General features: G+C 45.3%; 3 protein-coding genes and 7 non-coding genes across 11 annotated transcripts in view; 5 read left to right on the forward strand and 5 right to left on the reverse strand.

The window, feature by feature from the left end:
- The window catches only part of Sptssa (serine palmitoyltransferase small subunit A), an 11,158-nt gene extending 3,582 nt beyond the window's left edge, over positions 1–7,576 (reverse strand). The window contains exon 1 of the mRNA XM_028869701.2: positions 7,382–7,576. Coding sequence (XP_028725534.1) covers positions 7,382–7,493 — 112 coding nt within the window. The 5' untranslated portion in view covers positions 7,494–7,576. The remainder of the gene's footprint in view (positions 1–7,381) is intronic.
- A 19,309-nt stretch (positions 7,577–26,885) lies between these two features.
- LOC114693366 (E2F associated phosphoprotein) lies at positions 26,886–49,191 on the reverse strand. Of its 2 annotated transcripts, XM_037210546.1 has the most exons (7): positions 49,014–49,191; positions 43,839–44,020; positions 42,081–42,176; positions 35,772–35,889; positions 32,858–32,880; positions 30,860–30,973; positions 27,333–27,425 (listed from the first exon to the last, which is right to left on the reverse strand). In XM_037210546.1, the coding sequence occupies exons 1-6, from the start codon at positions 49,085–49,087 to the stop codon at positions 30,903–30,905; spliced, it is 564 nt and encodes a 187-aa protein (XP_037066441.1). In that variant the 5' UTR covers positions 49,088–49,191; the 3' UTR covers positions 27,333–27,425; positions 30,860–30,902. The 2 variants fall into 2 exon arrangements, with proteins under 2 accessions (XP_028725535.1, XP_037066441.1); XM_028869702.2 differs by lacking the exon at positions 32,858–32,880 and having other exon boundaries at positions 26,886–27,425; positions 49,014–49,189.
- Positions 30,376–30,486, forward strand: LOC114693425. Its single transcript, XR_003734547.1, has one exon. It is a non-coding gene; the product is annotated as a U6 spliceosomal RNA (small nuclear RNA).
- Positions 42,183–43,345, reverse strand: LOC114693367 (60S ribosomal protein L34-like). Its single transcript, XM_037210547.1, has one exon. The coding sequence runs from the start codon at positions 42,853–42,855 to the stop codon at positions 42,505–42,507; it is 351 nt and encodes a 116-aa protein (XP_037066442.1). The 5' UTR covers positions 42,856–43,345; the 3' UTR covers positions 42,183–42,504.
- A 1,073-nt stretch (positions 49,192–50,264) lies between the features above and the next one.
- Positions 50,265–50,428, forward strand: LOC114693424. Its single transcript, XR_003734546.1, has one exon. It is a non-coding gene; the product is annotated as a U1 spliceosomal RNA (small nuclear RNA).
- An 11,213-nt stretch (positions 50,429–61,641) lies between these two features.
- On the forward strand, positions 61,642–61,805 carry LOC114693430. The gene has a single exon (XR_003734551.1). It is a non-coding gene; the product is annotated as a U1 spliceosomal RNA (small nuclear RNA).
- A 7,685-nt stretch (positions 61,806–69,490) lies between these two features.
- On the forward strand, positions 69,491–69,654 carry LOC114693431. The gene has a single exon (XR_003734552.1). It is a non-coding gene; the product is annotated as a U1 spliceosomal RNA (small nuclear RNA).
- A 3,739-nt stretch (positions 69,655–73,393) lies between these two features.
- Positions 73,394–73,557, reverse strand: LOC114693432. The gene has a single exon (XR_003734553.1). It is a non-coding gene; the product is annotated as a U1 spliceosomal RNA (small nuclear RNA).
- A 19,258-nt stretch (positions 73,558–92,815) lies between these two features.
- On the forward strand, positions 92,816–92,979 carry LOC114693414. The gene has a single exon (XR_003734538.1). It is a non-coding gene; the product is annotated as a U1 spliceosomal RNA (small nuclear RNA).
- Positions 92,980–96,711: 3,732 nt separating this feature from the next.
- On the reverse strand, positions 96,712–96,875 carry LOC114693415. The gene has a single exon (XR_003734539.1). It is a non-coding gene; the product is annotated as a U1 spliceosomal RNA (small nuclear RNA).
- Positions 96,876–102,599: the final 5,724 nt, after the last annotated feature.

Consider the following 102,599-nt stretch of genomic DNA (forward strand, 5'->3'; position numbering starts at 1 on the left):
AGAGCTGCCCTATAAATCACTCCGGTACCAACAGCCATGGGCCGGGATGCAGGAAGGCCCTGCAGACAAAGGTTTGCACAAGGGCTGAATGAAAAACAGGTTATTTATAGCCAAGATGTAACGTAAACACTTTATTATGTTCATAAATCAAATGGAACCAGGCATGGTGGTTAAACACCTTTAACCTCAGCACCCAGGAGGCGGCAGCAGGTGGATCTCTAGTCCCAGGACACCCAATGACGTACAGTAAGACTCTATCTCAAAACAAAACAAACAGCAACAAAAATCAAATGGATGTAAAACTATGTATTTGTAGGTAGCTTGCTGTCTCTTTAAGAGAGATTAGCCAACTAATCACGAGCTGAGAAATTTTCAGCTAAAGAATAAAAAAATAAATAAACAGGCTAAGCCAGCATTTATTCCAGCAACTTAAAAAAAAAAAAAAAAAAAAAAAGTACTGTAACAAAGGCAGGAAATGATTTAAAGACCAGCACCATTCATCAGAACCAAGACCAGCAACTAACACGGCCTACCCCAAACAATAACACTGCCACCCCTGCCATTCACAAGACTTGGAAAACTGGAAAGCAGTTTCTCTCTAGGAAAGTCAGGAAGTCAGGATCTCTATTGGGCCCCCACCCCCACCCCCCAGTCTGCTTTACTACCGTACAGAATACTCAGTACTTTAAATCTGATCACACTGCTCACATCAGAAAGCTTCTAAAGCAAGCTTGTCTTTTTTTTTTTTTTTTTTTTTTTTTTTTGAGAGACGAGACAGGGTCTCTCTGTAGCCATGGCTGTCTGGAACTCGCTATGTAGACCTGGCCTAGAACTCACAGAAATCCTCCAGCCTCTGCCTCCCAAATGCTGGGCTCAAAAGCAAGAGACACTGTCCCCAGCACGATCTAATCTTACATTGGTCAAAGTCCTTTGTAAAAACCAATTATAAAATGATATTTACCTCTTAAAAGTAGCCAAAAATTTTATACACACAACTTCTTTTAGAGAGCCATCTGGGGAGTGGGGGAGAACAACATTTGATTGTTATCGGAGAATATTTAGTGAAAAGCAAAGCCCTACACAAAAGAAGGTGCCAGAGCCTGGCAGTGGTGGTGGCCCACGCCTATAATCCCAGCACTTGGGGGGGGCAGAGGCAGGTGGATCTCTGTGAGTTCCAGGCCAGCCTGGTCAGCAAAGCAAGTTCCAGGACAGCTGAAACTGTTACATCCTGCCTTGAAAAACAAAAAAAAACAAAAAAACAAAAAAACAAAAAAAAAAAGGAAGAAAGCAGCTGTCAGCTACAAACTTGAGCTCCAAACAAGAAAGCTTTACTTTTCCTCATGACCTGAAATAACTAGAGATCTTCCCCAGCAGAAATGTTAAGAATGTTGATTTTTCTCCAATGTATCCACTGGGACTTGATACTTTTCTGGCTGCCTAATATGACAGCAAATGTAAGGGACTGATACTGTTACAGCCCTGTGTCGGCTCCCTGACCAGCCCTTCTCGGATCACAGGAAATCCCAAAGCAGCAGATGTTCCCGAGCTGAAGTAAAACCCATCCCCGGGACTGTTAACAGTGTGCCGATAGCAAGAAAGAATTGTTTCCACTAACCAGAACTTTACAAGGAGCTCTTTCCAACTAAGAGAACAAAACAAAACAACCAACCAACGCCGCTGGTTGAGAGTGCTTGCTGCTAAGTACTCAGTGGGTAAAGGAGCCCTGAATTGGATCCCTGAAACCCACATGGTAAAAGGAGAGCCCACTCCCTCTAGTGGCCCTCTGCACATGCACTAGTTAACACACACACACACACACACACACACACACACACACACACACACACAGTTTTAAGAAAAATCATGCTGCTGAACACTGGCCATGCCCTGAAAAAAATCCTCAGCCTGAACTAAATTCCTGGAAATCAATTGTAGCTCCGATTCCAAACACCAGTTTACAACAGATGTGTATTTTCATAAATGAGTCTATTGCCTTCACAAAGACCCAGTACTGGGGGAGGGCTGTGGGGTGTGTGTGTGTGTGTGTGTGTGTGTGTGTGTGTATGAATTTCCCAGGGTTCTGCTTCAGTCCGTATTTGTTGCAGAATATTATTTTAAGGTGTGTTACTTTTGCTTATGTTGCATTTGTTTAACTCTGTGAAGCTGTGTTACTGTGCCTGTGTAAAACACCTGATGGTCTAATAAAGAACTGGCCAATAGCGAGGCAGGAGAAAGGATAGGTGGGGCTGGCAGGCAGAGAGAACATATAGAAGGAGAAATTTGGGAGGTGGAAAAAAGGGTGAAGAATCCAGAGGAGGAGGAGGAAATCAGGGGCCAGCTACCCAGCCACCCAGCTATACAGCAAGCCATGGAGTAAGATTTACAGAAGCAAGAGAACAGGAAAAGCCCAGAGGCAAAAGACAGACGGGATAATTTAAGTTAAGGAAACCTGGCAAGAAACTACGCCAAGCTAAGGAAGGCCGAGTGTTTATAACTAAGAATAAGTCTCCATGTGTGATTATTTGGGAGCTGGGTGGAGGGTCCCCCAAAACAGCAAAAACAAACAACACATATTTCTAGAGTACCAGTTAGCTCCCATGCGACCGGTTCTGTATCATTCACATGGGGCCTTTCTTTCCTTCTTTCTTTCTTCCTCTTTTTTTGGGGGGAAGCAGTTCAGACCCCCTGGAACTGGAGTTACAGATAGGCATGAGCCACCATGTGGGTGCTCAAGACTGAACCTTTGTCCTTGGGAGAGCACTGACTGCTGAGCCATCCCTCCAGCCCCTCGTATGGGATTTCTCATGTCAGGGAAGCCAGAGTAGAGGGCAGCGGCCGACAACCTTCAGCAGGAAGCATCTCTCAGCTCAGCTGCTGCGCAGCACAAGCCCTTTGAATTCTATTTTAAGAAAATTAGAAATTAGCATCTGCAGCAGCGCGGCCTCCAGAGACACATCTCTAGACTGGCCCAGCTCTCAGCTGATGCTGGCGGCACTGTGTCCCATAGAGCACCTATGGTGGCCTTAGATCCCTGACAACCAGTATTTCCACTCAACACTGCGCATGCATTTCTAATGAAGCCTGGGGCAGCTTCCAGCCACGATGGGTTCCACAGCCTACCTGGGCTAATCAAGTTGTCCCCCGAGATGGCAATGATTGTTTCTGTTAGGGCTTGCTTGGTAAGTTGCACATGTCCCAATGGCCTGCCGAAATACTGTCTTCCAAGAAACCCTACTATGTGGGCATTGGCCAGAACATATATAATGCATGCTGGCCAAAATTTATGAGTGAAACTTCTACTTATAACTACTTAGCATAAATATTCTTTCAAACACTCTATAACTATTTTAAGCATTCCAATATATACTCTGTCTGGTAGCTCTGAAACCTAGCTTTTAATTATTAAATATGAACACCTCGAGTTTATTGGTTTTTCAAGACAGACTTCTCTATGTAGCCTTGACTGTCCTTGAACTCACTCTGTAGACCAGGCTAGCCTCACTCATAGAAATCCACCTGCCTCTGCTTCCCCCTTTAATGCTGGGATTAAAGGCATTCGACACCATTGCCCAGCCTCCAATTTACTATTTTTGTTTGTTTGTTTGTTTTTATTTTTGTTTTTTTGTTTGTTTGTTTGTTTTTCAAGACAGAGTTTCTCTGTGTATCCCTGGCTGTCCTGGAACTCCCTCTGTAAGCCAGGCTGGCCTCAAATTCAAAAATGCTCAAGTGCTATGATTAAAGGGGTATGCTACCAAGAGGGGGTGGCGCAGGGTGGTACATGCCTTTAAACCTAGCACTCAGGAGGCAGAGGCAGGCAGATCTTTTGAGTTCAAAACCCGTCTGATCCAGGACAGCCAGGACTCCACAGAGAAACACTGTCTCAAAAAAAACCAAACCAAACCAACAAACAAAAACCAAAACAAAACAAATTGCCCCAGACATGGTAACACATGCCTTTAACTCCAGCACTCAGGAAGCAGAGGCAGCTAGATCTCTGATTTTGAGGCTATTATAGTGAGTCCCAGGCCAGCCAAGGCTATATGGTGAAACCCTGTCTCTAAAATATAAGAGAGAGAGAGAGAGAGAGAGAGAGAGAGAGAGAGAGAGAGAGAGAGAGAGAGAGAATGAGAATGAATCTGTCTTAGTTTATCTCAGAAAAGCCATAAACGTCACAACACTCTCGGCTTCAGGAGGTCTTCAGTCACTGCTCCTAACACATTGTAACAAATCGCTAATTTCACAAGCTGAAGCAGCGTGGAACAAAGACCATGGGGCAGTCCCTCCTAGGCTTTCCAGCCCTTAAAGTAGTCTTCATTATCTCACACCTTCCCTAAAAGCTACTAAAGAAAACATCATTTCAAAGCCCGAGTACATTTCAAAGCTAGTAGATATTCTAACACCCTCCATACAAACACAGTGTGAAAACAAACCAAAGCTTAGAAACTGGCAGTGAGGAAGCAATCTCCCAGGAAGTGAGGGCAGTTTACGACAAGCCAGTTAGAGACCTACTTCCCGTCTTCTAACAGGCATCTGAGAACTGCCCCTAGGCTACCAAATCTTCCCATCCCCTCCTCATACTCTCCTTCTTCCTCCATCTCATGACCCGGGGAACACAAAGAACCTCTAACACAGCCCAGAAAGGGATAATAACTAACTAGGGTTTTACTTTCATTCAGATAACAGACATCTGGCACAGGACCCAAGCCCGTCTATTTACTCATCCAAAGGAAAACAGGAGAGTTTGTTTTAACACAATTTTTTTGTTTGGCTTGGTTTTGTGGTTTTTGGGGGGACAGGCTTTCATGAAGCCAAGGCTGGCCTCAAACTCACCAGGTAGCTGAAGCTAGCCCTGAACATCTGTTCTGATGTTCCTGCAGTCACCTCTCCAAGGACTAGGATTACAGGCATGCACCACCACACCTAGCCATACACACAATTATTTGAACAGGGGGAAAAAATGGCAGCCTTTTTCTGATAGAAATTAAAGCTGATTTTTTTCCTCTTGGCTTCACAGTGCAGATTGGTTTTACCAGTTACGCAATGAACATTTTCTATGAATTGTATAAGAAAATCACCAGGAGGTGGCAGCGCCCGCCTTTAATCTCATCACTCTGAAGGCAGAGGCAGGTGAATCTTTGTGAGTATGAGGCCAGCCTGGTCTACAAAGTGAGTTCCAGGACAGCCAGGGCGACACAGAGAAACCTTGTCTCAAAAAAACAAAAAAATAAAAAAATAAAAGAAAGAAAATCATTGTGACAAAAGTATACAGTTACAAAAGTAACAAAAAATAGTTTTGTTAAAATTATTTTAACAAAAGTATTAAAAATATATGTACAAATAAATTCTTTCTAGCTGTCTACATTTACTATAAAAGACTCCTATGTCAACATAAATGAGCAAGGGACTACATCATCCACCTTTTTTTCCCCTTTGGAGGGTGATGGACATCAAATGTCCGAAGACCACTGTACTACATGGTTTCCAAAAATGCTGCTGCTGCTGCTGCTGTTTTCCAAGACAGGGTTCACTAAGCTTCCACTTCATCCACTTAGTCCTCCCTGGTACCAGGAAGCTGCATCCCTTCCTACAGAAGGAAAGTCCTAAGGTAACAGCAGAAAATCCACAACAGCAGAAATGGTGGCCAACACCTACCAGCACTCGAGAGGCTAAGACAGGAGGATTACTTTGAGTTTCAGGCAAGTTTGGACAACATAGACAAGCTTGGCTGCATAGCCACAGCCAATTACTCAAAAACATCACAACCAAAATCTACTGCCGCACTGGGTTTCCCTTCGTAATTTCTCTCTCCATCTTCAAAACAGGACACTATTTCTAAGACAATTAGCACAGAAAACTGTTAACACTGTTGCCACTGTAGCTTTTAACCATAAGCCAACCAATGTTTCCAAGTGTCCAGCGTCTACACTAAGCTCTACCATCACCCTGACTTAAAGAGTTTCAAACTTTATCCCGACACTGTTTCTTTTCTTCTTCCTTCTTTCTTCTCTTCCTTCAAGTTTTGCCACGTAACCCTGGCTTGCCTGGCACGTGGCTGTGTATTACTCAGCCCATGCTGCCTTGAACTCCCAGCAGCCCTCTTGAATCAGCCTCCTGAGCGGTGTCATCAGTCATGAAGCACCACGTCTGGCTTTCATTAGTGTGAGGCTTTGCCAACATTGTTTGAGTGTAGTAAGACAATCTTCAGTCAAGATTACCTGCTACTATCGAGGAGTTTCAATTAAGCATGCATTTAAATGTACATTTTACCTGACCTACAAAATCCAAAGACCAAACTGAAGCTACCAAACAAACGATGCAGACTCTATATTCCAAAGTCCCAAATCTGCATTCTGGTTATTAAACTCTAGGTTAGGAAAGAAATACCAGTGGTAAGAAAATGTCTTGCAAGCAGCTAAAATTTTTCAAGAGACAGCTCCAAACAACCTCATGCTACTTCAACACCAGCATTCTTGATAAAGCTTGGAGTGAGTGCTAGCTACCTCGGTCATCAGAATGCAACAATGCATGTGTGAAGTTGTTCCTAAGCAAGCTAACCACAACAGAAAGCTGAGCCTGGATAAAATAAACATGTAACGTGAAATAATTCAGTCTAAACTAAAGAGAGGGCGTGGAAGAGGAGAAAGAACCCATTTTTAGTATTCAGTCCACCAAATAATACCAGAGGGTATCAGCGTAGACATTAGGAGACAACAAACATTACAGATTTCACAACCTTGAGCTATTCATTGGGGCTGTCACAATTAGGTGAAGTAAGGTATTCAGAAAGTGCTCAGCCAAGTCATCACTCAGTAGTTCTTAACTATTTATAAATTACACAACAAAGCACAGCTTGAAACCCCATCTACAACTAACCACAAATCTGTCCCGGACACAGCTCATACTTACGGTGCAAAGAAGTCATAAGCAAAACACACTTCTTAAACTGCCATCTTGAAGACACAAAGGTCTGCCAGTAACTTACAAACTGCTTTCCAAAACTGTATGGGAGTGTCACGACCACGTACTCGCAACCTGGTGAACTGGTTAGAGTTCTGTCGCTCCAAAGCCAATCATATCAGGACTAGCTAAAGGGTCAAAGACGCCCAAGCCGGGAGCGATTTGCTCCACCAGCATCACCCCTGCCTCCTACCAGGGGACTGAAGCAAAAGCAGGCGCGGCCGAAGCAGGGCAAGGAAGCCCCAGGGGAGACGTCGCCCTCCGGACTGCCTACAGAAATCAGGACGCCTCCACCTTGGGCAGAGGAACTGCGCCCTACACCCCGATCTCTGCGGTTCCACCTCCCTTGGCCCCAAGACACCCCCACCCCAACCCGGCGCGGGCGCCCCTCCAAGCCCAGGCCAGGCCAGGCAACAGAGGATACTGAACACGGTCCGCTCCCAGGGCTCCAGCATGTAGAGTGCCGTGACCAGCAGGTATTGGTAGTAGAACCAGGACATCTGCTTCCAGGCCCGCGCCAGCGCCATGCCCGCCATGCGCCTCCCGCGATGCAGCAGCGTCAGGCCGGCCCGGGGCCCGCTCACCTCCTAAAGCCCCAGGCCTCGGGCCCGCCCGCCACCACCCTGCGCCCATTGGCCCTGCCGGCTCCGCGCGTCACCGTGTACGCCCAGCCCCGCGCGCACCCGAGCGGCCACCGCCGGCCCCGCCTGACCGGCGCTTATTGGCCAGGAGGCCACCTCGGATGCTCGCGCTCCGCCCCGCGCCTCGCCCCGGGTGCCTCCCCAGCCCCGGGAAACGGTCTGGATCTGAGCGCTCGTTCTGCTTTCCCACGCGCCCACAAGGCGGTTGCGAGATCGGCTTCAGGGCCCACTGGTGTTCAGTCGAGGGCATGTCCTTGGAGGCAGGTTCCTTCAGACGAGCCCAAAAGGGTTCTTTCTAGGAACAAGTGTATGGAATATCTCTCTCCTGCCTCTGGGCCAGGGGATTTTAGGGCTGGGTGTGAATGCAACCAAAGAGATAGGCGTGCAAATAAACAGTATCCTGTGCCATAGAAAATGATCAAAGAACGCGGATGCCAAATGTCACCCAGCCAAGGAGGTGTTGAAAACTGTAAAAGTGACGTATACTTCAGTTCTTTTCTTCGCCCAGGCACATGCATGAAAACACACATATCTAGGCCACATTACCCCGCCTCCGCCACCACCACCCAGTACTCCCTAACCTAAAGACAAGAGAACTGACCATAAACAGCTGCCCATCTTTCCGTGGCTGCATTTAGGAAACAGCCGCGTAGATCAGGATCAAGAGACTTCCACTTGATCTAGTGGGTTCTACAAACAACTTGAGGTCAGTGTGGGAGCTGTCTCCTAGAGACGCACTCCTAAGATTTTTCTATCTGCAATGGAACAGCTGTATTTCAGTCTTAAATCTCGGTCCATAAACTGCGTGTAAGATGATATAATTAAATGATCCGCAATTTACCTGTTTAAAAGTTTTGAGCCTACTGCTTTAAGCTTTAAAACTTTCAAGACTGGCATCTATTAACTTAGAAATATCAAGAGTTCCTTATGAGCAAAGACCTTACAAACAGTAATAGAGTTAAATCTTCTTTCATGAAGTACCTATCTACTAGAGAAGGCAGGCAGGTAGACTACAGTAAAGTGTGCTGTGATAAAGGGTATCTGTGTTCTGTGTATTAGATTGGAAGAGTAAAGGTTTCTGGGAAACAGTACTTGAGCTAACTGCTGAAGGAGGAGTACTAACAGAAACATGGGTGAGAGATGTTCCAAACTCAGAAGAATAACACCCCCACATCAAAGTCTGGCATTTGGTTCCAGGACTAAAGATCTGCACTGGCTGGTTTTGTGTGTCAACTTGACACAAGTTAAGAGTCATCAGAAAGGAAGGAGCCTCCGTTGAGGAAATGCCTCCATGAGATCCAGCTGCACTTCTCATTAGTGATCAGTGCGGGAGGGCCCAGCCCATGGTGGGTGGTGTCATCCCTGGGCTGGTGGTCCTGAGTGCTCTAAAAAGGTGGGCTGAGTGCTATAAATAGGAAGCAAGCCAGTAAGCAGCTCCCCTCCATGGTCTCTGCAACAGCTCCCACCTCCAGGATCCTGCCCTATTCAAGTTCCTGTCCTGACTTCCTTCAGTGGTGAACAGTGATGTGGAAGTGTAGGCCGAATTAAACCCTTTCCTCCTCTCCAGTCTGCTTTCTGGTCACGGTGTTTTGTTACAGCAATAGAAACCCTAAGACAGGACCCCACTAGTCCAGTGATGAAGCCAAAGCTATTACTCATTCTCAGACCTTTTGTTAGTTTTTTGTTTTTGTTTTTGGAGACTGTGTTTTAGTTTGTTTTTCTGCTGCTATGGTAAAAACTATGACAAAATAAAATAAAAAAATAAAACCTTGGGTAGAATTCATGTCATCTTATAGGTTATAGTACATCCCTGAGGGAAGCCACGGCAGGAACTCAAGGCAGGAGACGGGAGCAGAAACCACAGAGGAATGCTGCTTACTGTTAGACCTCAAAGTTTAGGGTCTCGAGTGGGCACCCCAAGAACCCAGACTCCAGTTCAGTTGGTGCAACAGCAAGAGGTGTTTATTGATGCGGCTGTACAGTCGGGCAAACTCAGCTCCAGAGAGCAAGAGTCGCACTGCCCCACAGTCACATGGGTACTTTTAAAGGAAAAACCCACAGAAGCCATAAGATTACAGTTCCCATACAATTTCGTTTCACAAGATCATGGTCTGATCACAGAGTGGGTACAGTCACGTCCGCATGTACAGTCTTCCTGAAACCTCAAGGGGGGTATCAGGGCGGGAGTGGAGTTTACACAAAGGTCACAGTGGTCCTTCCTAGAACACTTACAACTATCCCAGTCACAGTAGAGCGCATCTCTTAACAGAATCTCTTTACATTGTTACATTGTGGCAGGGGTGGTTGAATAATGACTGAGTCAGGTTGCCCTTGGAACTAGTTTTCTTTTTAGTTCCTTATTCTCCTGGGGCTTGGGGGGGGGGGTGTAAGCCTGAAGGGTTAGGGTCTTTCACTTACTAGCATGCTGTCCCTGGCTTGGCTCAGCTTGCTTCCTTAAACAGCCCAGACCCACTTGCCTAGGAATGGCACTGCCCATAGTAGGCTGGGGCCAACCACATATCAGTCCCCCACTGGCACACCCACAGACCAATCTGATGTTACAGTTCATCAGCTGAGGTCCTCTCTTCCCAGCTGACCCTAGTTTTTAATGGAGATGATAATAAAAACTAACCAGTACACAGGGTCTCACTACGAAGCCCGAGCTGGCCTTCAACTCACAGGAATTCACCTGTCTCAGACTCCTGAGTGCTGGGATTCCAGGCACACGCATTGCCACACCTAGCCTGGACTCATCTTTCAGGTACCTGATGGTAAGAAGTAAGCTCAGAAATCAAACTGGATCTGAGCTGAGAGTTTCTTCCCTGCTGGCTAGCTTTCATTGTGCCAAAAGGTCTAAGCTGCTCAGGGAGAAAATCCGTCAGTTGTCCCACCCAGTCGTCAACCCTGCGAACTACAATACCAACCTGCCAGGCAAGACACGCCCACTGGGGCAGTAGTGCAAGACTATTATGGGGGTGATCAGCTACCTCCTCGCAGGGTTTTAGGGCTGCTCCACGAGAGAGAACTCTGGTACTGTAAATCTGGTCAAAAGCCCATGGCCGGGGAGGTCATAGGCACAAGGAGGGAACCTGCTACTGTTGTTTGCTAAACAGGCTTCCGGTTAACCGGGCTTTAAATGACTGCATTCATCCCCAGCCTTGGTCAAAGGAGCTTTGGTTTGCAAAGACTCAGAACAGGTCAAAATGCAGAGAATAAGGGACTGTTGGGTTCTCGACCCTGAGCAACACATCTGTATCACCCTCTCCAAGGGGTTGCAGAAGAGGAGGAAGAAATAACGTAAGGGCCAGAGGATAAGAAGGGCTGGTGTGAAACACTGATTTCTGGACATGCTTGGAGGCCAGCTAATTCAAGCCGCCACAGTGGGTAGCGCCTAGTGAGAGAAAGTAAGTCATCCGGGGCATGTCTTGGAGGAGGTACCCTGGCACCTTCCTGTCCCTCACTGCTTCCCGTCCTCCCTCAGGCAAACAGCTTGCCACATTTACAGAGCCACAGCACCAAGGCCAATCAACCACCAACTGAAAACTCCCAAACTGTGACCCAAGTAAACCTTTCCTGCTTTCACGTCGACTGTCTCAGGTGTTTCATCAACAGAATCAGAAAACGAACACAATCAATCTGCACTGTAGATCTTTACGGTTTGGGATAGTAAAGAGTGCTGTCAACCTTCTGAGAGTTACGGGTAGGAAGTAGAGGGGAGCTGTCTGTTCTCGGCAGGCACAGCCTAAACCTGCTGTGCCTTAGTCCTCACACCTCATCTTCCTTCTCCGTCCTCTAGCCCAGGCCTTCCCCTCTGGTGCCGCAATGAATCTTCTAAGTCACCCCACAACTTACATTGCCTCCTCCACAGGATAAGCACACTGACTCTGATCCCCCCCCCCCCGTTCCTGGGATTATCACTACGGTCTGTAGTGTGAACCTTTTTCCCTCTCCTGTATTTACATAAAAACAAACAACAACTGGAAAAACCATGCTCTCTTTGTGAAGTGCCCACGTCTCCCTAGTCCTGTTCTTTTTGGATTCCAGTTCATCTAGCAAGGATCAACCCCATTGTCAAAGGACACAGACCCCAGAAAAGCCCTCCCCCGGAGCTCCTGATGCCTGACACTGTCTACCAAGACGTGCCATTAAATGGGTTCCTGGAGGACAAGCTGTGGGCTAGTCCATTTATGCCTCTGGCAGCGCCTGAGACAAAGCAGATTCTTGTACTGCTTTGCACACCTTGCACACCTCAGTAGGTAAAGGTGCCTGTTACCACGCCCGATTATCCCATGCATTTGACCCCAGAGACCCACATGCTGGAAGGAGAGAATTGACTCCTGAAAGTTATCCTCTGTGCTCACACACAAACACACATAAATGTAACTTGGGGACAGCTCAGAGGGAGGGAGTCCTTCCAAGCTCTGTGGTAACTGAAGAAGGAAGCGGATCAGGGAAGGCTTCGGGCAACACGAACAGAGGTGAAGGGTGAGCGGGTGTGGGTCCTTCCAGTTAGTTATTCGATGAGCATGAAAGAAACCCCCGTGATCCATCTGGCTGCAAGAACATGGGACAAATGTAGGGAGAGTGGGAAGGAAGTCTGTCAAGTTCAAAACATGGAAGGGCTAGCTGATAAGGAAGTTTTATGAGAGCTAAATGAGACAGGAGACAGAAAGGCCCATTAGGAAGTCATTTAAATCACACAGTGAAGGAATGGCTATTCTAACTGTGTAGCAGTTCATTCATGGTCTCCTTAGTCAGCGGTTCTGTTTATGTTCTCTATGTAGATAAAGCCAAAGCTGAAAATTTGGGAGCCACATGAGGAACCAGAAACATTAAAATCATTGCATGGGTAAGAGTGAACCTAACATTGTGGTTCACACCTTGAATCCCAGGCAGAGGCAGGTGGCTCTCTGTGAGTTCAGTGCCAGCCAGGGCTCAATAGTGAGTTCAGTGCCAGCCAGGGCTCAATAGTGAGTTCAGTGCCAGCCAGGGCTCAATAGTGAGTTCAGTGCCAGACAGGGCTAAATAGTGAGGCATTGTCTCAAGCTCCCAACTCCCCAAAATAATAATATCACTAGAATAAGATAAGAATGTTATAAAAAAAAATTACAATTGAAAGAAAAAATCGAGATGTGATATCTTATACTTGCAATCCCAGCACTTGGGAGACTCGAGCAGGAGGAGAACCAAGAGTTCAAGACCAGCCTGGGCAACATTATGAGTTCGAGGCCAGTCAGGATACAGACTGAGTCCTTGTCTTGAGAATAAAGAAGGAGAAAAAGAAAGGGAGAAGAAGAGAAGGAAAAAGGAACGAGTTTCCAGTAATGAATAAACAAGATCGCCCAAACAAAACTAATCTAAGTATACTAGAACATAAAATAAATAATGAGGCACTGGTCAGTATCTTATCCTAGGTGGGATAAACAGACTGTTGTGAGAGAGAGCCTCACACAGCCTAGGTGGCCTAGAATTCAACCGAGGGGGACTTGAACTCCCAATCCCCTGCCTCTACTCCCCAGTGCTGGGACTACAGGCATGCACCACCTCACCTGGAAATAGATTTTTTTTTAAACTATATTTTTGTTCCTTTTGTGCTTTGGTGTGTGTGTGTATGTGTGATATGTGATATGTGGTGTGTATGTGTGCATGCATGCATGCGTGCGTGCATGTGTGTGTGTGTGTACGAGAGAGAGAGAGAGAGAGAGAGAGAGAGACAGAGACAGAGACAGAGACAGAGACAGAGACAGAGATGGAGACAGAGACAGTGACGGAGAGAGACAGAGAGAGCCCAGGCTTTATGGGGGCCCACAGAGGCTCCCTAGTAAGGCCTTACTCAAGGTCAGAAAGTCTGAGCTTGCTTTGCCCAGCTGGGCTGCATAATGGAATGATTTGGCCAAGGGCGTGGTTACCAGGTGTTTTGAAGGGTCTAAACTTGGTGGTACTTTATATCTTGACCTTGGAAGAGGGAGGTCTTTTGCCCATCCCTTGATGATGGATAAAAGGCCCATTATGAACAAAGTCAGGGCGACTGGGTATTGACCCGGGGCCCTCCCGAAGCGATCCTGTGTCTCTGTCTTTCTCTCCATCTACGTCTATATTTCTATCTAACATTTCCTCATTCCTCACTCCTCCCCCCAAGAACCCTTTGACAGGTCAGAGTCCAGCTCCGACCTGTCTGGCCTTGAACTCTGTTCTTCTGTTTGACCTCCTGATCACTGGTATTATGGACTTGTAACACCACATCCCTTTGATTTTGATTTTCTATTTTCTTCCTCTTCATTTTGTTTTCTTTTTTTGGGGGGGGTGGGGGGACTCACTATGTAGTGTAGGTTGGCTTAGAGCTGTCAATTCTCCTGCCTTAGCCTACAGAGCAGTGATTCTCAGCCTGTGGATCTCGACCCCTGTGACAGTTAAACAACCTTTTCACAGTGGTTGCCTAAGACCATTGAAAACCACAGATATTTACATTACGATTCATAATAATAGCAAAATTACAGTTATGATGTAGCAACACCATAATTTTGTGGGTGGGGTCACCACAGCATGAGGAGCTGTATTAAAGGGTCGAGTCATTGGGAAGACTGAGAACCACTGCTCTAGAGTATTTAGAATACTGGCCTATATTTCCATGTTCCCCCAACCTTGAGCTTTTCTTAAGGAAACCTGAGAGCAGGAGGATAAAAATCAGAAGGCTCTACTTCAAACAAACAGATCTAAGAAGGAACAGAACCTAATGGAAAAGGAGTTCTAGAATAAAACATTTCTACAACTGAAAATCCAAAGTGAACAGGGCACCTGAGGGGCCCATTCCATGGGTTTCAAAACAACTGAGGAGCAGGAGAAATCACTCAGTGTTAATCCTTCTGCACCACAAGGACCTGGACCTGAGTTTGGATCCATGTAACAATCCAGGTGTTGCTTAAACGCCTGTTACCCCAGCCTCAAGAAGGGAAGAAACAGGAAGACAGCCAGGGGGCTGGCTGATCAGCCACCTGCCCAAGAAAATACAAGCCCCGGATGTAAGGAGAGACTCTGCCTCGAAAGGGGAAAACATGGGTGATGAAAGAGGACATTCTACTCCCTGCTGCCTCTGCACCCTCACACTCACACAGACAAATAAAAGGTTTATTTTAACATTCCCTATCCCCCAAAATTAAATACACATCACTGTAAATTTTCAGAGCAACACCAGGCATAATGGTATATGCCTTTAATCCTAGCACTTGGGAGGCAGCCTGGTCTACAAAGCTAGTTCCAAGACAGTCAGGGCAACACAGAGAAACCCAGTCTCAAAAAAAAACTACAAAATAATAATAATAATAATAATAATAATAATAGTAGTAGTAGTAGTAGTAGAACAAGGAGAATAAACAAGTGGTCCTGTCTTAGGTGAGTGGTTTCCAAATGCATTCACAAGGTCTAGGATTTGACAGTTTCTTTGGGGAGGTATGTTAGTTTCTTTTATTGTCTATTCTTTTCTTCTATGATAAAATACTTGATAAATGCAACGTAAGGGGATAAGTGCTTATTTTCAGCTTTCAGTGTGAGCAGTCACTGCAAGGAAGGCTTGTAGTGGGAACATTACACCCATAGTCAGGAAGGAGAGAGAGAAAAATGTTGGTGTTCGGCAAACTCTTCTCTCTCTGGTCTGGAATGCCAGCCATGGGAGATCGCAAACTAAATTCAAAGTGTGTCTTCCTTCCTCGGTTAAACCTTTCTAGAAATCCTTTCTTTTTAAGCACACAGTATCCCCAGGCCGTCTCCCACCCAAGTGCTAACCAGGCCTGATCTTGCTTAGCTTCCTAGAAGAGATGAGATCAGGTGCGTTCAGGGTGGTATGGCCATAGACTAGAAACACTTTCATAGGTATACCCAGAGATGTGTTTCCATGGTGATTCTAAATCCATTCATGTTTGCAGTAAAGGTTAACTGTCACAGCTCTACCCTTGTCAACTGGGCACATCACTTTTTTTAATTGTACTTCATTTGGTTTAGGGAGATGGTTCATGGGAAAGGGTGCTTGCTGTGAACGCACAGGATCTGCTTTCAAAACCCCACCAACCACATTTATTTACTTACAGATTTATTTCATGAGCATTTATCTACACGTATGTATGTGCACCACATACATGCCTGCTACCCTGCAGAGTTCGGAAGAGGTCACTAGAGCCCCTTGAATTGGGGTAAAAGATGGTTATTGTATCAGTCAGGGTTCTCTGGAGAAACAGATAGAACTGATAGAATATATACATTCTATATATGTGTATGGGATTTTTTAGCATGGCTTACAGGTAAAGATTATGGTCTGGCTGTTCCAATAATAGCTGTCTCCTGATGGAAAATCCAAGAACCCAGTGGTTGTTCAGTTCTCAGGCTGGATGTCTCAGCTGGTCTTCCATATATGCAGGAATCCTGAAGAAGTAGACTCTACTACCAGTGAAGGAATGGTCTTGCCAATGAGAGTGAGGGCAAGCAGACAAAGAGAAAAAGCTTCTTTCTTCCATGTCCTATATACATCTTGCCACCAGAAGGTGTGGCCCAGATTTAAGGTGGATCTTCCCACCTCAGAAGATCCAGATTTAGGGTAGGTCTTCCCACTTCAAATAATTCAGTCAAGAGAAAGTATACCCAACTGCTTGGGTTTTAGTTAATTCTAGTGTAGTCAAGTTGACAATCAAGAATAGCCATCACAATTATGAGCCACCATATTGGGTGCCAGGAACTGAACCCAGGTCCTCTGCAAGAGCAACAGGTACTCAACCAGAGCCATCTCTTCACCCTCCCCCTCCCTAAACCAGATTAAAACAAAACAAAGACTATACATACATGCCTGTAACCCCAGCATTGGAGGGTGGAGACAGGTGAATCCCAAGAGCTTACTGGCTGACCAGCCTAGCTCAAACTGTCCGTTTCCAGTCCAGTAAAAGACCATGTCTTTTAAATAAGATAGATTAGTGGCTCATTTAATCCCAGCAGAAACAAATGGGTTTCTGTGAGTTCAGGTCAGCCTGGTCTACACAGTGTAAACTAAAACTCCTGAAAAGAAACTATGTTTGCAGAAACTGAGTGATTCAATTTTCAGTACTGTGGAGAGACTGAGAGGTCGCAGATCCAGAGGGTAATTACCTCACTCGGGGCTAGTTCTAGCCCTTTGGAGCAGCCACAACTAACATCTTGTGACTAATGGGAACCTTTTGTTATCTATTAACTTAGCAGACCAATACCAATCCAAAAGCCTATAGATACTGTAAGCAAGTGTTAGAACAGCTCTGGCAGCTGGAGCCACAATGGGACAGCTCAGCTCTGGAGGGAAAGGTGTCCTGACTGTTCGGGAGTCAGGCAATACCTGGTGTGGTGGGGGATGGTCTCCCCGCAGGATATAGCAATCCTGCTCCTCTCCTGGAGAGCCGCTACAGCTGATTTGCTCAGCTCCTACTTAAGGGAGCTTCCTAGCAGAGCTCTGCTTCTTCAGCCCAAGACGGTGCTTCTTTTGTTTCACTAAAGGGGAAACGCCTACAGAAATGTAGCAATCTCCTCGGCTCCTGCAGAAAGTTGTTACTTTTTCTGCTCCGCCTTTGCTAGGTTCCCTAAGGGATGTCTCAGCAAGGTTCTGTTCAGCTTCGCCTTGCTTAGGCCCTCTAAGGGAACGTCTCTGCAAGGTTTTTTCTGCTCAGTCCCCTAAGGGAGTCTTGGCAAGGTTCTTCTCGGAGCTGGCAAATGAAGATCTTCACACCCAAGACTCTTTTGACAAGAAAGAGATGTATTTGGGAAGGAGGAGTCCAGGAGAGTGGCTGCCTCTACCAGGGTGGGAAAGAACAGCCAACAACTGAACAGGCAGAGGGGCTTATATAGGGCTTCTGAGGGGTGGAGTTTCTCCAGGGAGATTTTCTGTTCAGGGATTGGTTAGTTTCACTGGTCAGGGGCAGAGATGGCCCTAATTTCAGAGCCTGTTTCTTCCACTGGCCTTTCTTAGCTTTTCGGCTCTAACTCTAAGGCCAGGGCGTATTTCTTTCACCGCCTCTGACTCCAGGGACAAAGTGTGTTTCTTTGGCACTGGTTTCAGAGTCGGGGCATGTTTCTTTGGTTCTGGGTTCAGGGATAAAGTGTTTCTTTCACTGGCTCAGGTCCCAGATCTAGGCTGTGTTGCTTTCACTGGTCCTGGGCTCCAGGGTCAGGGTGGGTTTCTTTGGCTGGCCCCTTTTTCCTACAGACACCATCTTGGGCCTAGAGAAAAGCTTCCCCCATCTCCTGCATGACCCACCAATGTATTTGAATCTTGCCTTGATTTGTGACTTTCTTTGTTTTGTAAAGCTATAAAAACTTCTTGAAACCTCTTCCATTGGATGCATGGAATTTGGGGTAACCCAACTCTGTGTTCCTGGGCCATGGTCACTCAAAATGGCTATGGAATAAACTACCTCTTGTTCCTTTAAGATGAGGGCTGTGGTTTTGTATTGAAACTAGTGAATTACAGGCCAGCTAAAGCTACATATGAGACCCTGCCTCAAATAAAATAAAATAAAAATAAGCAATAAAGGGAGACTCCTATCCTCCTCTTCCATCCTCCATGTGTATGCACACAAATAAATGCCACACGCATGTGCATTTATCCCCACACACACTCACACACATCACATATAAATAAACAAACTTTTAAAGATGAATTGCACCATCTTCAAGTTTTCAGGACACAGGCAGAACTGCAGCTGGTTTCTTCTCAAGAGTGTAATTCACACTGCCCCTAACACAGTCCCTGATATCGTGTACTTGCTCCTCCTGAACTCATGAGCTGGGCCTCCACTGTTCTATTTCTCTTAGCATTCTGGTTTTCTTTTCTTTTTCTTTTCTTTTTTTTTTTTTGGGGGGGGGTTTCAAGGCATTTCTTTCTGTCTGTCCTAGGACTCGCTCTGTAGACCAGGCTGGCCTCTAACTCAGAGATCCACCTCCCTCTGCCTCCCAAGTGCTGGGATTAAAGGTGTGCGCCACCACCACCCAGCTCATCTGGTTTTCTAAACTCCCACCAGAATGGCCCTGTTAAGCTCTGCTTACAGTATTCTAGGGCTTCTCTAGCCTGCAGCTTCCAATTCTCCCCCATTTCTCCTGCAAACTAGTTCTAAAGGCCTAAGAAGCACATAAGTTTATCACAGAAAAGTCCCAGTCCCCAATTTTCTGTATTAGTTATTTTTCTCGTTGTAACGAAGTATCTGATAAAAACCAATTTAAGGAAGGAAGGGTTTGGCTCAGAGTCTGAGGACACAGTCCATCAGGAGAGGGGAGGGATGGTGGTGGATGTGGAAGATGGCTGCCATGCTGTATCTGCAAACAGAGAGAGGTAAGTGTGGGTGCTTAATTTGTTGTCTTTTTATTCACCCCCAAACCCCAGCCTACAGGATGGTGCTCCATTCAGGCTAGGTCCTCCCTCCTCATTTTTATCATCCTGGAAGCATGCTCACAGACACACACAGGTGCCTAACCATAAGTTTTCTCCGGTCCTCAGAATCTCTCCAATCCACGTCCCACAGCCACTTGGTCCCAAATAAACACACACAGGCTTACATTATTTTTAAACTTACCAATACCTCTACATCTTGTTTCTCCTGGCAGCGTCTAGCAGCGTCTGCCTTGCCTCTCCTTTCTCTTCCTGTCTCTGTTTGGATTTTCCATCTGCCTCTAAGCTGCCTTGCCATAGGCCAAACGGCTTTTATTTACCAACCAATCAGAGCAACACATATTCACAGCTCACAGAAAGACATCCACAGCACAGGTGTTTCCATGAGGACTCTAAATTCAGCCATGTTGACAATGAAAAGCAACTATTGCAGCAGCTGACCCCAAAGAAACAGTAATAAAGAAGCGGCAAGTAAGTCATGGAAGGAAATGCTTACCGACAGGACACCATGATCACAAAGGTAGTTTTCCCAAGACAAGTCTCATCTGTTCCATTAAATCGTGCTGAGTGCACTCTACCAACTCAGCTACATCCCAGCTGTCCCCTCACCAATTCAAAATTTCTTAATGAAGGCCTAGGGAGATGGCTTGGCGGGTAAGAGCACTTCCTGTTCTTCCAAAGGACCAGAGTTTGGTTTCCAGCACCTACATGGGGAATTGCTTGTAACTCCAGCTCTAAGGGATCCAGAGCCTTCTTCTAGACTCCTAAGGTACCTGCACTCACCTGACATCACACACACACACACACACACACACACACACACACACACACACACACACAATCTTGCTTATGTGTATGGGTGTTTTGCCTACATGTAAGTAATGGGGACTATTGGAGTCCAGCCCCTCAAGAGCCCTCTCCCAGGGTCTGTGGAAGAATCTACATCCAGCTGATAATCTAATCTTTGATGATATTAAATGAATCTACATGCACAAACTCTTTGCTGCTCTCACTTAGCTCCTTTCTTGCCTGATTCCCTCTACATCTTTCTGCTGTTCCCTCTAAAACTACCTTACTTCCTTGTAAGACAAATTGCTAAATGGTCTTATTAATAAAAAACCCGGAGCCAGATATTGGGGTGAAAACTGAGAGATCAGAGGAATAGGGCAAGCCACAGCCAATCTCACCAACGTTCAGCCTCCAAAGCGAGCTACTTCCTGTATATCCATGCCTATATGCCTTTCTGTCCCTGCCCTCTTACTTCCTCTCTCCGCCCAGCTACATCACTTCCTCTTTCCACCCAGCTCTATCACTTCCTGACTATCTGTACAGACCTCTATGGTTAACGAGTGCTGGTAATTAAAGGCCACCATGCCTGGCTGTTCCCAGTGTGGCCTTGAACTCACAGAGATCCGGATGGATCCCTGCCTCCTGAATGCTAAGGTTAAAGGCGTGTGCTACCACTGCCTCCTGTGTTTAATGTAGTGGCTGGCTTTTTCCTCTGATCCTCAGATAAGCTTTATTGTGGTGCAAATAAAATATCACAATTCCTTTATTTAATTCTGCCCCATCTTGGTCTTTCTCATCTCATTCTTACCCACCTAGTTCTTCCCTCTTCCTCATTTTCCATCTCGTCCTTCTAGTTTTCTCCTCTAGTCCTTCAATCTAGTTCTCCTCTAATCCAGTTCTCTTCCTATCTAGTTCTTCCCCATCTCAGTTCGTTCCTCTCCAGTTCTTACCCATCTACTTCCTCCTTTCTCTTTTTTTCTCTCTGTCCTTGCTCTGAAAATAAAATTGCCTTTTATCCCTTTGGCCCTTATCTCTCCAAGCCGTTTTCTGGCAAGACGGGGGAAGTGTACTCAGTCTCTAGGCAACTCCCATCACAGCTAAATGCACCTGGTAATTGTTGGAAGGAGATCTAAAACTAGAGATAAGATTTGGAAAAGGAGAAAGTTAAGCTTAATTAGCACATCCACCAGGCCTTCTCAGATAGTCTGGATGCTTAAGTCTGTTCTTACAGAATCTGTGAGGTATCTTGGATGAGATACTTTCGTCTTTCCATCTGGGAATGGCCCTGGCCACATGCTGCTAATGACGATAATTACAGAAAGGCCTGAAATTAGGGATCCTGGCTGCATTACTGCTCAGAAGGTTATCTAAATATTCCATTACTGCTCAGAAGGTTATCTAAATATTCCATTAGTAGAGGGGAAATTGTGGCCAATGAATGATGGAAAAGCTACAATAGCACACGAGAAATTCATAGCAGGAAACGGCTAATAATCAAAAGCCAATATCACCAAGACTCCTTGAGCATCGGCTTGACCTCTGGAAGAGTTCTTAACTCCTCCAAGTCTAGCTTTGTCATATCAGCTGAATTCCTACTTCATATATTTTTGCAGCCTGCAGCACGTAAGTATGTGTACCACATTCATGCCTGGTGTCTGTAAAGATCAGAGCTGGAGTTACAGATAGTTGTGGTATAGCCCCAAAAGTAAATCCTAAAGAGAAGTGCAGAGTGGGGAGCTGGAAAGACAGCTAAGCAGTTCAGAGCTTGTCCTGCTTTTCCAGAGGACCAGAGTCCTCACAACATCCTGTAACTCGAGCTCCAGGGCCATTTAATGCCTTTGGCCTCCTCAAGCACCTGCACAAACATGCACACATCCACACACAGGTACATACACACGATTACAAATAATAAAATTAGTCTGGTCGTGGTGGTGCCTCCAACACTCTGGAGGCAATGGCAGATAAATCTCTGTGAGTTCAAGGCCAGCCTGGACTATGGAGCAAGTTCCAGGACACCCAGGGCTATAAGGAGAGACCCTGTCTGAAAAACGAACAAATGAACAACAAAAAGATTCTGAATGAGCCAGCTTCCTAGACCTCAAGCATCCCAAATGGACCTATTAGACTGGTGCAACTCTTCTTCCCCTTGAGATAGTTCTGTGCCCTGGATGACAAACCTCTGTAAGTGTTCAAGGGTCTCCACTCCCACACCCTACTGTGGCTTCTCAGCTTCCACTGCCACTCTCAAGACCTATGACACAGCAAGCCCTCAGCTCTGCATCTCCAACACCATCCCTAACTCACCTACCTCAGACATTTGGTTCCCTACAGAGACTCTCATAGGCAGTATGTCTCTGAAACTCCTCCACTATAAAATGATTATAAAACTGTACATGAGGTCTGTTCAGACCGCTTACATATTAGGCTAAACTAAACCCCATCAGGGGCTATTTCTGACCACTGAACTTAAGTCATCTTTAAATGATCACACTACCTGGATTTCAGGCGAACCTTCAGTATAGCACAAGTTGAAGATTCCTCTCATGGTGACTAAATGCTAGCATATCACAGTCCTGTGGTGGGGGTAACTTACTCCTTTGGATAAGGTTTGCACGTGCCTTTCCATCTTTCCATTCACATAGGTTGGAAGGTTAGTGATGTGACACACCAGTCCCAGGTCTGTCCCAGGGTTGCCTGATAGATGGTGTTCGAATTTCTGTAATACCTTCCCACCGAGTCATGGCTGGACTCTGTGGCCTACAGTCCCAGAGGCTGGGAGAGGAGGAGAGCATGGCATCAGCATCTGCTTGGCATTTGCAGCATAATGTAAATGGCACCACAGGGCAAGACAGCAACTGCCATGATGGAAAAGGTTTCCCTTCCTCTTCTGAGAAAACCACGGATGCCATCAAGGGGGTAGGGGAGAATCATCTAATCCCAACTACCTCCCAAAGGCCCATGGGTGCCATCACGGGGGGGGGGGAGAATCATCTAATCCCAACTACCTCCCAAAGGCCCATGGGTGCCATCACGGGGGGGGGGGGGTATCATCTAATCCCAACTACCTCCCAAAGGCCCATGGGTGCCATCATGGGGGGTGGGGGAGAATCATCTAATCCCAACTACCTCCCAAAGGCCCATGGGTGCCATCATGGGGGGTGGGGGAGAATCATCTAATCCCAACTACCTCCCAAAGGCCCATGGATGTCATCATGGGGGGTATCATCTAATCCTAACTACCTCCCAAAGGCCCATGGATGCCATCATGGGGGGGTTGGGGGGAATCATCTAATCCTAACTACCTCCCAAAGGCCCATGGATGTCATCACGGGGGTATCATCTAATCCTAACTACCTCCCAAAGGCCCATGGGTGCCATCATGGGGGGTATCATCTAATCCCAACTACCTCTCAAAGGCCCATCTCCAAAAGCCATCACCCTATGACTTTAGGGATTAAATTCCCAACATATTAACTCTGAGAAACACCCAAACCAGCATTGCAGCTGAGTGCAGAGGTCCAAATTTTCCAGTACACAGGGGAGTGGACAGGGTAGGGGCAAGCCTTGATTCCAGCTAAAAGTAAAACTGTAAGCTTAAGGGTATTTAAACATGTATGTATGTATGATTATTTGTTTGCTAGTTTGTTTGTTTGAGATAGGATTTCTCTATACAGCCCTGGCTGACCTGGAACCTGCTATGTAGACCAGACTAGTCTTGAACTCATGGAGATCTGCCTGTCTCTGCCTCTTGAGTGCTATGATTAAAGGAATGCAACGTCCATGCCCAGCTAATGCTTACTTTTTAATTGACACAGTTAACTGTATATATTTGTGAGGTAACCTCTTCGATTTTACATATAGGAAGTGAGTTCCCTCAGGCCTGTGGCTAGGTTATAGCTCTGTGGTAAAGTACTTCCTGGCATGCATAAGACTCTGGGTAAAATCCCTAGTACAGGAAAAATCAAAACAAACAAGAAAAACTTCCCATGTCTGCATGACTGCTAAGAAACCACAGCAAACCAGTGAGTCAGTGACAACCAAATATCAAAACTGCAAAGAAGTCACTCAAAAATTATTGACCAAAAAAAGCATTCAGATTGGGATGTGGTAGAGGTCCCTGCTTCCTCACCGTGTTCAGCTTCCCTCATTACAGCATCTTTACCTGCTCCTTCTGCTCCAGATCCCTGGTGAGGATCAAAAGCCCAGGGCAATGACCGCTCCTAGAGTGCTTGGAGTTCAGATTAGGAACTAAGAAAGCAAACAAACCACAGCCAACATCTATCTGCTATACAGATAGAAGTGTGTGTGTGTGTGTGTGTGTGTGTGTGTGTGTGTGTGTGTGTGTGTGCCTTTGAAACATAATAAGACACTTAACAAGTGACATTTAATAGTTTGTGCATTTCTACATCTGGGGCAGGTGGCCTCCGGGAGCTGAGAGCATCTCCTGGCTAATCAATGAGTAAAAACAAAGTGTCACCTTTACTCCTCCTGGCTGACAACCAGCAGAGGGGAAAGGCACTTCAGTCCTGTGGCTGTAAGGATGCACACACACTCTGCCAATGGCCTGAGACGCTGGAACGGACACTTGCCTGGCCACGTCTCCAAGAGAGAACACTACCTAACCAGGTTCCTTATCGCCTTTGTGAGCTCGTGTTGAATGCACTGTTTAACTGTGGCCAGGCTCCTGACACAAAAAAAAAATTACGACAACGAACGTTATTCTATACGCCCGAGGTCAGGTTACACAGCAAGAGGGGCAGGACGCACCCGTCTAAGGAAAGCCAGTGTATTGTAAACAGGATAAAAGGCATTGGGGAGCCCCACTTACCACAGGCTAGTGTGTCCCCAGGTCATCAGAGAGCTGGATGACCTACCAGCAGCCCTGAGTGAGGGAAAGAAAATTCCTGATTAACCCCCTTACCTGTGCACAGGGCTAGGGCAAAGGTCTTGCTTTTTATTTTTCTAAACGATCCCCATGGTCCTCTGGCATTCAGAGGGACCACACCGCAGCTTCTAGGAGGAGCCCTCTCCTGACTAGAGATGGTCTTTGGTGTCTCCTGGAGCAGGCAGCTGTCTATATGGCGTTCTTGGAAAGAGTGCAAGTCTAAGGAAAGGAGGCTTGACTTGGGAGTGAATGAGGAATGTCAATCAGGGTGCTTAAGAGTCATGCCTTGGGCCTGGGGAGTATGGCTTCATGGTAGAGTACCAGCACGCACAAGGCCCTGAGTCTGATCCCTAGTACTGGGGGGTGGAGGGTGGGAGGGGAGGCACTATCAATTCATTCATTACAAATCCTTACTGTTAGTGATTGTATCTTAATAAAGAAGGAAACAGGCAAAAAAAAAAAAAGAGGGGCAGGACACAATAAGCCAAACTGAGGAAGGAACAATTAGTTGCAGTGGAATCTGTTTAAAATATTTTATGCTCCATTTAAAATGGAGATAGAATTTCATAATTGCTTACTACAGCTAGCACAGTGGAGACCCTGGCAGCAAAAGTAGCTACCACAGTTAATCTTCCATTCTATTGGGCATGATAAATTTAATTCAGTAATTATATACATCTCGATTGGCTTTGAAAATTATAAATTTATAAACTCAAGTTCCAGTTGCTTTTGGGATACTATCCTACAAGGACTCCAACGTACAGTACGGCTCGTTAAGGAAGGGAAAGGCTCAGTTGCCTTTAGCCTACTGGCTATAGGTAAGATAGGACCTCTGTTGGTCTTTTCTGTGTTGAACACAGATTGCAAGCCCAGTGCCACTTTGAGATCTTTGGCAGCAGTTAACTCTGCAGCTCACACATGATTGAGCCAGTATGATAATGAGTATTCAGAGACGGGTAATACCTGGGGGGCACTCACCAACCTAAGACAGAGCACCTGTGTGGCCTGGGCAGGTGTCTCCATGACGGATAAGGTGACCTGCTGACGTCCCATGCAACCCAAGTCAGAAGCTCATTTTTTAATAAAAGGGGGACCTGCAGGGCCCTAGTCCCCATTTTGGGTAACTGTTGCCTTGCTTGCTGACCTTGACCTTGATATCCTCCCTATGTTAATTCCCTGCCAAGTTCCACCCTCCTGAATGCTTAAGGTAAGTTCCTTGTCTGTGTATCCTGAATAATGAGCATTAACAGCTTAGATGCAAGACTGGAAAACATCAGTATCGAACTTCTGCCCTCTGGGGCTCTCCCATTGTGCTGTAAGCCTGCATTTAAGACCTCCTACCCCTTCAAGAAATGACATTCGGCATTTAAAAAAAAAATGGAGGAAGAGCAGACATCTATAATCGAGGCAACAGGAAGGTAGGAGCAGGAGCTCAGGATCATCCTCAGCTACATGATGAGTTTAAGGGCAGCCTGGGCTACATGATGCCCTGTGAAGGTCAAGAGAGTTGAGGCAAAAGAAGGCCATAAGTAATCCTTCAAAGGATTATGGGCAGCTGCTTAACATTAAGAGAAAAATATGTATAGTGATGAAATATGAGAAGGCTATGCTGAGAAACACTGTCATCTCAGATACAATCACCTACAGGTCAGTTATAGCAATCATCCTGATAAAAGAACAGAAAGATATTCAAAGCTATGCATGGAAATCAGAGGGGAACACTGTAGCACACCTGTATCCAGCCCAAATAGCCTCAGGAAATACCTGATATCTCAAGTCTTTTCTAAGTGAAAGGACAGGAACAATGGTTGTTAATAGTACTTTATTCAGTATTGTTTTTAGTAAGCATACAAAACATTTTCACATGCACACCACTCAACTTGTGTGACTTGCTGCCCCATTTCTGTCTGCTACCCCACCAACTTGTCAACACTCCCCCACTTTTCAGGTCCTCTGTGCACTGTGTATCCACCCACCTGTGCATGTGTGTGCCCGCCTGTGCACGTATGTTTAGGTCAGTCACAGGAAAACTTGAAAGTTATTCTGTCCTTCCACTGAGGGTCCCAGGGACTGAACAATCCCAGGTTGTGGGGCTTGCATGCCAAGTGCAGAGCCATCTTGTCAACCCCTAAAACTCATCTCTTTATAAAGCACCCAACCTCTAGTACTTTGTTATAGCAATAGAAAATGGACCAAACACTAAGAAACAAATACTCCAAAACCATTTAATTCTAGGAAGCTAATTTAATAAATAAGGAACCCCAAAGTCTTCAAAGATGCACCAAAAATAAAATGAATAATCAGTCCCATCATTATTCATGGGAAAATTAAAAAGAAAAAAGGGAGAAGAAACAGAGGTTGATAGCCATTCTTTTCACAGAGGTAAATACTGTTTTAATGACTCAATGTCACTGAAAGTTTAGACTAGGAAAGAGGAAAATAGGAGTCCACATTTGCTTTATACAGTGCTGGGAAGTCAATTACCTGTCACACTGTTCAAGAGTGGCTTGCTAAAACGTTGAAGAAATGAAAGACTTCATCTTTGTCATAGACGGCCACTTCAGTGGAACACTCTGTGCACATGACAGGGTGATAGATCTCCTCCACGTCTGTCTCCACGGGACCTTCAGGGTTAGACCTCATCTTCTTAGCACCCCGCTTTTTCTTCCTGTTTTCTGGATTCTTGTATCTTAGAACCTCCTCTCTGTTGACAGAACAATTCATCACAAACATTGCTCTGTACTGAGTCTTGTAGGATTCATGTCTAGAAGGAGAACGAAAAGGAGAGTTTGGATTTAATAGTAGTCATTTTAGATCACATTTGAGAACACCTACATCAACAGCCACCAAAATAAAGATGGGGATTAAATTTGAGAGTCAGCCAGGCACTGGTGGCACACGCCTTTAATCCCAGCACTCGGGAGGCAGAGGCAGGCAGATCTCTGTGAGTTCGAGGCCAGCCTGGTCTATAGAGTGAGATCCAGAACAGGCACCAAAACTACACAGAGAAACCCTGTCTCAAAAAAACAACAACAAAAAAAAACTTTGAGTCATTTATTTACTTATTTCTTTGAGACACACCTACAAAAGCTAACCTAGAACTCACAATCCTCCTGTCTCAACCTTTCAAGTAATGAGAATGCAGGCATGCACCGTCATTCCATGGAGAAATATATTTCTTAAATGGAATGTAAGGTTGGGCACAGTGGCACACACCTTAGATTCCAGCACTCTAAGAAGGCAGAGACAGAGGGGTCTCTGTGAGTTCATGGCCAGCCTGATATACATAGTTCTAGGACAACCAGGGCTACATAGAAACTCTGCCTCAAAAATAAATAGAAGATAGATAGATAGACAGATAGATGATTGATAGATAGATAGATAGATAGATAGATAAACAGATAAATAAATAAATGAAAACATATTGCTGGGCTGGGAATATAGTTCAATGGTAAAGCATGCCCAAAGTCTTGAGGTTTGATCTCTAGCACTGAAAAAATTAATCTTTTTAGAGAGGTTCTCACTATGTATCCCTGACTGGCCTGGAACTCCATATGTAAACCAAGCTGGTCTCATACTCACAGAGATTTGCCTGCTTCTGCCTCCTGATTACCAGGCTCAAAGGCATGTGCCACCATGCCTGGCACCAGCCCTGAAGCTTTTAAAATTTGTTTTCTCCTTTTGAGACAGGTTCTCACTATGTTTCCCTGGCTGGCCTGGAACTCTCAGAGGCCCACCTGAAAGAGACCACTGTACTCACAGACCCCAGATTAGGCATAAACCACACAGAAACACCTGTTTTCACAGAGAGATCCTTTATTAAGTGGGGAAGAAAAGTTAAAGTGGCTGCTTTCTGACTCAGGCAGCAAATGAGCGTGCAGGTGTAATGTTTAAGAGGAGGAAAAGGGAGGTCTGTGCTAGAATGGGCTAGGATACAGTGGTATATCTTGACTGGGCGTGTTAATTAGGTGAACCAAAGGAAGCTTTTGATTGCTGGACTTCAATACTTTGATAGCTGGTCCTTGGTGGTCAGTCTCAGGAGGAGGAAGTGGCCAAATAAGGGGACAGCCCTTAGGGGCTAGCTTTAGGGACGTCACCTAAACAGTAACGGTTTCTAGATAGGCAGAGGAAGCGGAGAAGGGCAAGGCCTGCCAGAGCCACATGCTCCAGCAGACTAGTGGCTGACACTTCAACAAAAGTCAGAAACACCTAATGTTCTGTCTAGAATTATTTGAGGTTTGTATTGTTTTGTTTAAAAAAAAAAAAAAGAAAAGAGCTGGGCGGTGGTGGCGCACGCCTTTAATCCCAGCACTCGGGAGGCAGAGCCAGGCGGATCTCTGTGAGTTCGAGGCCAGCCTGGGCTACCAAGTGAGTCCCAGGAAAGGCGCAAAGCTACACAGAGAAACCCTGTCTCAAAAAACCAAAAAAAAAAAAAAAAGTTTAGGCCCCAGAGAAGCTAGGCAACAAGGAGGACCCTAAGAGGGACACATGGATTACCCTGGGAAGGGGAAATAGATGAGATTTCCTGGGTAAACTGGGGGAAGGGGGGGTATGGAGGGGTGGGAACATAAGGGATCAGGATGGCCGAGTTGGGGGAGGGACAGAGAGGGAGAGCAATGAAAGAGATATCTTGATAGAGGGACATTATAGGGTTAGGCAGAAACCTGGTACCAGGGAAACTCCCAGGAATCCACAAGGATGACCCCAGCTAAGACTCCTAGCAACAGTGGAGAGGGTGCCTGAACTGATCTTTTCCTGTAATCAAATGGTGACTACCCTAATTGTCATTATAGACCTTTCATTCAGTAACTGATGGGAGCAGATGCAGAGAACCAGTCAAGCACCGGGCTGAGCTCCAGGAGCCCAGTTGAAGAGTAGGAGGAGGGAATATATTAGTCTTTAATCTCAGCACTCGGGAGGCAGAGGCAGGCAGATCTCGGAGTTCAAGGCCAGCCTGGGCTACAAAGCAAGTTCCAGGACAGCCAGGGATATACAACAGAGAGAAACCCTGTCTCAAAAAAAATAAATAAATAAATAAAAATAAAAAGATTTATTGTATTTTTATATGTACAACTGTTTTGCCTGTATGTATGTACACCACATGCATGCCTGATGCTTGCAGAGGTTAGAAGAAGGTGCTGGATACTGAGCTGCCCTCTGGGTGCTCAGAACCAAACCTGAGTTCTTACAGATGTGTTTATTTATCGTGTATTCAGTGTTCTGCCAGCATGTATGCCTGCAGGCCAGAAGAGGGCACCAGATCTCATTACAGATGGGTGTGGGCCACCATGTTTGCTGGGAACTGAACTCAGGGCCTCTGCAGCCAGTGCTCTGGACCGCTGAGCCATCTCTCTCCAGCCCATTCTTGTTTCTGAGGCAGGTCCTCACTTTGTAGCTGAGAGCAGTCTTAAACCTATAGCAATCATCCTGTTTGAACCTGCAAGTACTGGGATTATAGACCAGAAGAGGTTTGAATTACTATTAGTGAATAATTGCACTAATAATAGTTTTTTTTTTTTTTTTTTTTTTTGGCTTTTCAAGACAGGGTTTCTTTGTATATCCCTGGCTGTCCTGGAACTCACTCTGTAGACCAGGCTGGCCTCAAACTCACAGAGATCCACCTGCCTCCGCCTCCCAAATGCTGGTATTAAAGATGTGCCTCTCCTCACCCGGCAATAACTATTAATAACTGTTATTTTTAAAAACTGTCCCTTGTGCTCGATTCAATTCAACAGCACATATATTAAAACTGAAACAATACAAAGAAAATTAGCATGCCCCTGTGCAAGGATGACATTAAATTTTTTTTTCTGAGACAGAGTTTCTCTGTGTAGCTCTGTAGCCCAGGCTGGCCTTGAACTCACAGAGCTCCTCCTGCCTCTGCCTCCCAAGTGCTGGGATCAAGGGGTGCACCAACCCTGCCTTGCTCTCGCTCCTGTGTTTTAAGCATCACACTACCAGAGAGATGAACTTTTAGCAAACCCACTCTGTTCTTCAGATTCCTGTAACTGTATCCTATGTTATAGTCACTACTTTTCTACATTTTGGTCAAATAAATGTTTACATAAACAGCAACAACAAAGTCTACTTCTGACTTAAGCAAAGGCCCACCAAACTGTTTTGGTTCCGGGAAAGGCTTGTTGGAGGGTGGGGGTTCGCTCATTTGGGGGCATGTGGTATGTTCACCTCTGTCCTTACCTCTGGCAATCCAGGCACAGTGTGGTCATGCAGGCAGGACAGTTCAAAACGGCATCACTGTTTGGAACCGGCTGCTGTTTCTGATGTGGTCTCCGCAATCCAAAGGCATGATAACTAAAACAGAAAAGTTCATTTGAGAAGGAAAAATACATTAACCAACCAAATCCTGGTTTCTAATAGCACTGTCCAGAAAACAGAATCAGTACTCAGAGAAATGACTAGTTACTTTATTATTATTTATTATTATTGTTTATATTTTTTATCTGTTTTTCTCAGAGAAATGACTAGTTACTTTATTATTATTATTATTATTATTATTATTGTTTATATTTTTGATCTGTTTTTCTTTATGGATATGCATGCCTGATGCCCTGGGAGGTCAGAAGAAGGTGTGATATCTCCAGGAACTGAGAGTCACCATGTGGGCGCTAGAAACCAAACTCAGTGCTCTTAACCGATGAGCCGTCTCTCCAGCACCAGAAATGGGTAATTCTAGGGATCTGGTTTACAAGATCTATCTAAAACACCTTGGAGAGGCAGAAAGTTTAAAAAAAAAAAAAAGTGCTCAAAAATAAACAAAAAAAAAAATGAAATCAAATCAAATTTCAAGGTGACAGAGCCTAACTCCTTAGGTCTGGACTGCACACAGTAATTTTCTTTCAAAGTAGACAGTGTGGTGGGATGTGGTAGTCCATGCCTGAAATCCCAGCACCAGAGACAGAACCAGGGGGATCCAGAGTTCAAAGTCAGTATGAGCTAAAATGAGATGTGTCTCATAAAACCAAACCTGACAACAAACCAAAATCCATAATATCAGTGTGATTGTGAGGAAATCTCAGGTGAATTCTAACAGGAAACTAACTCTTTCTCACACCTGGCCATGATTCAAAATACTTAAGAGACCAAAAACAAGGAAAATCTAAGAAACTATTTTTACGTTTGTAGTCACAAACTTAAGCCAGGCGCTAGTGGCCTTTCACTCCAGCACTCAGGAGGCAGAGGCAGGCAGATCTCTGAGTTCAAGGCCAGCCTGGGCTACAGAGTGAGTTCCAGGACAACCAGAGCTGTTACACAGAGAAACCCTGTCCCCTGTCCCCTGAAAAAACTTAAGTCGGCCAGGCAAGGTGTCCCACCCCTGTGTTCCTAGCAGTACAGAACAACAGCAGGAGATGACTAGTTCAGCCTGGACTATATACACCGTGAGCTCCAGAGCAGCCTGGGGGAGGGGCACGGCACAGCTGGGGAGACGCTTGGTAAAGCACCTGCTGTGCAAAGTTTAAGGCCTGAGCTAAGAGCCCAAACCCACAGAAAGAGCAGGCACACAGGCACGGGCCACTGGAGCTCAGCCGAGCAGAGCTCTGGGTTCAGTAGAGACTGTTATAAAAACTGAAGACAGAGGAGCTGGTAAGATGGCTTGCCAGGTAAAGGCGCTTGCCACTAACATGACAACCGGAGTTCACCCTGGAGAACTACATGATGGAAACAGAACTGACTCCCAGAAGCTGTCCTCTAACCTCCACAAGGATGCCTTGCCATGCATGCACGTAGCAATACTAAATCTTAAATAAATAAATGTAAAGTAAAATAAATTTGGAAAGCTAACGCAGGAAGAACAAAAGCTCCCAATGCCAGCCTGAGCTACACAGTAAATCCCAGGCCAAACCATGCTTCCTCGGAGATCCTGACCCCAAAACAAAATAAAGGAAGTTTCAGGAAGTAAACAGCAGGGGGCGCTGGAGGAAGCAGCACAGGCATAAATCCGAGCGAGGAAAAGGACAGGAAAAGAACTGGAGCTAAGGGTGTGTACAGAGATCCCACAGCAACATCAACCCTCCGGACCTGGAAAACAGACAGCCATCCCCATCTGGACTGAAGCACAACCTCCTAGGCACCGAGGGTAGCTCAGCAGCGTAGTGCCTGCCTAGCATGTACAACAGCGTAAACTCAATCTCCAGCACCACACACACAAGCACACAACAAGTTCATACACAGAATCACCATGAGATCCTCCAAGGCTCCTCCTGTAACCAAAAACACAGAAGTAGGGACTCAAACAAACATCTGTACACTCAGGCCCTCTGAATGGGTGAGACAGTCGATTGGCTTGATCTGTTTGGGAGGCGTCTAGGCAGTAGTACCAGGTCCTGGGCTCATTGCATGAGATAGCTGTTTGAAACCTGGGACTTATGCAGGGACGCTTGGCTCAATCTGGGAGGAGGGAACTGGACCTGCCTGGACTGAGTCTATCAGGTCAATCCCAGTCCTCGGGGGAGACCTTGATCTGGAGGAGGTGGGAATGGGGGGTGTGCTGGGGGGAAGGGGAGGAGGGCAGGAAGGGAGAGAACAAGGGAATCTGTGGCTGTTATGTAGAACTGAATAGTATTGTAAAATAAAAAAAAAATAAAGTTAACTTCTGAACAAAAAAAAAAACATCTGTACACTATGGTGGTATTTTATTTGTACTGAAATGTGATTTTAATTGTATGTTAATAAATAAAGTTGCCCGGAGGTCAGAGCTATTAGCAAGCCATAGGAAAGCAGAGCAGTGGTGGCGTACGCTTATAATCCCAGCACTTGGTAGGCAGAGCTAGTTAAGTCTCTGTGTGTTCAGGAATACAGCCAGCATTGGAGACACACGCCTTTAAGACCTGGAGGGCAGTGATGAAGCAGTCACGTGTTTGGGTTTACAACCAATGAGAAGGCAGAACAGAAAGACTATATAAAGACAAACACACAGGAAGTAGGTCTCTTTCGGAGAGGTCTTGTGGCTTAAGAGGCTAGCTGCAGCAGGTGGTAAGGCTCTTAGCTCTGATCTCTTGGCTTTCTTCTTTGCATTGGTTCTGTGTTTCTTATTTAATAAGACGGTTGGTTACATCTACAGTATACCAGTGTTGCCAACACTACTCATGACAGTCAAAAGGTACTTAGAACACAAACATCCTTTGGTGGGCATCTGGATAAAAAAGTCAAGGTATACACATGCAATGGCACTGCTCAGAGTACTGGGCTACAGTGCAGACGAGCCTGGACAGCACTGTGCTCTTGGGCCTGCAAACTGATGCAAACTTTTAATCTCAGAACCCGGGACTAAAAAACAAAATAACAAAAAACATTTGGGAGGCAGAGGTAGACGGATCTCTGAGTATTCAAGGCCAGCCTGGGCTACATAGTGAGTTCCAAGACATCAAAAAATAAAATTAACAGCAATTTAGATGCTAAAACTCTGCTCTCAAAATAATTTAAAATTATAAAATAAGCCTGGTGGTACATACTCATAATCCTGGCATTTGGGAGGCCAGGAGTAGCCCTGGGACTTCAAGGCCAGTCTGGGACAGACCCTATCTCCATAAACAAAAAAACTTAAAAAAAAAAAAGTTTTAACACGTCTATTAGGGAAAAGTTAGCGTTATCATTGGGCCTGCTAGCACAGGCCCATAACCCCTGCTTCTGATAGAGCTCAGGCAGGAAGACTGCAAGCTCCAGGCCCACGGCCTACAGAGTGACGGGAGCTGGGGAGTTTCTCTCCAGATCCCGCCACCAAGTCCCGCCAGTCCCAGAGCCCACTTATAAAATAAACACGCAGACTCTTACATTATTTAAACTGCTTGACCATTAGCTCAGGCCTGTCATTGTCTAGCTCTTACTTAACCCATTACTCTTATATTTAACCCCTTTCTATTAATCTTTACTTTGCCACGTGGCTCATGGCTTACCGGTAGTTTACATCTTCCTTGTCCTGGTGGCGGCTCCAGCAGTGACTCCTGCCTTCCTGTTTCCTCTTTTCTCCTCTCTGTTAGTCCCGCCTATACTTCCTGCCTGGCCACTGGCCAATCAGTGTTTATTTATACAGAGCGATATCCACAGCAAGTGACTTCAAGACCAGCCTGAACAACTTAATGAGACCTTGTTTTAAAAAGCAAAAAGCAAGGGCTGGAGAGATGGCTCAGTAGTTAAGAGCACTGGCTGCTCTTCCAGAGGTCCTGAGTTCAATTCCCAACCATGACATGATGGATGGCTCACAACCATCAATAGTGGGATCGGATGCCCTCTTCTGGCATAAAGGCATACATGCAGATAGAGCACTCATATACATAAAATAAATAAATAAAATCTTTTTTAAAAAAAGCAAAAAGAAGGTTAAGGATAGAGATCCGTGACACAACACTTGCCCAGTATGCTCAAGAGCCTATGTTCAAACAATTCCTAGTACCATGGGGTGCTGGCAAAAGGCCAGGCATGGTGGCACATAACTCTAATCCCAGCACTTATGAGGTTGAGGAGGGATTGCTGTGCAGAGCAACATACATGAGTCCCAGACCAGCCAGGGCTGCATAGCAAGACCCTGTCTCACAAGAACAATTCTTAAATGAAGAGACTGACTATGACAGTTTAGGTCCATCAATAACTCAACAATTAACTGTTGTGGTGACACAAACTTGTAACTCCAGACAGCATCTGGAAGGTGGAGGCAGCAAGATCAGGAGTTTAAGGCCAGCCCAACTACATACTAAGTTTTGAAGCAGCAGGGGCTACATGAGAATCTATTTTAAAAATAAAGAAAAATTCAGCCAGGTAGTGATGGAGCAGACCTTTAATCCCAGGCAGAGGCAAGTGAATCTGAGTTCAAGGCCAGCCGGGTGCATAGTGTGAGTTCCAGGACAGTCAGAGCTAGACAGACAAACCCTGTCTTGCAAATAAATAAGTAGATAGATAAATAAATAAACAAACAAATGAATGAATAAATAATCAATTACCTGACTAAAATCTGCTGGTTATTTTCAAACAAGCTATTCAAGTTTTTGTCCTCAAATTGTTTTTGAAGTGCTTGTGTGAAAATAAATACAAATACAGTAAACTATGAAAGCAGGGAAAAAGCACTCTTCCTCTAAAGATTACAGGTTTAAATTCTTACCCCCTTCTCTGTGCATCAACCCAGGCTTGGTCTCTGTTGTCTTTCTCAGGGTCATACAGCAGTTCATCATTTGTTGGGATCCTTCGCTGTTTCTTCTTCTTTTTCTTGGTCACATGTGCTAATTTTTAAAAGGTTGAGAATATGGATCAGAATCATGTTTAAAGTTTACAACTCTTTTTTTTTTTTTTGGAGCTGAGGATGGAACCCAGGGCCTTGAGCTTGCTAGGCAAACGCTCTACCATTGAGCTAAACCCCCAACCCTGAAGTTTACAAGTCTTTAATATAAAATGACTCCTGATTCCCATACTGTGTACTTATTCTATTTACATTATCTTTTAAAAGGATGCCTAACACCTTCCTTTAGTTAGCAATCCCAACCCTCGGGAGGTGAGGCAAGAGACCTACCATGCCTGGACTACACAGTGAGTCCCAGGCCACCCTGGCAACAAATATAAAACCTTACCCCAAAAAACATTACATGAAATTAAATAAATACAGCTATTCTTCAAATAAGAGTTTTGTCCAATTAAGACACTAAATTAAAAATAGAGGAGGCGTGGTGGGGCACGCCTATAATCCCAGCACTCCTGAAGCAGAAGCAGGTGAGTTCAAGGCCAGCCTCGTCTAGAGAGATAGTTCCAGGACAGCCAGTCTCAAATGTTGGAGCTTTACCCAGCTGGTCTGCATAAAATGGATGATTGGCCCACAGGCCTGGGTACCAGGTGTCTGAGATGGTCTGCACTTGGCTGTGCTGGGGGAGGAGGTTTTTTGCTCCACCCCTTGGCGTCTCTATAAAAACCCTGGGGCAGAGATAGTCGGGGTCCATTGGAAAAGGTTCCAGGCCCTCTCGAGGCTATCCTGTGTTTTCTTTTTCTCTCCCCTCTATCCTTCTAATATTTCCTGCTGCTTCTACTCAAGAGTACTCTGGGGAAATGTGGGGGGTGGGGGATGGGCCCCTACACTAAAAAACTTAACAAGATAGAGGAGGCCAAAAGGCTAAGTTCAAAATAATGAAAATTCAGTCTCAAAAACCCATTTAAAACTAACTGGGCATGGTGACACACGTTTGTAATCCCAGTGCCTGGGAGACAGAGGCAATGGGATCATGAACTGCCTGCCACCAAGCCTGACACCCTGAGTTCAATGCCTGGAACTCACATGGTGCCAGAGAGAACTGACTCTCACAGGTTGTCTTCTACAGCCACACAGGAGTTGCAGAATGAACTCCCATAAACACACACATATTGTTTGTTTGGTTTGGTTTTTCAGGACAGAGTTTCTCTGTGTAGCCTTGGCTGTCCTGGATCTCACTCTGTAGACCAGGCTGGCCTCAAACTCAAAGAGATCCACCTGCCTCTGCCTCCCGAGTGCTGGAACTAAAGGCAGGTACCACCACAGCCAGGCCAGAATAATTTAATTAAATAAAAAAGAATGCCAGAATGTGCTTTGGGCCTTGTGGAGCCTGAGCTGGCCTCAAACTCACTATGTAGTCTAAGATGATGCTAAACTTCTGAGACCCCTCCCTGCCTTCACTTCGCAAACACTAGGATTATGGGTGTGCACTCAGTTTTATCACTACTGGGGATCACCTTTGGGGCTTTGTGTATACCAGGCAAGCAGTCCCATAGACTGAGCTCCATTCTTAGCCCTAGGAACCACTCCTCACATATAAGCTCGCCACAGCTCTCAAAGACTCAGGCCAGTCTGGGCTGCAGAGTGAGTTCTAGGTCAGATGGGGATACACTCTGAGACCATCTCTCAAATAAACACTAAAATCAGAACAAAAATATTTAAAACTGAAAAGGTAATTCTTTTAAGGTTTATTGCTTTTTATTTTATGTATATGAGTGTTTTGCCTAAATGTATCCAGATACACTCCATGAATGCTTAATGCTTGCTGAGGCCAAAAAGCGGGTCCTCTGGAACTGGAGTTATGGATAGCTGTGAGAGTTAATGTGAGTTCTGGGAACTGAACCCAGGCCCCCTACAAGAACAGCTTGTGCTCTTAACCTCTGGACCATCTCTCTAGCCCAGCGTTTCTCAACCTGTGGGTTGCGACCACTGCTCTAGCCCCTTGCCTAACATTCTTGAGGACCCAAAGTACTTAAAACAAAACAAAAAGGCAGACTTCTAAAACTATGCTCTTAGGTAGGTGTGGTCCTTTAATCCCAGCACTGTAGGGTGGAGGGTAGTAGGGCAGGACAGAGGCAGCCGGGTCTCTGTGAGCTGGAGGCCAGCCTGATATATGTAACAAATAGGTGGAGGTCAACATAAAAACCTAAGAGCCAGATGGTGGTGGCACACATCCCTGAAGGGGATGTCTGAGTTCAAGATCAGCCTGGTCTACAGAACAAGTTCCAGGACAGCCAAGGGCTACAGAGAAACCCTATCTTGAAAATAGGGAGAAAAAATATTTTATATATTTATATTTTATATATATATGTATACACTCACACCCATACACATATCTATATATACACATGTATGTGTGCATGTATATAAACATGCATGTCCACACATAAATACATAAATATAATACATATATTTGTGTGTGTGTGTGTGTGTATATATATATATAGATATAGATATAGATATAGATATAGATATAGATATAGATATAGATATGGTGGCAAATGCCTTTAATCCAGTGGTTCTCAACCTTCCTAATACTTTGATCCTTTAATACAGTTCCTCATGTTGTGGTGACCCCCAACCATAAAATTATTTTCATTGCTACTTCATAACTGTAATTTTGTTACTGTATGAGTCATAATGTAAATATCTGATAAGCAGGATTTGCAGCTACAAAATGAACATAATTAAAGCACAGTGATTAATTACAAAAACAATATGTAATTATATATTGTGGAATATTTATTTTTAATTACAAATAAACAAAATTTTGTCTTGAAGCATGGTGTAGTGAGGGTAACAATCTTAAAATAACAACAGTAAACTACACTGCTACATTTTGCGACAGTGTGTATAAAAAGCTAACCTCAGTGCAAAGGTTGAGACTGCTGCTTGCTCACCAGATCAGAAATTCTCAGGGCAGTCTTTGCAAGAGCACAGTCTGCTTCTGTATTTAGACTTGATAACCAGTAAGCTAGAACACCTGTTTCACAAAGATATGTTGCTGGAAATGGAAGAAGGCGCAACTCAGTCTCAGAGAAAAAAGGAAATGACTGCAGACACTCGATCCAGAATTCTGTAATGGCATCGTAGAGATGTCAGTTCTCACTGCATGGCTGTTTAAGTTCAGTGAATTCCTCGTTTGCTGTCTCAGGAATACCTTCAACCTGACTGTGAATGGACTTCTGGCAGAGGCAAATGGGTGTCTGGTAGATTTGGAAAAGATGATGAAATTTCATGTGCAAGTGTTCTTTCACAGAAATTACCATCCTAATCCTTCTGTCTGGTTCACTGTCATGTTCCTCAAAGAAGACAGCTTAGGTAGGCAACATGTGAATTCTGTTATCATTTTTTGTTTTGTTTTGTTTTGTTTTGTTTTTTGCCAAAGCTGAATTTTCATTTGGAATGATCGGATCTTTTCAGACAAATCCAGGCACGCTGCATTTGGTCCTTGCAGTGATAAATTTAATTCATTCAAGATGGCAAAGATGTTGACCAAGTAAGCTGTTTTCTGCAATTCATTTTCATCACTGAAAAGTGCTTCCAACTGTGGTCTTGCTGTCTGAGGGGGCTGGAGAGGTGGCCTAGCGGTTAAGAGCACTAGCTGCTCTTCCAGAGGTCCTGAGTTCAATTCCCAGCACCCACATGGTGGCTCACAACCATTTGTAACGGAATCTGATGCATGCCTTCTGGTGTGCATGAAGACAGAGCATTCATGTACATAAAATACATAAGTAAATAAGTCTAAAAAAATTGAGTTCATTACGAAGCTCAAAAACACGTTTTAAAACTTTTCCTCTGGACAACCATCACAGTTTAGTGTGAAATAGCAGAGCTTTGTTCCGAGTATCCAACTCCCTGCAGCTGTAAAAACAGTCGACTGTCTAAAGTGCTCTCACATTGACAAACTGACAGAACTTATGACATTTGCCATGACTTCTTGTAACCCGTGCGGCAGCATCTTCACTGCTGATATTCGCCCGTAAATCACACAGTGAGGCCCGATGACTGTGGTGCCTCACTGAGCACCACACTGAAGTCCAGATCGGCACCCTAGCACAGCTGGAGCACCGTCTGTGCCAACACCACAAACCCTTTCCCAAGAGACCTCCCGCTCTTTCAGAAATGAACCGTGTCAAATACTTCACGTGCAGTGGTTGTTGATTCAAGAGCTCTGCAAAAAAGACACTCATCTCTAACGTCGCCATCATTAATATACCTCCTGTAAACCAGTAACTGTGAACAGTTTGCAATGTCTGTGGACTCATCGAGCTGGATAGTAAATAATGGAGCGGAGCAGATTGATTTCCTGGACTCCCTGATCAAGAATACCAGCAGACATGCCATCCATTCTTCTGCAGACAGTGTTCTTAGATAAGGACACTGCATTAATCATGCAACAAGGTCATCTCAGATCATAACTTGGACACTGTCTTTGGCCACGGGCAACAGTAAATCCTCAGCAACGGTGTGAGATGTCATAGCTGTGGCGAGTCTGAGTGCCACCAAACATGAAGCTTCAATGGCTGCTCTATTTTGTTTGTGGTATTTGCCACCAGTGTCAATTTTGGCTTTCCTTTTTGGGGGGGTTTCTTTGAGACAGAGTTTCTCTGTGTAGTCATGGCTGTCCTGGAACTCGCTCTGTAGCCCAGGCTGACCTAAAACTCATAGAGATCCACCTGCCTCTACTTTCCAAATGCTGGGATTAAAGGCGTGCACCACCACCGCCTGACAAGTCTGGCTTTCTTGAGTCCATCAGCTTTGCTTCTAAATTAGTTGGCAGAGCTCAGAGGCTCGCTATCAAAATGGCATTTAGTTTGTTCACCTTCATAGACTTTGCTAATAGAACTTCACAATAAATAACACATTGTGAGTTCTAAATTTCTGCTGTAATTACCATACTGTAAAAAAATCTTCACTATGGTTTCTTAACATTTTTCTGTATATAATCTATTGTCATAGGATGGTTTTCTAATGAAAACAATATATAACAATAGCTTTTATAAGACAAAAGATGATACATAGCATATTTCAGTCAATGCAGTTCATTAAAATTTCCTATGACTGGCCAGGCATAGTGGTGCACACCTTTAATCCCAGCACTTGGGAGGCAGAGGCAGGTAGATCTCTGTAAGGTTAAGCCCAGCCCAGTCTACAAAGTGAGTTTCAGGACAGCTAGAGATGTTATACAGAGAAGCCCTGTCTCAAAAAAAAAAAATTCTATGATTTACCATTCTGTTTTTTGTTGTTTTGTTGTTACATACCTGTTACTATCTACTATCAATAGGGGGGCAGTATTCACATCAACCACAGCAGAATATAAAAGACCGATCGGCAGCCAGATACAGTTCCAATGGTACAGATTTTTTTCTTGCAGTAGTTGATGGTTTTACATTTACCCAGTAATTACAATTCATCCAGTGTAGTTTTACTTCCAATACTGCTGCTTTCGGCACTCAGCTGCTCTCTACACAGGTGCCATGGGTCTACACAAGTACATCACTGCACCAAACCTGCCGCACACACCTTCGTTTGTTAGGGTGTATGTGAAGGGTTGGTACTCACATGTGGTCTCAGTTCCTAAGAACAACAGTGTTTTCTGATGGTCTCAGACGACCCCTGTGAAAGGGGTCATAACCCCCATGGTGAGAACTGCTGTCGTAAATGCACACATCTGCACCCCCTGCCTTTCTCACTAACCAATTCTGCACCTCCATCAACAACACACAATGTCTTTCTTTTTTTTTCTTTTGAGACCGGGTCTTACTGTGTAGCTCTGGCTGGCCTACCTCTGCCTCCCTGAGTGCTGGGACTAAAGATGTAGCCACCACACTTGGCTTAGTCTATAGTTTCTTAAAAATAAACTTTAAATAGAGGAGCTGGAAAGATGGCTTAGCAGTTAAGAGCACTGGCTGCTGTTCCAGAGGACCCAGGTTTGATTTCCAGCACCCACATGGTGGCTCACAAACATCTCTAACTCCAGTTCTGGGGAATCTAACATCCTCTCCAGGCCTCCAAAGGCACCAGGCATGCACATGGTGCACAGCTATACATGCAGGCCAAATACCCATTAACATAAGATTAAAAAAAATAAAACTCAAATGAAAAAGCTAGTATCAAGTAACTGTAAGGCAGATATTATTCATAAAATGCACTGCTAAACAAAAAGGTACTCACCTGCTTTGTCTTCATCCTCAGAATCCGAATCAAAATAAATGTCGTCATAGTACTTTGCGGTAACTCCTCCACCACTCCCAACTCCTGAGGAAGTCCCTACCAAACCAGAAGAAAGTTTACAAACTAAACCACATCTGATCCCCAAGAAAACAAAAGGCCTCCATATATATCTCCATCACCTCAAATAGCATTAATTTATTCACAATCTCATTTGTGTGTCAATATGTTTATTGGTATTACCAGTGACTTATGTGGTATCTGTGTCCTATGCACAAATAGGGAATTACTCCTTGACGAGTTTTCCAATTAGGAGAAAATCACTCTTTCTCCCCAAAAATCCAATTAAAATTTAAATGCTGTATTTCCAGGTTTTCAGCATATATATTCTATATACCTTTTTTTTTTTATTTAAAAAGCTGCATATTTATTTCGCTTTCTGACTCTGTGCTTGTGCCTTCGACACCTTCACAACAATTTTCTGCTCCTCAATAAGGAAAGCCCGCTTGATCCTGTCACGGACACACTTGGCACACACGGACCCACCATAGGCCCTGCTGACATGCTTCATCTTAGACATCCTCCTAAGGACTTTCGGTCTCACAGCACGAACCCCTCGAAGCCTGCCTAGGCACACACCGCATGCCGATTTAGGTGCTTTTCCAACCTTCTTGGTATAAAGGTAACCAATCCTGTTGCCAGGGGTTCGAGACAGCCTGGTTTTGTCAGAGGCTGTGTTGTAGGAAAGCCTACGACGGTATGTCAAACGCTGGACCATTCTGAGTGCCTCTAAGCACCGTCCCCGGAAGAGGAAAAGGAAAGGGCGGCTTCTACATACCTTTTAATTCACAATACAAATAGCTGTGGGGAATAGGAAAGGGATGTCTTGCTTCAAGGGGCATCAGACAAGATGATGGACCAAGAGCAAACTTCCTCTCTCCAGCTTGTCTTCACATGCCTGTGTCCCTGACTCTTCCTCTGCTTCAATTACATCTTTCAGTTCTTAAGTTATAACACAACATGAAAACCAGTTCTGGCCAGTCCTACTTATACAAACCAATTTTTGGGTCAAGTAAATTATACATAAAGAGCTAAAAAGAAATATGTTTATTACTCACTACAAAGAGACAGGAATTTGCAGTGACATGCCATTAAATCTGCCATCAAACCCTAAAAATGTTTTGTATGCTTGTAGTTTTCTGGTTTTTTTTGAGACAGGGTTTCTCTGTGTAGCCCTGGCTGTTCTGAAACTCACTGTGTAGACCAGGCTGGCCTCAAACTCAGAGATCTGCCTGCCTCTGCCTCTTGAGTGCTGGGATTAAAGGCATGTGCCACTACGCCCGGCATGTGTTAAACACTACAAAAGGAAATAATACATGTACTTGCTACTAAATAGTATCTTTCCAATAACACATGACACATGTCAGTCATTAGCGAAAACTGTGGTAGAAATTGTCAGGCACATTCATTCCTTCATTTAGTAAGTACTGTATTAATCAGACCCATTCATGCAGATCTGCCACCAGCTACTCCGGAGGCAGAGGCAGAAGGATCATGTAGGCTACAGTGAGTTCAAGACCAGACTGAGTAACTTGGCCAGACCCTGTTTCAAAATTTTAAGAGGCTGGGTTGTAACTTGGTGGTAGAACATTTGCCTAGTAAACACAAGACCCAGGTTTACCCCCATCACCACCCATCATTCATGTGCTTCGCGCGCGCGCGCACGCACACGCACACACAAACACAGTGATTCTTGAGTACCTGTCCCCATAGAGGATAACTTATCCTCCATCGTTTTGATGGTAGAGTTTAGTTCGGCTTCCATTTCCTTTTCAAATTCGTCTTCACTAGATGACTCACTTTCTCCAGTAAGACATTCCCGGATGAGTTTTCGTTTTTGGTCAGGAGTTCCATGTAAAAGCACATCCACTTCATCTTCAGAACTAGCATACATTTAAAGCACAGGGAATATGAATATTAAAATATTTTTTAATTTACTTACTTTATGTATATAAGAGCTTTATCTGCATGTATGCTTTTATGCCAGAATAGGGCATCAGATACCACTATAGATGGTTGTGAGGCACCATGTGGTTGCTGGGAATTGAACCCAGGACCTCTCTGGAAGAGCAACCGCTGAGCCATCTCTCCAACCCCGAATATTAAAAATATTAAAATCAGGGCTGGGATGTGGCATAGCGGTAGAGCACTCACGTAGCATGTGCAAGGCCCTAGGTTTGAAGTGTAGCATCACAAAACAAAATAAAATCACTTAAAAGTTCTATCATCTTATTGCTCAACAGCAAATATAAGTTTTACAAATTTACATCTGACATACCTATCACATTACATATAGCAATGATCATTAGTAGGCAATACATCAGCTAATCCTTCCAATTTTCAGGGGTTTTGTTCTTTTTTTGTTGTTGTTGTTGTTGTTGGTTGGTTGGTTGGGTGTTTGTTTGGTTGGTTTTGGTTTTTCGAGACAAGATTCCTATGTAGTCCTGCAACTCATCTGTAGACCAGGCTGGCCTCAGATTCAGAGATCCACCTGCCTCTGCCTCCTGAGTGCTGAAATTAAAGGTGTGTGTCACTACTGCCTGGCTTCTTCTTTCGTGTGTGTGTGTGTGTGTGTGTGTGTGTGTGTGTGTGTGTACCTGCTTGTAGGTATATCTGTGCATCAACTGTGTTGCCTGGTGCCCACAGAGGCCAGAAAAGGGCACTGGATCCCCTAGAACTGGAGTTACAGTTAGATGGTTGTGAGCTGCCATGTGGTTGCTGGGAATCGAACCCAGGTCCTCTAGAAGAGCAGCCAATACTCTTAACCACTGAGCCATCTTTCCATCCCTCTTTCCAACCTCTTGTGTTATCACACTGCTTTCCAATACTTGTACCAAGTCATAATTCTATCAACTAATTAAAGCTTACTTCACAGAACTGAGAGTTTTACTTAGACAAAATATATACGCAATTAATATAGTTAATATATCAACATAAAATATAAAGCAATTAAATATTATGATTTAAAAGACACAGTGCTCCAGAAACTGTAAAAGGAGAAAACTATGTACAATAATTATTTTTTCCTGGTGCTGGTAAGTGAACCCAAGGCTTCATGCAGACTGGGCAGCTGCTCTACCCCTGAGCTACATCGCTAGCCCCATGAAACTTACGCTACATTCCAAATTCTCCTAAACAGTTTCTGTCGATTTATATTGCCTTCTGTGATTAGTTTCCTTTCAACAGAATTATAATAGAATTAAATCAGAAATTAGGAGGAATAAAACAACAAAAATGAATTAAGTTGGGGCCAGCAAGATAGCTCATCGGCAGGTACCTGTCACCAAGTCTGTGATGACCTGAATTCAATCCCTAGGATCCTCATGCCACATACACAAATTTAAGGAAAAAATGTTATTTAAAATATTTAAATTAATTAAGTCAGACGTGGTGGTGGGAACCCATAATCCCACACTTAGGAGGCCGAGGGTGAAGAGTTCAAGAGCATCATCAGCTGCACAATGGAGTCAAAGCCGGCCCTGGGCTACCACAGACCCTGTCTCAAACAAGAACAAATTAAATGTCTAAGACCTTTCTACTACAATATGAAGAGCATACACGATAATAAGGATGGGGCTGTAACTGAGTTGGAAGAGTGCTTGCCTGGCAGGCACAAGGCTGGGTCTGAGCGCCAGCATCACATAAAACACTTGAGAAATGGAAGCAGGAGGATCAGAAGTCACTAGCCTGGGATATATGAGATGCTGTATCAATAATAATAGCAGATTCTTCATAAGCAGAATATTCCTGACTTCTGTTTTCTTTTTCTTTTTTTGTTGTTTTTTGAGACAGGGTTTCTCTGTGGAACAGCCCTGGCTGTCCTGGAACTCACTCTGTAGACCAGGCTGGCCTTGAACTCACAGAGATCCATCTGCCTCTGCCTCTCAAGTGCTGGGACTAAAGGGTATATCAACCACCACCGCCCAGCTTGACTTTTGTTTTCTTACTGAACAATGCTTTTTAAGGCTCCACCAGAAAGTTAATCAGAAAAATGAAATTCACTCCAGTGAATTTTGCTGATGACTACAGGAAGGTTGCTTGTCTGTCTGCCTGTTTGAGACAGGGTGTCACCGTGCAGCCTGACTGCCCTAAATTTACAGAGCCTCCCAAGAGCCAGGATTAAAAGCAAGTGCCACCACACCTGACAATGGCTAAGGTTTTAACCAGAATCTATTCCCAAGAAATGCCTTAAATTGGCCAGCACGCTAGACTCCCCTATTACTCCCACCGTTACAACTATTTTCACTTAACTCCACCTCCAGCAACATATGTCAAGGATGCCCTGGCCTCAAAACTGTCTCCTGTCTCTCCTCCCTCTCATCCATCCTACCAGCAGAATGCACTCCTAAAGGATTCTCATCACGTCACCACCCAACTCAGGCGCCAGTTCTCTGAGCACAGCATTCAAAACAGCCTTCCACAACGTAGCTCCAACCTACCTTCCCACCTGACTGCTCCCTACAAAAACCCTCTATGTCCCTACCCAAAAGGCCAGTACTGCTCAGGCCAGAAGACTGTTCCTATGCTCTAGTCTGACCAAAATATAAAGCACATATTATTTGCCAGGTGGTGGTGGCACACAACTTTAATCCCAGCACAGGGGAGACAGAGGTAGGCAGATCTCTGAGTTCGAGACCAGCCTGATCTACAAAGCAAGTTCCAGGACAGCCAGAACTACACAGAGAAACCCTGTCTCAAAAAAAAAATAAAAAAATAAAAATAAAAACTAAAAACAGCATCAAGAGGGGAGCTAGATACGATGGTGCACCCCTGTATCTGAGGAGGCAGGAAGGGAAAAAAGAGCTAATGTGGTGACACACACCTATAAGGCAGGAAGACTGCAGAAGTCTGAGGCCAGCCTGACACATGAGGACCAAGAACAGAGAGGAAGGAGAACAGCATTCTTGCCGGCAGTAAACGGGATCCTTGTACTCCCATGTTCTGTATCTTCGCTGTTTTCAGTGTTCACATCATGTCTGCTGTTATGTGTGCAAGTGCATTTGGAAGGCAGAAGACAACTTTGAGAAACTGCTTCTTGCCTTTTGCCTTGTGGAGGAAGGGTCTTTCTTGTTTCTGGCAGTATATGACAGGTTAGCTGTCCTCAAGCCTCTGATGGCATCCGTCTCCACCTCCCATCTCACCACAGAAGTGCTGGGATTAAAGACAGAGGACTACCACACCCAGCTTCTTACATGAGTTCAGGGGCTAGAACTCAGGTCCTCAGGCTCGCACAGCAAGTGCTATTACAAGCTAAACCGGCTTCCCAGCGGGCATGCCGTAATTTTCTGCAGTGGTTCTCAACCCATGTCCACAACCCCCTTCCTGCATATACATATTTACAGTATGCTTTATAACAGCAAAATTATAAAGTAGCAATTGTAGCAAGAAGATTTAATAGAATCATTGTATCTACCATTAGAATAAAATAGTTGTTCTTCATTGTATCTAAGGGAAACTTCAAAATGAATAGTTGTTTTCTAGGAATACTTTGACGTTGAAGAAATCATTATGGAAAACAGTGAGGTTTGCTGCTATCTATAGGGTTGTCTTTCTGAAGGAGCTTTAGAGCCTTTGCATGGCTTTGGTCACAAGATGCTCCGGGCACACCTGGATACCTCGGATTACTGGGTACTGCAAACAGTACACAGTAAGGACTAAAGGGGCCCAGGTGTGATGTTTTCTTCAGAAGGACATGTGATTTTAGATCAGGGGCTTAGGGTGGGGAACTTGTTTTACTCAAAAAAACAATTCTGTGTAACAGTCAATAAATACATCTTCGTACAGTGATTCAGGGCTCAGTTCATAGAAACTGCTCCTCCCTGCTGCCAGAAAGCCTAAAATTCATCTTGGAGTGACCTTCTTTCTTTGACCAACCCACACAACACAGAGCACCCAGACAGCAACAAAATAATTTTATGGTTGAGGGTCACCACAACATGAAGAGCCATATTAAAGGGTCCCTGCATTAGGAAGGTTGAGAACCACTGTTGTAGAATCTGGGTTAATAGAGGAGTAAACAAGCCAGGTGTGTGTGTGTGTGTGTGTGTGTGTGTGTGTGTGTGTGTGTGCGCGCGCGCGTTAACACCAGCACTTGGAAGCAAAGGCAAGTGGATCTCTGAATTCAAGGCCAACCTGGTCTACAGAATGAGTTCCAGGCCAGGCAGAGCTACACAATGAGACCGTGTCTCAAAACTAAAATTTAAATTAAAAAAAAAAGAAACATATAGATAAAAATATCCTGGGTTTAATACTCAGCCAAGGTTAAAAGGGGGGGGGGGATAGATGTGTGTTAAGTAAAAACACTCCAAGTTCCCTCAAGTAGGATTAAATACTCCCTTTCCAAAAGTAGCACAGAACTTCATCTGTGCCTACCAGAGGTCATCTACGATGGCCTTCGAAGACACGCACTTCATTCCCCGTTGTAAGACAAGTCAATGGAAGACAAGAACTTTGTATTTATCTCTGTCACAACCCAAAAGGACTCCCCGCTCAGTATTCCGTTATTTCTATTTGACAGTCTTCCCGATGAGTTCTTCCTGCTAAGGCCCGTGGCCCTCCCTCACCAGTTGGTTCCACGCTCGTCTCTCCATTGACAGACGCGAAGCCGAGAGCCGACTTGCCTTCAGTCACAGTGCTAGGAAGCGGCAGGCAGCAGGGCTCCATCTGAGGACTTACGCCCGGGGCCCCCGAGATTCCGGAACACCCCTTCTTCCCGCACTGCTGTCCATCCTGGCTCCCCAGAGGCTGAGCAGCCTCCCCAGGCACCCCCGAGGCTCCTACAAGCCAAGCGGGCGGCGCGGCGCCCAGGCTCGGCCGGCGCGGCGAGCGCGACGGCCTCGGCCAAGGCCGGGCGGACCCCGCGGGGCGGCGGCCCACCTGCTCAGAGCCGGCTCCTCGTCGCTCGGCTCTTCCACCGCGTAGGGGTCGTAGTCGTCCTGGAGCCGGTTCATGGCGGCCTAAGGGAGCCTGCGGGGACCACGGACGGTCCCCGGGTCTGCGTACTCCGCGGGCTCCCTCCCTAAAGCGTCCCGAGACTCGACTTCCGCTCGTAACCCCGAGTCCTTCCGGTGCGCCTGCGCAGGCCTTCCCAAGCTGCCAAGCGGGGACGGGATCACGTCGGTACTTTGCGTTTTCCTTACCGCTGAAAACAGAAGTTGTCTTTGTTTTGTTTGGGGTTTTTTTGTTTTGTTTTTTTGGTTTTTGGAGACAGGGTTTCTCCGTGTAGTTTTGGTACCTGTCCTGGATCTCACTCTGTAGCCCAGGCTGGCCCCGAACTCACAGAGATCCGTCTGGCTCTGCCTCCCGAGTGCTGGGATTAAAAGCGTGCGCCACCACCGCCCGGCCAGCAGTTGTCTTTTTATGGATTTTCGTTGTTGCTGCTTTAGTTTCTGAGACGGTCTCACGGGGCTCACTGACGTGAAACTCGCCGTGTAGCCCAGGCTGACTTCGCTCCGCCCACCTTGACCTGCGGAGCGCTGAGATTACAGTTGTGTGCCACCATCCAGTCTGATTTCTTTCTTCCAAGTTGCTATCTTGGCCTTTCCCCCCAGGTTTTTATTAGGCTTAGTGACTGTGTGCAAATAAATGATAGACCTCAGAAAAATACCATGGAAAAAAACCTATTTTCTATAAGTACTTGAACATTACAAGGGTGAATCTCCTAGAGCTGAATCCCGGGGGGAATGAGTTCCATCCGCTGGCGGAAACGACGAGCTAGAAGTTCTTTTTGGCCTAGAGCCTGTGAGCCCCTGGGTGGCCCCGGACCTCGAAGATAAGTTTTCACCTCCCTTCTGGTTTCCAGACTTGACCATCAATCAACAGCAAGCCCCGCCCCTCCACCCTCCAGCTTTAGCGGGCGGAGTCTTACTTAGGGGACAACGCGCGCGTTCCCACAACGTCACCACAGAGGCGTAGTGCATGTAAATGAATGCACGCAGAGGATGCCGGTTCCCCGCACGTAGACGTCCCACGCCGTAGATGAATAAGATTCACATGAGGTTCAGGGTGTTTTAAGAGTGCACTATTAGATCAAGGGAATGGGAGGGAAAGATGGCTCAGTAAAGAAAACACCGCAAGCGATGAGTGAGTCTATAATGATGGAGAGCCTGGGCCCGGCCCGAACAACTCATACTTACCTGGCAGGGGAGATACCATGATCACGAAGGTGGTTTTCCCAGGGCGAGGCTTATCCATTGCACTCCGGATGTGCTGACCCCTGCGATTTCCCCAAATGCGGGAAACTCGACTGCATAATTTGTGGTAGTGGGGGACTGCGTTCGCGCTCTCCCCTGATCTTTGAAAGTTTAATGTTAGAATCGTTTACCTCAGCTTCTTCATGGCAGGTTCTGTCAATATAGTTTATTTAGCTGTACATGGTTGATGTTTTTGAGAGTGTGGTGCTGTTAAGTGGAACCCATGTACAGCATTTGACATTGAATAGTAGGAGTAACTCTCACAGCTTAACTGTTAAGAGCTTTGGTTAGTAATACATTCTTATAAATCAAATACTAGCAGCAACTTATCGCAACGTAGATATTAAAAGGTTTGGTAGTATACTGCCCTTGAACAATGCAAAACTAAAAGGTATTTTGTTTGTGATAGAGGCTCAGCTCTGAGGATGGTGCCGCCCCTGAGTAGTGGTGGGTGCTGAAAAGAAAGGATGGGAGCAAGCTACCTACTTAAGGAAATGGTAACATTCCTTCTCCATGTCCTCTGCTTCAGTTTTTGCCCCCAGGTTTCTTCTGCCTGGATTCCTGCCCTTTCTTCAGTGATAGACGGTCATGTGAACTGAGAATTCTGACATACCTTTTTCTCTCCAATATCACAGCAGTAGAAACCCTAAGATAGGCATCATTTGTTGTGACCCAGTGAATTTCATTAAACTTGTCTGTGTATGGAAATACGTCACTAGGAGGAAAAGTCTCCCTAGGAGTGCTGGGGTTACAGATGTGCACTAGGAGTGCTGTTGGGTTAAATGGTCATGCTGTCAAACTGCCTTCTAAATATATATATCCAGAAACGTTTCTCTGCAGCACGTTGGTGTAATGGTTACTGCAGAGATCCACAACCGGTCAAAATGCTGAGAATAAGTAACTGTGAGCGCTCAACTGCTAATGAATGGTCTACACCAACCTCCCCCACCCAAGCAAGGTTCAGGGAACTCAGAAGAGGGCCAGAAGAACCTAAGGACTGACAGTATGGGAGGAAAGCTGTGAAATGCTGTCTTTCCGACATGATGCAGCCATTGTGCACATCACCTCACAGAAGCTGTGTTTACAGGCACTCACAAAATCTGCACAAGGGGCTGGAGGAGGTAGCTCAGGGATGAAGAGCGCTCACTGCTCTGGCAGAGGACCAGCCCTTCCAGCGCTGAGTCGGGGCAGCTCATCTGTTGTAACTCCAGTTCCTGAAGTAGAGAAAGGAGACTGACTCTCCAGGACAAGCTGGCTATAGACTTGATAGACTTGCTGAATCAGCCAGCTCCGGTTCACAGCAAGAGACACTGCCTCGGTTGAGAGAGAGAGAGATCAAAGAAGATATTCTATTGCAAACTCTAACTTCGGCCCACATTGCACATACATGTGCAAGTGCACACATGTCCCCACATTTTTTAACATGGTGCATACCACAAACATGTCCATGCATGATTTTTTCTTTTTTTCTTTTTTTGTTTGTTTGTTTTGTTTTTGTTTTTCGAGACAGGGTTTCTCTGTGTAGTTTTGGTGGCTGTCCTGGATCTCACTCTGTAGACCAGGCTGGTCTCAAACTCACAGGGAGCCACCTGCCTCTGCCTCCTCAGTGCTGGTATTAAAGGTGTGTGCCACCGCCGTCCAGCTTAATTTTTTTTTTCCTATGCACAATGAGGTACATCTTTAACCCAGCATTCAGCAGGCAAAAGCAAGGCAGATTTCTGTAAGTTTGAGAACAGCCTGGTCTATATAATGAGTTCCAGGCTACCCAGGACTACGTGGTGAGAGCCATTCTCAACAAAATAATAGACATTTTTAAATGTTCCCATGGGGAGGAAACCACCCGCTGCAGAGGATAACTCAAAGGAGCCAGCTCACTCCTGCCCTGTGAATTCTGGGAATGGAACTCAATCAGCTTCAGTGGCAAGGGCCCTCACCTGCTGAGTCATCTTTTTCTATACCTTTTTTCTTTTCTTTTCTTTTCTTTTCTTTTCTTTTCTTTTTCTCCCTCCTGGAACTCACTATGTAGACCAGGCTAGCCTTGAACTCACAGAGATCTGCCTGCCTCTGTGTCTCAAGTGCTAGGGATTAAATGGCCAGCCCTAAGAACTTTCTAATTTTTTCCTTTTTTTAAATATATAATTTATTTTTATTTTATGTCATTGGTGTTTTGCCTGAATGTATATCTACACGGGTGTCACAAGCCCTGGAACTCGAGTTACAGAGAGGTGTGAACTGCAATGTGGATGCTGGGACATGCACCTGGATCCTCTGGAAGAGTAGTCAGTGCTCTTAACTGCTGAAGCTTCTCTCCAGTCTCAGTTTTTAAATGTTTAAAAAGTCATTTTTATATATGTGCATGTGGGTGTGTGTGTCACATGTGTATGAGTACCTGCAGAGGCCAGAGGAGGGTGTTGGATTATATCTCAGGGGCTATAGTTATAGGCAGTTGTAAAACATCTAAACTGGGTGCTGGGAACCAAAGTTGGGCCCTCTATAAGAGCAGCAAGTGCTTTTAAACGATGAGTAAGCTATTTCTCCAGTCCCCAAAATGAAATTAAAAAAAAAAAAATTAGGGGCTGGAGAGATGGCTTAGAGGTTAAGAGCACTGACTGCTCTTCCAGAGGTCCTGAGTTCAATTCCCAGCAACCACATGGTGGCTCACGACCATCCGTAATCAGACCTGGTACCCTCTTCTGGCCTGCAGTCATACATGCTGTATACATAATAAATAAATAAATCTTTTTAAAAAAATTAAAGGTTGCTGGACAGCACTGGCCTATAATTTCAGCACTCCAGAGGCAGAGGTAGGTAGATCTCTGAATTTGAGACCAGCCTGGTCTATAGAAGTGAGTTCCAGGACAGCCAGAGATAAACAGAGAAACCTTGTACATAAATAAATAAATAAAAAATGTAAAGCTTTAGCAGACTAGGGGTGATGGTGCGGACCTTTGATGCCAGCACTTAAGAGCAGAAGCAAGCAGCTTGACTCTGTACTACTCTAAGGAAAAACTTCCCATCCGGTTCAATGACTTACGCCTACAAAGGTATGTGTCACCACGCCATGCTAAACCCTGCCATTTTCTTCCTTTTTTTTTTAAGAGACAAATGTGTTTAATTTGGTTTATGGGTCCCAGGAGTCCATAATAATCCATAGAGAGAGCAAACTGCTAATGGGCAAAGATATAAGCTCTTGAATCTCTCTCTCTCTCTCTCACACACACACACACACACACACACACACACTCCACCCCCCCACCCCCCCACCCCCCGAGACGTACTTGTTCCAGCAAGGCTCCCGTCCCAAAAGCTCCATAGCCTCCCCAAACAGTGTGGCCAGCTGGGGAACAAGTGTTCACATATGTGAGCCGATGAGGAGCATTTGTCACCGTCAGGTCCCCAGCATGGGCGGGGGGGTTGGGGAAGAAGAGCGGTGGGAATTCTAAACTAAAGGAAAGTTCCATTCAGATTCCCACTCTGGTCTCCTATAAAAGGGGAGATTGAAATAAAAATTCGGTCTCCATTGGTCGATATTTAAATTTGCATCTTACATCTCATGTCTAGGTGATGAACTGAGATTTCTGAAGCTGTTCGTCTTGGCAGTTGACATAAGAACAAGGTCAGAAAAGGGACACAAGACTCGGTTGGTTCTTTTGAGAACAGCACATGAGTGTGGAACACCTAGTCAGCAAATGACTAGGAGCTGAGACACCATTATAGAATTTAGGCCCTCAGTCCCTAACCATAAACCATGAACTCATAAACCATGCCTGAAAACTGAGGCATGCCACTTGTAATAGTCATTGGCAATAGCAATTAGTTCAAGAGGTGCCTGGCTGCCCAGGCCTTCAATGGTTTTACCACCAAGACAGAAAATAGTTCTGATCAACCAGACTGGTAATTGAGAGCACAATGGACCTAAATAAATAAACTCAGCATAAATCTTTTCCTCCACTGGATGCTTCTACATCCTTATCTTTTAACAATGTTCTTAGAATTTATCACCCTGGACCACCTATACATTGGGCCTATTATTTCTCCAACATTTACTTATCCTTTGTCTAAAAACAGCATATTTTGATCATTTCTTTGGACCTTACTTTTTTGGGAAGATTCTTGAGTACATGTAAACTGAGCAAAATTTCATTAGCACTTATTAACTGAGTTCTATATGCAGCCCAATAACCCAAATAGGAACTAAGGTCTCTCTCTCTCTCTCTCTCTCTCTCTCTCTCTCTCTATATATATATATATATATATATATATATATATATATATATATATATATCCCTCTCACTCCCTCCTCTCTCTTGTTCTCTCTAGCTCTTTATCTCTCTTGTCTCACATTGAACAGCTTAAAACAATAGAAATGAGCTGGGTATGGTGGCACATGCCTTTAACCCCAGCACTTGGAAGGCGAAGGCAAACAGATCTCTATGAGTTCAAGGCCAGCCTGGTCTACAGAGCTAGTTCCAGGACAGCCAGGATTACACAGAGAAAGCCTGTCTTGATAAACAAACAATAATGTATTATCTCATTGACACCCTGTCATTTTAAACATGAAGTGTAGGAGGCAGGGGAGACTGAAACTGTAAGTAAGCCCCCAATTAAATGCTTCCTTTTGTAAGCATTGCCTTGATCATGGTTCCTCTTCACAGCAATAGAACACTGGCTAAGACCTTGACTTTGTACTGTAAGGAAGAACTTGCCAGCTCTGTAGTGAGTGGCTTATGCCAGTAACCCCAGCCCCTGGGAATCTGAGGCAAGAGATTGTCAGTTTGAGGCCGCACTTTGTTTGGGCAACAAACAAAATCCTGCCATTTTAAATCTGGGATGGAGAGTGGGAGGCAAGGAGGACTTGACAGGTAAAAGCATTTGCCTCTCAAACCTAATGACCTGACACCCTAATAAAAGCTGAATGTGGGGGGAGCATCTGTAACCCCAGCACTCTAGTGCACATCTGTAACGCAGAACTCTAGTGCACATCTGTAACCCCAGCACTCTAGTCCACATCTGTAACCCCAGCACTCATAGTGCACATCTGTAATCCTAGCACTCTAGAGCACATCTGTAACCCCAGCCCTCTAGTGCACATCTGTAACACAGAACTCCTAGTGCACATCTGTAACACAGACCTCCTAGTCCACATCTATAACCCCAGCACTCATAGTGCACATCTGTAATCCTAGCACTCTAGAGCACATCTGTAACCCCAGCACACCTAGGACAAGATGAAAGGCAGAGACAGAACTGTGCAGAAGCTGTGGGCCGTCCAGACTGCGTGCAGCACAGCAGCAGGAAGAAGGGACAGCGTGAGGGCGGACTCCTACAAGTTATCCTCGACCTCTGCAAGAGGGGGGATATGGCGGAAGAGTACTTACATCTTCCTCCCCTCCCCTCCCCTCCCCTCCCCTCTCCCCTTTCACACACAGAGTAAATCACTTTTAAGTTAAAAAAGGTAGGAGAGACAAGACTCCTGCACATGTTTGTAATTGTACACATAAACACACAATGCACAACAAAAAGTTACTTTTTGGAATTTAAAAATGGAAAAGATGGCGATGGAGAGGCGGCTTAGCAGTTAAGCACACTTACTGTGCTGGGTGTGGGGCCCATGCTGTAATCCCAGAACTCTGGAGGCCAAAGCAGGTAGATCTTTGGGAGTTTGAGGCCAACCTGGCCTACAAAGCTAGTTCCAGGGCCAGGGATGTTACAGGGAAAGCCTGTCTCGAAACCCCCGCCCACCCAAAAGAGAGCTCTTACTGGTCTTGCACTTGGGTTCGGTTCCCAGTTCTGTCCAAATCCAGTTCTAGGAGATCTGATGTCCTTCCTGACATCCTCAAGTACAGGGCACACATGGTGCACGGACGACAGAGGCAGGCAGAGTACTCCTCCACAGAAAGAAAGAAAGTCTGTGTGTGTGTGTGTGTGTGTGTAAATCCTAATTCATTCATAGGCATCTAGAATGGATTTGCGTCTGTTTGTTTGGGAGGGTTTCTTATGGGTGTTCTGGCGCTGTAAGAGACAGCCTGACACAGCAACACTGTAGAGGAAAACAGTTCATTGGGGCTGCTCTATAGAGGGTTGTTCAGTCCATTATCATCATGGTGGACACCATGGCTGCGGGCAGGCAGACGTGGTGCTGGAGAGGTAGCCGAGAGGTCTACATCTGCATCTGTAGGCAGCAGAGAGAGAACCACTGGGCCTAGCTGGGGCAATACAAACCCCAAAGCCCACCCACAATGACACACTTCCTGCAAGTGTGTCAAGACCACACCTCCTGAAGCCATTCCTAAGCATTCAAACATGACTCCATGGGGCCATTCTTATTCAAGGCACCAAAGCTGGGTGTGGCGGAACTGAGAAGAGACTGGGTCTCTCCATGTAGTCCTGGCTGTCCTGGAACTCAGTAGATCCACCTGTGTCTGCCTCCCAAATGCTGGGATTAAAGGCATGTGCCACCACACCTTTAGTCAGATCTCCTGTAAATTTTGAAGAAAGGTCAAATGTTCTACAAATGGCTAGATGCATGTGAATTTTGTAGAATACTTTTGTATGTAATGCTAGCATTTTTATTTAAAAAAAGAAAAAACTAGCATAGGGCTGGAAAGATGGCTCAAAGTCAGACTGTGTAAACCATTAATACTGGTCTAGGTGGAAATTTGGTGAACAGGCTGGCACTTTGTGTCTTTAACTATGATAGAAGTGTTTCTAGAATTCTGGCACCAGAATACCATTTCTGTCTTATCCTGTCTGTCTTGGTTGCTCGGTGATGCCTCTGAAGGCAGCAGGCACACCCATGGGGCCCAGACATACACGCAGCCAAAACACCCCTACACATCACAGACAGTAGAAAATATTTACACCACGACTCTCAAGCTGCTGGGACTAAAGAAATGGATGGTCGGTTTGTTCCTCCCTTCCAGGGCAACCTCCAGCTACTGCAGAACTGCCTTGCCGTTTTAAATGGAGACACATAGGCCACGCTCCGCCTTCTGTTGAAAAGGGCTGCCTTCAAATCTCGTTTGTTTTCTTGATGACTTCCGGCATCTACGCTCACTGGGAACAACCGATCAGCTGGCACGGTGCATCGGCTCTTCTTCTGAGAGACAGTGGAGTGGCCGGGCTCACCGGCCGCAGGGCAGCGTCTGCCACCGCCCTTGACCTTCCGAGAAGCCCAAAGTCCAACTTCCTCTTTTCTTTTTTTTTTTTTTTTTTTTTTTTTTTTTTTTTTTTTTTTTTTTTTTTTGGTTTTTCGAGACAGGGTTTCTCTGCGTAGCTTTGCGCCTTTCCTGGAGCTCACTTGGTAGCCCAGGCTGGCCTCGAACTCACAGCGATCCGCCTGGCTCTGCCTCCCGAGTGCTGGGATTAAAGGCGTGCGCCACCACCGCCCGGCTAACTTCCTCTTTTCTTTAAGTAGCCTGTCTTAACTGTGTTTATTTCGTGCGTAGCGATCTGATGGCTGGCGCCTTATTTACCTCTCACTCACTTGTCCAGTTTTAACATTCTCAAGAGTCCACTGTCCACACAGATAACGGTTGCCTTTCTGGATTTTTTTTTTTAGCATCCTGTGCCCTGCGTTCTTTCATGTTATCCATGTAAACATCTTTTTTTTTTTTTTTTTTTTTTTTTTTTTTTTTTTTTTTTTTTGGTTTTTCGAGACAGGGTTTCTCTGTGTACCTTTGCGCCTTTCCTGGAACTCACTTGGTAGCCCAGGCTGGCCTCGAACTCACAGAGATCCGCCTGGCTCTGCCTCCCGAGTGCTGGGATTAAAGGCGTGCGCCACCACCGCCCGGCCCATGTAAACATCTTAATGAGACTTACTTTGAATTAATGAAACGTAAAGTTTGGGGTCAGTTGTGTGATCATTATCATTATGGTCGATCTCTGAAGAAAAGCAGATGTGTTCGTATGTTTGCCTTAAACTTGTGAACTAAACCAATATTGTAAACCGCCCAGCGATACCAGCGGCGCTTGGACTCCGTGCTCCTTGTATCGCTCTGGAATTTGGGGTAGCGATAATAAATCTACTCCAGCATTATGCTTTACAGTGCAGGTTTTCTGTTTTCCTCCCCTTCTTTCTTTTGAAAAGGCCGATTGAACCAAGTTCACCGACGCTTTACCGCAGAGCGACCTGGTTTTCTGGGTGCCCTCCACAGAAGGAGCAGCTGGACAGAGGCAGACGTCTGCCTTTTCCGGAATGCAGGAGCATCTCACTTCTCTGGGCCGGTCCATAGCTCAGCCAACCGCGTCCCTCCCGGTTACCATGGCAACCATGGCAGCGTATTGACTGGCACAGAGGAAAACCCTCTACTAGAAGGAAGAGCTCTTGAGTTGGTGAGGGAAGTAGATTCCCAGGGACCAAAGTTTGTGTGCGCATGGGGTGCCCCGCCCGGGCTCTCTGACAAGGAGAGGACGAGACCCCGGTTCCCAGTGTAAAGTAGGTGGAATGGATTTCTCTGTCTTTTTCCAAGTCCTCTCCCATGTGGAAACCACGGGGATTCGGGCTGGTCTTGCCTGGAACGGGTTCCTAGTTTGTTTACAATTTTCCAAACCGTCCCGAAGACTCCCGGGGCCGCCTCGCAGGCGTTGGCCCTGACCCCACCCAGCCTTTCCCAGTGCATGTTCTCTGGCTGGCCGGTGTGCTGGTCGCTGTCCTCTCCGACTGACACGTGTCCCCGTGCTGTTCAGAGACGGTGTTCCTGGTGTTGGCCGAGAGATCCTTTCTGTCCTTGTGTCTGTGACCTCCCGTGGTAGAAACACCCACACGGGGTCCACCAGTGGGTGAGTGCAGGACCAGGAGCCCTTGCTTCGGGACCCGTCTGACCCTCACCATCTGCCCCTGTGGCCTCAATCCGGTTTGGGCAAGATTCTCTTGACTTCTGCCTCAGTTCTCTGCTCTAAAGGACATGTTGACCTACCTCGCAGGGGTGTTGTGAGGATTAATAAAGGTTGGTACCATGCTTTGGAAACGTGAAGGTGCTGTGTAAATGCTGAGGGATGGATGGTTGAGGGCCAAATTGTACGATGGTTCTCTCCCCCAAGGGTTATTGTGGGGTTTATTATTTATTTATTTGTTTATTTATTTATTTATTTATTTATGTATGTATGTATTATGTATACAGTGTTCTGCCTGCATGTGTGCCTGCAGGCCAGAAGAGGGTGCCAGATCTCATTACAGATAGGTGTGAGCCACCATGTGGTTGCTGGGAATTGAACTCAGGACCTCTGGAAGGGCAGTCTTAACCACTGAGCCATCTCTCCAGCCCCCGGTTATTGTGTTTTTGATCAACACGGTCTCTCGGAGAGGAGGAAGTGGAGTAGAGTGCACCCTTAGCCTCTGGTGTCTTTTTTTTTTTTTTTTTTTTTTTTTTTTTTTTTTTTTACTTATTTACTGTTCAGGGATGCTTTTACCTGACCATTTTCTGTGTACCATATGTGTGCAGTACCAGAGAAGGGTGGGTGGAGAAGAGGGCATCAGAACATCAAGAACTAGAGCCTTGTTGTAGTTACTGGGAAAGGTACCCAGGTCTGAGGGAAGAGCAAGTCAGGGCTGTCAATTGATCAATTGATCTGTCCATCCATCCATCTAATCTATCTTGGTTTTTTGAGATAGGGTTCCTCTGTGTAACTTGTCTGTCCTGGAACTTGCTCTGTAGATCAGGCTGGCCTCGAACTCACAGAGATACCTCCCGAGTGCTGGTATTAAAGGCATGAGCCACCACCACCAGATCCTAACTTACATTTTTAAATGGGTATATACAGTGGTCGCGGGCAGGGATTCAGGAGATGGTCAGAGAACAACTCCAGTGAGTGTTACCCCAAGTGGAGTGGGGGGATCATATTCAGGCTGTCACTCTTGGTTTTCTTACTTTGTCTCTTTGGGGGCCTCCACCCGGCACCCAAATAAATCACAGAGGCTTTGCTTAATTATGAATGTCTGCTTTGAGCTTGGCTTGTTTCTTGCCAGCTTTTCTTAACTTTAATTATCCTGTGTGTCATTCTGGTCACACCTGAACTCCAGCTACAGCGGGTGTCATTTCTGGTCACACCCTGAACACCAGCTGCAGCTGACACCGTCTCTGAGTTTGAGGCCAGCCTAGTCTACATAGTAAGTTCCAGGCCAGCCAGGGCTACATAGCTGCTGCTCCCCAACCCATCCCCCACTCCTCCCCCTAATGGTTTGGGGGCACCAAGATGACTCATTGGGTAAAGGTGACTGCTGCCAAGCCTGACAACCTGAGTTCGATCCCCAGATCCCATGGGGTGGAAGGAGAGAGCTAACTCCTAGAATCGGCCCTTGACCTGGACATGCTCGCTTGCTGTAGCACCCACCTGTGGTCTCTGCCCTACCAGCTGGCTCCCCCTGCTCCAGGCCTCAGCCTGATTTCCAAACAGAGCAGTGGGGAGGCGGAAGACTGGGAGCAGGGGCTTTGATTTGTATTTCCCGGCAGATGCTGTCCCGGGCTGCAGCTGCTTTAGCTGGGGTTTTAAAGAGGTGGATACTCGAGGCCAGAACGGTCACTCTGCAGATCCCACAAGATGACTCGGTAGCCTGGGACTGAGTATTAAAGGGAAGGAAGGAGGAGGGAAGGAAGAGAAAGAAATCACTCCTTCAGTGTTTACCAAATGGTCAGTCAGAGGGTGAGAAGGTGAGCGCATGTGCCCATCGACCTGAGGTCTCCCCCGGTCCACCACAGTCCTCCTGGCCTCCACCCTCTCCCCGCCGCCATAAATATGACGTCAAGCATCAGGACGACTAGGTCCCGACAACTCTCTCGGCTCTGCCTCGCAAGTGTTAGGATGACAGGTGTGAGCGCCACAGTCGGCTTAGTCATGGTTTCTGCTGAGACCTTGTAGCGAACTTCTGTGCTAAAGGAAAGTAGTTCATGGGCCGAGGGTGCAGCTCGGCCGGTGGATGGACTCGCTTGCCTGGCTCGCACAAACCCCGAACGTGTGACCCCAGCGGAGGACGATGGCACCCAGGCAGGATCAGAAGTTTAGGGTCCTCCTAGGCTACGTAGTGCGCTCGGGGAGTCCCTGGGGCCATCGCGGTTGCATGACAAAAAAAAAAAAAAAGCGTGGGGCGGGGCTATGCAAACGAGGCGGCACGCGTTGGCTGCCGGTCCGCGGGCTCGGAAGGCGGCGTCCCGCGCGGTGACGATCCCGTGTGGGTGAGTGTGATGTCCGCGGGGGCGAGAAGACCGCGACGGGTGTGGAGGGCGTGGGCGTCGGTTCAGTGTGGCGGTCGGGGTGACCGTGCGTTAAAGGGGCGCGCGTGTGTAGGGAGAGCGTGCGTGCGTGGTAAGCAACTCATACTTACCTGGCAGGGGAGATACCATGATCACGAAGGTGGTTTTCCCAGGGCGAGGCTTATCCATTGCACTCCGGATGTGCTGACCCCTGCGATTTCCCCAAATGCGGGAAACTCGACTGCATAATTTGTGGTAGTGGGGGACTGCGTTCGCGCTCTCCCCTGACAACTTCTGTTACAAAAGTGAGATCCTGTTTCCCTTTACATTCTCTACACGAATGGTCACCCTTGCTTATGTTAATGTGCCTTTAATCTGGGAGTACAAGTGTCCTTACTGCTTTAACCTCATAACGACCCAGTTTGTGTGGTCAGTGGCATAACTCCGAGTCCAGCAGGTTCCTTTCCGGTTCCGTACTCCTGGGGTTCTAGAACCATTTTCCGTTAGAGCCAAAGGACCTCGCTGAGTCGTGTCAGCTCTTTTATCCAAGCATCAGCACCCACGTTGTCCTCCCATCCACCCATCCATCCACTCTGCACAGTGGTGCCCTGCAGGGCAGCCCCAGAGAGGAGAGGCAGAGAGTACTTTTTGGGAGACTTTCGGTCCCCATTGGACAGAGTTCAATGGAGGACTATGAGACGGGCCACGAAGGTTGAAAGATTTTTGTTTCTGTAGTGGAAATCTAGTAGAGTCATTGTATCTAAGGTAAACATTAGAAGGACACTGCTGTTTTCTGCAATATTTAGACCTTGAAGAAATCAATGTTTAAAACAGTGATTGTTTTCTGTGATTTATAGAGTTGTTTTTCAGAAGGAGCTTTACAGCCTTGGCGTGAGTTTCGTCACAGTAAGGTCCTGGCAAACCCGGACCGTCTTTGGGCTATTGAGTACTGGCAACAGTGCACATGAGGATTAAAGTTGCAGGGGTAGCTGTGGCGTTTTCTTTCACGAAACATGTAGATCAGACCAGGGCTTTGGTAAGAGGAACTTGTTTTACTCTAAATCACAACCTCTGTGTAACTATCGCTAACGATGCTTCTGCTTGGCTGTTCCGGGTCCGGTCCATCGAGGCTGGACCGCCCTGCTGCCTCAGACCCTGACTACATCCTAGAGTAATCCTCTCCTTATGATCTTCCCGAGTTAACTCAGAACACCAGCTGTTTCATCCTCGGCTGCTGAGATTCGGGGTGCCTCTGCCTGCCCAAGGCCTTTCTAATAATAAACTTAAAATCCAGCATCTTCCACTCTCTCTGAGGTTCCAGGTCCATCCCTCAAGTCGGATGACTTCCACCCAGCCTTGCAATTCCTGCACAGGAAGACCTCTCATCTGGCCGGCCTCTGCACATACGTGGCATACACAAACACATAAATACCTAAACCAGGGTGAGCAGATGGATGGTTCCGGCGGTAGAACACGTCTGTGAAGTTCATGTACTCTCATCTAATATTGCATAAGGCTTCAAAACTTCTCAGCCAGGCATGGTAGCTATGAATTAGTGCAGTTCTAGGCCAGCCTGGGTGACGGAGTGACGAGACACCCTGTCTCAAATTCCCTCCCCAAAGCTGGTAGAAACGATTCCAGGAAAAGGGAGTAAGCACTCTCCTTTTCAGGTTAGGTCCCACGGCTGTCAAAGGTGCGGTGGAGCATGGCCAACTGGGGGACTTGCTGAGCACCATTAATCCGGTCCACACACACACTCTAGTCCTTTGCCAGGGCGGCACATTTGTTCTTGAGGAGCTCAGGCCTCTAGGTCAGAGATCTCTTTGGTTCAAGCTTCTAGTGTCCCGTTTTTGCAGAATCGAAACAGTTCTAGGGTCTGGAAGTCTTTCAGGGGGACAGCGTGGTGGTATCTGTGAAGGCCCTCTTCTAGGTACAAGTCACTATTTGGTGTCCTCACCGGGCAGAATATACAGTACAGTTGTATGGGAGCATTGCATTTTGGGGGCCAGATGGTGCCTGTATCCTGGGAGTGAAAACGGATTGGGAATATGTATGGAAATTGTTATCACTGGCACAGAAAGTGAACTCTCTCTCTCTCCCTCTCCCTCTCCCTCTCCCTCTCTCTCTCTCTCTCTCTCTCTCTCTCTCTCTCTCTCTCTCTCTCACACACACACACACACACACACACACACACACCACATACGAGGGCGGGGGGGGGGGGGGGGACGGACACGGGACTGGAGAGATGGCCCAACAGTTAAGAGCACTGGCTGCTCTTCCAGAACACCCACCAGGGGTTAACTCCCAGCACCCACATGACAATTCACAACTGTGTGTAACTCCAGTTCTGGGAGATCTGATGCCCTCCTCTGTCCTCCACTGGGCACTACACACATGTGATACACAGACATACACACAGGCAAAACACCTATACACATAAAATTAAAGTCACTCTCCCCTACCCCTCTCACTTTTTGTTTTTTTCCAGACAAGGTCTCTCTGTGTTGCCCTGGCTGTCCTGGAACTTTGTAGACCCAGCTGGCCTTGAACTTGCTCTGTACAGCCGGCTGGCCTCGAACTCTCTGAGATCCACCCCTCTCTGCCTCCCAAGTGCTGGGATAAAAAAAGGCTTGTACCACCATGGCCCAGATTATAAATAAATCTCTTCTTAAAAATATTGTGGTGGTGGCACATGCCTTTAATCCCAGCACTCGGGAGGCAGAACCAAGTGGATCTCTGTGAGTTTGAGGCTAGCCTGGTCTACAGAGCTAGATCCAGGACAGGCACCAAAAATACACAGAGAATCCCTGTCTCAGAAAAATATTGTTATAAATATTGTATTGTGGGCCAGACAGTGGTGGCACACAGCTTTAATCTGAATACTTGGGAGGCAGAGGCAGGTGGATTTCTGTGAGTTTGAGGTCTACAGAAGCAAGTTCCAGGACAGCCAGAGCTGTTGTTACAGAGAGAAATTGTACTGTTTCACGTGTGTGGATGTTTTGCCTGCATGAATGTCTGTGCACCACCTTCTCAAAGTCCCCGCAGAGGCCAGGAGGAGAAGTGTAGGGACATCGGGTACTGGAGTTATAGATGATTGTGAGCCACCATGTGGGTGCCAGGTGGGAGTGGGTGCTGGGAATTGAACCTGGTGTCTCTGGAAGAGTGTAGCATGCTTTGTTGTGGCCCGCCAGCTCACAAATAATGACATGGAGGCTTCCTATTAATTATGAAAGCTTGGTCTTAGCTTAGGCTTGTCCCTCTAGTTCTTAGAACTTAAATTGACCCATTTATAGTAATCTACATTCTGCCTTGTGACTTTTTTTTATTCAGTATATCTGACTCCCTTCATGTCCCATTGGTGTCTGCCATCTCCTACTTCCTTTTTTTCTCTGCCCGGAAGTCCCGCCTATACCTCCTGCCTAGCTATTGGCCATTCAGCTCTTTATTAAAACAATCATAGTAATATATCTTCACAGGGTATACAAATATCTCACAACATTTTCTCCTTTCTGTCTAAATAAAAAGGAAAGGTTTTTAACGCTAACATAGTAAAACTATATACAATAAGAGCAATTATCAGGTAAGAATGACATTTACAATGTCCAGTCTATCTGTATTTGGCAAATTCAGAGAAAATATCTCATTATGTATCCTATCTTGGTGAGTCAAAAGTTTTGTACCTAATTTTCTTTCTTTCTTTCTTTTTTTAAGTTGACTGAAAACTTTTATTGTAATCAAAAAGTGACATGACAGGGTAATGAGTTCAGCAAATCATTCTGCTGATATGTTTGAACTGATACCAGCATTTGCCAGGCAACTAAAAAAATTCAAATGTGAAAATTCCACAGTACAGTAAACTCCATCCAAACTAATTAATGGTGGTTAAAAATAATAGGCCCTAGCAAAAGCTCTCATGTTCCATGGTCACAACTCACAATTCTGTACAAAAGTTCGTTATAAAGCTCTGATGTAAAAATGAAATAATCAAGCAGCAAATACTTTAAGTGCAGCACAGGTCTTCATTCATTGTTTACAAGGCTGGGATCTCTTTACATTGTAACGGAGTTTAATACAGATGACTTAGTAAGTAAGTCAATGAACACATCCGTCCTTCACACAGGGACAGATTTCGCTTTTTGGTCATCTTTCTCCTTCTCCTTGTCCTTGCTCTTCTTGGCTTTCTTCTTCTTGGGTTTGTGTTTCTGGCTCTTCTCAGCCTCCCCTAATTTACTTTCTATCATAGCTTGTATTACCAGCCTAAAATTACCTTTTTAGACCTTAAACCATTTTCTTTGATAAATAACTTAAGCATTCATGTCTCTCAACCCTATACACTTTATACCTCTTTTGTGAGGTGGTTTTTTCTGTACTCCATAACAAGGAAAGCTGTAACTATAAGTATCTCATCTTCAACTCCATCAGAGACCCGAGAAGGATATACTATTACCTGAGTAAACAGGAAGTGCAGAGCAAACAACTTCCAAAACTACAGAAATGACAGAAGCAGCTGGCTGCCTGGACAGTCACCAAGGTTCCTCTCCAACGTTGGGGCATCCATCTTGGGCCTACAGGCCTAGAATATCTGACAAACTCCTGTGAAGCAGGAATTTTGAAGGACTGTCCTACCTTGTCTTGGCAGAATGTTACATATCTTGGTGGCTAGGGATGATGTAAGCATAAGGTTACTAGTTGCTAACAGGATTCAGGGTATCTACAGAGACATAAATTTTTATTTCCTATGCCCTGCTTTTGTTGACACATTCAGATTTATTGTTGCAGTTCTACACTCCTCTAAGGTCAACTTCTGCTCAGTTGAGCCCATTACTCTTTTTTTTTTTTTTTTCCCTGAGACAGGGTTTCTCTGTGTAGCTTTGCGCCTTTCCTGGAACTCGCTTTGGAGACCAGGCTGGCCTCGAACTCAAAGAGATCCGCCTGCCTCTGCCTCCCAAGTGCTGGGATTAAAGGTGTGCGCCACCACCGCCCGGCTTCCCATTACTCTTTATATCTTGTTTTGCCAAGTCTAGGATACACAGATTTATTGTCCCAGCCTTATCTTTCCCATAGGTTCAACTTTTGGTCAATTCAAAAAATGCTGGTCAGCAAATACCTTTGGAGGAGGGTGGGGAAGCATCTCTCAAGATGGCTACTGATTTTTCCCTTTCAATAGGAATCTCCCTTACACAACTTAAGTAAAACATAGCTCTCTAAACAGATGAAGATAGGTTCCTTCTCTATCCTAGAATCTAATCAATATTTATATGTATAATTCAGCTATTATTTGGCTTTAAAGGGATTATTGGGAAATGTTATCATTTTTACTATTTTCTACAGAGAAAATATTTTCCAGTTTCAAATAACCCTGGATTTTTGAAATGTAACCAGTTTTTATGTTCAAGTTATCTGTGTATTATTTCTCCTGCAGTTGTACATAAAATGTTTTTACATTTTAAAAAAGGTACCAATACTATAGAATTATATTACATGAAATACATAGAATATGCAAATTCATAGAGATAGAAAGATCAGATGTCATCTCAAGATGGAGAAGAGGGGAATATAGAGCAATGATTTCCTAAGTACAGAATCTCTGTTTTGTGTAATGGAAAAGTCCCCAAAATGGACAGTAGTATCAGGACATAATATCATAAATGTAATAAATCAATATAATTAATTAATGAATATCATAAAGTTATTGAATGAATACTGTGAATGTAATTAATGAATACAACAAATATAAAATATCATGAGTGTAATTAATAAATATGATGAGTGTAATTAATATCTTGAATGTAATTCATGCCACTGAATTGTGAACTTAAAAATGGTTACAATTACAAATTTATGTTCATAAAAAAATAAGGTAGAATGTAATCACCATACATTATATGTGTGTATGAAACTGAAGACAGCTATGTTCTAAAACAGAAAGTGGTGATAGTGTTTCACTAAAGCTTGCCCAGTGATTGGGAAAAATCAAAACTTACTATACTGCTTTGTATTTGATCCCTAACCTCAAAGCTATTATCAAAATATCTTAATCTGAGGTCATTCTAAGTCTTTGTTTCAGCTACGATGCACTCTGAAACCTGTAAACACATCTCCCAACATTAAGATTAAAAGAATTTGAGCCAACGAGGCACCTGGGACTCAATAGTTTTCTTTTTCCGTTTCTTTATTTATTATGTATACAGCATCTGCCTGAATGTCAGAAGAGGGCACCAAATCTCATTGCAGATGGTTGTGAGCCACCATGTGGGAGCTGGGAATTGAACTCAGGACCTCTGGAAGAGCAGCCCGTGCTCTTAACCTCTGAGCCGTCTCTCCAGCCTCAGGGTACTTTCAAAAGTTGAGTTCAGCACTAATGTCAACTCTTCTGGGATGTTGAAGTTTCAAGTCTTTTGTGAAAAGCCACAACTTCAAGGTTGAAGCCAAAGTGCGGTGTCTTGAGAAACTCGGGTGACCCAACAAGTGTGGCTCCCCGTGCCTCGGTTTAGAGGCACAACCCGATGGGTCGCAGCACCCGGGGCCGGGGAAATATGCTGCAGGCCAAAAGCCTGATTGCAGGTTTTTGGATTTAGCGTTTTTGTTTATTTAACCTGTTAGTGCTGAGGATTGATCTCACACGCTAGGCATGCCGATTTATATACATGTCCCTGCCCAGGTCGCAGTTTTGAGACAGGGTCTCTCCGTGGAGCTGTGGCTGGCCTAGAACTCACAGAGCTCCCACCAAACAACCCAGGCCTCGAGTCTTAGTGCTTCGTTCCTGTTTGGAAGCTCTGGCTGTCCCAGAACTCACTCTGTAGACCAGCCCGGCCTCCAACTCGCGGAGATCCGCCTGCCTCGGCCTCCTGAGTGCCGGCTGGGGTTACCCTTTGCCTATCTGTAACCCTCCACATACAGCAGCTATTCGTAATAATTCCATTCATTAGTGACGTCTTCACGCACGCACACAATGTACGTCAACCACGTCCACGACCCTGGTCACTCTCTTGTCCCCTCACAGTCCTGCAGATGCCCTTCGTCTTCCCAACCAGCCTCCTCCACTGACCATTTTTAACACTTATTTTGTGTGTATTCACGAGTGACACACCACCTGTGTGCCAGGACCTGTGCCTGTCAGAAGAGGCTGTCGGGTCCCCGGGACTGGAGCTGGCAGATGGCTGTGAGCTGCCCCGTGGGTGCGGGGATCGAACCTCGGTCTTCCGCAAGAGCAGCCAGGGTTCTAAACCGCTGAGTCGTTTCTCCAGCCCCACAAGTCCACTTCCATGTCTTGTTTGTTTTTTGTTTGCCTGTTGGTTGGTTTTGAGACGAGATCTCAGCGGGTAGCCCTGGCTACCTGGAACAAGATATGTAGACCACAGGTGTCTAGCCTCGAACTCACGGCGCTCCTGCACAGCCGCAGCGTTGGGATGGATTAAAGGGGTTGTGCTGGCCAGTTGCACGTCAACTTGACGCGGGATCGGGCTGAAGGCTGGAAAGCCCGAAGGGCATTTTCTTCATCCCTGATGAATGAGGGAAGACCGAGCCCACGGTGGGCGGTGCCACCCCAGGGCTTGTGGTCCTGGGTGCTCTAAGAAAGCCTGGCCCGCACAATCCCCGAGTGCGTGACCCCAGCGGTGGACGACGACACCCAGACAGGATCAGTTTAGGGTCCTCCTAGGTTACGTAGTGAGTTCAGGGAGTCCCTGGGGCCATCGCGGTTGCACGGCAAAAAAAAAAAAAAAAAAAAAAAAAGCACGCAGGGCGGGGCTATGCAAACAAGGCGGCGCGCAGTGGCTGCCGGTCCGCGGGCTCGGAAAGCGGCGTCCCGCGCGGTGACGATTCCGTGTGGGTGAGTGTGCTGTCCGTGGGGAGGAGAAGACAGCGACGGGTGTGGAGGGCGTGGGCGTCGATTGGGTGTGGCGATCGGGGTGACCGTGCGTTAAAGGGGCGCGCGTGTGTAGGGAGAGCGTGCGTGCGGTGAGAACAACTCATACTTACCTGGCAGGGGAGATACCATGATCACGAAGGTGGTTTTCCCAGGGCGAGGCTTATCCATTGCACTCCGGATGTGCTGACCCCTGCGATTTCCCCAAATGCGGGAAACTCGACTGCATAATTTGTGGTAGTGGGGGACTGCGTTCGCGCTCTCCCCTGGTTTGCTGGTTAAAAGTGAGACGATTTCCTGTTTTTATACTCTTGGTTTCTTTTTCTTAGTTTTAGCTTTTTAGTTTATAACACAATGCAATTCCCTTGTCCCCCTCAGCTCCCGTTCCCACTCCCTATGTTTTTGTTTTGCCTTAGGCTGGAACATAAAGGTATATGTACCGAAGTCGGGGTCGGGGCGCGCTTTCTTCTATTAGGTCTCTTCTCCCTTTTGGTGGAGTTAGTGCTTCTCGCTATAGTCTTTATATCCTCGACCTTGCCAGGCGGCGGTGTGGCAGCCAGCCCTTTTTACTTGGTCGACTCACGCATACACTGTGCACTGGGAGTGAAATAGATGCAGTTACCTAGAAAAAGGGAATCAAGACTGACTGACCGGCTGTGGGTCATTTTTTTTTTTTTTTCTTTTTACAGACAGGGTTATCTCTGGGTATATTGACTGTGCCTCTGCCTCCCAAGTGCTGGGATTAAAGGCGTTGTGCCACCATCGCCCGCGAATAATGACGAGGAAGTGGTCCTGGCAAATGTGGTTGGTGCCATTCTTGGGCGAGTGGTCCAGAGCTCTCTGAACAATGATGACCAAGGCGACAAGGTAAATAGCCCCCCTCCACGGCCTCTGCATCAGCTCCTGCCCCATTTGAGCTCCTGCCCTGACTTCCTTCAATAACGGACTACCATGCCGAAGTGTAAAACCAGGAAAGGTCACACTGTTTAATCATAGCAACAGAAACCCTTAACTAACGCTATGGAAACCATTGTTGCCAGTATAGAAAGGAAAACAAACATCGGTACATCTGTGTACCACGTTCGGGCAGTGCCCACAGGGGCCGGGAAGAGGGTAGGAGTTGGATCCTCAGGAAATGGACATATAGACGAGTATCAGCCACCATGTGGCTGGTGTTGGGAACCAGACCCGGGTCCTCTGTAAAGAGCAGCCGGAGCTCTCAACAGATGAGTCATTTCTCCAGTCCCCCTCCTCTACTTTCATATCTTATTTGTTTTGTTTTTAAACTGTGTATTTGTTGGCTGGCTGGGAACTAGATATGTAGACCAGGTGTCTTAGTCAGGGTTTCTGTTGCTGGGACAAAACACCGTGATCCAAGCAACTTGGGGGGAAAGGGGTTTATTTGGCTTATGCTTCCTTATGGAAGGAACTTAGGACAGGAACTCAAGCATGGCAGGATGCTGGCTGGAGGCTGGAGGCAGGAGCTGATGCAGAGGCTGTGTACTGACTTGCTCCCCATGGCTCGGTCAGCCTGCTTTCTTACAGACCCTGAGACCAACAACCCAGGGATGGGTTGGGCCATCCCAACAACAATAGGCTGGGCCTTCCCCCATGCATCACTAAGAAAATGCCTTACAGCCAGTGGTGGTGCACACCTTTAATCCCAGCACTTGGAAGCAGAGGTAGGTGGATCTCTGAGTTCGAGGCCAGCCTGATCTACAGAGCAAGATCCAGGGCTACACAGAGAAACAGGTGGGACAGAGAGAGAGAATGAAAGGGGGGGGAGGGAAGGAGGGGGGAGGGAGGGAGGGAGGGAGGGGGAGGGAGGGAGGGAGAGAGGGAGGGAGAGAAGAAAAGGAAAGGAAAGGAAAATGCCTGCCAGGTAGTGGTAGTGCACTCCTTTGATTCCAGCACTTGGGAGGCAGAGGCAGGTGGATCTCTGAGTTCGAGGCCAGCCTGGTCTACAAATCGAGTTCCAGGACAGCCAAGACTGTTACACAGAGAAACCCTGTCTCAGAAAACAAAACAAAACAGAAATAGAGAAAAGACCTTATAGCCAGATCTTTTGTTTTGTTTTTTGGTTTTTCGAGACAGGGTTTCTCTGTGTAGCTTTGCGCCTTTCCTGGAACTCGCTTTGTAGCCCAGGCTGGCCTCGAACTCACAGAGATCTGCCTGGCTCTGCCTCCCGAGTGCTGGGATTAAAGGCATGTGCCACCACTGCCCGGCCAATAGCCAGATCTTATAGAGGCATATTCTCAATTGAAGTTCCCTCCCTTCCAGTGACTCTAGCTTGTGTCAAGGTGACATAAATCTAGCCAGTACGCCAGTCCAGCCTTGAACTCACAGTTTCCTGCACCATCTGAGTGCCGCTTCGATTAAACTGGCTAGCTTTCTATCAACTTGTCACAAGTTAGTGTCATCTGAGGGGAGGGAATCTCAGTTGAGAAACTGCCTCTGTAAGATCAGCGATAGGCAGGAAAGTACGAAGGGCATTTCCTTAGTCACTGGTGAGTGTGGGAATGCCCAGCCCATTGTAGGGGGTGCCACCCCTGGGCTGGTGGTCCTGAGTGCTATAGGGCAAGCCATGAGGAGCGAGCAAGCCAGTAAGTAGCATCCTTCCTTGGCCTCCATGATGATGGATTGTGATGTGGAACTGTAGGCTGCAATAAACCCTTTCCCCCACAAGTCGCTTTTGATCCTGGAGTTTGTTTGCTTTGTTTTGCTGGTTTCTTGAGACAGGGTTTCTCTGTATAGGCCTGCCTGTCCTGGAACTCACTCTTTAGACCAGGCTGGGGCCTCAAACTCAGAGATCTGCCTGCTTCTGCTTCCTGAGTGCTGGGATCTTTTAAAGGCGTGTGCCACCGACACCTGTGGAGCTTTATCACAGCACTAGAAACCTTAACACACAGGCATCATGTTTCCCAGTGAATTTCATTAGGGTCATCTGTAGGTTGTGTGATGTTATATACACCACTGAAAAACAATGTCTTCCCTCACATAATACTGTTGTGCTAATTGGTCATGCTGTCAAACTGCCTTCTAAATATTTATATTTTATACCCAGAGATTTGTGTTGCTCTCAACTGTCTGGTCAGAGAAGCGCTTTTCTGTAGCACGTTGGTGTAAGTTATTACTGCAGAGATCCACAACCGGTCAAAATGCTGAGAATAAGTAACTGAGCGCTTGACTGCAGATGAGTGGTCTACACAAACTTCCCCACTCAATATTCAGGGAACTCAGAAGAGGGCCAGAAGAATGTAAGGACTGAGAGTGTGGGAGGAGAGCTGCGAAAAGCCGTCAGGTGCACACATCACCTCACAGCAGCTGTGCTCACATGCACAAGATGCATGAGGATGTGGGGTGGCTTGGGAAAGAGGGCTGGGGGTGGCAGGAGGGTGGAGGGGTCTATGGATAACATGAATGAGCAGAAAATTTCTTAATGAAGAAAAAAATTCATTCAGGATGGTTAAAAAAAAAAAAAAAAAAGCACTTGCTGCTCTTCCAGAGGTTCAATTCCCAGCACCCACATGGCTGCTCACAACTATCTGTAACTCGAGTTTCAGGGGATCCGAGGCCTTCTGTGGGCACCGAACAGGAATACATGCGGGCAACACACACACACACACACACAGAAAAATTCTCGGCAGCGAGCAGGTGAGGGGCGCTCCTGTTGGACCTAGTGAATAAAGGAACCTTTTTGAATTGGGGTTGGTGGGCCCATGTGCTAGAGGACAGCTGGCAGGATTTGCTCTTGTCACCACGTGAGCTTCAAGTACTCGGGCTCTGGAAGGCAGAGGCTCACGTGAGTTCTGTGCAGCCTAGAAGAACCGGATCAACTGCAAGGTCAGTACATAAAAGTAAAGAGTACACACGATAAAAGACAATTAAAAAAAGAAAAAAAAAAGCACCGCCATCACTGGTAAGAACCACGGACGAGTGTAAATAGCGATAACACAACAACAACGCCGGAAAGAGAAGGAAAGTCTACCTTTTCGAGACCATCAATATCAGGGGAGAGCGCGAACGCAGTCCCCCACTACCACAAATTATGCAGTCGAGTTTCCCGCATTTGGGGAAATCGCAGGGGTCAGCACATCCGGAGTGCAATGGATAAGCCTCGCCCTGGGAAAACCACCTTCGTGATCATGGTATCTCCCCTGCCAGGTAAGTATGAGTTGTTCTCACCGCACGCACGCTCTCCCTACACACGCGCGCCCCTTTAACGCACGGTCACCTCGACCGCCACACCCAACCGACGCCCACGCCCTCCACACCCGTCGCGGTCTTCTCGCCCCCGCGGACGTCACACTCACCCACACGGGATCGTCACCGCGCGGGACGCCGCCCTCCGAGCTCGCGGACCGGCAGCCACTGCGCGCCACCTCGTCTGCATAGCCCCGCCCCCGCCCTGACGTCAGAGGCCCTGCTCCGAGCCCCCGCCCCGTGTGCGCCCAACGCTCGGACGCTCCCCGCCGGGCCCTGGCGCTGAGCCTGGAGCGGGGCGCCGCGGACGGCCAGACCTCCGGACCGACCACTGACCACCCTTTAGACACCGTCCGCGGGGGTCGTGTCGGGATCGCGCTTGCGTTTGCGGTCAGCTTCCAGAAACGTGACAAGCCGGGGTGTGGATGGAGTGTGGACGCGAGCCTGGAGTTCCAGCGCTAGGACCCAGGGTTCAAAGCCATCCCGGGCTAGGTAGAGACAGACTGTGGGGCCAGCCTGGGCTACAGGGGGCCATGTCTCAAAGGGAAGAATAATAATTCACTCGCCGGGGCAGAGGGCTTAGTCCGTGTACCTGCTCGCTCTGCAAGCCTGAAGACCTCTGTTCTAGCCCCAGCGTCCGCAGGAGACTGCTTCCAGGAGGTTTGTCTCTCACCTCCGCACTCGTACGTGCGCGGTAAAAACAAAACACACGGGGGAAAAAAGAGCCCCCAAACAATAAATTGTCTTTTGTTTTAATTCAGTTGCTGCTGGGTGTTTGGGTTGCACGCTTTTAACCTCCGCATTCCAGAGGCAGAGGCAGGGGCCAGGAGGCGAGGCAGAGAGGCCCTAACTTGTCTGTGTCTCGAGGTCTAGGCCAGCCAGGACCACACAATCAGATCCTGTCTACTAAGGAAAAAGAAAAGACATTCCGTTACTTGTCTCCTTCCTGAGTTTGAGGCTGAGGGCTTACAGACCCGAAAACCTTAGAGGAGCTGCGAACCTCCCAGCTCCGCGTAAGGACGAGAACACCTTCTAGGGGGCGGTGGCGGCGCACGCCTTCAATCCCAGCACTCGGGAGGCAGAGGCAGGCGGATCTCTGTGAGTTCGAGGCCAGCCTGGGCGACAGACTGAGTTCCAGGACAGCCAGGGCTGTTACACGGAGAAACCTTGTCTCGAAAAAACAAAACAAACCAAAACAGAACGGAACGCCTTCCTGTCAGGAGACCCAACGTTCGGACTGGGGACTCTGGAGAATACATCCACTTAAAGGAGAATAAAGTGGAAAAGACCCGTAATTAGATACTGATTGATTTAGTGACTTATTTAAAGTTCTGCTTGGACTATTTGCCAAGCGTGACTTCACTTGCTACCTGAAACAGAGCGAGCTGGAGAAGTCGTTGAAACTGTTAAGAAAAGCTGTTAAGGTCGTTGCCCTTAACAACCGCTGACTGCGGGTATGCTTGGGGTAACTCTTGCTTCCTCGCCCGCCCCACCTCGTGTCGGTAGAGTGTAAAATGAGAGAGACTGCAAACCGGACCCGGCATCGAAGCCTCTTAGCAGCTGTCCTGGGTTCTGGTGACCTCTCCTCTGTCCGCTCTCCTCTCTCCCACTCTCACTGGTGTGTGTTGGGTGCTTATTCTAGAAAGATCCCGCAGCACACCGGTGAAGCTTTCCTTCCCCCAAGTCTCTGCTTCTCCCCCACACCCAGTGCACCCTGTTGCACAGTCTCCACTCCCAAGGAGAGACCGGTGTCCTTCAGTTGTTCTGGTTAAAGGACAATTCTAGAAGTGGGTGGGGGTGGGGTGTGGCCGGCAGGGGGAGAGGGTGAGTTGTGGCGCACGCCTTTAATTCCAGCACCGAAGAGGCAGCGCCAGGATGGTCTCTGTAAATTCAAGTGCAGCCTGGTCTACACAGTGAGTTCCAGGACAGCCAGGACTACAAAGATAGACCCTGCCTTGAGAAAGAAAGAAAGAGGGAGGAAGGGAGGGAGGGAGGGAGGGAGGGAGGGAGGAAGAAAGAAGAAAGAGAAAGATGGAAAGAGAGTGAGAAAGAAAGAAAAAGAAAGAAAGAAAGGAAGGAAGGAAGGAAGGAAGGAAGGAAGGAAGGAAGGAAGGAAGGAAGGAAGGAAAGAAAGAAAGAAAGAAAGAAAGAAAGAAAGAAAGAAAGAAAGAAAGAAAGAAAGAAAGAAAGAAAGAGACGGAAAGAGAGAGAGAGGGAGGCAGGGCAGGAAGGAAGGAAAGAAGGAAGGAAGAAAAGAAGGATTCTTATACCAGAATATTAATATAGAGGGAAGATATTATCTTAGAATGGATCTTTTTACCACATAAGCAGAATAAGAAATTAAAAACTTATGTGGGAAAGGTCTCTGAGATGATTCTAAAAGGAAAATTGAAACTTCATCAACTAGCAGGAATAGATCCAGCAGAAATTGTAGTATCTTCTACTAAAGATGAAATTGACAAATTATGACAATTATATCAAAGAGCTTGCAGTAATTTTTGGGAGAGATTAACAAGAAATATCCCAAAAGGAGGAGAGTTAAATTTATAAAGAGAACTAATTGGATTCTTCCTCAGATTGTACAGGGAACACCAATTTCTGGAGACCCTACATTTTATACAGATGCAAACAAACAAACAAACAAAGGCAGGTTACAAATCAAAATTTAAGTAAAGTTGTACAAAGCCCTTATGATTCTGTCCAAAGGTCAGATTACAGAATCTCTTAACATAGTTACTGACACTCAGTATACAGAAAGAGTTGTTTTACACATTGAAACTGCTGAATTTATTCCTGATGTGTCAGAATTAACTTTGCTATTTATTCAGTTATAAGAAATAATCAGGAATAGGAATCATCCCATATAAATATAACACACATCCAATCCCATTTGGGTCTCCATGCCCTCTAACACAATGTAATGAAGAAATTGATCAACTATTGATAGGAAATGTCTAGGGGCCTCAGAATTTCATTAAAAACATCATGCCAATAGCAAAGGTTTGAAAAAAGATTTTTCCATCATTTGGCAATTAGCCAAGGAAATTATGATAAGGAAATGTCCTACTGGGTTTTTGTTGCTGCTGCTGCTGTTGCTGGTTTTTTGTTTGTTTTTTTATTTTGTTCTTTGAGACAGATTTCCTCTGTGTAACCTTGGAGCCTATCCTGGAACTCGCTGTGTAGACTAGCCTGGCCTTAAACTCACAGAGATCCACCTGCCTCTGCCTCCTGAGTGCTGGGATTTAAAGTGTACACCACCACCACTTGGTCTCTATTTGTTCTTTGAACAACCAAACTCCACTACCTGCAGTAAGTAACTCAAAGGGTACTCAAAGGAATGCACTCGCAGATGGATATGTTTCATTTTGTAGATTGTGGAAAATCAAAATATGTACACCACACCATTGATACCTATGCAGAATTTCAATGGGCTTTCAAAACTGCTTTGAATTCTGAAAAGGCTGATTCTGTAATCACAAATTTTCTAGAAGTTATGACCATCATGGGTATACTTGTACAAATTAAGACTGACAAAGGTCAAGCATATGTTTCTGGTATATTGCTTATTATATAAAGCATATTCCAGGTATATCACACAATCCTACAGGGCACACAGTTATAGAAAGATCAAATCAAACTCTAAAGGCTATGCTAAATAAACTGGAAGGGGTAATAAAGACCCCCAGAAATAGATTGCATAATGATTTATTAACTGTGAATGCTAATTATTAGCTAATTAACATTTTTAAATGCTAATGAGAAAAGAACAACAGTTGTGGAGAGACATTGGATAATAGGAAAAAACCTACAGAATTAAATCAGCCTATATACTTTAAAGATGTGCTGACTTCAGAATAGAAACCAGGATATGTGTTAGGTTGGAACAGAGGTTTTGCTTTTGATTCCACAGGATAAGAAAAGCTATGGAGCCGGGCGGTGGTGGCGCACGCCTTTAATCCCAGTACTCGGGAGGCAGAGGCAGGCGGATCTTTGTGAGTTCGAGGCCGGCCTGGGCTACCAAGTGAGTTCCAGGAAAGGCGCAAAGCTACACAGAGAAACCCTGTCTCGAAAAACCAAAAAAAAAAAAAAAAAAAAGAAAAGCTATGGATACCATAAAAATTGATAAAGATTAGGTTTGAACAAGAGAGACCTCTTAATTAGAAGAAGTGATAGTTCATCAACCAGTGTGACCATTCAATGTACACTAACTTATAAGACCAACAAATGCTTTTCATCTGATCAGATATAACTAGCCAAATTAGAGTTGGGGCAGGGTTTTGTTTTTGTCTTTCCAGGAGAATGAAGGCATCAAACTAAGGAATCTGAAGACAATTGGACAAATGAGACATCTGAAGAAAAAGGACAAATCATCCGAAAAAAATAACCCAAGAAAAGAAGTAAATTGGCCTATTTATATATCACATCTCCAACAGGATAAAATTTCACATCTTCCCAAATGTTTGTTTCTGCTGTTCTCTACAGACATATAATGCAAATGGTCTTTTAGTAGACAAAGTTCAATTGAAAATTAAAGCTGGCTTTGGAGTTGTAGTGTGGCTCTCTCCTTCTCTAAACCACAACATGCTTGTTAAAGTGAAATCCAAAATCTGTGTCTCATATCAGAAGAGCAACCTCATATAAGACAGAAGAAAAACAAAAATTTAGGGACTATTCTATTGCTACTGACCTCATAATTCTTTGGTTTTATTTTGGTTCTTTATAGCTTCTCTTTAGGTACAAATATGTCAAAATTTACAAGATTAACATATCTTTTAAACTTTTTCTCATGATATTAGTGGTCATATAGAGTACTAACTAATTCTAGAAAAAGGCTTCATCTAATTTCCTGTACATGATTTCAGGTTTGAGTCTTTTTCAGGTAACTAGAAATTAAGTTTTTGTACTCTGGATGTACATAACAAATATTGATCCTTTAATCTTTTTGAGATCTGCTACATATGATATTTAAAATGTTTAAGTTTTCTGCAATGAGTCATGACCACACCTAACAGTGACCTTTAAAGTCTCCAAAGAGATGATGGGGTCCCACAACAATAATTCCACATGGACTATGATAATGCCACTAATGTGATAAACACCACCCAAAGATTGGCTTTGGACTACAAAATGCTCAGGACAATTTCAAGATGGCTAGCTAAGATGATCCAGCCTCACAGACTACTTGAGCAAGGACTTGAGACAAGCCCTGCTCTTCCCATTAAGCAGAGACTGGACAACAAATGATACAGCTACCTCTCCCAGGACTTGACAATTAACCCAAATTTTTCTTTTCAGGATCCCGTAAAGATGCCATCACCCCCAGACAGCAGGAAGTAATTTTAAGAACATGACACCTACATTCATTCCCAAGAGGTGGGGCAGGTGATTTTCAGTCTTTCAGTGAGTTATGGATATTTGTCATTGTTTAGCATGGTTGGTTACAAGTTGTTATTGGTAATGGTTAAAAAATAAGCTGAACAAAGGAGATTAGATTCAGGGTTCTTGTTTTGAAAAAAGAAAAGAAAAAGCAGGATATGGAAATGATAAAATAATGGGTAGATTATTGAGTCTACTAAGAAAAGAAAAACAGGGGGTGTGTAGTAATGATAGGTTAAAAGGCAACTACCTGTTTTAAATATTTTTTTAAAGATTTATTTATTATGTATACAGTGTTCTGTCTGCATATATCCCTGCAGGCCAGAAGAGGGCACCAAATCTCACTACAGATGGTTGTGAGCCACCATGTGGTTGCTGGGAATTGAACTCAGGACCTTTGGAAGAGCAAGCAGTGCTCTTATCCTCTTAGCCATCTCTCCAGCCCTGTTTTAAATATTTTATATTGATATGGATCTTTGTATATTGATACTAAGTTGAGATTATTTTTGTTAGAACATACTGCAGATACATTTCTAATCCTGTTCAAGGTATTGTACCTATACATCTCATTTAACAATGTAATACAAATTGTTAGTCCTTGAAAGTTATTATTATGCCGGGCGGTGGTGGCGCACGCCTTTAATCCCAGCACTCGGGAGGCAGAGTCAGGTGGATCTCTGTGAGTTCGAGGCCAGCCTGGACTACCAAGTGAGTCCCAGGAGAGGCGCAAAGCTACACAGAGAAACCCTGTCTCGAAAAAACCAAAAAAAAAAAAATTATTACAAACTATTTAGGATAATAAAGAAATGCAGGTTAGTAGTTAGTCTCCTATTACAATTGAATTTGTCGTGTTAGGTATGTTTTCAAGGTCAAACAGATATATTTTAGGTAGACAGGTGGTCTTTAAACATTTCAGAGATGGCATTTAAGATGTCTGAATAACATAGGTTTTTTTGTTTTTTTTTAATGACAATGAGACATGTCTGCTCCTGGTGTCACCAATCTACTTCAGAGAAGATGATGGGCATCAAAGAAACTCCATATGGAGTTTACTTTTTTTGTGGCAAAAGTGTAAGTAAGTTTGTTGCAATTCTGCAGGTTTGGTCCCAGGTTTCAGCACCAAAATGTAAGTTTTGCAACACTGGGGAAAGGTATCCTGACTACTTGGGGAGTCAGGCAACACCTGGAGCTGCTTAGGACAGCTCTGACGGCTGGAGCTGCAAAGAGACAGCTCAGCCCTGGAGGGGAAGTTTTTCTGACTGCTCAGGAGAGTCAGGCCCAGAACTGCTTCAGCAGTCAAGGGTATCCTGACTATTCAGGGAAAGTCAGGCTATACCTGGTGTGATGGAGGGATGATCTCCCTGCAGGATATAGTAATCCTACTCTTCTCCTGGAGAGCCACTACAGCTGAGCTTTGCTCAGCCCCCACTTAAGGGGGCTTCCTAGCAGAGCTCTGCTTCTCTGGCCTAAGATGTTGCTTCTTTTGCTTCACCCTGCAAAAAGGGAAATCCCTGCAAAAGTGTAGCAATCTCCTCTGGCTACAGAGAAGTGTTACTTTTTCAGCTCTCCCTTGCTCTGTCCACTGAGGGACTTCTCAGCAAAGATCTTCTATTCAGCTCCTCCTTGCTCTGTCCACTATGGGATGTCTCAGCAAGGTCCTTCTCTATGCCAGTGAGTGAAGATCTTCACACCCAAAACTGTTTTGAGAAAGATTTATTTGGGAAGGACGAGTCCAGGAGAGTAGCTGCCTCTACCAGGGTGGAGAGAACAGCCCACAACTGACCAGGAAGGGTGGTTTATATAGGATGTCTTGGGGGTGGAGTCAACCAGTGATTGGTTAGTTTATTTTCTGCCCAGGGATTGGCCAGTTTTGTGGGCTAGGGACAGAGATGGCCCTGATTTCAGAGCCAAGCTGTGTTTCTTTCACTGGCCTTTCCTGGCTTTTTGACACTGCTTCTAGGCCAGAGCACATTTCTTTCACTGACTCTGATTCTAGGGACCAAGAGGGTTTCTTTGGTACTAGTTTCAGAGTCAGGGCATGTTTCCTCGGTTCTGGGTTTGGGGATAAACTGTTTCTTTCTCTGGTTCAGGTCCCAAACCCAGGCTGTGTTTCTTTCCCTGGTCCTGGGCCCCAGGGCCCGGGTGCTACTGTCCTACTCTGTGATTGGTTGGTTTCACAAGTCAGCTGCCAGCGTCAGAGATGGCTCTGATCTGAGCCAAACTGTGTTTCTTTCACTGGCCTTATCTGAGCCATCTTTCCCTAATTCTGGGCACCAGGGTCAGGGTTGGTTTCTTTAGCCAGCCCCTTTTCCTTATAAAAAGTTAGTCATTGGGCAAGAAAATGCCCTTGCCTCGACTTCTGACAGTATGCAGTCCAAATGGGACAAGCAGGACACAGAAGAAGGACTGCCAAACTTTGCCAAGACAAAGTAAGACAGCCCTTCAGAAAATCCTGCTTCACCGATAACTCTGTCAGATATGCTTACTCAGGTAATATTATTTCCTTCTTGGGTGTCTGGTGGAGTTGAAGACTTTATAGCCATAGTTTTCCTTGTTGCCAGATTCAGAATAAAAATTCACCAAAGAAATGTAAAGTGTATAAGATTGAGAGACATTAAAAGGTAGTTTTGGTAATGCAAGTTAGAATAGAAAGTGAATTAGGTATTTTGGACTCACCAAGATAGGATAGATATGGAGCATTTTCTCTGAATTTGTCAAATGTTTATGGACTAGACATTGTTGATAGATTTATTACCCATATATATTGCATATGTTATTGTACTTACTGTATATAGTTTTTCTTATATTAGTTATTACCTTTTTTTTAAAGATTTATTTATTATGTATACAGCATGTATGACTGCAGGCCAGAAGAGGGCGCCAGATCTCAATACAGATGGTTTTGAGCCACCATGTGGTTGCTGGGAATTGAACTCAGGACCTTTGGAAGAGCAGTCAGTGCTCTTAACCACTGAGCCATCTCTCCAGCCCCCAGTTATTACCTTTTTTATTATTTTAGACAAAAAAGGGGAAATGTGATATTTTGTTTGTGCTCTAACAAAGCTTATCTGAAGATCAGAGGGCAGAGCTAGCCACTAGTTAACCATAGAGGCCAGGCCATGGTGGCACACACCTTTAATTCCAGCACTTGGGAGGTGGAGACTGGAAGTGATATGGCTGGGCCAAGAGAGGAATATAAGGCAGGAGGAGACAGGAGCTTGGGCCCCCTTTCAGGCTGAGGAATCTGTGAGGTGAGAAGTGGCTGTGGCTTGCCCCTTTGTCTCTCTGGTCTTTCAGCCTTTACCCCCATATGGGACTCTGGGTTTTTATTATTAAGACCAATTAGAACTCGCACTACACTCTGGCCCCACCCTTGGCAGCATGCATATCCTGCCTTCTAGATCCCAGTCGGCTTTGTGACCCCTTTGTGTCTTTAAAACCAATACTATTGGGAGCCGGCATAGTGGGACATGACCAGAATGACGAGAGCATTCTGCCTGAGGCCGACCCGGGGCCCAGCTGCCGATCCTACGAAGCCCAACAACTTGGAGGCATTGCTGAGATTGCCCTACTGATCAACCTGTTCAGCTGAGATCCATCTGGGAGAGGTTTCAGAAGCCTGCAGCCTGCAGTCTGAGGAAACACGATCAGCTGAGGAGTTGGCCAGTGAGCAAAATGTGACCTGAGAACACAAGAGAAGGAGCCATCCGGCCACCAAACCAAATCACCAGAGTCATAAGCCAACTGGGAACAGGTAAGGCCCCATCTCTGGACTGGCAGACTAGGTCTCTATCCCCTAGGCCCCAACCATCAGAGCCCCAGGGACCAGGCAGCTACCTTTCCCTGCTCCCTCACCAAAAAAAAAAAAAAAAAACCAGTGCCTGCAAAACCAACAACCACCAGAGTCATAATCCCACCCTGCACCAACTGGGAACAACTGCTCCCTGAGACAATGCACTAACACCGATTGGACTAAGCTGCTCCTGGAAAAAACAGAACCCAACAGCACTATTTGACCAAGAACTCCCAGTGGACCAAGACTATCAATTGGAACAAGAGAGGCACCTTCAGACACAGACACCACCTACACCCAGCAGAGGAAGAATTGAGTAGACGCCAGGGCAAAAATACAGGCAACAACATAAAGACCTATGACACCATCAGAACCTAGCGATTCTACACTTGCAAGACCTGAACATACCAACACAGAAGAAGCAGGAGAAATCAATCCTAAAAATGACTTTAAGAAGATGATAGAGGACCTTAAAGAGGAAATGAAAAAACTCCCTTAAAGAAATGGAAGAAAGAAAAAAAAAAAACAAAAAATTGGAAGAAATCAAAGAAAGCCAAGAAAAAGCAATTAAACAGATGAAGGAAACAGTTCAAGATTTGAAAATTGAAATCTCGAGACAATAAAGAAGACACAAACTGAGGGAATGCTGGAAATAGAAAATCTGACTAAACGATCAGGAACTACAGAAACAAGCATAACCAACAGAACGCAAGAGATGGAACAGAGAATCTCTGACGATGAAGACACAATAGAGAAAACAGATTCATCAGTCAAAGAAAACACTAAGGTCAAAAAAGTAATAACACAAAATCTCCAGGAACTTTGGGACACCATGAAAAGACCAAACCTAAGAATAATAGGGATAGAAGAAGTAGAATAATACCAACCTAAAGGCACAGAAAATATATTCAACAAAATCATAGAAGAAAACTTTCCCGCCAGGTGGCGGCGGCGGCGCATACCTTTAATCCCAGCACTCGGGAGGCAGAGGCAGGTGGATCTCTTCGAGACAGCCTGGTCTACAGAGTGAGATCCAGGACAGGCACCAAAACTACACAGAGAAACCCTGTCTAAAAAAACCAAAAGAAAAAAAAAAGAAAAGAAAAGAAAAAAAAAAGAAAAAAAAGAAAAGAAAAAGAAAACTTTCCTAACCTAAAGAAAGAAACACCTATGAAGATACAAGAAGCTTATAGAACACCAAATAGGATGGATCAAAAAAAAAGTCCCCTTGCCACATAATAATCAAAACACTAAACATATAGAACAAAGAAAAAATATTAAGAGCCACAAAGGAAAAAGACCAAATAACATATAAAGGCAAACCCATCAGAAAACACCAGACTTCTCAATAGAGACTATGAAAGCTAAAAGGTCCTGAACAAATGTTATGCAGACACTAAGAGACCATGGATGCCAACCCAGACTATTATACCCAGCAAAACTCTCAGTCACCATAGATGGAGTAAACAAAATATTCCATCATAAAACCAGATTTAAACAATACCTATCCACAAATCCAGCCCTACAGAAAACACTAGAAGGAAAAACCCAACCTAAGGAAATTAAACACACCTATGAAAACTCAGGCAATAGATAATCCCACATCAACAAATACCAAAGAAGGGAAACACAACACTAACACACACACACACACACACACACACACACACACACACACACACACACACACACAAATAACAGAAACTAACAATCACTGATCATTAATATCCATCAATATTAATGGTCTCAACTCACCTATAAAAAGGCACAGGCTAACAAAATGGATACAAAAACAGGAGCCATCCTGCTGCTGCATACAAGAAACAGACCTCAACTTCAAAGACAGGCATTGCCTCAGAATAAAGGGTTGGGAAAAGGCTTTCTAATCAAATGGACTTAAGAATCAAGCTGGTGTAGCTATCCTAATATCTAATAAAATAAAGTTCAAACTAAAATCAATCAAAAGAGATTGGGAAGGACATTACACATTTATCACAGGGAAAATCCACCAAGATGAAGTCTCAATTCTGAGCATTTATGCCCCAAATACAAAGACACCCACATTTGTAAAAGAAACATTACTAAAGCTTAAATCACATATCAAACCCCACACATTAGTAGTGGGAGATTTCAACACACCACTTTCACCAATGAACAGCTCTACCAGACTGAAACTCAACAGAGAAATAAAGGCCCTAACAGATGTTATGTCTCAAATGGACTTAATAGACATCTACAGAACATTCCACACTAACACAAAAGAATATACCTTCTTCTCTCATGGAGCCTTCTCAAAAATTGACCACATACTCAGTCACAAAGCAATCTCAACAGATACAAAAACATTGGAATAATCTCCTGTATTTTATTGGACCACCATGCCTTAGAGTTAGACTTCAGCAACAAAAATTACAGAAAGCCTCCATTCTCATGAAAACTGAATAATTCCCACCTGAAACACCAACGGGTCAAGGAAGAAATAAAGAAAGAAAGATTTCCTAGAATTCAATGAAAAAAAATGAATGTACAACATACCCAAACTTATGGGACACTATGAAAGCAGTGCTAAGAGGAAAAAATCATAGCTCTAAATGCACACATAAAGAAGTTGGAGAAATCTCACACTAATGACTTAACAGCACACCTGAACAGAACACATGAAGCTCTAGAACAAAAAGAAACAAACACCCAGGAGGAATAGACATCAGTAAATTATCAAATTGGGGGCTGAAATCAATGAAATAGAAACAAAGAGAACAATACAAAGAATCAATGAAACAAAGAGTTGGTTCTTTGAAAAAATCAACAAGATAGACAAACCCCTATCCAAATTAACCAAAAGGCAGAGAAAGAGAGAGAGAGAGAGAGAGAGAGAGAGAGAGAGAGAGAGAGAGAGAGAATCTAAATTAACAAAATCAGAAATGAAAGGGAGACATAACAACAGACAACGAGGGAAACCAGAGAATCATCAGGTCATACTTCAAAAACCTGTACTCCACAAAATTGGAAAATCTGGAAGAAATGAACAGTTTTCTGGATAGGTACCACATACCAAAGTTTAATCAAGACCAGATAAACTATTTAAGTACATCAATAGCCCCTAAGGAAATAGAATCAGTCACTAAAAGTTTCCCAACCAAAAAAAAAGCTTGGGACCAGATGGTTTCAGTGCAGAATTCTACCAGATTTTCAAAGAAGAGCTAATTCCAATACTCTTCAAATTGTTCCACACAATAGAAACAAAAGGAACATTACCAAACTCTTTTTATGAGGCTACAGTTACCCTGATACCCAAACCACACAAAAATGCAACAGGGAATTACAGACCAATCTTTCTCATGAACATTGATGCAAAAACACTCAACAAAATATTGGTAAACCAAATCCAAGAACACATTAAAAAAAATTGCCGGGCGGTAGTGGCACACACCTTTAATCCCAGCACTTGGGAGGCAGAGGCAGGTGGATTTTTGTGAGTTCGAGGCCAGCCTAGTCTACGGAGAGAGATCCAGGAAAGGTGCAAAACTATACAAAGAAACCCTGTCTCAAAAAACAAAACAAAACAAAACAATTATCCACCATGACCAAGTAGGCTTCATCCCAGGGATGCAAGAATGGTTCAACATATGAAAATCTGTCAATATAAACAAACTGAAAGAAAAAAAACCACATGATCATCTCCTTAGATGCTGAAAAAGCCTTTGACAAAATCCAACACCCCTTCATGATAAAGGTCTTAGAAAGATCAGGAATACAAGGAACATTTCTAAACATAATAAAGGCATTATACAGCAAGCCAACAGCAAACATCAAATTAAATGGAGAGAAACTCAAAGCGATACCACTAAAATCAGGAACAAGACAAGGCTGTCCACTCTCCCCATACTTATTCAATATAGTACTTGAAGTTCTAGCTAGAGCAATAAGACAACAAAAGGAGATCAAAGGGATACAAATTGGCAAGGAAGAATTCAAGCTTTCACTATTTGCAGATGATATGATAGTATACATAAGTGACCCCAAAAATTCTACCAGGGAACTCCTGTAGCTGATAAACTCCTTCAGTAAAGTGGCAGGATACAAGATCAACTCAAAATCAGTAGCCCTCCTATACACAAATGATAAAAGGGCTGAGAAAGAAGTCAGAGAAACATCACCCTTTACAATAGTCACAAATAATATAAAATACCTTGGGATAACACTAACTAAACAAGTGAAGGACCTGTTTGAAAAGAACTTTAAGTCTCTAAAGAAAGAAACTGAAGATATCAGAAAATAGATCTCCCATTCTCATGGATAGGTAAGATTAACATAATAAAAATGGCAATCTTACCAAAAACAATCTGCAGATTCACTGCAATCCCCATCAAAATCCCAACACAATTCCTCACAGACTTGGAAAGAACAATACTCAACTTCATATGGAAAAACAAAAGACCCAGAATAGCTGAAAGAATCCTGTACAATAAAGCAACCTCTGGAGGCATCACGATCCCTGACCTCAAACTCTACTATAGAGCTATAATAATAAAAACATCTTGGTACTGACATAAAAACTGACATACAGAACAATGGAATTGAATTAAACACCCTGACATTAATCCACGCACATATGAACACCTAATTTTTGACAAAGAAGACAAAACTATACAATGGGAAAAAGAAAGTATCTTCAACAAATGGTGCTGGCATAACTGGACGTCAACATGTAAAAGATTACAAATAGATCCATATCTGTCACCATGCACAAAACTCAAATCCAAGTGGATCAAAGACCTCAACATAAATCCAGTTACACTGAACTTGATAGAAGAGAAAGTAGGAAGTACTCTTGAACGCATTGGCACAGGAGATCACTTCCTAAATATAACACCAGTAGCACAGACACTGAGAGCAACAATTAATACATGGGACCTCTTGAAACTGAGAAGCTCTTGTAGGGCAAAAGACATGGTCAATAAGACAAAAAGACAGCCTACAGAATGGGAAAAGACCTTCACCAACCCCACATCTGACAGAGGACTGATCTCCAAAATATATAAAGAACTCAAGAAACTAGACATCAAAATACTGAATAATCCAATTAAAAAAAAAAATGGGCTGCCGGGCAGTGGTGGCTCACACCTTTAATCCCAGCACTCGGGAGGCAGAGCCAGGCGGATCGCTGTGAGTTCGAGGCCAGCCTGGGCTACCAAGTAAGCTCCAGGAAAGGCGCAAAACTATGCAGAGAAACCCTGTCTCGAAAAACCAAAAAAGAAAAAAAAAATGGGCTAAAGAGCTAAACAGAGAATTCTCAAAAGAAGAATCACAAATGGCTGAAAGACATTTAAAGAAATGCTCAACATCCTTAATCATCAGGGAAATGCAAATCAAAACGACTCTGAGATACCACCTTACACCTGTCAGAATGGCTATGATCAAAAACACCAATGACAGTCAATGTTGGAGAGGATGTGGAACAAAGGGAACACTCCTCCACTGTTGGTGGGAGTGCAAACTTGTAAAACCACTGTGGAAATCAGTATGGTGGTTTCTCAGAAAATTAGGAATCGAACTACCTCAAGACCCAGCCATCCCACTCTTGGGCATATACCCAAGGAATGCTGATTCATACCATAAAGATACATGCTCAACTATGTTCATAGCAGCACTATTTGTAATAGCCAGAACCTGGAAACAACCTAGATGCCCGTCAACTGAAGAATGGATTAAGAAAATGTGGTACATATACACAATGGAGTACTACTCAGCAGAGAAAAACAATGACAGCATGAAATTTGCAGGCAAATGGATGGAACTAGAAAATATCATCCTGAATGAGGTAACCCAAACCCAGAAGGACAAACATGGTATGTTCTCACTCATAAGTGGATTCTAGATATAAAACAAAGGACAATCAGACTGCAATCCACAGAACCAGGGAGGCTATATAGCAGGGGGGACCCTAGGATGACTCTGGCTTATAATAAGTTTTGGGTTTACCCAATCACTGGGCAAGCCTCAATGAAACATTTCACTATTAGGATAAGAATTTGTACCTTATCAAGCTGATGAAAGAAAATGCTGGCTGTACTTTCATGAGGGGAGGCTAAAATCTTTTTAGGTTATGGATTAGCCTATAGAAAAATGTCTGCTGTAAATCAGTGAAGGGGAAGATGAATAGGAATCTCACTTTCACAACTTAAGTAAAACATAGCTCTCTGAACAGATGAAGATAAATTTCTTCTCTATCCCAGAATCTAATCAATATTTATTTATTTATTTATTTATTTATTTATTTATTTATTTATTTATGGTTTTTCGAGACAGGGTTTCTCTGTGTAGCCTTGCACCTTTCCTGGAACTCGCTTTGGAGACCAGGTTGGCCTCAAACTCACAAAGATCCACCTGGCTCTGCCTCCTGAGTGCTGGGATTAAAGGCGTGCACCACCACCGCCCCGCTTCTAATCAATATTTATATCTATAATTCAGCTATTATTTGGCTTAAAAGGACTTAATGGGAAATGTTATTTTTACTATTTTCTAAAGAGAAAATATTTTCCAGTTTCAAATAAACTTGGACTTTTGAATTATAACCTGTTTTTATGTTCAAGCTATCTGTGTATTATTTCTCCTGCAGTTGTACCTAAACTGTTTTTACATTTTAAAAAAGGACAAATACTATAGAATTTATTACTTGAAATATATAGAATATACAAATTTATAGAGATAGAAAGATCAGACATTATCTTGATGGAGAAGAAAGGAATATAGAGCAATGAGTTCCTAAATACAGAATCAGTTTTGTGTGATGGAAAAACCCCATGAATGAACAGTAGTGTCAGGACATAATATCATGAATGTAATAAATCAATACATTAATGTAATTAGTGAATATCATAAATATAGTTTTTGAATGAATACTGTGAATGTAATCAATACCACAAATGTAATTAATATCATGAGTGTAATTAATGAATATCATGAGAGTAATTTAAAATTTTTTTTAAATTAAAAAAAAATACTATCTGGGTGACTTTTTTTTTTTGACAGGGTTTCTCTGTGTAGTTTTGGTGCCTGTCCTAGAACTCACTCTGTAGCCCAGGCTGGCCTTGAACTCACAGAGATCTGCCTGCCTCTGCCTCCTGAGGGCTGGGATTAAAGGCGTGCGCCGCCCTCTGGGTAACTCTTAAGTTAAAAAGTTTGTCTGGCAGTGCAAGGTACATTCCTGTGTATGAACGCATGGATGTCCAACTTTAATACCTCATTAGACAAGCATTGTTTTTAAATCCTGTCTTTTATAAACTGCTGTAGAATATTATTTTAACTAGGCACAGATGTCTTACATTTTTTATGCTACAGAATATTACTTTAATGGTGTAAAGGTGTGCAGTACTTCAGTTAACAAGAACAGTTAGCCAGAAGCAGAACTGCAGAAGCCAAAAAGCAAGATTAGTGCATTTAGAGACCTCCCCAGAACGATGAACTTCGATGGGTTAGGTCTTCGTTTTCATTTTGTCAGGTGGTGCTGTGTATGTGCTGAGGTTTATGGCCTGAACCATACCATCATGAACGACTCCATCATGGAGTCAGTTGTACTAAGGTCTGGGGCCTGTTACAGTGTGAGAGCCAAAGTCACATTTTAAGGTTTTTTTTTTTTTTAAAAGATTTATTTATTATGTATACAGTGTTCTGCCTTCATGTATGCCTGCACACCAGAAGAGGGCGCCAGATCTCATTACAGATGGTTGTGAGCCACCATATGGCTGCTGGGAATTGAACTCAGGACCTTTGGAAGAACAGCCAGTGCTCTTAACACCTGAGCCGTCTCTCCAGCCCCACATTTTAAGTTTTAATCACTATGCCTTAGAGATCCATGAAACAAAAATGTCTCTGATCTCAAGCCCCTTGCCCAAGGACAGCGGGTTCCTGAAATGCTGGAGGCTGTTGTTTACGGAGATAACAAGTCGCAGGTTTTTCACCCCCCTAAACAAGTTTGTTTGACCCATCTGCCCCAGATGTGCTTGATCACATGTGGGTCGGGGGTCACAGGCTGGAGGTACGTCAGGATGTATGCTTGGACCTGTGATTCTGGGTCATTCCCAGGAACCTGGGTATGAACCTGGACAGAGCCCATCTGCCTGGCCAATATTTAAAAGCTTGCTTCAAATTAGGCTTTGAACCGTGGTAGCGGTCTTATTCTCAGTCGGTAGGATTGAGTCCATGTGGTCTCTGTTAGATCAAGATTGATCAAGGCAACTCGGAAATGGAAGAAGGAGCAGACCTCTACAGGGGTAACACTGTCCAGTTTGCCTGCTGTTCTTTCCCCCTTCCTTCCTTTCTCTTTCTTTCTTTCTGTTTTCTCTCTTCCTTTCTTCTCTCTTTCCCTTTCTCTCTCCTGCCCTCTTTCTCTCTCTCTTTCCCTTTCCCCCTTTCTTCCTTTCTTTCTCACTTTCTTTCCATCTTTCTTTCTTCTTTCTTTTTTTGTCTCTCTCATCCTTTCTTCATTTCTTTCCGTCCTTCCTTCCTTCCTTTCTTTCTCTTTTTCTTTCTTTTTCTTCTTCTTTCTTTCTCTTTCTCTCTTTTTCTTTCTTTCTTTCTTTTTCTTTCTTTCTTTCTTTTTCTTTCTTTCTTTCTTTCTTCTTTCTTTCTCTTCTTTCTTTCTTTCTTTTTCTTTCTTTCTTTCTTTCTTTCCGCAGGGTCTATCTTTGTAGTCCTGGCTGTCCTGGAACTCACTGTGTAGACCAGGCTGCACTTGAATTTACAGAGATCATCCTGAATCTGCCTCTTGAGTGTTGGAATTAAAGCCGTGCGCCACACCCCACTCCCACACACTTCTACCCCGCCAGAATTGTCCTTTAACCAGAACAGCTGAAGGACACCGGTCTCTCCTTGGGAGTGGAGACTGTGCAACAGGGTGCACTGGGTGTGGGGGAGAAGCAGAGACTTGGGGGAAGGAAAGCTTCACCGGTGTGCTGCAGGGATCTTTCTAGAATAAGCACCCAACACACACCAGTGAGAGTGGGAGAGAGGAGAGCGGACAGAGGAGAGGTCACCAGAACCCAGGACAGCTGCTAAGAGGCTTCAATGCCGGGTCCGGTTTGCAGTCTCTCTCATTTTACACTCTACCGACACGAGGTGGGGCGGGCGAGGAAGCAAGAGTTACCCCAAGCATACCCGCAGTCAGCGGTTGTTAAGGGCAACGACCTTAACAGCTTTTCTTAACAGTTTCAACGACTTCTCCAGCTCGCTCTGTTTCAGGTAGCAAGTGAAGTCACGCTTGGCAAATAGGCAGTCCAAGCAGAACTTTAAGTCACTAAATCAATCAGTATCTAATTACGGGTCTTTTCCACTTTATTCTACTATAAGTGGATGTGTTCTCCAGAGTCCCACGTACGAGTGCGGAGGTGAGAGACAAACCTTCTGGAAGCAGTCTCCTGCGGACGCTGGGGCTAGAACAGAGGTCTTCAGGCTTGCAGAGCGAGCAGGTACACGGACTAAGCCCTCTGCCCTGGCGAGTGAATTATTATTCTTCCCTTTGAGACATGGCCCCCTGTAGCCCAGGCTGGCCCCACAGTCTGTCTCTACCTAGCCGGGGATGGCTTTGAACCCTGGGTCCTAGCGCTGGAACTCCAGGCTCGCGTCAACACCCCAGCTTGGAAGCTGACCGCAAACGCAAGCGCGATCCCGACACGGCCCCCGCGGACGGTGGTCAGTGGTCGGTCCGGAGGTCTGGCCGTCCGCGGCGCCCCGCTCCAGGCTCAGCGCCAGGGCCCGGCGAGGTGCATCTGAGCGTTGGGCGCACACGGGGCGGGGGCTCGGAGCAGGGCCTCTGACGTCAGGGCGGGGGCGGGGCGTATGCAGACGAGGCGGCGCGCAGTGGCTGCCGGTCCGCGGGCTGAGAGGGCGGCGTCCCGCGCGGTGACGATCCCGTGTGGGTGAGTGTGATGTCCGCGGGGGCGAGAAGACCACCACGGGTGTGGAGGGCGTGGGCGTCGGTTGGGTGTGGCGATCGGGGTGACCGTGTGTTAAAGGGGCGCGCGTGTGTAGGGAGAGCGTGCGTGCGTGGTGAGCAACTCATACTTACCTGGCAGGGGAGATACCATGATCACGAAGGTGGTTTTCCCAGGGCGAGGCTTATCCATTGCACTCCGGATGTGCTGACCCCTGCGATTTCCCCAAATGCGGGAAACTCGACTGCATAATTTGTGGTAGTGGGGGACTGCGTTCGCGCTCTCCCCTGGTTTTGTGGTTTCTAAAAGAAGGCTTCTTTTACTTCCTGAAATGGCTCATTATGATGTTGGTGTTTAGTACTAAACTTCCCCTGTGAAGTGTTTTTTTTGTTTTGCCTTTTTTTGAGACCGGGTTTCTTATTGTAGCTTTAGTGTCTTTCCTGGGACTCACTTGGTATCCCAGGCTGGCCGCGAACTCCCGAGTGCTGGGATTAAAGGCGTGCGCCACCACTGCCCGGCCTGTGATGTGGTCTTTATAGAAGTTTTCGCCAGCGATGGTGGTAGTCTATGTATTTTAGTATTCCTTTTTACTGTCTGTACTCTTACTTTCGTGTACTGGCCTTCCAATAGAAGCCAGTTCTTGTGGGCCCAGGAACTCTCAATGTGAATCAGGCTGCACGGAACTCACGTGTGCCTCTGCCTTCCAAAACCCATTAAAGCTGAAAGTTCAGTATTTGAAACTCACGTGGTGAAAAGAGAAAATCCTGCCAACCCCAATTCATTAAAGGTTCTCTAGGTCCAACAGGAGCGCCCCTCACCCACTCGCTGCCTAGAATTTTTCTGAGTGTTGGGATCCAGATTCTGATTCATACTGGTGTGGGAAGTGTGTGTGTGTGTGTGTGTGTGTGTGTGTGTGTGTTGCCTGCATGTATTCCTGTTCCAGAAGGCATCGGATCCCCTGAGACTCTAGTTACAGAGCGTTGTGAGCAGCTATGTGGGTGCCAGGAATTGAACCAAGGTCCTCGGGAAGAGCAGCAAGTGCTCTTAATTAACCACAGCTGCTGTGAGGTGATATGCACAACAGCTGCATCATGTCCACTGGACAGCATTTCACAGCTCTCCTCCCACACTGTCAGTCCTTACATTCTTCTGGCCCTCTTCTGAGTTCCCTGAACCTTGCTTGGGTGAGGGAGGTTGGTGTAGACCATTCATCTGTAGTTGAGACTCACAGTTACTTATTCTCAGCATTTTGACCAGTTGTGGATCTCTGCAGTAACCATTACACCAACGTGCTGCAGAGAAACGTTTTGGGGTATAAAATATATTTAGAAGGCAGTTTGACAGCATGACTATTTAGCACAATATTTTGTGAGGGAAGACATTGTTTTCCAGTGGTAAACCACACAACCTACAGAAAACCTTAATGAAATTCACTGGGAAACATTATATGATGCCTTTGGCACATGCCTTTAAAAGATGCCAGCACTCAGGAGGCAGAAGCAGGCAGATCTCTGAGTTTGAGGCCAGCCTGGCCTACAGAGTAATTCCAGGACAGCCAGGGCCACACAGAGAAACCTTGTCTCAAAAAAAAAAAAGCAAAACAAACCAAAAACCTTCATTGCAGCTTACAGTTTCGCATCACAAATCCATCATCATGGAGTCCAGGAAGGATGCTGCTTGCTGGCTTGCTCCTTACAGCCTGCCTGCTGCTCAGCCTGCTTTCTTCTAGCACCCGGGACCACCAGCCCAGTGGTGGCACTGCCCACAAGGGGCTGGGCATTCCCACATTCACCAGTGATTAAGAAAAAATGCCCTTCGGGCTTTCCTACTTATTGCCGATCTTACAGAGGCAGTTTCTCAACTGAGATTCCCTCCCCTCAGATGACACTAATTTGTGACAAGTTGATAGAAAGCTAGCCAGTTTAATCCAAGTAGCACTCAGGTGGTGCAGGATCACTCTGAGTTCAATACTGGCCTGGTGTCCTGGCTAGATTTATGTCTGTAAATATATCTAGCTGTAAGGACCTCTGTCTCTCTGTCTCTCTGTTTTGTTTTTTGAGATAGTGTTTCTCTGTGTAACAGCACTGGCTGTTCGGGAACTGGAGTTATAGTCCAGGAGTTGTGCCTGTGTCTAGAGACCCCAAGCAAGACCACCACAGAGCCGATATCATTTGCAAAACACATAGGGGTTTATTGATAACAAGCAAGCTCGGGCTTGGTCAGCATCCAACACACTGGCTGGCCAGGTGAAGGAGGATGGCCCTGAGCCCTCAGGGTGAGGGGTTTTTAAAGGGGAAAACCACAAACAGGGTGGTACAAGCCTTGGCATCATATGATTGGGTGAGGGTGTGTAACCTTTTAATTTACTGGTTGGGGGTTGCAGTTATCATTTGGGGAGCAGGCCTGGATTAGTCCCAGGCTTTATCCTTGAGCTGCCATGGGGTCTGGCTGGCCTTGCATGCTCACATTGACCCATGCACGTAGCTCTAAGTTGGTGAGGGGTCCCAGACAGTAAACAACTGGCTGAACCTTGAGCAGTCAGAGTATGTGCAGAAAGGGAGCTCCTGCAAAGACTATGTCATGGCCCTCCCAGAAACTGCCTGCTCAAGTCTCAGGAAACTGAAATTGAGGCCTGATGTCCAAAAGAAAACTGACAGCCTGTTATGGCGTCTGCTTGTTCCTTTCACAGGCTGACCTGGAACTCAGAGATCCACTTGTCTCTGCCTCTCCAGTGCTGGGATTAAAGTCGTGCAACACCACCCGGCCCTAAGGCATTTTATTAATTAGTGATCCCTGGGCTGTTGGTCTCAGGGTCTGTAAGAAAGCAGGCTGACCGAGCCATGGGGAGCAAGTCAGTACACAGCCTCTGCATCAGCTCCTGCCTCCAGCCTCCAGCCAGCATCCTGCCATGCTTGAGTTCCTGTCCTAAGTTCCTTCGATATGGAAGCATAAGCCAAACAAACCCCTTTCCTCCCCAAGTTGCTTGGATCACGGTGTTTTGTCCCAGCAACAGAAACCCTGACTAAGACACCTGGTCTACATATCTAGTTCCCAGCCAGCCAACAAATACACAGTTTAAAAACAAAACAAATAAGATATGAAAGTAGAGGAGGGGGACTGGAGAAATGACTCATCTGTTGAGAGCACCGGCTGCTCTTTACAGAGGACCCGGGTCTGGTTCCCAACACCAGCCACATGGTGGCTGATCCTCGTCTATATCTCCATTTCCTGAGGATCCAACTCCTACCCCACTGAACGACCGGGGTGCACAGATGTACCAATGTTTGTTTCCCTTTCCATACTGGCAACGATGGTTTCCATAGCGTCCTAGTTAAGCTTGCTGTGATTAAACAGCGTGACCTTTAAAAGCAAACAGAGGAGGAAAAAGGTATACATGGTTTTTACAATTCGGCATCGTAGTTCGGCATTGAAGGAAGTCAGGGCTGGAACTCAAACGGGCAGGCAGGAGCCTGGAGGCAGGAGCTGATGCAGAGGCCACAGAGGGGTGTGCTTACCCTGTCGCCTTGGTCATCATTGCTCAGAGACTCATTTCTTAGAGAACTCAGGACCACTAGCCTAAGGTTGGTACCAACAACAGGCTGGGCCCACCCTCCTCATTCACGAAGAAAATGCGGGCAGGCAGCCCGGCGGTGGCTGGCGGCGCAAGGCCTTTAGTCCCAGAATGGGAGGAAGGGGTAGGTGGATGTCTGTGAGTCCAGGCTGGTCTACAGAGGGGAGATCGATCCCCCAGAGCCGAACCTTGTAAGGCAGCGTGGTGGTTCCCCGCTCTGACATAAATTACAGTTTCTGTCAAGCACACATATTCCCAATCTGTTTTCACTGCCAGTGTATACTCCAGTGTGTATATCCGAGGACTGAGAAAAGTAAGGATGGACAAAGATAAGTCACAGAAGCAGAGTCACAAGACACATAAAGGCTTGTATATACACTCTTGAAGTGGCTAGGAAACCTGTCTCAAACGATGGAAGGCTTAAAGAAATCTAACTTTAAACTGAAAATACCAGGGGAGAGCGCGAACGCAGTCCCCCACTACCACAAATTATGCAGTCGAGTTTCCCGCATTTGGGGAAATCGCAGGGGTCAGCACATCCGGAGTGCAATGGATAAGCCTCGCCCTGGGAAAACCACCTTCGTGATCATGGTATCTCCCCTGCCAGGTAAGTATGAGTTGCCCATCACGCACGCACGCTCTCCCTACACACGCGCGCCCCTTTAACGCACGGTCACCACGACCGCCACACTGAACCGACGCCCACGCCCTCCACACCCGTCGCGGTCTTCTCGCCCCCGCGGACATCACACTCACCCACACGGGATCGTCACCGCGCGGGACGCCGCACTCCGAGCCCGCGGGACCGGCAGCCACTGCGCGCCGATTCGTTTGCATAGCCCCGCCCCGCGTGCTTTTTTTTTTTTTTTTTTTTTTTTTTTTTTGTCATGCAACCGCGATGGCCCCAGGGACTCCCCGAATGCACTACGTAACCTAGGAGGACCCTAAACTGATCCTGTCTGGGTGTCGTCGTCCACCGCTGGGGTCACGCACTCGGGGATTGTGCGGGCCAGGCTTTCTTAGAGCACCCAGGACCACAAGCCCTGGGGTGGCACCGCCCACCCTGGGCTCGGTCTTCCCTCATTCACCACCGGTGAAGGAAATGCCCTTCCGGCTTTCCAGCCTTCAGCCCGATCCCGCGTCAAGTTGACGTGCAACTGGCCAGCACAACCCCTTTAATCCATCCCAACGCTGCGGCTGTGCAGGAGCGCCGTGAGTTCGAGGCTAGACACCTGTGGTCTACATATCTTGTTCCAGGTAGCCAGGGCTACCCGCTGAGATCTCGTCTCAAAACCAACCAACAGGCAAACAAAAAACAAACAAGACATGGAATGGACTTGTGGGGCTGGAGAAACGACTCAGCGGTTTAGAACCCTGGCTGCTCTGTCGGAAGACCGAGGTTCGATCCCCGCACCCACGGGGCAGCTCACAGCCATCTGCCAGCTCCAGTCCCGGGGGACCCGACAGCCTCTTCTGACATGCACAGGTCCTGGCACACAGGTGGTGTGTCACTCGTGAATACACACAAAATAAGTGTTAAAAATGGTCAGTGGAGGAGGCTGGTTGGGAAGACGAAGGGGATCTGCAGGACTGTGAGGGGACAAGAGAGTGACCAGGGTCGTGGACGTGGTTGACGTACATTGTGTGCGTGCGTGAAGACGTCACTAATGAATGGAGTTATTATGAATAGCTGCTGTATGTGGAGGGTTACAGATAGGTAAAGGATAACCCCAGCCGGCACTCAGGAGGTCGAGGCAGGCGGATCTCTGCAAGTTGGAGGCCGGGCTGGTCTACAGAGTGAGTTCTGGGACAGCCAGAGCTACAAAACAGGAACGAAGCACTAAGAGTCGAGGGCTGGGTTGTTTGGTGGGAGCTCTGTGAGTTCTAGGCCAGCCACAGCTCCACGGAGAGACCCTGTCTCAAAACAACACACAAAACTGCGACCTGGGCAGGGACATGTATATAAATCGGCATGCCTAGCGTGTGAGATCAATCCTCAGCACTAACGTGTTAAATAAACAAAAAACAAAACAACAAAAAAAAAAAAAACACGCTAAATCCAAAAACCTGCGATACAGTGATTGGTTCTTTTGTTGTAACCACAAACACCGCCTGCCAGTAAAAGAACCGGGCTGAGGGGAATACCTTGCTGGCTTATACTCTGTTAATCTATAACAAGTTGCTTGGGTATGAATGTATGTAGGTTCTTGGGGATAATTTGTTTTTCAAATGTTTAATCACGTACGAGATATGGAAAACATACTGTTTCTTGTATTTATTGTCATCATTCACTTGAAAAATAGAATTTCACCACATTTTAATTCCTATATTGCCTGAGAGGATTTGTTGGGTATATAAGCTGTAGAGGAAAAATAAGAGAGAGCATAAGATAGAATAAAGATAGAGTTAGAAGGAAAACATCAAGAGAAGGAAGGGACATCTCTGAATAGTGATAAAAAAAGAGAATACAGAATGCAGACTCCGAATACAAAAGAAAAATAAAGAGGTCTGAAAGAAGCCATCAAGAGAGGATGGGAGTGTCTTCCCCCTCATCCCCTCAGATTAAAAAAGAAGCCACAGTAAGCAGACTCCGAGGACTCCCTTTGAGCCCTGTGCTGCTGGAGGCTGGTCCCCCAGGCCGCAAAAAACTGTGGTAACAACAGCCACTGAGCTGACAAACTCCACCCACGGATCACTTTGGACTGCAGCTGCTCAGGACATTTTCAAAGCGGGCGGCTAGCTGAGCTGGTTCATCCTCATGCACTGCTCCAGCCAGGACTTGAGATAAGCCCTGCCCCTTCCCATCACTCAGAGACTGGCAGCGAAGAATGCAGCTACTCTCCAGGCCTTGACCACTAAATTTTGTCAGGGTCCCCTAGAGATGCCACTGCCCCCAGACAGCAGGAAGCAATCTAGGGAACATGACGCCCACGTTCCCAAGAGGTGGGGTGGGTGGGTTTTGGTGATTCTGTGGGTTATGGATATTTGTCATTGTTTAGGGGGGTTGGTTGCAAGTTGTTATTGGTCATGGTCAGGAAAAAAGCTGGACAAAGGAGTTTATATTCAGGAATCTCATTCTGAAAAGAGTAAGAGGGTATAGAAATGATAGAATAAAAGGGTAGATTATTTAATCTACTTTTAAACTAAAAGGACAACTACTAGTCTTAAATATTTTATATTGGTATGGATTTTTGTATATTGATACCAATTTAAGGTTATTTTTGTTATACCATATATATGTTTCTACTCTTGTTTAAGATATTTTTGTGGGGTTGGGGATTTAGCTCAGTGGTAGAGCGCTTGCCTAGCAAGCACAAGGCCCTGGGTTTGGTCCTCAGCTCTGAAAAAAAAAAGATATTTTTGTATATTAATACAAATTTAAGGTTATTTTTGTTATACCATATATATGTTTCTACCCTTAAGATATTTTTGTATATTGATACAAATTTAAGGTTCTTTTTGTTAGAATATGCTGTATACACATTTCTGCTCTTCTTTAGGGTGTTGTACCTACCTATGCAGCTCATTTCACAATGTAATTTCTAGTCCTTGGAAGTTGTTATTACAATCTATTCAGGATAATAAAGAAATTCAGGTTAGTAGTTCATCACCTATAACAATCAAACTTGTAACCATGATAGGTATGTTTTCAAGGTCAAACAGAGATATATTTTAGATAGAGAGATGGTCTTCAAACACTTCAAAGACCTACAGAATATGGCAGTTAAAATGTTTTGTTAGCACAAGGCTTTTCATGACAGTGAGACACGTCTGCTCCTGGCAGAGCCGATACACTTCAGAAAAGATGATGGGCACCAAAGAACCTCCCTATGGAGTTTGCTTTCAATGTGGCAAAACTAGCTATTTGGGCAAGAAACTGCTCTTGTCTTGTCTGCTGACATTATGTTGTACACACTGGACAAGCAGGACACTGAAGAAAAAGACTGTTAAACTTTGCTGAGACAAGGTAGGACAGTCCTTCAAAATTCCTGCTTCACAGGAGTTTGTCAGATATTCTAGGCCTGTAGGCCCAAGATGGATGCCCCAACGTTGGAAAGGAACCTTGGTGACTGTCCAGGCAGCCAGCTGCTTCTGTCATAGTTTTGGAAGTTGTTTGCTCTGCACTTCCTGTTTACTCAGGTAATAGTATATCCTTCTCGGGTCTCTGATGGAGTTGAAGATGAGATACTTATAGTTACAGCTTTCCTTGTTATGGACTACAGAAAAAAACCACCTCACAAAAGAGGTATAAAGTGTATAAGGTTGAGAGACATGAATGCTAGTTATTTATCAAAGAAAATGGTCTAAGGTCTAAAAAGGTAATTTTAGGCTGGTAATACAAGCTATGATAGAAAGTAAATTGGGTACAAAACTTTTGACTTATTTAGACAGAAAGGAGGAAATGTTTTGAGATATCCCTGTGAATCGATATATTACTATGATTGGTTTAATAAAGAGCTGAATGGCCAATAGCTAGGCAGGAGGTATAGGCGGGACTTCCAGGCAGAGAGAGAAAGGAAGTAGGAGATGACAGACACCAATGGGATGTGAAAGGAGTCAGACATACAGAATGAAAAAAAAGCCACAAGGCAGAATGTAGATTACTATAAATGGGTCAATTTTAGTCATAAGAACTAGTGGGACAAGCCTAAGCTAAGACCAAGCTTTCATAATTAATAGGAAGCCTCCATGTCATTATTTGTGAGCTGGCGGGCCACAACAAAGCATGCTACACTCTTCCAGAGACACCAGGTTCAATTCCCAGCACCCACTCCCACCTGGCACCCACATGGTGGCTCACAATCATCTATAACTCCAGTACCCGATGTCCCTACACTTCTCCTCCTGGCCTCTGCGGGCACTTTGAGAAGGTGGTGCACAGACATCCATGCAGGCAAAACATCCACACACGTGAAACGGTACAATTTCTTTTTTTCAAGCAGGGGTTTCTCTGTGTAACAACAGCTCTGGCTATCCTGGAACTTGCTTCTGTAGACCAGATTGGCCTCAAACTCACAGAAATCCACCTGCCTCTGCCTCCCGAGTGTTCAGATTAAAGCCGTGTGCCACCACTGTCTGGCCCACAATACAATATTTATAACAATACTTTTTCGAGACAGGGTTTCTCTGTGTAGTTTTGGTGCATGTCCTGGATCTAGCTCTGTAGACCAGGCTAGCCTCGAACTCACAGAGATCTACCTGCCTCTGCCTCCCAAGTGCTGAGGTTAAAGACAATGTGCCACCACTGTCTGGCAACAATATTTTTAAAAAGATTTATTTATAATCTGTGCCACGGTGTAGTCAGGGTCTGAGGCAGCAGGGCAGTCCAGCCTCGGTGGACTGAACCCCAAACTGCCACGCAGAAGCATCTTTATTGATTGTTACACAAAAGTTGTATTTTAGAGTACAAACAAGTTCCTCTTACCAAAGCCCCTGGTCTGATCTACATGTTTCGTGAAGGAAAGTGTCACAGCCACTGCTGAAACTTTAGTTCTCATGTGCACTGTTAGCAGTACTCAATAACGCAATAATGCAGATTTGCCAGGACCTCACTGTGACAAAAGTCACAAAAACGCTGTAAAACTCCTGAAAAACAACTGTTTGGCTCCGCCTCCACCCCTGGCACCCTGGTATCCATATACCCAAAGAGTCCGAAGTGTTCTGATGGAAGATCTACCTCAACTGCCCTCCCCATCTCTTTCCTCAAACCCACCCCTTCAAAGCCGGCCAAACACAGCTTCTTCCCCCAGAGAGGTTCAAAACCACTCCCACAGAATTCATGAGCAGCATCCCAGAAAACAGACACGTGGTTCTTCCCGTTTTGTCTCTCGGCCCCTTCTCCTCTCTGAGGGGCCGGGAAACATCTGGGAACGCTTTACCCATTAAACCTGGGCTTTTCCAATTCGGTTCAATATGGATTGCTGCATCGACGGAGAGGCCTTATTGGGCTGCAAAGACTTATCAAACTCTATAAATCGAGCAATGATTTCCTAAGTACAGAATCTCTGTTTTGTGTGATGGAAAAGTCCCACAAATGGACAGTACTATCAGGACAATATCATGAATGTAATAAATCAATACAATTAATGTAATTAGTGAATATCATAAATATAATTATTGAATGAATACTGAGAATGTAATCAATGAATACCAGAAATGTAATTAATATATGTATAATTAATGAATATCATGAGTGTAATTTGAAAAATAAAAAAGAACCTCTATAAATCACAGAAAACAATCACTGCTTTAAACATCGATTTCTTCAAGGTCTAAATATTCCAGAAAACAAGTTTCCTTCTAATGTTTACCTTAGATACAATGACTCTACTAGATTTC

This window comes from Peromyscus leucopus, chromosome 14 (assembly GCF_004664715.2).
Source record: "Peromyscus leucopus breed LL Stock chromosome 14, UCI_PerLeu_2.1, whole genome shotgun sequence".
NCBI lineage: Eukaryota > Metazoa > Chordata > Mammalia > Rodentia > Cricetidae > Peromyscus > Peromyscus leucopus.

Bases quoted from the DNA above. Each gene is read 5' to 3' on its own strand.
- LOC114693367 (XM_037210547.1), bottom strand. From the start codon at position 42,855: ATGGTCCAGCGTTTGACATACCGTCGTAGGCTTTCCTACAACACAGCC.
- LOC114693366 (XM_028869702.2), bottom strand. From the start codon at position 49,087: ATGAACCGGCTCCAGGACGACTACGACCCCTACGCGGTGGAAGAGCCG. The intron at 44,021-49,013 runs GTGGGCCGCCGC...AATGTATGCTAG, and splicing joins GAGGAGCCGGCTCTGAGCAG to TTCTGAAGATGAAGTGGATG. The intron at 35,890-42,080 runs GTGAGTACCTTT...TTTAAAAATTAG, and splicing joins TGAGGATGAAGACAAAGCAG to CACATGTGACCAAGAAAAAG.